Raw genomic sequence first — 110,977 nt, forward strand, 5'->3', positions numbered from 1 at the left:
TTCGACTCTGTTATAGTTGATATTATCATTTCGTGAATGATGATATTGCACTTCTATATTACAGTCATAATTATAATCTCTATCTATTATAAGAAATTTTGTGGGTGAACAGATAAGATTTATCACCTCACTTATCTCGGTCACATTTATATGTCATTAAAAATAATTATGGTCCAATTTTCGAGAGAATATATGATCATACTATCACAGACATATATATTTTAATATACGAATATTTAAAATATTCTTGAGTCCTCGTGTACCAATCTATGAAACCTAGGAAGGCAGTTTTGGAAGTTACAAAATGGACTCCAAGTGTAGATTTTGTCTGAGCTGGCTAGAGGGTAGTCTCGGAATGGTTTAATGATCACACATTGTGTCTGTACGTACATACAAGTTACATTTGTAGTATAAACCTATATAATAACGATACATACAAACTGGCACAATGCATCAATAATCGTGCATACAAGGACCTCTTCCTCTTGCCGCCCTTCACCATTTTCGAGGGATTGTGGCTGCAACTTAATCTCTCAATCAGAACCTCAACACACTATGTTCTGACAGCTCTCAAACAATCTTAACCAGATAATCTCAAGGTACTTTTGATGTTCTTCTTACTATATTTTAGTTGGATGGAGTTCATGCATTTCTGTGCTATTCATGCTTTTCTTATGCTTATGGAGTTTTTTGTGTTCTTAGAGTATACTCCTTCGGTTCCGCTCATTTTTATACGATCTTTTTACTGCTCGGCACGAACTTTAATATTCCTGTAAAGTGTAAAGTATAGTTCTATAACTTTTTTTTTAAATTTTTTTTTGAACAAAAAATTAAATGTATACAATTCATGAAAACAGAGATAGTATATATTATATGGGCTAAAAAGTTTATTAATATTAGTTGAGATTAGTACGAAAAATTTGATGATTACTTAACCAGGTTGTGTGTGCAATTTTGGCCTGATGTAGTAGTTTGTTGGCACAAAAGGAAACTAGTTAAGAAATTAGGTATGGTTGGTATTGAATTTAGTGTCAGTTTTGGATGGAAATCATTCATGTTTATGTTGAGGTATGAGGTAACCCTTGGGTGCAAGAAACTTCTTTTGAAAATATCATGCTAATTATGTGATGTGGAACCTTTTTTTGTGAATCTTTATTGATCAAAATCTTTCTTCTCTGTTATGCACTCTATTTTTCTGAAGATAGCCTGATGATAGTTTACATAACGCGGAATTGGTTACATGTGTAGGTTTAGTTGAAGAGTTATTGTACAAGACTGAAACGTGTCTGATCCCTTCCCATTCCACAGAAATTTGGGTGAATTGTGATATTCAAGACGGGATATGGCTAGCCTACAGGATATTGGTGTTTCTGCTGGAATAAATAGTCTTACGGCGTTTATATTTCTTATGGTGTTTGCGGTTTTAAGACTTCAACCGGTGAACGATCGGATTTACTTTCCAAAATGGTACTTGAAAGGTATAAGAGCCAGCCCAGTAAGTTCAGGGTCATTGAAGAAAATCGTCAACTTGGATCCAAAAATGTACCTCAGGTTCTGGAACTGGATGCCTGCTGCTTTAAGAATGCCTGAACCAGAGCTTATAGATCATGCAGGACTTGATTCTGCTGTATATATTCGGATTTACCTTCTTGGGTGAGGAGATGTTTGCATTTCTATTCATATTATCTTTAACCCCAATGGTCTGCAATCTGTTTTTCGGAGTAGCTAAATATGTTTACTCAACAGCTTTGGAGTACCAAAGCTTTACATATAATGCAAATGAAAGCTGACCGGATGAAAAGTGCAATTCTACAATTCTTTCTTGTAATATTTATTGACCATGTAGCATTTTTGTCCAGTTTAAAGATCTTTGTTCCCATTACTGCACTTGCTTTTGTGGTATTGGTGCCTGTGAATTGGACTAACAACACTCTGGAGGAACTCAAAGATGTGACGTTTAGTGATCTTGACAAGCTTTCAATATCTAATATTCCAGATGGATCCTCGAGGTGAGATTTATGGTAGATGACATCCACTCCTCTTAACAGAGTACTTCACACTCTGTTGGATATCCATGTGAAACAAGTGCTCTTATACGGTAATTTTCATTTCTGTACAGGTTTTGGGTTCATATAGGAATGATATATATCTTCTCTTTCTGGACAATGTATAAGCTTTACCAGGAATACAAAATCATAGCTACTATGAGGTTGCATTTTCTAGCTTCTGAAAGTCGCCGTCCAGATCAGTATACGGTGAGTTTATTGACTTCTCAATAGATTAGCTTGCATGTTTTATGTTATTGTCATGCACACACTTCCCGCTGGAAACTGTATCATGAGGGTGCATCTATGTGCTTCAGGTCATTAAAACTCCAAAAAGATATGCTGTAAATCATTTAACACTACAAATTTTATCATAGTGAGTTGTTCGTAGCTTGCTAAAACCTAAACAAATTGTCGTCTTTCTTCCTTTGCCTTTGTGTACAGAATTTGAGCATGAAGTGGCAATAGTATGTTACTAGTATATAAAATAAAAAGCATTTCGTTGTTCTAAAAACTGACAGGATAATTTCAAGAATAGTAAGTGCTAATGGTTCTTGGATGTATCCCTCATGATAAAGGAACTATAGCGAATAGGTGTAAACTAACTGCTTAAATTTGCAAACTAAAATATTTTATTTCAGATGAGCATGACTGTGTAATAATATTGAATTGAATTTAATCAAGTAATATGACCAACTGCTTATCTCACACCATTTCGGAGTCGTTATTTAGCTGGACACAATACACAATTTGTTGCATATATACAACGAAGGCATTCCACAAATGTTTCTTGTTTAGCTTGCTAACATGGGTACCAACTACTAAGCACGGAGGTATAAAGATCTGAAATTATCTGTGATTCTTTAAAGAGGTTAGAAATTGTCAACTCCATGATTAAGTGTTTCTTCTGTTAAGTGACATGCTGTAAGTACCTAGGACTTTGGTGTTTTAGGGAGATGCATATTGAACTTTGATATCTCATCCAGTCTTGCATATTGTTTTCCCATATATTTTTTGATGTTTAATCAATTCCAAATCCTGTTGCAGGTCCTTGTGAAAAATGTCCCTGCGGACCCTGATGAATCAGTTAGTGCGCATGTTGATCACTTCTTTGTCGTTAATCATCCTGATCATTACCTTACTCACCAGGTCTGTCATAATATTGTGGTTCAGTACTCAAAGAATAATGGGGTGATTTCGTACACAGTGATGGTGGCAGGGGTTTAGCAAGATTCAAATAACAAGGATGCATATTCACTTTTTATACAGTCAAAGATATATATTAAAATTTATATTTATATATACTGACCTAGTGTCTGGGAGTTGGTGTTCTTTCAAAAATTTCAGAAATTTTATGAGTTTACTATTCTGAACCTTCAGGTAGTTTACAATGCAAACCGTCTCGCTACTTTGGTGGAAAATAAGAAGAGTTTGCATAATTGGCTTACTTATTACCAAAACAGATATGAGAGAAATCCTTTAGAAAAGCCAACTATTAAGGTACTATCTCCATATCTTTTTCCTCTTCCAATTTTTGAAGTATCTTTAGCATTTTACTTGTCTGTTATAAGAACTTAGACCATATTTATGTGTATAGACAGGTTTTTGGGGTCTTTGGGGACAGAGAGTGGATGCAATTAGCTACTATGCAACTGAAATATCTAAGCTGAGTGAAGAAGTAAGTGTCCACTGACATACTTTTTGTTTACTTTTGGATCTGATTTGTATGATATTGCCATAACAAAATTAGCAAACATAAGACATTATCAGGGAAATAGTTTTGGTAGCTTTGCATAGTTCTTTTTCATTTTCTAACAATCCGTGCTTTATTATAACCCAGTACGCAGACAGTTACATGATTTTATCTGCAAGAATTGAAAGTAACAAAGAACTGAAATCGTATACTTATAATTTAAACATTAAAAAAAGAAACAGTTTTGGAACATAAGTAAACCAACAAGGATAGTAGGGAGCTATTGAATTTTGGCATCAGTGCGCTTTGGCTGTCCATTTATTTCATGGTTCCTATCTTCAAACAAGATTTTGGTATATCCCTATTTGGCATTTGGGCTATAGATTATATTTTAAGGTCCCCAACATGAAAACGCCATGCATGGATCTAGTGAAAAACTGATCAAGCCTTCCATTAATAATGCAAGGATGCCATAGATGTTTTCTGGGAGACGTAATACTATTACATGATGGATACATGATTACTTTTTTGACACATTCTATTGGTAAAAAAATATTATTCTTGACTATTTTTTACAGCAAAATTAATGTCTAAAATTTATTTTGATTATGATTTTGACAGAGTAATAATCTTTAGAATCAATTGTGCAAATTACCTTGATCTCTTGGGGAATGTAGTCGAAAATTATATTAAAATTCTCAAGAACTAGATTAACTCTCCTTCTTTCAAAATTTTTATGCTTAATTTCATCTAATCATGGTTCATGTAATTCGAGAATGATTTTTTCAGCGCACCGCACCCAACTGATAAATTATTTTGTCTTCCTTGTGTTGATTGAAATTCTCGAATAAGCAGTCTTTTAGTCTTTGTTCAGTGCCATCAATTTGGATATGAAGTTTGTTTAAATATTATGGGTGATATAACTTGTTAATTTCAGGAAGATGCAGAAAGAGAAAAGGTTATGAGTGACCCTAAAGCAATAGTTCCTGCCGCATTTGTCTCATTTAAGTCGCGATGGGGAGCTGCTGTTTGCGCTCAAACCCAGCAAACAAGTAATCCTACCGTTTGGTTGACTGAATGGGCTCCTGAACCACGAGATGTTTATTGGAGAAATTTAGCCATACCATATGTTGAACTCAATGTTCGAAGGTTGCTCATGGCTGTTGCTCTTTTTTTCCTTGTATTTTTCTTTATGATACCTATAACAATCGTTCAGTCAATAGCCAACCTTGAGGGAATTGAGAAGGTCCTTCCTTTCTTGAAGCCAGTAATAGAAGCGTAAGTATCATTCTTGTCTGAATCCATAAGGTTGTTTCTGTATTGTTGGTGATTAACTTTGAATACTATATGTTGTTTATGCAGATGCCTATGAACTTTAATATGCACACTTTGGTATGAACATCTGTAATGCTAACTTAATGATGAAAAGTCTACATAAATAGTGCCTTCACTAGTAAATATTGATCTGAAAGGTACATGTATTTGATACTGCAGTACCCTGCCTACTAGCTGCTATTAGAGTTCCATACAAATTAACTTAAAAAGTAGTAACTAATAATTACAGAGATCCTAGTAATTTAATGATGTGCCCATTTTAATTGCAAGTTTTTTTCTCCTTCTCTAATTATTCCTCCTATTCTAACATGAATGTGAATTGTTATTTTATGCGGGCCACAAAAATTAAGTTGTAAATTGTGTGATAAGAAAATTACCTAGGATGCCACTGTTTTAGCAAGTGAAAGCAATATATTATCATTGACATGGTAGATTTGAGTTACATTTTCTGCTGAAAACCCTGTTGTTTAAATTATGATATCTTAGGTATTCCCCAGCAAATAAAGGCATAATTAGTTGTTCATTATTTTTAAAGTTTTGTTTTAAGTTATTTCACTTTCTTGGCTATATCCTGAGATGGTTATTAACTATTAGGTGAAATTCGTGTCCAAAATTTTCTGTTGCAGAAAAATCATCAAGTCATTCATTCAAGGGTTTCTTCCCGGAATTGCACTCAAGATATTCCTCATTCTTCTTCCAACACTACTTATGATTATGTCTAAAATAGAAGGCTTCGCGTCTCTTTCATCTTTGGAGAGAAGATCAGCTTCCAAATATCATAAGTTTATACTAGTTAATGTGTTTCTTGGAAGCATTGTTGCAGGAACTGCATTACAGCAAATTCATGAGTTTCTGAATCAGTCTGCAACAGAGTACGTTTCCTTTGCCCAACTACCTGCTTTTCTAGTTATATGCTCCAAAAAAAGTTCCCCGGTACATATAGTCTAAGATTTAGTTTTGTTTATAACATGTGTCAATTTCAGTAGTGAAATATAATTAAGTGAGATGGTGGAGCTTCTTAGCATAAACTTCTTATTAAAATCTTAAATGATAATCATTGTTCAGATTTTGATAGATAGATGGGGCAAGAATTTTAACAATGCTTTGTATGAAAACTGCTACTGCACAGTTATTATATGTATGTAAATATTCTTGACATATGTAATATTGTTAGTTCGTAGTTATGATACTTTATTCTGATTCAATATATAGTGTGGCTATTAATACAAGTGAGGTTAAAGCAGTCTGTACATGGATGGTGACCGATTGGTGTCCCAGTTAGGGCCTTTTGATTGTGAAGTCGAGTTATTAAACGATATGTCTATTCTTTAATCATTCTTGTATTTCATGAGAATTGGAATTTTAAATGAGAAGATTAAATTACAAAAGTTTTTCCTCCTTGCAGGATACCAAAAATTGTTGGTGTGTCCATACCGATGAAAGCTACTTTCTTTATTTCCTATATAATGGTTGATGGTTGGGCTGGAATTGCTGGGGAGATCCTCAGATTGGTTCCATTTGTTATGTTCCACATAAAGAACACGTTTCTTGTGAAGACAGAAAAGGACAGGGAAGAAGCAATGGATCCTGGTTCATTGACTTTTGCTATATCAGAACCTCGCATCCAGTTATATTTTCTGCTGGGACTTGTTTATGCACCAGTCTCTCCTATACTTCTTCCGTTCATTGTTGTCTTCTTTGCCTTCGCCTATTTGGTTTTCCGCCATCAGGTAAGTGCGCTGTGTAAATTGCCATAATCACTGTCTTCTTTGCCTTCTCAAATGTGGTTTCTGCCACCAGGTATATTTGCTTTGTAATTAACATATATTGACATTTAGATAGGGAAGGTTCTTTAGTAGATGAGGGAGATATTACGATAGCATATAAAGTACCTGAAAAGTAGAACTATCATTATATGTGCAGATAAAAAAATAGAGTAGTTCATGCAAAGTGAAAACACCCTGATCTTTATGCAATTTTAACTGGCGCACTTCGTCTTACGATTAAGTATTTAGAGTTCAACTACGTGTCGTAAATTATTCTACTGGAATGATGACTAAACATAATAAATTTATAAATTCCCATCACCCCCTCCACCAGAAAAAAGAAATCACACCTTACACTTTCTTCGTCCTTCTGGAAAGATTCGAGACAATGAATCGCCACAAGATCAGATTCTCCATTATGTTTTCTATAAGTGAGCTAAGTGAGCCCAAATTGTTTATAATTTTCTACCCTGTGTTTCAGAAACAATGTAACCAGACAATAGAGTACAGCTCTACCGTCCTTCCCAAAACTAAATTATAATATAGGGGAACATCTTTGGAAGATGTGCTTTTCCATCTCTATTATTTGGTCTTGGCAAACCACATTGAAAATGGAGTTTATTGATGTGCACTATGCAAGTTCTCATACTCTTTCTATCATCTGTTCTTGCTTTCAAAAGGAAAAGAGTTAATTAGGAGGTCACTAAAAGGCAAAAGGTTAATTAGGATATCAGCATAAAAATTAAGGTGTATTACAGTTATAAAGTACTAAATTGGTAGCTGAGATCATGTTTTGTAATTTTGGACATGGTTAAAAAATGACCTAATTAATTAGTTGAATTTGTATGTTACATGACTATGGACTTTTAGATTTATATTCTATGCAGAGACGCCTCTAGTCCTCTTACATAAACATTATAAACACCTCATGGTTGTATTTAACTCATCTAAATGCTTTCCACTTTAAGGTTATCAATGTATACGATCAGAAGTACGAGAGTGGGGCCTCCTTTTGGCCAGATGTGCATAGTCGTATAATGATTGGCTTGGTTATATCACAACTTCTGCTCTTGGGATTATTAAGCACAAAAGAGGCAGGCAAAACAACGCCTTTTTTGATAGTACTCCCTCTTTTAACAATCTGGTTCCATCTATTCTGCAAGGGGCGCTTTGAATCTGCATTTGTGAAATTTCCATTACAGGCAAGTTTAATACTGATTTGTAATGATGACTTACTGTTGACTGTTGGTTATATCATTGCTGATTGTCAATACATACAAATTTTGAAAGGAGAGAAGCAGGGGCAGAGTTTCTACAGAAATTTGAATCACATATAGAATGACTGCCTGTCAGCACTAACCTAGAGTAGAAAACTATTGATATTAGTATAATGTACATTGACAACTTTATATTAGTGCTTTATGAGTTACAATTAACAATTTAGTTTATCTTCATACTTCATCCCTGTGTCTGGACCTGCAATATGTCTTCACGTCTTGTTGCATTTCTTCATGTTAAGTTCTAATGACTGATGTTGTTCCTTTGTTTCTGTTTGTGTCTGGACCTGCAATATGTCTGTCGCGTTGTATTTCATCATGTTAAGTTCGAATGACTGATGTTTTTCCTTTTTGGAGTTGCAGGATGCAATGATCAAGGATACATTAGAGAAGGCCAGGGAACCAGACCTAAACTTGAAAGCTTTCTTGGAAGATGCATATATTCACCCGATCTTCAAGGGCGGTGTGTATGAAAAACCAATTATGGACGAAGAGAGCTACCCGATTATAGTTGCAACCAAGAGAAATTCACGAGTGGGTAGTAAGGTTGGTTCGAGTGAAGACAGCCCTCAAGCATTCCTTGGATGATGATTTACAATTACAAATAATTCTTTATTCACCTTGTATCATAACATTGTAGTAAATTTAGATTTTTTTGTACAAATATTGTAATGTGAATATTAGGAATTAGAATACAGCTAAAATCAACAATCTTGTTCTGTAATCATCTTGACAAATAACTATATTACCTTATAAATGTATACATTCATTCCTAAGGCACTTCCTAGTCTGTAAATGTTTATCAAGTTACCCACTCTTCCACGACCTTAAACTGTTTAGCTGTTGAGAAAATATGACATGATCCTGATAAGTCCATGATTTAAAATATCAAGGTTTTAGGAGCCTCGGGTTGTGAGGGGTCGAAGATTTAATCTGTTATCAACAGTCAGCTTGTTAAGGGTCAGTGTTCCTGTCTTGTCAGTGCAAAGAACATCTTTTCTATGGCAGTCATTCTCTTTCTGATGGTGTCCTGCTCTGACAGTCTGTGTGATCCAATAGCCATTGTGACAGAAACGACTATGGGCATTGAAACTAAAATGCTGGAGATTTTTAATTCCATCTCTGCAATTTTTGTGCTGAATCGGGTACATTACTATGATCTCAACTAGCATTTTGAAAGCTATGGAAACAGATGCACAACTTTCCGATTGCAGTGAGCACCATCTGGAAGGTCAAAATGAGGTGAATCAAACAGCTCTAACCACTCTTCTTACCAAATTTACATATGATGGTGATTTGGATTTCCCTTTGCAGGCACCATTAACCAGTGCAAATTGAGTCATTGATATTAGCATCAGGTGGTGAGCAAGCACAATATAATGAATAATAGAGTCCTGATCCCTGAACAGATGAAGCAAGGATGATATGATGCCACAAAGATTCAAACAGAAATGTCTGCCATCCCCAATCAAGAAATTAACAGCTTAACGTCCTCTCTTAGCTTCAAAATTCCGCCAAATCCATGAGCAATCATAAGGAAAGGTAGAGGCCAGAAGTTCTTATGCTTGATTTCCGTCTTTAGAACCTGTCAGTATACAAGAAAGAAGAAATTTGAGTGACAACTTGCCAAAGAATATGCATCCTCATTTCTGAGTTTTGAGTGAATTAAGTTGATGCAGTGGATTCCTTATAAACCCAAGAAGCTTATTAAATATTTTTGATCAAATTTAAACACTTAGTTACAAATGAAAATACTTGATTTCTCTTCCTCATAAACTGTTGTATTTTTTACAACATGCTCATGCAGCAGGTATGAATTATAACTTATAAGTAATATTCTAATTTATAAACCAAAAGCTAGGGTAAATTAGTAATTAGCCTGGCATAACAATGAAACGAATGGACTGAAAGCCTCTGCATTGTTTGTTCAATATCAGTTGCTCATATTTAAAGCAACATAACCAAAATGGTAATTCAAAAATAATCCTGAAACATCAAAAAGAATATCAACAAAACTGAGGGAGAGAAGAATAAACAGGGGAGAAGATTACACATCGTCGTCGTCTTCTTCCTCTTCTGCCTCTCTCTCTCTCTCATTCATATTTTCTTGTGATCAGAAGCTCAATTCCTACCCTACACATTATTATGTAATCACAAGTTTCTGAAACATATAGATCAGATATTTCATCTTTTCTGAATTTAGGATTAAGGGATAATAATGGGTTCTTTTGATAGTTTCCGAAAAGCTGTTGGTGCATTAAAGGATACCACCACCGTCCAGCTTGTCAAGCTTAATAGCGATTTTAAGGTCTTGGAACATTTTTTCTGTACTTTTTCTGTAATTTTGTAAAATGCATGTGTTTTACTGCATGCATTCATGTTTCTGTTAGTTTTTTTCGCAACGCAGTCGTAATTTTTGCATGTGCATGTGAGTATCGTGTTTAGAATCTGATTGTGAGGTTGCTTTTTCGTGGAAGGATTTGGATATTGCCATTGTGAAGGCTACGAATCATGTGGAGTGTCCCCCAAAGGAACGTCATATTAGAAGTGAGTTTCTTCTGTTTCATATTATTCTGTGTTTTATAGACTATGCATTCTGTTTGTGTTCTTAAACATTTTCCTGTGTTGATCCAACTGTACCTAAATTATTTGTCGAGTGGTCGTATATATAGGGCAGCTAAAGGGGGAGGGGGATTGTTCATGCTTAATGACATTAATATTTTTTATAATTCTTCTTGTGGTTTTTCTGTAGAAATTTTTTGGGCAACTTCTGCAGTTAGGCCTCGTGCAGATGTAGCGTATTGCATTCATGCGCTTGCTAGGAGATTGTCAAAGACTCGGAACTGGATTGTAATGCCTTCCTACTAGCTTTCCTATTGTAGTTACATACTTAATTTCCCTGTCGTAGTGCTCAATTTCACATAATTGCAGTTTTGCATAATTCGATCTGGTCTATTTTTTACTCAAATTGTGATTTTAAACAGGTTGCAATAAAGGCATTGATAGTTATTCATAGGACATTGAGGGAAGGTGATCCTACCTTCCGCGAGGAATTACTCCACTATTCACACAGGGGACAGATTCTTCAGATATACAATTTTAAGGATGATTCAAGCCCTCTTGGTAAGATATCTCTTTAAAACCCTCTTTTTTGTCAATTTTCTCATTGTTGTTTAACCTCGACACTCTATTTCCAGCATGAACACAGAAATTGATAATGTCACATCTTCTTGATTGTGTTTGTGGACATGGAACAGCTTGGGATTGTTCTGCATGGGTCCGGACATATGCCCAGTTTCTTGAAGAACGGCTTGAGTGTTTTAGAACTTTAAAATATGACATTGAAGCTGAACGTTTGACCAAATCAATACCAGGAACATCAAAGGTGTGTGAATTGTACATCAGAAGAGGGTAAATATTTTTGAGTAAACTATCAGGTTTCATGTGATAATGAGCATGAAACCAAGTAATATTTGTTATGATAGGCACATAGTAGAACACGACTATTAAATGGTGAAGAACTATTAGAGCAGCTACCAGCATTACAGCAACTTCTGCATCGCCTGGTTAATTGCCAGGTAATGGTCGAGCAGATTCAGGAGTGCAGAATCCTTTTGTTTTTACCCTTCAACAACTTTATATAGCTAGTTCCATAACAAAACTGTGCTTTGTGGTATTGCTCTATCTTAGTCATTCAACAATTTCTTCTCCAGTTAGAACTCTAATATTCTCCAACTTTTGCAGCCCGAAGGAGCAGCTTACCACAATTACCTTGTACAATATGCCTTGGCTTTGGTATGCACATATTACCTCAACTTGCAGAATAAAAACTGACAACAAGCAGTTTTTTGTATTAGTTGTATTGTTATAAGAAGATGCTTGATATATTCCATTTGGATATTATTCTTCCACACATTTCGGTTTTATAGGCCTTTTAATACCATCACTTCCTATGAATTCACCTTCACAGTATACTATTACAAAACAATGGATTTTCCCATAATCATGTATTATAGTTCTGCCTTAATGTATAAATTCTTTCAACATCCCATAGACTAATATTTCAGTGGTTGCTCTTCTTTTTTTTTAAATATAATCTGAACTTCTAATTTGACTGGCAATAGGTGCTAAAGGAAAGTTTCAAAATATATTGTGCTGTCAATGATGGAATCATCAATCTTGTGGACCAGGTATGCACGTACAATACCTATAACTGAAATCAAATTCTAGTGTTATTTATTCTATGCTGATTTTTCACATTTTTGTATTCAGTTCTTTGAAATGAACAAATATGACGCAGTTAAAGCACTTGATATTTACAAAAGAGCTGCACAACAGGTCTACAGCTATGCTTTATTATGAAATCAGTAGTTACTTTTTGGGGTTTTCAATTACGTAGTTATTAGCTAATTATGAGTATCGAAAAAGTTTGATTATAAATTTCGTGTTATTATAGGCTGAAAGTCTTGCCGAGTTTTATGACATAAGCAAAGGTCTGCATCTTGCTAGAAATTTCCAATTCCCTACACTGAAACAGGTACTTCACTCAATTTAAGTTCTTTTTATTTGTCTTCTAAGTACTTTAGCATCAGAACAGTTTCTTACACACGGATCTTAATGATATCAACAGCCACCTGCTTCCTTCCTTGCAACAATGGAGGAATATATAAATGAAGCTCCCAGGAATAGTAGTGAATCTATCAAGAGACTGGTGAGAATATCTATCTCATTATGAACATTCGTTATAAACATGCTGGTATATTGGTATTGTGCAATTCTCATCTGTAATATTTTGGTTTAAAGTGTCCTGTTTTGGCCTAGTCTGACATTTAGCAGTAAATTACAAATTTGGACTGTAAAATATCAATAACTAGAAAGAGGTCAAGGTAAAAAAGGCCAATGAAATTGGTATCCGAAGACTAAAAGCAAACTTTTTATGCCTCTTGCATTCAAGTTCATATCTATTCCTGAGTTTCTTATTACTAAACAGGTCAACAAGTAATTTAGTGAGAATATCATAAGTTTATACAGCATGTCACATACGTGCACATGTATGCTTTACAGATACAGCAAAGCGAATATATAGAATTTATTGTGATCAGAGTTTCTAGGGTTTGCTTCAGGACTCCTTGAGAACATTATGTAGGCTTTGTTTATTTCCTGAGATCAAATCTGTCTCTGAGTTTCTCAGAGTCATTTTGGTTCAAATTTGTGTCTAGGTTGCTCGGAGCCATAACAATAGCAATGATATGTTAAGCTAACTCTGCTTGCTCTAGTAAAATAATCATATTCGAACTAAATCCTTTACTTTGACCATAGGAGTATGCGCCGGAACCTGAGCAGCCAGAAGAACCTGAACCAGAGGAAGAGGAAGTTGAAGAGGTTGAGGAGAAAGAAGAAGAGACACAAGAAGAACCTGAAACTAAGGAAGAGGATCAAGTTCCACCACCGCATGAAGAAATGGGAGACCTTCTGGTACTTGGAAGCTTTTGAAATACATCTATTGTTGAGTCTTGCGAGCAACATATCAAATAGCAATATAGCATGTTATTTTATTGTGTTTTCGTGCAGGGCTTAAATGAAGAAATAAATCCTAGAGCTGCAGAACTAGAAGAAAGCAATGCATTAGCTCTTGCAATAATCCAACCTGGTAATGGATATAGAGATAATACTGAAATTCTTAATATGTTGCGGATAGAATCAGTTCATATCTAGTTCAGAGGTTGCTAAATATCAGTCTGATACATATAATATCATGCAGGTAGTGAACAGCAGTCCACAAGTAATGCACTGAGTGAAATTGGTAAAACATCAGGTTGGGAGCTCGCTCTAGTCACGACTCCAAGCAACACCAGCAATAACAACCAACCCCAGAATTACAATCTGGTTTGTACTTTTTCCCCCTATACGTTTTCTTGGTTTCTTTTTGGCTCACTGCAGAAATAAAAGTGAATAGTTTCACAGAGAGTCGATTAGAATCAATTACATAATTCAAAATGAAACTAGTCAATTCGACATTAACATCATAAGGCTTTATGATAAATCAGATTGGTACAATGTACATACATAAACATAGTGTTCCTAATTAGTCATCCGCAGAATCTTCAGGCATCCTATGCCTCTTCCACCGACGCATATTTATTCAACTCTCTGCAAGAAAATCATCACCAAAATTGCACTCTCTCACATTCCAGAAAAAATGAACAAAAACAATTACTAATTTAGTTTCACTTGTCATGAACTTAAGGGTGGTGGATTCGACAAGCTACTACTAGACAGTCTGTACGAGGATGATTCTGCCAGGCGCCAAATACAGCTGCAGCAAGCAGGGTACAACACATATGGCTACGGAATGCCTTCCAATTCACTGAATCCCTTTGAGCAACAAGGCGATCCATTCGCCATGTCAAACACTATCGCGCCACCAACAAACGTTCAAATGGCAATGCTGCAGCAGCAACAGATGATGATGCAACAACAACAGCAACAAAACAACATGATGATGGTTCCTCATCAATCTTTCCAAAATGCACCCCCATATCCTCAACAACAACAGCAAATGCAACCATACATGGGAGCCCCGAATCCTTTCGGAGACCCTTATAGTTTTTCAGCAAACAATGCGCCATCTCAGGGACACAATCCATTAATCTAGGCTTATGAAACACGTTTAGAAATCCCTTGAAAAACTCTTTTTTAAAAATTTGGTGTTTTTTTAAATACCATTTTATTCAATATTCTTTTTTTTATAATTATAAGACAATGCTGAAGGTTGATCATTGTAAATTGTTAGACCCATTGGTGGTCACTCTGATCAGCTCAGTTGACAAAAGGTCTAATGTATAGTTGTTCCTGTTGATTTGATTAGTTATACAGAAACCTATATATTTTTCTTATTAGATTTGATCATCTTCTCAGTTACAAAAGATCTGCTGTACTCTGTTCGACGAAAGAATTTAATATTATGATTGTACTTTTACTTTTTAATATAGAAAAAATTTCACTTTATTTTATATAATTACCTTTTATAATTTAAAAGTATATTTATTTTATATTTTGGATAATGTCGTTAAGAAAGGGAAGGTTGCGAGAAATATATATACTTCTATATTCCATTTTAACTGATGTTTGATTTTTAGACACATATATTGAGGTGTAAAAAAATAATATTTACATTCAATAAAAAATTCAATTCTTATATCAAATAAAAGTATAGATTTTAAATTTTTATTTGATATAAATTTTATAAAGAATGATTATGTTTACATATGATTTTTTTACACTTTAAAATACGTGTAAAAAAGTCAAAAGTAGTTAAAATGGGAAGGAGTATTGAATTATACACAAATAAAAATGAGGTGACATTATTATAAGCAAATTGGTGAGTTAAATATAGGAAATCATCTTCTCTCACCTAAATTTTCCAGACAAGGAAATGCGATACTTGGAGTTAATGTTTTTTGCTGCATAATAATTGGTCCAAATTCCTGCAGGTAATAATAATACAATAAGAGCATCTCCAACGGTGTTGGCTATAATCATTGGTTAAATTAGACCTGCAAGACGTTATGTAAAATTTGTTGAACCTGTAAGACATTTCGCTTCAATGGTATTGGCTATAACAAATTTAGCCATCCATAGGAGATTGGCTAAATTTATAGACAACAGATCACTGTGGTTGGAGTGTGAACTTTTGAAATGGTTGGCTAAATCTTTTATTTTTGGCATGACAACTCACCTTTTAGCTAAGGGGTCTTCGTGGTTGGAGATGCTCTAAGGTTTGTTTTTATTGAGAACAAATATAAAATATTACGATCATAGATAAAACATAAATAGGATAAATAAAAGTATAATCAATCATCAATATACTTAAATAAAGAAGAAGTAAGGGTCGTTTATGTCGCATTTTATTTTTCTATTTTTTGGAGTTTTCCTTTGTAAAAAAAAATAAAATTAGAGATAAATTCGAATTTTCCTTCTTTGAAACCCTTTTAAAGTTTTTATATGCCATTAATTAGATATATTTCATTGTGTCGGCCTCTTTTTGAAGAAGACAAAGCAAACTCAAACAATGATGGGATGTAAATATATAATGAACCTGTGTCTGCAACGTTCAACTAAGGTACGTAATTACAACTATCCTTTGTTCAAGATGTTTGGAACGTGCATTAAGTTGTAACTTAATTATTTGTGGATATCTCAAATATAACATATATAAGATTATACGAGTGTATAAATATTCATATGCTCAAGATATAAATTTAATTATATATGTATATTGCAGTTTTTTGTCAAGAATCACGGGGTCATCAGTAAAGTTGCGACAGCTAGTGTTTGTGTGGCAGCCGGCGCATTCGATATCTGGCTATTCAGAATGAAGCCAAAGAAGCCAGAAATCATGGATGTGGAAGCAATGCTTGATTTGGTATGTACTAAGAATAAGATTGTTATTGGTTTATGTAGATATCAATTACTCCCTCCGTCCTGTTCGAATAAACGTGGGTTTGATTTTTTTTGCATGTGATTTGAAGTTTAAAAAAACAAACTATGTATATTAGTTTTCAAAAAAAAAATTTATGAATAAATTTATAGATAATTTAGTATGTATATATTTATTCAAAAAAAATTTAACATATAATGTTGGAAATTGTTTCTTTTACATTACAAATTACGTGCAAAAAATATAAGCGACACTTTTTTTGGAATAAAGGAGTGTTTTTTCAAAAGTCTACTATATATGTGTGGGGGTAAATTAGACCTGGCAAATCATTTGTGTCGTGTATAAACATGTCATGTACTTTCGTGTTTTGTGTATCTGGTGAATATACATGAACACGACACGAATTCAATTTGTGCGCATGATAGTAAACACGAACACGACACGATTTAGAAACGGGCGAAAATGACATGAACCGTAGACTGTAATACATGAATTTTTCATGTACTTTTCATGCACACGAAAACGACACGATACGACATAGTACACGAAAACACGAAATATACACGAAAATATACAAAAAATAGTAACGAATTAGTACACGAAATATTAATTTTTTGACAAATGTTGTCTAAATTCTGGCTTAAACATTAGCAAAGTTACATAAAATAAAGGATAATTAGGCAACTTCGAATTTGTCCGCGACTAACTCATAATCCAGCCTTTAGCCAAGAGCCTACAAGAATGTACATAAAAAAATATAAATATAACATCTGCTACAAGTGTTTCATCTGCTATGAATCAGGTGTCATTTAACCACCTGATTAGTGTCAGCATATTAACTTGCTAACACTTGGTCAGCCCATTTTGTGTAAAAAATGGCTTTTTTAAAAAATAGTGGCTTTTTTTAATAAGAAACACTTTTCTAAATTTGTTTGTGTAAAAAATCAAAAGTATTTACAAGAATTTGAGAATGTTAACTTTTGTTTCAGCCTTCTATTTCTTTCCCAAACAGTTTAATAACTTATAAATCTTAATTTATTTCTCACTTATAATCCACTTTTATAGTTTAAGCAATAAGTATTTTTTAAAGCTTAATAATGAAATTTCTTGTGATAGATGTCCGGATTTTAGCTTCTTGCTTGAGTTTGTTTATTCAAAGTACATTTTCTTATAATTTCGATTGCATTGATAAGTTTTTACGCATCCGAGCTTAACACTTTTATTCTCAATTTTTTGTTGAGTATCAAGATTACTTTTTGACTCTGATAAATAGATGTAGTTAGTCAAAATTTGTTTTATCAGGTATCAACAAAAATAATTAATTGCATGAAAAATATTTTAATATTTTATGACTTGTACAATTTCATTGCAGGAGGAAATACAAGGAAAAGGGGAAAAAAGCAGGATGTTAGAAGTTCTAACTAGTAGTATCTTCATTTCAATCTTAAGCCGCACTTATGTCATATTATCAGATTTGTGGCATATAACACTAAGGGTTTGAATGTTGTTTATCGATCAAGTATAATTCATGGTGAAAGTATCTTGTGATAAAAAAAAGTATAATTCAATAATTCAATTACTTAGACTTCGATTTTTAAATACTGTACTATATTTCTTTCAATAGCAACACATTCACTATAATTTAGTCTTACTCAGAAATTTTTTTCTCTTTTATAAGTTAGGTTTTATATTGATACTTAAGAGTTGAGATGATCTTAACCTCCATTTGCAATTGTAATGTCAAGACTGATATTGAGCAAAGAGAATTTCAATGAAGTTGTTTGTCAAAGCCTAGAACAGAATTGTAAATTTTGTTATTTATATTTGCGTACTTCAGGTTTTATATTTATTCAATAATAGAGGTTGAAATATCATGTTTTTTAGGTAAACATCGTCAAATATTAAAATATATATACACAAGTTATTTTCTCAAAAACATAATATAAATTATAGTTAAATATAATTTAATATTTTTTTTAACTTAGGAACCTGCAACCGCTACCTTTCGTGTGTGCACTGAGAATGGAGAGTGGATTCGTATCCAGTTTCATTAGATTAAGGTTGAAAATGAGAATGAGAAATGAGAAAAGAGAATATGAGAATGGGTGTTAATGGGAATAAAAATGATATGAAAATTAAGGGTTACGAATGGTACTCCCTCCGTCTCAATTTATAGGTCCATTTTGGAATAAACACACATATTAAGAAAAAAAATTGGTTTGATGGAATCTTATCTCATGTATCATTAATTAGTGCATTGATAAGTGAGAATATTGTTGAGTTTCAAAAAAATCACAATAAATATAGGGATTTAGTGCATTGAGAAATGAGAATAATGTTGAGTTTCAAAAAAATCACAATTAATATGTAGATAAATTTGTATTGAAAGAAGAGAGGGACAAGTATTTTGGGACAATTTTTTTTTCCAAACTGGACCTATAAATTGAGACGGAGGGAGTATGACTTAAGCATCTAAAAATATTGGGATACGCATTTCATATCATCAAATAAGAAATATCGGTTTTTCTATGGTGTGCCCATGGGCACATGCTAAGCGCGGAAAATTTTGTACTTAGATCATTTTGATTGGCTCCTATCTCATGATAATGGTGGACCCCCCCTGCAAATACACCAACCACACCAATCAAAATCTCCCAAATACAAAAATTTCCGCGCTTAGCATGTGCCCATGGGCACACACTAGCCAAACCGAAGAAATATTATGCATAAGATTGAAATTCCGATTCTCGTTAACCGAACTCATTAATCATGAACAAATACTTTTTTAGTAAAACACCTCATTACTAGAATGGATTTTCTAGTGTGCACCCATAACCCACACTAACAACAACTTTCTAGATAGGTGGTGCATTTTTATTTCTATCTTAATAATTATAGTGACCCTAGATGCACAAAAATTTACACCAATCAAAATACTCCACCTAATTAAAAGTTGTTAGTGCGTGTTGTGAAATTGTTAGTGCGTGTCCATGTGCAAATACCAGAAAGACCTTAAAATTGGTGATGTTAAACTGATGTCGATAATAAAAGGAGGCAGGGGCAGCCATGCAATGAAGAATCATCTTTCATTACCCCTTCAACTAGATTTAAAGTCCCTACCCAGCCACTCCCACCACCACTTAAAATTATACACATATGCATTACAATAAATAATACATGAGGACTGAAATGAATCTGACCCAAGTCCCCCTAAAGATTCCAAACGACAACTGAAATGGAAATCTGAGGCTTTCTTTTGTCTACATGCAGAAAAATCTATTTACTAGCTTCACACAAAATTTTAAATTTTTCTTGAAATACACTACTACATTTATCTACCACCCAAATCTTTCCTGGGATTTATCGTTAAAAATCTCATGTTGAGGCTGATGGGTAGTCGACTTAGACATGCTGTTGTTATTAAACTGCAGTTTTAGTCACAATTTGCCTCACAAAATCTCATTACCCAGCTGGGCTTTTGTTTGTTTTTCTTCTTATCTCTTCAATAGGAAGAAATGGTGAAGTTGTGTTTGATGGCTTCTCAGTGTTCTCTTCCTGGTTTTGTCTTTAATCCTGATCAAGGCCTGCGCAGACTCTCTGCCGTAAGTTCATCACTTCTTTCCTTGTTTTTAATTTACACCTTTTCACTTAATCTGCTGATTAGTTGAGTTTTACTTGATTTTTAGTTACTATATTCTTTGTTGAGCTGCATAAGATTATTGGGATTTGTTAATAGCTATGAATAGGATTTCAGAGAAACAACCATAGTACTTTTGAAGGAGTACTTATGAGTGAAATTTAAGTACTTAAGCTTGGTTTCTGCAAGTGTTTGTACCAACTGATTTTATATTCTTTAAGGTACTTCCTTTTTCAGAATTAAAAGAAGCCAGATAGTTGAGCTTGTATATTATTTGGTTTTTTTCTTCCCCTTTTGATTTCTTGATATATCCTTTTGTTCTGCAAATTACAGTTTTGGGAATTTACTTGATGTTACGAATTAGTGTTCAGAGAGTTTTGATGCATATACATCACAAACTGAAAGGATTCAATCAGTTTATATAGGGCAAATTACGATAAGTATATGCTATACAGATTCTGGTTTGCCCAGAGCTTGGAATCTTAGTGTTAGGTCTTTAGAACAAAGGAAATTTTACAAGTCAGCATAAGTTATGTAGATAAATCCGCATGTCTTGAATATGAATTGTAAAATCTTGTTCTTTGCAGGATTATCAGCCTCTTTTTCTCAGTCCCGAATCACCACAGGATTTGGTCCGACCAGGCTTCCTTGCTATGAATCCTCAAGGCCCCCTTCAGATTGACCGACCATTGAACTATATGAGAGGGTTTTTGGATAGTAACAAGCTTGTTACGATTGACTCAGCTATTAGAAGGCGCGAACTGATTGATGTACAAGGTCTGTAGCTCATTCTAGAGGTTCATGTTTTGTTGAGTATACTGGATCAAGATTTATGTGTAGGGTTATAATTACTGGACTATGTTGCAAATAATATTGGTTCTAAATCAGATAGCTCTGCATATAATTACACTCTTTGATGAATCAAGTCGGACTGTGTCCTGTCTTTAAGATTGTCCTATTTCCGTAGTTTCCTTGTTCTTCCTATTATAAACAAAATTTTATTGCTATGGTCTTAAATTCATTCTGTATGTCTTTCTATAACCGCCACAGGCAACAGGCGCGACTCTATACTATTTAGCTATGGAATTGCCAGAGAATGCAGAAATCAGGAGGAAATCTTAGCTTTCCTCTCATCTGGATCAAGTGAAGTGGAAGGTGGATTGAAGTTATCTGTACTGAATGACTTAATGGGGCTTCAAGCGATTCCAACAGAAATGCCTCAGGTTTTGTATTCACCTGACTATGGGTTTTGTTCCCAAAGTGCCGAGTCTCAGCACACTTTTTTACCTCCTAGTAGTGACTTCTATTCTGAGAAGCCTCTTGCAAACTTAGATGGTGATGTAAATCATGAGTCGGAAGGTATGGTTTATCTGGATAACCAAGCTGCATTGTCTTCTGCTCAGAATGACATGAAGGACAGACTTTATATTATTGCTGAATATTACTTGTCAAAACACTCAACAAAGTGGAGAAAGCAATCAGTGCTGGTTCCTCAGTTTGACAGGTATTTATTCCTCTTCGAGTTTTTCCATATAAAGACAATGTATATTTATCTTCCATATTACAATGTTCATCCTTTCATTGATTAGTGATATCTAATGTTTAACTAAATATCTCATCAAGCAGGCTGGAATTCACTGAAGCAAGGGCTACTAATGGCTCCCTGAAGATTGAACCCTTGAATGTTGTCCCTGTAAAGAGGTAATCCAATGATCAATAATGATAATATTGCACTTCTAGTTCTTTTTGAGTCATTGCTGAAGTGTTCAAAACTACAAATTCCTTTACATTGTCAATGCCTGCAAGATTTAAACAACTTTTTACATGTAGATGCGTCTGTTTACTTGACACGAGTTGCTTACCGGTTTATTCTTATGCACAGTCCTCAGAAAACCAGACTCAGGTCACCACAGAAAAAGAAGTACAATCGAAGAGTAGGAAAAGAGAGGGAACAATGCAGAAAGAACTACTCTTATTCTTGCGAGAGTCTTTTGTCCATAATTGTTGACAAGAAGAGGCATGGAAAAACAGCAATCCTTGAGCTAAAAAAATCTGGTCCTGAGTTGAGCCATCTTCTGACTCAATTCTCCGCCAGCATTGCCGGGACAGGCCTTGCTCTTCTCTTCTCTGTAGTCTGTAAAGTAGCTATTGGAAGCGTACCCTTTTGTGCATCAAAGCTCTTGAACACAGGATTGGGGTTCGGACTGGTCTGGCTATCTTGGGGAGTCAATAGGCTGAGAAACATGATTGTTCATATAAGCAAAAATTCGGACAAGGGAGCTGTGAAGGAAGTAGAAATGTTGAAGAATTTGGACAGTAGTGTAAAAGAAATCTTCTTCAGAGCCGCAACGTTGATGGCAATGATGGTGCTGAGGCTTGCATGAACTTGAGGTAAGGATAGATGCTTGTCTATGGAGGTTAATACTGATCAGAAAATGTACATTCTGAGTTAGGAGATGGTTAAAATGGCACGAGGCAATGAGTTTGAAGGGTTTGGCTGGATTGGCTCAGAGGAGAAATTTTGTATTCTTGATTGGAAGGTGTTCAAGAAATATGTAACCTCAAGGTTAGTTCTGATCATCTATCAAGTGATGTTTCAGGAGTACATTTTGCACATTGGCCTGTATATTTAGTGCAGAGGATTGGCAACTTTTTGGTGATATGTCAGTGTAAAACTAATGTACTTGTGCATATTACAAAATAAAACTAATTTGTTTTTTTGTACTAAATATGGATTATACTCGTGGTTGGTTGTAAGAATCGGGAATCGAACTAATTGGTTGACCTATCAATTCAAGATTTATCAATTTTTTTTTTGGTTAAGTCAGGAATTTTTAATCAAATCGGAATGTAATCAATAAATCAGTAAAATATTCTTTAATGATTAATCAGAAATTAATTAAAGATTTTTCAATAAATCAAAGATGTTTAGAACACGAATTGAACTTGCTCGAGTAACTGTGGTTCTTGATTGCTTGTTTTTCATAGATGAATTGGTTGAAACTTAAATTTACAACAACGTTTGGAAATCCAGCAACTATCATTGTTTAGCAGTTTGCCGTTGGGTGCTGAGTTTCTGTATCTTCTATAACACGAGTCCAATCCCCTGAGCAAAATCCCTCCTCTCTTCAGTATGCAAACTTCAAACTATATTGCTTCCTTAGTGTAATGCTTATGTACTGTATAACCTCACTGTTTCTTTTACTACATTTGTAAATACCAGACAAAAAAATGCAGGCAAAACAATTGACCATGCGGAAACAGTATAATGATCCAAAAACCGTGGACAATAGTCACAGCAGCGATAATATTTATTTAATTTTATATGTAAACTAGAACCGTCTTGGGTCTTACAGATGGAACAAGAGATGAACTTCTCTTCCAGTATGTTGAATTTTACTGGCATTCTAACTCCCAATAGCAGTTTGTCAAATGAAAACCTCATATGCAAGTACTCATGAAACTATTTTCAAAGAGATGTTTTCTTACAAGACCAAAAATGTAAAATACAATGCTTTGCGTCTCAGGTTTTCAACTTATGACTTTGGAAACTACTCCTGCACCAACAGTTCTACCACCCTCCCTCAAAGCAAACCTTTGGCCTGCATAAAAAAATTTTGCAATATATATATCACCACCTCGGTTTCTTCAATTTCCATGAATCTCTAAAACAAACAAAAACATATGCAGGGCAAAAGCAAGATTGCCACTGAGTGGTAAGGAAGTGATTTCATTTTCTTGCAACTAGAAAATCATGTCCAAGCATATATGGGTTAAACATAAAAATTTGTTTGAGAAACAATTTGCTTGCTCCGCAGAGACAATACAATGCAAGCCCGTCATATTAACAACAATGGAGTATCTTAAATGGTAATATAAAAAGTTGCTCAAACTCTACGAAGGTAAGTGCCCAAACATATTAAGGTGAAACTTAGACAAGCACAGAGCAGAATGGAAACTTAGCTTGTATTGCACTCGAACAAGCATAATTATAACGCAGCTACTCAATTTTTGTCCAAATAAAATTCAGAAAATGATACCAATCATACAGATATATACAAGTACTTGTGACAACAAAGCAAACGCCAAACGCCTCAACTTAATAGGAAATAAGGTAACAGAACGTACCTGCATCAAGTGGAACTGGAGTGATCAGCTCAAATATAGCAGTCACATTGTCCCCAGGCATGACCATCTTGACATCTTCAGGCAATTCCACCTTACCTGTAATATCTGCAGTTCTCAGGTAAAACTGGGGCCTGTAGTTTGAGAAAAAGGCAGTATGACGACCACCCTCATCCTTTGTCAAGACATATATCTCCGCCTCAAACCTTTTGTACGTTTTCACAGAACCGGGCTTTGCAATCACCTAAATCACAAGATAGTATAGACAAAAACAGAAAATTCAAGATACAGCTTCACTTTTTAACGTAATAATCAATAAAAGTTTCCTACATTCAGATTTTCAATTGACAAAGGAATTAAATTCTCTAAAACAGTCAATAATAAGAAAATTTCTATTTTCATAATATGATACAAAGTAACAACAAACTTGTCTCAATGGCATAACTCTGAACATACTTGTATACTAAACAATGCTCCACTGTTCAGATCTTAGTGGACCCACTTACTGCACAACAGATTTTGATATCTAGGATACAAGGTAGTCCACATATCTTAGATGGGAAAAAAAGAATATCCAAAATTAGTATATACTGGGTTCTACATGTTTAATTAAAATACATGTAAAAACTGGTTGCTATAAGCTAGACTGCTGGGTGAAGACAGTCAACTAGTACTTAGTTTATGGTTACAATAACATGGTTGAATACTGATAAAAGTTGCCACTGACCTGTCCTCTTTGAATATCATCTCTTTTCAACCCACGCAAAAGAAGACCCACATTATCACCAGCCTAGTAAAACATTAAAACTTGAGAAATTGATCATAAATATAACTGAAGCTCAAAGAGCAAAAGTCAAGTCCTTACTTCTCCATGATCCAATATTTTCTTGAACATCTCGACACCAGTCACTGTAGACTTTAAATTTCCCTATAAATAGCGTATATGAGGTTAGAGACACGGTGCTAAAACTGAATGCAAGTAGCAGTTCACAAATATCGTAGGAGATGTGAGACCTCAGTAGCAAAAAAGGGGACACTAAGCAGTCTAAGATCATGAATATATTAAACTAAAAACAGAACATGACCCAAAAACTTACCTGCATCAGTCCTAGGATCTCGACATCCTCACCAACTTTAATTGTTCCTTGTTCAACACGACCAGTGGCAACAGTTCCACGCCCCTAATACAGACAAATGTAAGTATGTAACCAAGATTAAATTGGTTTCACACTATTGAGGATAGAGAAACATGTCCTTGTGCAGATGAAAATATACAATATCAAATCCTTTCAAGCACAGAGAAAAGAGAAGAAAATTCTTTAAGATAAATATGCAGTTGGCAGGTAAGGATTAACAACAAAAAAAACTGTGAATTAACAGTATCATTGAACAAGAGGTGATTTGACGGTCAACAGACGAAATGCTACATGAATAATAGTCATGGAACTGGCGTGATTCATAGCATAATCTGGTTCAGTGAAAAAAATGGTGACCTGAAGTCCTTTGTCACTCTGATTTTTTTAATGAAAATCGCTTCTTTAAAAAAACATAAATTAATAAACATATTTGGGACACCTAAAAAATAAATACTGAAAGCTTCACTTCTGTGTGATCTTCATTTTTAGGATATTCAAGTTAATTACTTTTAAGACCGTGTAAACAACACTTAATTCCTTTTTCAAACTACATTACCGTTTCAAATATACAATAAGCCACTTTTCACCTGAATTGAGAAAACATCTTCTATAGGCATCAAGAAAGGCTTGTCAAGTTGGCGGACAGGGTCTGGAATGTATTCATCTACAGCATCCATCAACTTTAGTATAGCCTTCTTTCCAATTTCTTCATTTGTACCCTGTAAAGCTGATAAAGCTGAACCTCGGATAATCGGGATGTCATCTCCAGGGAACTTGTAAAAGCTGAGCAAGTCTGTAAAAACAATAATAATATTATGGTAGCACTTATCAGTTATCACAGTTAATAACATCACCCAATACATATCAATTCATTCTATCTAATGTGCAGCACATATTTGTTTAAATATAATGAGCGAAATCTAAAAGGGAAAAAGTAATTACCTCGGAGCTCCATCTCTACAAGTTCTAGTAACTCAGGATCATCAACGGCATCAACTTTGTTCAGAAAGCAGACAAGTGATGGCACACCAACCTGCACGAGAGAACATACGCCATGCTCAAAACTGAACAGAGTACATGATTTCAAACAGAATTACAGGCGTTTATTAATAGAAAGCAACCTGACGTGCAAGCAGAATATGTTCCTTTGTCTGTGGCATAGGACCATCGGGGGCAGATACAACCAAAATACCTCCATCCATTTGAGCGGCTCCAGTAATCATGTTCTGCATATAAGAAGTCCCTTACAAAACTAATGGGAACACGGCACTAACAGTATCTAAGCACACTTCAAAATAGTTTTTCCTACAAAAGAGGGCAATAAGAATTCCTAGAACTGTCTCACACGAGTAAGTTTAAGTACTGCATTAAATTATATTGTTCATACGTGACTTGACTGTATAACTTACTTTAACATAATCGGCATGGCCTGGACAATCTACATGCGCATAATGCCGCTTGGCTGTCTCGTACTCGACATGGGCCTGAGACACCAAAACTCTAATTGATCAATGTGCTGATAAAGGATCACTAAAACAAGACTGACAAAGTTAATCAAGGGACTGAGCTAAATAATGTTCAAACCGTGGCAATTGTGATTCCTCTCTTCTTCTCTTCAGGGGCCTTGTCAATTTCATCAAAGGCAATAGCCTTGGCATTTCCTTCCTCAGACAACACCTAGAGAAGTAAACATTATGCCTTAGCAACAGAAAATTAATATTTCACAACTTTGATAACACTTGCAAGTTAAATATTACTCTATAGGTTTGAACCTCAATAATAAAGCAATAATAATCCTAATATCACAAAAAGAGCAGCAACAGACATAATAAAGTATCTGAGTACCACACCTTTGTAATTGCAGCTGTTAGAGTTGTCTTTCCATGATCAACATGCCCAATTGTGCCTACATTGACATGAGGTTTCCTGCAAGTAGTCGAACATCAATTAGATGAAATTCAAGTTCCAACTGGGACACATAACCGTGAATACTATTTATTACATGTCAGAAAATATATAAGAACATGTATAGCTGCCATAATATCACTTAAACCGCCTGTGCAAAACCAAGTCTAACATCTTAAAAGTATTTGCAATTCATACGCATTTACAATGTTACAATGCCTTGCTGAAAACCTGTGCCCGTAACAACGATAACTATCCTTTATCATCACCATATGCCTTAAATCAAGTGTTTAACTCACATCCACTTTGACGATTACAAAAGCTATAGTCTACCAGATTACAATCTTATTTACGAAAGAAAAGCCTGTGACAAGAAATAAAATGAAGTAAACAAGAATTAAAGTCCCAAAAGATACCTGCTAATTATAAGAAACCGAAAGAATGATGCCGTATATCACAAAACAGAGGTGAAGTTTACAAATTTCGGTGAAATGAGGTTTATAGTTCAACACAAAAACTCACAATTTTAGCAAAAATAAAGCATTTCTTTGACTATTAGTTTGCAACTGATTAAAACTTGATTAAATATCAAAGTCTGTAACTTGAATCAGCTTTAACAATTTCTGACCAATTAGTTTATATCAACACTAATAAACAGATCAGATTATAAAAAATAAAAAATAAATTCAAAGAAATCATAAAAATAAGCATTTAAAGCATAAATAACGAAAAACAAATGATGGGTAATTGAGAAAAGAGCTCATACGTGCGAGTAAAAGTGGCCATGGATCTGCTCCACCAGGGAGAGGCGGAAACGGCGTCGTTTGGGGCGACAGAATGAGAGACATTGGGAGTGATAGATCCGCGACAAGTACAGAAGAGTTGAGGAGAGAGTTGAAGAGCGAGTCGCCTTGAGTTTGGGTTTCGTAATGCTACAGACGCCATTTCTTGCAGACGAGACTTTGGGGTTTTCACAGGGTTTTAGTGTCTTTTTAGGGCAGTGCTGCGCAACACTAGGGTAAAGGGGAGACGACGTCGTGTAGGAAATGGAAATGTGTGCATTCGTGGAGTTGTTTTGACAAAATTTCAAGGGAAAAGGCAAATTCGAATATGTTTTTTTTTACCGGAAGAAATTACTCCTAGGCCTCGTTTGGTGAGCAGGATTCAGAGTTACACAATAACCAAAACTTAACCAAAACTTACCTGGAATTAGGTTTAAAAACTGTGTTTGGTATGTTTGATTTATGTATGTACGTAACTATGTAAATTATGATTATTTATGTATTATTAAATTAATAAATTTGCACAAACATATAAAATAAAAATTATTTGATATATAATATTAAATGAAGTTATATAAATTTTAATATAACATTAAAAGAAAAAAGTATATATTGATATCTATAAATAAATAAAAAAATTATTTAAATAAGCTAATATATTAAATATATAAATAAAATTTTAAATTTTATAATTAGATAATTAGATAAATTAATTATATAAAAATATAAATAAATATAAATATTATTATATTAGTAATATCATAAAATAAAAATTGTATTTATGTATATCATTAAAAACAACTTATTAAATATAATTTAATTATAATTATATTATAAGAAGTACAAATTAAAATTATATAAACATGATTTTATAAATATTGACATACAAAAATATTGTGAAATAAAATTATTATAACAATTAGTATTGGAAGTAATTGCAACATCTATATAATGTTAAGTTAAGAGTAAACTAAGATCAATGTATATAAAATTTCAAAAGAAAAAGATCAATGTATATAAACAGGTAATATTATATCAAAACAATAATTTATATATAATAATTATAATTATATTATAAATAGGGAAAGTTTGAAAAATATATTACAAATATTGTACGCGGTAACTCAGAAAAATCACGTTTGAGCAATGTAACTAGATTACAATATTTTGTTGTAACTTGAGATACCTGGGAATTGTGGGTTACATACTTTAAGTTAAAAGTTGTATAACCAAACACAGATAAATTGCATGGAAGTGTAAGTTACTGTGTTGGGTTGCAGCTTACCAAACGAGGCCCTAGTAAATAGACTTGCGTCGGTTTGTTTAATTGTTTTGCAGTTTGGTCCGCTTAATTCAAGTATGTCTACGTACTTCCACAATTTTAAAGCTAAATTTTGGATATTCATCCAAAATATCATATTTTTAAGAACTACCTTGCAGTTTGATTTTTTTTTTTCCTTCATAAATACGGTTTGCAACCGCAAATATAATTAGCTGGAACTTGCGATCAAAAGCAACTCAATACAACTTCTTTGCTGAAAAAGTGGAATTTCTTTTTGTTTAGAGTTCTAACATTGTGTATCTTTTTTCCGGTGTCTTACATAATCTTTTGTATCTGATTCCTTTTTTTTTTCCCTCTTTTTTTCTCTCCCTCTTTGTTTTCTTTTTTTCCCGTGGATTTTCGACTTTCATCTGGTTTTTTTTCTTTTCGGTCATTAAAGTTTTATTGACTAAATTTCCGGGACTATTTTTTCATGACCTTTGGTTAGTCGGTAGACTTTTTTGAATAAAAGTTCTCGTTTCTTCTTAGTTCCGCGGATTTTACTTTTCTTTCAAGTGTTTTTTTTCAGATATCAAATTTATTATCTAATTTCTTGTTAGGCATTTCGACATGCCCTCTAGTTAGATGAAAAATTCTCATGTATGAAAGAAGCTCTCCCGATACTTTCGGTATTGTATTTCGATACAATTCGTTGAAGTCTTATGACAAAAAAAAAGAGTTTCAGATTTCGAATCTAGGATTTAACCAGAGAAGGCAGAGTCGCCCGAACTCTAATCAAAGACTGAAAACCTCAACGCTCAGGTATAATAGAATTCATTTGTCGCCTACAGGTGATCTAGATAACCTGATTCCACCATTCACGGTGGAGATCATGGCTGCAAGGATTTGAAGGAAGTTTAAGTTACCAACTATTAAGGCTTATGAAGAAACGGGGGATCCTGCCAATCACATACGGCCGTTCATGAATGCATTGTTGTTGCAACCAGTTATGAAACCATCAAGTCTCGAGTTTTTCCCCAAACTTTGAGCGGGATGGCGCAACACTGGTATATCAAGTTACATCCGAAATCTATATCCTCTTTTGTGGACTTAAGCAGGACTTTCATAGGTCAGTTTATTGGAAGCAAGACGCTTGCAAAGAATTTTGTTTCATTAATGAATCTTCACCAAGGCAGGAACGAGTCCCTTCGAGAATACATGAACCGGTTTTACCAAGGAGGCACTCAAGGTCCCGGATCTAGATCAAGGCTAGAGTCCCTTCAGCAATGAATCACGGATGACAATTTTCACCGATTACTAGCCACTTATGCATAAATTTTGATTGTAATGTAGATACTAATTATACATAACATGTACAAATAATTTAAAACATACAATCTAAGTAAAAAAAATTTCATATTTAAATTTGGATCTACTGTGGAACCACTTTTGATGAATATGGTTTTACTATAGAACCAGTTTGTATATTATTAATTTTTTTTCAAAATTTTTTGAAAGAAAATGATGGAATTTTATTTTTTGACTTACTAATTATATATGTAATGAATAATGAGATTGATACATGAGTTTTATGTATAGATTTAAGTGTTCTATATAAGGTAGTTTTCCCTAGAGTGTGACACTCTCTCTGTATGTTGTGTTTTGTTGGGAAGAATCAAGTGAAACAAAATGAAATGACTAAAAATAAATGTACATAATAGTGGTAGAAAGGAGGGAAATTTTGAAAGTGAGTGAGTGAAAAATAATTATGATGAGATTTAGAAATAAATTCCCAATAAGTTAATTCAATTTTCATTCTAGTACTTTATAGTTCATTTTCCTCAACCAAACATCACAATAATTTTATAAATAAATGAATTAATGTGGCACGAAATATCAACATGACCACACATGTCTGCCACCCGCTATTACACTAGTTTGATTCAGTACGTCTTCTGCTTAATAATCTGGGAGACATTTGATCCAGGATCTATGAGTCTGATTAATTAACGGGATTAACGGAATCAGAATTTCAAACTTATGTATTGGTGTTTAAGTTAATCAGTTTGTGGTATGAATTATAGGAACCTATGCTGCTTGATGGGTGAATCATTCCTTCCCCACTCTCTGAGATATCCATTCCTATACCCTTCATATCCATTCTCAATTCTTAATCTCACTTACCATCCAAATGTCCCCTTAACATATTTTCTTCGTCATTTTTTTTTATAATTTTTCCATTCAAAATTAATTGAATTCCCCATCTCTTTCAAGTTTCAACATATAATTATCCACGTTTTTTTTAAAAAATTAGTGCTTATTGTTTTTCATTTCCAATTCTCTAGAAATATTACGTGGAGTATATACGACAAATGTTTCTATTCAGAGGTGGTTATACTTCCACATATTCGATGACCTTATGTTGTGTTTGGTTGACGAGAATAAAAATGAAGGGAATGAAATGAAATTCGAACTGTAATTTAGTTGAATGTATAATAATTTCATTACTTCCACTATTCCATTCCTATCACAAATGCCTATAGTTCAAACCCTACATTTTGTGAAGAAATGTTCCATTCCTTGTCATGTCTATTTCCTACTCAAATCTTATCATACAAAATTTGTATTCACTCATTTTTTTTCAAAGTCTTCCCTCCTGCACTCTATTATTATTTTTGTTTATACTCATTCCATTCTATTCACCCCAACTAAACAAAAAATTAGTTTCTGTGAACCGGCTAAAATAATTATGACGAAAGTACTTAGTTCCACATTTAGACTAAAATTCGTGTTATTAAACTTTACTAGAACTAAACACGAGACTTCTGCCATATTGGATCTGATTCTTGTTATATATGACCATTAGCATAAAGGTTTTAGGCAGGGACGGAACCAGAAAAAATTTCCGGGGGGGCGAAATTTTACTAAAAAAATTTTAAGGACAAAATACTACAAAATTATGAGTTTTGGGGGGGCTAAGAGCATCTCCAACGGCGTTGGCTATAATCGTTGGCTAAATGGGACCTGTAAGACATTATGTAAAATTTGTTGAACATGTAAGACATTTTGCTTCAATGGTATTGGCTATATTGGTTGGTTATAATTTAAAAATAGTATGTTATTAATATTTTAAATTGTTAAAATAGAATATATCAGTTCAATATGGTAATAAATGATGTGCAATCTTCCTACAGATTTTTTACAGACCTGTAGAAGTTCGACAAATTTAGCCATCCATAGGAGGTTGGCTAAAATTATAGACAACAGATCGATATGGTTGGAGTATGAGTTTTCGAGCTGTTGGCTAAATTTTTTTATTTATAGTATGCCACGTCACGTTTTAGCTAAGGGTTTTCAATGGTTGGAGATGCTCTAAGTACCACAAATTATGAATTTGAATCATATAAATTGATTATATATAAGGACTTGGGGAAGGTTTTGGGGGGGCCAAGGCCACCCCATACCCCCCTTCCCTCCGTCTCTGGTTTTAGGTTTGAGTAGTGGCGGTACTGGATTGGATATCAAAATTGTTAAAAATGATTTGGTGGTTTCAGAAGCTTTTATCAATTCTTTTGATGTGACCTGAATGCGAATGCAGGGGTCAATTTCACTTAAGCCCGGACTGTAAATTAGTGGTTTGCGGATTGAATTAGGTGTTTTTACTATATTATTAACATAGATATTTTGACTAGCGGATTGGATTAGTGGTTTATTGTAAAACTGTTTGGAAAATAGCCGTTTCATTGGTTTTTTATGACACATATCAAAACCTCTAACCAAAAAAGCTCTCTAAACCAAGCATGATGTGCCAGGTGTCACCGGAAAACTTATCAGTATCTTGCTCGTTCCATTTTATGTCTTTGTTTTCCTTTAGGTTTTGGCAGGGTTGCTTAAAAGTTCTGTATCTTTCGTGGAAGTTTTACGAGAATTTCACTATCGTATGAGATTAATTTTCACAATCATATGCGTATGACAAGAAACTGATTTGATTGTTGCCAACAAAGTGTTGGTGTGGCGGTAGAGCTCTTGTACCCCCTTGCGGGAGGTCGGGAGTTCGACTCCCCACGTGTGCGTGTGTAATCAATTAGCAAAAAAAAAAAAAAGAAACTGATTTGATTGTTCCAGTATTAGCTGCTGTTGGATGTGACTATAATTTTACTTTCTGCCCCTAGAAATTCTAATATTTCTTGACGGTAAAGAGACAACCAAACAAGGTTCAGATTCGGGGCATTTTCTGTTTTCCAGAAATTCCTCTGATCAAAGTATTGAATATTGACTGCCAATTAGCAATGAACGGCTCTTTCGTTTCGTGTATGTTCTGATCTCACTGATTAGAAGGTTCAGTTCCTTTAAGACAATTCACTAATCAATTTCTATGAAACTTGCAATTTGATGGAGTTGTGGTTGTGCTATTGTTGTACATTATTCCAGTCTTGATTTGATTGCAATAATGGACTTTTGAGGCACTTCTGGGAATCTGATTCTGCCTAATGTTGAAACTCACTCATATTGAAGCACTTTACAATGCATTTCTTTTTCTCTTTGCGAAGAGATATGCGTGTGCTGCGTGAAACAGCTATGATCTGTTGAATCATTGAGTTGGCCTTTTCGCCATACTGATTAAACACTTTAAAGAAAAAGAAAGTTGGAAAAGCGGAATATGATCCTGAGCCAGTAATGTACTTGGAAATCAAGAAAAAAAATTCACACGAGATTCCTCTGATTAGTTAATTATAATTGTTATGGAGTTTCCCCCGACTTCAAAGTCTGTGTTCCTACTAGGAAAACTCTTGGTAAAGCTCTGTCTCTTTATTTTTGAGCTTATTAAATAGCATAGAGAGATCATTTGGTAATCAGACTCAAAACCCTTTGTGTATCAGTGTTTCTAGTACCTGATCCAACTAGAAAATAGAAATTAGAAAATAGAAGCAATGGCGAAGGACCAACGCAGCCAAAAATCTTCAGACGTGTGTGGAAAACTTTACAATGCCATACGCTGGCGCACATATAGCCCAAGGCCCTCAAGTCCTGCCCCTGCCCCTGCAGCTGCACATCCGCAAACAATTTCTGTATCTGCAGCAGGGGACCATACTGCGCGCCTCAAAGCAGCTGCTCGTCGGATGCCAAGTTCAGGTGAAGTGATCCCCATTGAGATTCATCCTCATCTATTGCCAAAACTGCAGAATCCTGAACAGAACACAACCAATTATCCTGATTCTTTTCATGGAACTGGCCAAGTGCAGCCGCAGAAGAAGCTCAAAGTGCAGGAAAGTATGAATGACAGGTTTACTGCCTACATTAGCCGTGTTAAACACGGGATGCTGAGAACCTCATCAAATGTTGGGGGAGCAAAGATATCCTCAGGGCAGGACAGTTTCGATGATAAGGTGAGGGTGAATGATCATTCTTCTGAATATATTCGCCGCGCACATATGAAGATGAAGAATTCATCAAATGTTGCTGTTGCTGGTGGCAAGAATGTCACTTTTAAATGAATTTGAAGAGAGAACTATGGTCTATATTTAATTATGACAGTATTTGAAGCAATGTGATGCTGGGCTGGGTGGTTTGGTTATTGGTTACTGCAACTATAACAGTATAACACATATTATTGTACTTGATAATGCATGCATGTGAGCTATGTTATTTGTTTGGAGATTTGTTTGATGCCATATATATATTTTTCATGTTAAATGCTTTCAATAAATAAACACTTGTATCTTTCAAGAATATTTCTTGCCAATGTCTATCAAGTATTAAATTTAAGTGTTAACTTGGACTGAGAAAAGTGCAAAACTTGGGTTGATAATTGTTCCTAAATGGGGCTTCGTATATCTTAATTCAATTTTGCCCAGCTTCGTTCCTCCTATTCAGTAGAGACATTTTACCATTAGACGAGTTCAAATAAACATCCCATTCCCATCTTCTTGTACAGTAGCATATTCAACATGCAACGAAAATTGTTCAAAAAGTGTCTCAATAATCGATATATAAGCCATGTCCCGTGACTTTTTCTTTGAGCTAAAGATGAGCATATTTGGCCGTTCGATTCAGAACCGGAACTGAAGAATTGAAACAACTCCAACTCAACTTGGTTCGGTTCTTTTCAAGAGAATGAAATTCTTTTTTCTTGGAAGAAATTTTTAGACTTCGTTTATTTGGATGAAATAAGGATAATGAAATGATTTTTTTATTCTAAACTGGAGATAATTTGAAAAGTTATTTACACTTTTCATTCTTTCCATCATTTCATTACAAACTATTTGAATAAGATATGTAAGCCACATGTTTTGGATTTGGAATAATACCCATTCTACTTTTTCACGAAGTTTCTTTATAATATTCATCACAAGAAATTTAGACTCACTTGTATTTAGGGGCCGTTTGGGTGAACTTAAAATAAGTGTTTTTTGATTAAAGTAAAAAAGTCAAGTAAAAGTTAGAAGCAATTTAAGACTTATAAGTGATTAAGGTGTTCGAGAAAGAAGCAGAAGCTGTGAGAGAAAAGTTAGCATTTGTAACTTCTAACTTCTAAAAAGTGCTTCTGCTTCTTTATACAAACGGGTCAAAAACGACTTACAGTCCGTGACTCGGTTCCGTTGTTTATCAGGCACGCACTCCTGTCATTGCTGTAGAATTCATATGAACCCCTTATGTGCTCATGTGTCCTCTGTAGCCTCTGTTATGTCGGGTGGGTATGTCCGAACGTACCGCGAAGTTCATAAAAATCTCTTTCTTATTTGGATAAGTTTCAATTGGACGCGATCTGACTATCAAGCCAGCTACAACTACACAATTTCAGGCCATATTAGAGCGCAGAAACTTGATAATTCATTTGCTCAATGATTTGCTGCATATATGAATGAGCGCGCTGCCACTATTTATGTTCTCTGGGCAGTTTTTGTACTGTTACTTTAATTTTGTTCGAAGCTTGGCCGGAAAGAATCATTCCAATTATTTTGTGAATGCGGGTGATGCTAAAGCCTTCAACCCAATACAAGAAAACACGACAAAACCGACCGTTATTAATCATAACCCGTTTTTAACAGTCGGTTTTGCCATGTTTATTTTAGTGACTATAGGGAACCTGAGACACAACATCGATGGGTGCAGGCTCTTGAATTTGAATTTGTGTATATCTTTTCCTGCAACCAGAACACGCACATGCAAAATAGTTCTGTAAATAGATTCTGTGAACATGAAGCAAACATGTTTAAAGAACTTGTTGAAGACGTCAATTCATGATCTCCTGAATCGTTTTGTACACTAACAATATAATCCTACATACGGATAATATTAAGCATATACATATTGACTTGGCAGCATAATTTTGAAGTTATCTTAACATAATTATTTAACTTTTGATTTAAAAATACTTTAGACCAGATTTTCTTATCAAATGAAATTCGAGCTTTTCGGACTTATTTATGTGCTACGTGAGTTTATGTGATTTTATTATCGCGTCTTAAATGCAAAAAAAAGGGTATGTGTTCTGTTTATTTTCTTTTGTTGATGTCCTCGTGAGGGGTAGATAAACCAGAGATTTGTCAATAGTAATAGCAACTGAGATTTATAAGTCAGTTAACCAAGTCATTGACTTTCGTATTATAGATTTAATAGTCAGGCGTGAGCATTAGAGTGGACCCGTAGTGAGTTAGCTTGATTAGCAAAAACTTTTGAGGCAAGTATTTTTATTCAAACTTATTTAAATCAAATTAATAGATTACAATGCTTTACTCCATCCAGTATTTAACGATGATTTTATCAAACACCGAACATTTTGTTAATTCCAGATGATAATCTCTACTAACCGATATTATTAGAAAAGATAAATGTATTTCTGATGATGAAAGATTTCTTTGCTAATATTGCTTTGAATTCAATTTATAAAAAGTTTTTACAGATATAGAAAGTGGTGAATAACATTTTCATGATTTCGAAATCTTATTATTGAAATAGAATTAAAAATTTATTGAAATGACCAAGGCGTTGGTCCCTATTATGAATGTTATAGGTCAATGTGTTGTTTTATTGTGTAGGACTTTGCCTCTGGGGCAAAAAAGCTGGTGTTTTTTATAGGTCAGACCTATGTGTTGTTTTATTATACGACTTTGCCTCCGGGGCAAAAAAGCTGGTGTTTTTTTCGACTGAACAATATGGTTTTGGACTGAACAATATGGTTTAACTTAGTAACATTTTCTTGAAAAAATTCTAGTAACCTTCAAAAATTTTGAGAGCGAAATGCTTTAATTATAATTTTTTTAGTTATTACGGTGGATTATTGATTTGAAAACTTCTAACTACGTTCGAAAGCTTTAACATAAGTGCTTAATTTCCATTTCTTGATTAACTATTGTTAATTGATGAGATGAAATCTACATACACCTGTTATATATATACATATAAGGTCATATATATATATATATATATATATATATATATATATGCCAACATTCCAGAGAGGGACTCCTTATATGGAGTTACATAGTGCGCCACTATAAATCATCAATATTATTATAAATTCTGTTATAGAATACATATAAAACGTGATTCTAATATAGAATACTATAAAATAAATCTATTTTAAGTAATTTAACACTTAAAATTTGATTAAAAAAAGTATATTTTCGAAACTGATTCTACAACAGAATAATTCTGGATGATTATTATTCAGTTATAGAATCATGTTGAGATATTGCATAATTTTAGATGATCTTTGGAATAAAAAAAATTTGTATAACTTCGTTTTCGGTTTAATAATCAAAATTTGCAATTATATTTCATAAAAAATATAATAGAATATATATTATGTATATATTTATAATAGTGTGCTACGTAACTCCATATAAGAGGGTATGCTATGGAGTGCTACCCATATATATACTCCCTCCGTCCCACCCATTTTTTATCAAATGGGTTGGGCACGGAGGTTAAGGAATATGTATAAAATAGTGGAAAAGAGGAAGAAAAGTGGGTAAAGTGGTGGGACCCATTGATTTTTAATGTATAAAAAGAAGATAGTGGAGTAAAAGTAGTGTGAAAAGGAAAGAAAAGTGGAGAAGTGGTGGGACCCATTGACTATTTTTGGTAAGTTTTGAAATGTAAAGAATTGGGTGGGACACCCCAAAAAGGAAAGTGTAAAGAAATGGGTGGGACGGAGGGAGTATATATATATGCACTTGTTGGGCTATCTACTTCATCGTATGATAACTATTTTTTTTTAAGAATGCAGGGATGTCTCGTTTTCACATTACAGTTAAGAAAATGGTTTATAATCCATGCCAGGTTGACATCGTGAGATTTCAACTGCCTCCTCGGATAGAAGATGGTTGAATTCGAATAGAGTAGCTAGTAGAGATTGGGTGGTTGGATGAGAGGTCCAGCGAGAAGTGGCGGCAGTGTTAAGGCCGGTTTTGGCTAAGTGACAACAAGTGAATCTTGAGGCAGTGGTATTGCTAAATTCATTAAGAATCATGCATGTCATCTCTATTGCTTCATCTCATACTTTAAAATTAGGCTCACGATTGCAAATACCAACTAAATTTCAGATTTCATTATTTATAAATTCAAAATTCATCTATCTTTTTAATAAAGTCCAACTTAAACCCTTTAACTTATTATTACATTGGCAATAATTCTAATATCTAATATTAAAATTATAAACAATGAGCGACATCTAGTAATACATCGTTGCTACCCAAGTAGTAATAATTAATTCGGTGATAGATTAAACATTTCGTGAATAATATGCCATGCAATATATATAATCCCTTTAACCTCATATTATAGATTAAACTACAAGCATGTAATTTGTCATTTTCATTATAATTCAATCCGGGTTTCCTTGATCAATGAGTAGACTAGCTAGCTATCATTTCAAATTAACATTTGAGCGTGGACATGCATTTCATAGTCTAGCTAACACGAGAGGCCAATAACATCTCTCCTAAAATAGGATGGTTAAATTTTATTTAGATCATTCATATTTCTCATACGATTCACAATGTACCCGAAGTCTATTTTTATCAATATATACGGTCAAAAGCAACTTCTAATTAATATAATCAAAGTACATTAATCATCGTATAGAAATAGAATGATTTCAAGTATAAGGACCATTACATTACTATTACTGTGAGATTACTTATGACACAACATACATGTAGAATCTCATACTGGGTCTATCCAACACCACATACATATTTAATACATGTGCTTCTGTTCTTGACTTTAGTATCGGTATGCCTATGATCAATGAGATGTGATCATTAGTCAACAAAACACACTAGTCTTAATATATTATCATTGTTTCATAATAATAATATTCGACTAAGGATGTTTTGAAAAATTAATACTCTTCTTATAATCTCATTTCCAAGTCAATTACTTAGAGATATAGAGTTCATATCATATTCCGAGGATATTTATCTAATATTTGTATCATAGTAAATAAAGACTAACTAAATTATATGAAATAATTAATTGAACAATGTCAATAATAATTATATGTCTTTAAATACAAAATTACAATATAGTGTTGTCTATAGGGCAGACACACTAACAGAAAAAATTCAAGTACTAATTTCTTTTTTAACACATAATTTGAATTTTATTTATGTTAGTTACTATAAAAATAAAAAAAATAAAATAACTGTGCATTACTCAAGAAAAGCACAACTTTGAATTTATAATGCAAAGCCCATGACCTCAATATTGGTCTATTTTTTTGAATCTTGCGTTAATATCGGCCCAATAGTGTCAGGCCCATTGGGTAAAAAATATTCCTAATTCATACTCATAAAAGATATTTGAATGCAATCTTTTTGTATTTTATAATAATACTAGATACCATCTTTTTGAATAGTGACTTTTTTTGGTTATCAGATTCTTAAAAAAACGTATACTTTTCAATATTTTTGATATATTTTTACTTAAAAAAATACTTTTATACTAAAGGAATAATCGATTCGGTGGAACATGTGTTATAAGTAAGATGTGTTAACACCAGCTTAATCAGCAAACTCATAAAAAAAATACATACACCTTGAGAGACAAAAGAAAAAAATGTATTCTGGAATACTCATGGCAACTTCAGGCATGCCTAAAAACTATCAACATCAACAACAACAAATGAGTGACAAGAACATAATTGTTCCACCAGGATTTGCCCCAATTCCACCGAGATTTGGTGAAAATCCATACGAAACTTTTCATGACCAGTCTCAGAGTTCCATCCACCCGACATATCATGAACATGTATCGGTGAATCACACTCTGAACCAGGGTTTTGGTTTTGAGAAGTATCAAATGACGAATAACACACCACTCTATCCTCAAGATTTTCTCTATGAATATTCTATGCAACAACAGGACATGACTAATTCTTCGGCGAGTCAACAGGCAAATGTTCCACCGGTAGAGAAATTTAGTCATGAGAATGTTTTGGTAGTGGAAGTCGAAAGTCCGATTCTCCCAACGAGTAAGGCAAGACTTCGATGGACGCCGGAGCTGCATGAACTCTTCACTCGTGCGGCAGAGGAGCTTGGTGGCTATTTTAGTAAGTAACCGATGCCTCTTTTTCCCCCGCGTATCAATTTACTTTTTATATTTTTGCTTTATTTATGTATCTATACATTACACATATACATTCTCTTTGTGTTCTATTGAGTGGTGGAATTGGATTTGAAAATTGTTGAACTTTTAATTTGGAAGATATTTCTCACTGATTTTTAACCAAAAATGAAAAATTGAAAATAATGTTTATGGACGCCCCTCACACTTTTTAAATTGATTCCATGTTCCATATGCAAAATTATCGTCTGGAGTATACTCTTTTTCATATCACATATTTCAATACATCTATGCTTTTGTGTATGTCATGTATAGTTTTCTGAATTCTCGATCTTTGTCCTCTTTGCAAATATTTTACGATTCTTCCTCTTTTCTATAAGCATATTCAGAAAATCGCGTTGGTTACATTTTTGGTAATTTAAAATGAATATTCTTAATCAATTATTTTTTTTCTCTTTTTAATGGCGACAATATAAAAAAATTGAGAAAAAATTATAAAGGAATATGCAACAAATATATGTTTAGATTTATTCTAAATCTGTGAATATCTTTTGTGTGATAGTATTTTCGATACACTACTGATAATCAGAAATTATATTATTGAAAGTAAGAGAAATAAGTGTTAATATTTTAATGTATTTAAATATGTGTTTGGTTGTGAAAATATTTTGTCACGTATTTAAATTCTATGTAAAATTATTCTATTCTATACTTTCTGGTATCCATGATTCGGTGATATAGTTTTGTTTATTTTTTGGACATGTTACTTTATATCGATAATATTTTATCATTAAATTTACATGTATAATTTGAAATTTTTTTGTAGAAGCTACACCGAAGGCCATTTTGCAAAAGATGAACGTAAGGGGAATAACGACAGAACAGCTAAAGAGTCATCTCCAGGTAAAGTAATCATAGAATGTTAGAAGATATAACATGAATAGACAATCTAAGTAACCTCTAGCCATTATCTTCTCAAGAGTTTATCTAATATGATTAGTTTGTCATGTAGAGGGTTCGAAAGAGCATTCTTCACACTAATTCATCATCTTCGAGTGGAATCTTGAGTGAGTAATTACGCTAATTTTATTTATAATTAATTATTTCTGTAATTGAAATAACACAACTATTTGTGCTTCACAATTCTCAGATGGTCAGGCTCCTCGTACGCCCAATTTTGAATATGACATTGAAAGGCATGAAGGATTGCGGCAGAGTTATGAGGTTGGTTTCTTAATATTAATGAAATTTGTGCCTTTTGATGATTTATAGTAATATGTATAGAGGTCATTGAATTTCTTAAACTGTTTTTTAAAAATAAATTGGCAGTGTCTGAATAACTATTGTAACTACAGGATTCTACCGGTCAATGAGCGCCCTGCTAACAGTGTGAAGTTGACTTCGAAGACTTCGGTTGTTCGAAAAGCTCACGGACATCGACTTATAATCAATCACTAAAAATGCTATGTGCGATAGAGATGCTCAAATATTACGATTTTGGTTAGATAATTTTCGTCTATTGAGATGGTTACAAATTTTATATCTCTAAAAAAAAATATTTGTTTTTCACATATTTCCAAAACTTTTCTCCTATTGTGTTTTACGAGGACTTGGTGAGTTTTTCATTAATTTTTGCATCCAACTTTTCTGAATTGATTTTAAGGCTAACAGCCTATTTCCAAATTAAGATTTTATTGTGATACCTCAATTAGGTCCAAAGTTCATTTCCATCATCAATTCAATTTCACGTCTACAATATAAACTTTATGCTTAGAACAATCTCTATAATCATCTTAGTGATGCTTAAACATATATCAAAATGATCAAAATGATTCTTCATTTATTGAAATACCATTACCTACAGTGGCTACCCATTCCCAATTACACTCAATGTCACAACCATCAGTCCTCGGCAAATCATTCCCCACATTGTGTTTTCTTTTATATAATATATACAAGAAAACTCTCTCTCTCTCTCTCTCTCTCTCTCTCTCTCTATATATATATATATATATATATATATATATATATATATATATTTATTGAAATATTTTCCAACCAATGTTATTAATATTGAAATACACAGAAAAAACACACACACACACACATATATTTCATGTGAACGTACTATTGGTTAAGGGCTAAGACATCAAATCATAGACTCATTCAATCACGTAAATAAAACTTTTCGCTTATTAACTACGGGTTTGAATATGAAATCAAAGGCACATCAATTATGTTAATAAAACATTCGAGCTAGAGAGGGAAAACTATCCTAAGAAACATCTATGGACCCTATTCTTCCTCTTTATATGATATATATTATGTGAAGTTTTGGTTAAATTATCGAGAAGAAATATACGGATGGTTATCACAATAAAATCCATTGTTAGCCAATCACCCAAAGTAATTAGTCAAGGAGTGTGAAAGCTAGCTTACACCCAATATAAAAAATATAAATAATAAATATGGCACTTACATCAAGCTATGTCTATTTTAATAAAAATTTAATAATTAATAAATTAATAAAAATATGACCAATTATTTCTTAATATTGGTGGATATTAGATTCTTATGTAAAATTTTATGATTGATTAATTTTAATTATTATCTACTTAAAAAAAGGATTTTTTGAAGCCACCACAAACTCAAATAAAGAAATTTCTTAAATAGATTATTTAAGTTTATACATCATTTAATTCTTTTAAAAAAAATTTAATTTAGTAGTTTAGGAAAGTGTAATTTAAAAAATATTGTTAAACGGGTGTTCTCAACAATGTCGACCCGTGTCAATATTTTTTATGTAAGGGACCATATGATAAGTTTATATTGATATCATCTCAAGTTTAACGTCCATTTGAAAACGTTATCGTTCTTTGTAAAAAAACTCAAGTACTTAATTTTGAAACACGTACTAAAATGTTTCTCAAACACACGTAATTTAAATTTTATTTATGTTAGTTAATAAGAAAACAAAAAAAAATAACTGTGTGTAAGCCAAGAAAAGCACAATTTTGAATTAATAATACAAAGCCCATGGCTTCTATATTTATCTAATTTTTTGAATCCCGGGTTACTGTTGGCCCAATAGTGTCAGGCCCAATGAGCAAAACATATTCCTATTTCATACTCATAAAAGACGTTTGAATGCAATCTTTTTGTATTTCATAATAATACTAGATATCATCTTTTTGGACAGTGACAATTTTTATTATCGTATACTTAAAAACGTATACCTTTTAATATTTTATATTTTTATTCATAAGAATATATTTACACTAAACAAATAATTGATGCGGTGAAACATGTGATATAAGTAAGATGTGTTGACACCAGCTTAATCACCAGACTAAAAAAAATACATATAACTTGAGAGACAGAGTATAAAAAATGTATTCTGGAATGCTCATGACAACTTTTGGCATTTATAAGAACTATCAACATCAACAACAGCAAATGAGTGACAAGAACACAATTGTTCCACTAGGATTTGCACTGATTCCACCGAGATTTGGTGAAAATCTGTATGAAACTTTTCATGACCAGCCTCAGAGTTCCATCCATCCGGAATATCATGAACATGTATTGGTGAACCACACCTTGAACGAAGGTTTTGGTTTTGAGAATCATCAAATGAAGGATGACACACCACTTTACCCTCAAGGTTTCCTCTATGAAAATTCTACGCAACAACACACCATGACTACTTCTCCGGCGAGTCAACAGGCAATTGCTCCACAGGTTGAGAGATTTAGTGATGAGAATGTTTTGGTAGTGGAAGTAGAAAGTCCGATTTTGCCAATGAGTAAGCCAAGACTCCGGTGGACGTCGGAGCTGCATGAACGCTTCACTCATGCTGTAGAGGAGCTTGGTGGCTATTTTAGTAAGTAAACGATGTCTCTTTCTCCTTTGAATATCAATTTGTTTTTCATATTTGTATCTATACATTATACATACATATATTCTCTTTGTGTTCTATTGAATGGTTAAATTGGATTTGAAAGTTGTTGTATTTCTAACTTTTCGATTACATTAGTGCTTGAAATATATTCCTCATTAATTTTTAACCAAAAATGACAAATTGAAAATAATGTTTATTGACTATAGAATGACATCTTCGGGATGCCGTCTCACACTCTGGTTCTCCTATTGATATTATTTCAATGATTGGTTATTTTATAAAATAAATTTTCAAAATCAATTCAATGTTAGATATGCAAAAAATTATCATATATAGTATGTTCTTTTTCATATTACATATTACAATATATGTGTGCGTTGGTGTATGTCATGTATAATTTGGTGAATTCTTGAGCTTTGTTCTCTTTGCAAATAGTTTACTCTTCTTTTTTTTTTTTCTATAGGCATATTAAGAAAATCGCACTGGTTACATTTTTGGTAATTTGAAATGAATATTCTTAATCAATATTCTCTTACCTTTTTAATGGTTATAAAAACTGAGAAAAGATTATAAAAGAATATGCAAAAATATCTTTTCCGACATGTTTAGAATTATTCTAAATCTGTGAGTATCTTTTGCCGATGCACTACTGATAATAAGATAATTATATTAGTGAAAGTAAGAAAAAGAGTGTTGATATTTGAATGTGTGTTTTGTCATAATATTTTGTCACATATTTAAGTTTTATGAAAATATATGATGATAGATTTTTATTTACTTTTTGAGAGGGTCACTTTATATCGATATAATTTGATCATAAAATTTACATATCTGATTTTAATTTTTTTTGTAGAAGCCAAACTGAAGGCGATATTGCAAAACATGAACGTAAGAAGGATAACGATAGAACAGCTAAAGAGTCATCTTCAGGTAAAGTAATCATAGAATGTTAGAAGATATTACCCGAATAGAGAGTCTAAGTAACCTCTAACCGACATCTTTTCAGAGTTTATTTAATGTGATTAGTTTTCATTCAGAGGGTTCGAAAAAGCATTCTTCACACTTCATCATCTGCTAGTGGACTCTTGAGTGAGTAATTGTGCTAATTTTATATATAATTAATTATTTTCAATGATCGAAATAACATAACTATTTCTGTTTCACAATTCTCAGATGACCATGCTCCTCGTACGCCCAATTTTTAATAAGACATTGGAAGGCATGAAAGATTGCAGATGAGTTGTGAGGTGGGATTTTTTAATGAAATTTGTGCCTTTTTGTTTTTTTTATAATAGTCTGTATAGAATTTATAGAATTTTTAAACATTTTTTTAAAATAAATTGGTAGTGTCTGAATAACCATTGTAACTACATGATTGTACTGGTAAATGAACACCCTGCTAATAATGTGAAGTTCGGCTTTGAAGACTTTTGTTTTTCGAAAAGTTCACGAACATCAACTTATCAGCAAATCCTTAGGAACACTATGTGTGATAGAGATGTTCAAACATTTCTATTTGGGTTAGATAATTTACGTCTTTTTAGATGGTTATAGATTTTATATTCTTTAAAAAATAGTTTTCACATGCTTCTGAAACTGTTATCTAATTGCATTTTACGAGGACTTGGTGAGTTTTTCATTCATTTTTGCATCCAACTTTCATTAATTGATATTAAGGCTAACATCTCATTTCTAGATGAAGATTTTATCTTGTTACCTCAGTTAGGCGCATAGTTCATTTTCATCATCAATTCAATTTTAGTCTTTAATATAAATCTTTTGCTTAGAACAATCTCTATAATAATCTCAGTGATGTTTAAAAATATAGGGTCGCGCTCAAGAGAGAACCAATGCTTAAAATAGATTCATAGAACCACTAAAATTCTGCCGAGAGTCCTATATTTTACATAGATTTTCAGGATCTAAATTTAAATACATGTTTTTTTGCATCGTTGTGTGTGTTCAGAAGTAATTTCAAAATATAATACATAGATAAGACATTTTTTTCATGTGCAGTTCTGCTTAGGGATGGCAATCGTTTCGTATACTTTCGTTTCGTGTATTTTCATGTTTCGTGTGCTCAAAGGTGAAACTTGTATCCGCCCGTTATTAAGTTCTGGTACTTAATTTGAAACCTGTATCCGATCCAAAACGTTTTGTGTACTTTTCGCGTATATTATATATAAATATTAATAAAATTTTAATCAAAAATAGATTTAATATATATTTTCCTGTATAATTTTATTAAATGTGAATGATATAATTATACTTGTATACAATTCTACATAAATTTGTTAATGTATCTACCATATATATCTACATATACATATAAATATTTACTTTTTACATAATTATATATTTAATATATTATAACATGTTTATAATAAAAATTATGTACAAATATTTCGTGTACTTTCATGTATTTCGTGTACCCCAAATAAAAACCCATATCCAACACGAAATTTATCGTGTAATTTTATCGAAAATCAAAATCTATATATATCTATTTTATTCGTGTCGTTTCGTTTCGTGTTAGCATGTGACGTGTCAAATTGCCGGGTCTAGTTCTGCTGCAAAACCCTATCTAATACTAGAAATAAGGTAAGGGTTCTCTGGGTTCTCTGTCTAATGTTTCCCTCTTGAACATGAGCCTAAAAATATATCGAAGTGACCAAACTCATTCTTCATTTATTGAAATACCATTACCTACCTTGGGTACCCGTTGCCAATTACACTCAGTGTCACAACTATCAATCCTCGACAAATCATTCCCCACAATGGGTTTTCTTGTACACTTTTTAACATTTTAATCACGTAATTTGCTAATTTCACCGAAAATAGGAAATAAATCAATAAACATTAGTTATTACGTATAATTAAAAGTAAAGCTTATTGATTCATATAATCAAAATACACACACATATCCGTGTGTGTGTAATCCACATCTCTTCGGTCTCATTTTTGTTATTTTTGCCACGTGGTTTTCATCACGTCCTTCATTCGCTATACAATATAATTTTTTTAATACAATTAACCAATTAAATCAATATATTCATACATGAGAAAAGTTTGTAATCATTATTTTTTGAATTTTTGATCATCATGATCGTAAATTAAATGAAATTTTATCTTTAAAATCTTTATCATGAACCTTATGATCATATGTGGCTGCATCCGTTTCATCTTCTCAACTAATTTGTTGATAATGCAATCAATATATAAAAAAAATTATTGTATATTAAAAATTATATTATATATAAGATGAAATTATTTTTTAGACCGACACTTGAGATAGGTAATAACATCGTTATTTAATCATTTCCATCCACTTGATTTTTTTTACATAAATTTTACCAATTTTAATGTATCCGGCCACATCCTTAACATATCCAACGTGTCATCTTCAATTATCATAGAATCTTCATACATTCACCATAAAAGATATAAATTTTAAGAACTGGTATCTATGGAGGAACTTGAGAGAAAAATACATGTTTATCTTCTGGAACCCATTTTAAGTGTATCAATTTTTTTCATCCTCCTCAACTCCTTATGTCTCTCAAAAGCATAATATAAATTATAGTATATACAATCTTCAATATAAAAATCTGTTATGCTTGTGTAGCTGGAATAAATGAATTATTATTTAAATATTCTCAATCGACCATAACTCTGGTCAGCCAAAGACATTCGTTATCCTTTTGGAACCCTTTAGAGTTTGTATTAATTTTGGCTAGTAATAGAATAATATTTGGTAATTATTTTTGGATACTTATTTGTCTTGTCATGCTCGGATTGAGTTTGTAGTAGAATAATGAATTCTTTTGACAATAATATTCATATTAATATTATCATTACTTTAGATAATTTTATTCTACATTTGGTTGATTTTTTTTTTAATTTTATTCTACTTATGATATTAGATTTGGTTCTTTTTTAAGGGATAGTTTATTATGTTATGTTATATTATTTTATTTTGTAATTATATTTAAGAAATTATGTTTAGGGTCATTTGCATTCGTGCTGGTCATTCTGCGAGTCATTTACTTGTTTTTTTTACGAATTAATTAGTGATATTAATTGTCGTTAGTTATGTGAAATAAAATGTGAAATTTATTTACGTGATTAATTGATAACGTCATATATGATAATTTATATCCATCGGCCCCTCGACCGTCCAAATTCTTTATTGTAATCAACATATTCGAAAAATAATTATTTTTATGGAAAATTATCCTTTCTCTTAAAATTGCCCCGATATTTAAAATTTCATTATATATATCTATATCTATATCTATATATATTTTCAACAGAAAATTTTTAAAAATTGCTCTTTTATTATTTTATTTAATTCATCAGAAATGTAATTATTTTTATGAATTTTCCTTCCTAATTTCTTTTCCAATTAAATATAGAATACTTTTTTAAAATAAAATCATTATTTAGAATTATCAAATGACTAAACTACTCATAAAATCAAAATTGTTTTATTAAGAAGCCAGGGGCAAAGTGGGTTTTCGCACCCAAATTGTAGAAAAACAGAGGAAAAACCCCTTCTTTCCTTTCAGTCTCTCGAAGTCTCTCTCCATATCTCTACACTCTCGACTTCTCTCCTCTGCAAAATCTCACCGCCCTCCTCGATTATCTGCATCACGAACCCCCCGTGTAATAATCGATTGTACTGGCCTTTCTTACTGCTCCTTCCATATTCTATTCGTTTTCTTATTAGATTTTGTGTATACCGATCGAAGCATGCAAGGGAGACTGGGGTGGAGAATGGTGTTTGGGAGTCTACCCTCGAGTAGAGAACTCAAGAAATTGAGTCTCCTCGAGAGGGGACTGACCATGACGATGACCCGAAGGGGAGCCATGGTCGTGGATTGTATTTTTGAAAAATTGCTTATTTGAGATTTGTTTTATTGATAGAATCACATGCACGTTAGTTTTTGGTACTGGTTATATGAATTTTGATTTTTTTGAGTGTCGGGTTGAGCTTATTGCTTGACTTCTTGTTAGTATAAATCTAGTTGCTACACTCTCGGTTAATTGCATGTGAATTTTGATGTTCAAAACTGAAATCTTTGCTAAGTAAGTGTTATATGCAAGGGCTAATTAAGTAAGATATAATCTTGAGTTGTAATTGGTTGTTTAATGACATGATTACAGTTATTAAATTATAATGGTACGTTGTGTTAGGATCGCATCCACTATAGATTGACGTTAATCAAACACAATAACAAGCACGAAAGTAAAGAACACAAACAATTAACGTGGAAACCCCTCAAGGGAGGGTAAAACCACCAATCCACTAAATATGAATGTATTACAAGATTGGAGTCGCTCCCTCACTCAACACTCTTGTATACAAACCCCTCAACTTGATCACAAAAGTTCTCTCTTGTGTATCTCTCACACAACTCTCTAACTTTTGCAATACAATAAAACTCCTACAAATAACTATATTTATAGGCATCCAAGATATTCTAATCCTAATCAACTTCAAAATCCTATTTATGATAATTACCATCTTTTCCTATCTTGGATAGAAATCCTTCCACAATTAATATTCTACCAAGAATCGGATTACCTCAATTATCATAAATAAGATACCTTCTCCAATTAGGATTCTTGACTTATTTAGGAATTCGGGACGAAACCCAACAAATCCTCCCTCGGCTCGAATTCCCTAAAACTTCAACTGAATCCGAGAATCTTACCTTTTTCTCGGTCTTCATCTTCGTTTCTCCACCATCTAAACAATAGATGTTCTTTTTGTTCATCATCCCTTGTAGAATCAAGCTCTTTCCTTTATACACCTTGCAACTTCGCCCTCGTCCAACGAATCTGCACCCTTGTGATGCCAACACGCTCAAAGATAACACGTTCTTTGATGCATCTGGTACAAATCTCACATTGAGAGCCTTCTTGATTGTACCATCATGGAGTTTAAGACAAACAGTTCCAACGCCGTGAACCTTCATCTTCTCATCATTCCCCACAACGATATTACCAAGATCTTCATCCGTGCATAAAGTCTCAAACATCGCTCGATCCCTACATATGTGCATGGAAGCAGCAGAATCCATCACCCATTCTGATTTATTCATCACCGAATCAGAAACGATATCATCATTCGCCATCAAAAACTCTCCATCCTCGATCACATGTGTAGAGTGCGCATCTTCAACTTTGTTCTTTCCCTTCATCTCTTTAAAGGATCTCAAGTCTTCTTTAAAGCTCGGACAGAACATCTGCATATGACCCTTTTCACCACAATAATAGCACTCAACAGTGCTCATATCCTTCTTACTCGGCCGAGATTTACTTTTTCCTTGCAGGTCATTGCGCGCGCGACTCCTCCCTCTTTCAGCACTTTGGACAGCTAAAACCGTCTCACCACTTTGAGAAACAGCATCCTTTGTCATCCTCTCATTATCTCTTAGCGCTTTTAACACATCATCAAGCGTAAGAGACGTCCTCCCCACTAACAACGTCTGCTTAAAATATTTGAAGGACTTCGGTAATGATGACAACAGCAACAGAGCTTGTTCCTCGTCTTTCATCGGCTCATCAACATTAGCCAGATGACATACCAGCTGATTAAAACAACTAATGTGATCATGGAGATTACCTTCTTCATCCAATTTTAATGAGTACAACTCCATCTTCAAATTAAGTCGGTTGGTCAACGACTTTGAAGCGTATATGTTTGCTAACTTGTCCCATATCTCCTTTGGTGTCGACTCCTTCAACACGTTATATCTCACTTCGGGTGCAAGTGCCAGCCTGATTGTACTCGCCGCTCTCTTCTGGATTTTCGCCCAATCAATATCACTCATCTCTTTTGGCTTCGTCTTCTCCAAGGCATCATCAAGTCCTTGTTGAATTAACACATCCTTGACGGTTAATTGCCACATAGTGAAATCCGTCTTCCCATCATACTTGGGTGCATCAATCCTCAACGATTTCAGATCCTCCATCAAGCCAAAGAATCAACTCAAGACCAACTAACAACACAAACAGCCTACTTCGTGATTGTCTCCTCTTTAACGTCGAATCTACTCCTCGAACCTGGCTCTGATACCAGTTTGTTAGGATCGCATCCACTATAGATTGACGTTAATCAAACACAATAACAAGCACGAAAGTAAAGAACACAAACAATTAACGTGGAAACCCCTCAAGGGAGGGTAAAACCACCAATCCACTAAATATGAATGTATTACAAGATTGGAGTCGCTCCCTCACTCAACACTCTTGTATACAAACCCCTCAACTTGATCACAAAAGTTCTCTCTTGTGTATCTCTCACACAACTCTCTAACTTTTGCAATACAATAAAACTCCTACAAATAACTATATTTATAGGCATCCAAGATATTCTAATCCTAATCAACTTCAAAATCCTATTTATGATAATTACCATCTTTTCCTATCTTGGATAGAAATCCTTCCACAATTAATATTCTACCAAGAATCGGATTACCTCAATTATCATAAATAAGATACCTTCTCCAATTAGGATTCTTGACTTATTTAGGAATTCGGGACGGAACCCAACACGTTGAGCTAGATCGAATTTATACATTCATAGATGAGTAGTTATATTGCTTTGACTAAATGCTCTAGGCTGAATTCAAAAATCTTACAAACCCTATCTGTGAGGATTGAATGTGAATATTCAAGAATTTTCCTGCTAAAGTTGATTTAGTTATGTGCTTATAGGAGTCAGAATTAGGAAGTTTGATTCTTGTATATAAATGGCTGATTGCATTGAATGTATCCGTCAAGCTTAATTGCCTACTGATGTGATTATAAAAAGTAAGATAGTATGTGAGATCTCCTATGTATCCTCTAGACTGTGGTTTAGGTTTGGATTAGGTACTTATGAGGTGTGATATTCAATTGCTTAAATCATAATTGGATTAAGAGTCAATTGTAGTTTCCTGATTGGAATTTTCATTTAACCTGAGTTGGATCTTGGTAGAGTAGTCATTTGATCTTGTGGATAAACTAGAATAGAAGTGTTAAATGTAAATTATATGCTAAGTTGAATGATGAATGCATAAAAAAAATATTTATGAATGTGAGTATGTGTGTATGTGTATATGATCATAGTTAGAAGAGTACATAATACAATACCTTTAGTGCCCTGCAGGTATATTGGATATAACCTGTAATTTACATGTGTGTGTAAGAGATGTGGTAACCTGTCATAGGAATATATGATTTCAATTAGACATCTGCAAGGTGCAAGTGCATAATTTAGTATCTAGTTGTGTTTGTGTATTCAGTACTTGGCATTGTTATAACAGACTAGATTAAGAGAACTGATTATGTGAACTATATATGTGATAAAAAAACTGAATGATAGACCGAGGTAAAGAAAGTAGTCAATTTTGAAGACTATCTGTATGATTTTTTTGGCAAGTTGCTTTAAGAAAATTCTTGATATTGATTGCTAATTAAGTGCTTTATCTGTGTAAATACATGTTGGACTACCATGGGCTCCCTTACAAAACTAACCAGTCTGAACGTAAAGTTTTCAAAACTAACCAGCCTACGTTCAACTTTTCAAAACTAACCAGCCTAATTCATTTAAACTCGGGTGATCCGAGTGGGAAGTTGTCCAGAGTGCTTTTCAAAACTAACCAGCCTAATTCATTTAAACTCGGGCGACCCGAGTGGGAAGTTGTCCAGAGTGCAAGTCGCCATCAACAGGGGCGACCCCCACTTTTTTTTTTCCCTGTACAGGTCGCCCTACACACGGGCGACCCATACCGATATTTTTTTTTAAAATTGTAATATAATTGTATTACAATACGTCATGCAATATTATTGTATTATATATTTAATATTTTATTTAAAATCAAATTTTATTTGTTTTGTGAAATTAATATAATTAATAAAATGAAATAATATATATATCATAGCACTAAACATTACAAATTATGTACTCATTAATTTAAAAATAAAATAAAAAAAATTTAATTCGACCAATTTTTGACTAAACATTACAAATTATCTTATCATTATTTTTAAAATCTGAAAGTTGCATATTAAAATAAAGTTGATAAATTTTTTATTATTTTTTTCAATTATTTGATACATGTAAAGTTTAGTCAAAATAAAGTCAATTTGATTGGTTTCGAGAAAGATCAAGACTCCGTGTATGTGACTCCGTGTATGTGTTTTAGTGTTCTGTCGTTTATTATGTTATGTTAGGTTTCCTTTATCGTCCTTATGAATTTCAATGCTTCAATCATTATACAACATTATGACATAAGAATGAAGAAAAGCACAAGTACTGCGTTATAACGTAACAACCGATCTACTAGACTAAGAGTACATAATCAGATCAAGAAATAAAAATGTACGAGTACATGGTCAGGTACATAACCATAAACAAACTACATACGAGGATAAGCCTACTTCTTCTTATGGCCGAAGATGTGGCTTCCAGTGTGACATCTTCGACCCTTTCCCTTCGCAGCTCTAGGTGGTTTAAGTCGATGCTCATCCTCAGGTTGCTCCTCGGCCTCGGACTGCCCTGCTACTGCTGTGCTGGGGGACGCCCACGGACTACTCTCACCAGTGTACGAAGCAAAAGTGGACATCTGTATAGGAGTAGGAGTGGACCTCACTGGTGGCGATGCGAATGGAAACGCGGGTGCCCCGAAGATGTAGGACTGGCTAGCAAATGACGGCACCGGGGCCTGTGGCGGAGGTGTGGTGTACTGGTCCCTCAGGAAAGACATGTCAGGACAATAAGCATCTGCATCCTGGAACTGGTATGACTCCTGCTGCTGACCCTCAGCAGACATGTCCTCGTCATCCTCTAATTTGACCGTAAAACCACGTGGACCACCCTCGTAGTCATCCCCTGCATATGTAGATGGCGGGATCGTCGACTTGGGCCAGGAGTCCCATCCATCCGCCCTTGAAGTACCCTCTACATCCCCAACCGGCGAAGAAGAAGTGCCAACCAGGTGTGACCAGCCTCCCTTATCTGAGCTACTACTGCCCACATGAGTGTAGTACGTGCCTGGCTCCGGCTCAACAGGTGTAACTGGTGGCCGTCCTCTGCGTCTGGGAGGGTTTCTTGAACCCCTAAAACGTCCTAACAACCCCTGTAGAATCCTCTGTGCCCGACCAACATCCAGGGTAGCAGGGTCAATGGCACTCTCCATATCTAGAAGCTGATCCTCCTGTTAACAGCCATGTGAAGACATAATCAGATGAAGAATAGTTATAACAGAACATATAGAAATAAGCTAGCATAATAATGGAAGGAAGTTAGAAGAACAGTTACAAGGGACTTTACCAGTGCCTGTGTGGCGCCCTGTGTGCCCTGGAAACCCTCTGTCTGTGTCCAAAAGGCGGGGTTTACCATGTATCTACGTGTCACTGCAAGAAACCAAGGCATGTATGCCGCAGTGCAACCCTCGCCAAACATGAGTGGGGGAGATGTAAGAGCTCGGTCAAGGGACCTATCCCATAGATGAGTGTGAGACTCCCTGGCGCCCTCCCAGTTAATGGACTCGTTGACAATGTCGTGCAGGTCACTATGATTCGCACGTGGAGAGGATGTGGGTATGTCCTGCACGAACCCGAACTGCCTCGTCTCCCTGTCAGTATAACACCACTCGACATAGGCCATGTACATCAAAGGCGTAGGAGCAGTCCAATGTAGGTACAATCCATAGTCAGGCTGATGCTCGTCATCTAAATCTGCATACGGCCTCCACCGAAAATTTGCCTCAATCATGTTATCCAACTCGTACCGGGTGATACGACACTAACCGTGCGGCACCTCAGTACGGGTAACCGACCCTATCCACTTACAACAAAATGTTTATATTATACGTGTGAACTAGTACATGTGCACAAACTTATTGCGATTACGAGAAGAGTAGCATATTAAAAACCTTAGCGTAAGTGGGTAGGTAATCAGGGGTGTGGCCGTGTGTCGGGGAGCTAATGTAGGGAACCGCTCGTATATCCACACCTAGTATGAAGGTATATACATATATGTGCACATCAAAATATATATGAAGAAAAAGTTGATAAATAAAATGATAGTAAATGCGTACCTGTACTAACGTGGCGTAGCCAATGAGGCCGGTTGCGACTTTATGGGTGGAATCGCACATTTTCCTATAAAGGTATGTAAGAACAACACTCCCCCAGCTATAACCATCCAGGCTCTGCAAGTCACGTACTATCCAAAGGAGGTTGAGATTCACATAGTTCCCGCTGCCATCAGGAAACAACGATCCAATAACACACAGTAGCTGTGCCCTGATGTGAAAGATAGTCTGCGCATCAAAATCCTCCGCCGATGAGTCCAACTGGGCACAGTTGCCAAAGTTAGTGATCAACCAACCGATCCTCAAGCAGTTTTTCCTCACATCACCCTGCTGATCGGCAGTCAGTCCAAGAAGATCGCGTACCATGTCCTTCCTCTGGCGAGGTGTGGTGGTGAAGCCATGTAGTATAAATGGCCGGCCAGTGGTCGGTAACCCGAGAATGTGATGGACATCCTCCAGTGTGATGGTGGCCTCCCGAAAGGTAGGTGAAAAGTGTGCGTCTCTGGACGCCACCTCTCGATAAAGGCTGTGATCAAGCCCCTGTCATGCTTGACCTGCCCCAACTTGAACACCCACTCAAAACCCGCGTCCTTGATAGCATCCATTATCGATTGAGGCGGCCTGGTTTCAGCAACTATATTCCAATATTCACCAAAGTTGGTCCTGACTCTAAGATCAGGAAATGCGTGCCACAATTAATAATGCAGGTATTTGTCAGCAGTTTATAGTGAAGCAAAATTAACTTTTAATAAATAGCAGTCCATCAGGTCATTACCTCACTACTGTTCCACACAAAAGTGGACCTATGCGAGTCCTGCAATGTCAACAAATTGCCTTTGACCCGGCCGGGATGATAAGCTGCAGGATTCATCTGTGCCAACAAATTTCAGATATATTTATAATTCGAATTCAAAGCTTTTAATTTTAGTTCGAATTTCCTATTTATTTTAATTCTCTTAATTTCATAAATATTTTAATTCTCTTAATTTCAAATATATCTTATTTTATAAAAAATTTAATATAATTCGAATTTTTTATTAATATGATTCAAATTTTTATTAATATAATTCGAATTTTTTTATTTTAATTCGAATATTTTGTTTTATTTCGAATTTTTATTAATATAAATCAAATTTTAATATAATTTTGTTTTATGCTAATAATATTTTTATTAATATAATTCGATTTTTTATTTTAATTCTCTTAATTTCATAAAAAAATTTAATTCTCTTCATTTCAATATATTTTATTTTATGCTATTAATATATTTTTAATTCGAATATTTTATTTTATGCTATTTATATATTTTATTCAACTATTTTATTTCGAATATTACATATAAGTTGAATAATTTATTTTAGGCTCTTCATATTTTGATTTTATTCCGATTTTTTTATATTAATATTATTTTAATAATTTTTCACATTTAATGTTTCTTTCCTACGAATATAAATTAAGTTTAAATTATATTATGTTTTGCTCAATTTTATTAATTTCGATTATTGCTACTAATCATATTTCTAAATCTAAAAAGCGCATTACCCTTATATTAAAATATATTTTTTGTTTCCAACTAAATTAAATTACTACCTACAAAATCTAAAATTCCAACATATTTCAAATATATTTTATTTCGAATATTACATATAATTCGAATAATTTTTTTATGCTCTTCATATTTTGATTTTATTTCGAATATTATATTATATTTTTTTCCCAACTAAATTTAATTACTACCTACAAAATCTAAGAAGCACAAAATCTTAAATTCCAACATATCAAATCTATAAATTAGCCTTACTTTCTATTATAAATCTTTATATTATTTAACAAATTTAAAAATCAGAATGTAGTACCAAATCTCAAGCCACAATCATGAAACTAACCGGATATTATAACATGCAACTCAAGTTAATCAAACAACAAATTCATCCAAATCAACTCATTTTACATATATATATATATATATATATATATATATATATATATATATATATATATATATATATATATAGACACTAATTTAGAGAGGATTAAGATGGTACCTTAAACAAGATTTGGGTTTTGATTTGAGGGTACAAAGCTTGATTTGGATGCTCGGGCGACCTCCTCTTCTTCTCCCTCTTTTCTCCCCTCTTTTCTCTTTTTTTCCTCCCTTTTTTTCTCTTCTGCCGGCTGTGTTTGTGTGTGTTTGTGTGAGTTTTATTTGGCTGAGCTGCACACGTGGTCGCCCGTGATAGGGTCGACCACGTCACAGGTTCCACGCAGGGGTCGCCCCTTGCTGTGGCGACCTGTACAGGTGGCACACAAGCAAGGGTCGCCCCTTGCAGTGGCGACCTGTACTGGTTACCACAAGCAAGGGTCGCCCCTTGTTGTGGCGTCCCCCATTGCCCCCAATACCCACCCTTGGGTCGCCCGAGTTGGTATGAATTAGGCTGGTTAGTTTTGAAAAGTTGAACGTAGGCTAGTTAGTTTTGAAAAGTTTACGTTCAGACCGGTTACTTTTGTAAGGGAGCCGACTACCATGATAAGAAAAGGTGGGCTCCCTTTCATTTATAACCAGTATGTTCAACCACTTTTCAAAAACAATTAGTTATTTTTCGAGTTTTCAAAACTAATCAGGCTAATTGATTGGAGTTTGGGCGACCCAAACTCAATTTTTGACCAAACATGGGGCGCCCCTGCCAAGAGCGACCCTGCTTTACATTTTTGCAGTATGGGTCGCCGTTGGCGGGGGCGACCCATGCAAAACACTCCCCAACAATCTCATCTGCAAGAGTTGATGCATTCATGAATCAAAATGCATGTCAAATTTTACTCCCTTCGTGTTGTCATATTTTATTTTGACCGGTTAAATTGATCAAAATTTGACTGAAATTTATTAAGATATTATTAATTAATAAAATTAAAAATTATGTCATCAAAAATAACTTTTAATATACTTTAATATGTAATTTTCAGTTTCTTAAAATAATGTAAGAGTGACTTATAATTTTTGGTTAATAATTAATTAATTTGACCAATAAAAATATAAATGTGACAACTAAAAAGGGACGGTAAGAACAATTAAGCTAAAAAAAATATAAATATCATGTTTCTATATATCATGGCACGTTTTATTGCCGTAATAATTCGAGATAAAATACTTTACCTGCTAAAAAATATAAGAAAGTAATATATTTTTTATATCTTCAATATATTAGTTTTATAATAATAAAATATATGATTCATATTAAAATAATATATGAAATAACATGAAAATTTAAATATTATTTTTTATATTTGTCTTCTATTTATGTGTTATTCTTATTTGAGATAAAACTTAAAAATAAAATTAGAAGGAACAAAATATCATGTTCGAGAAGACATAGAAGATGTTTATTAAAACATTAATATGAGACATATTTTCCAAGTATTAAATCATAAATTTGTTTGACGAGTCTTGGTTATATTTATTTTTTTTATAAAATAATAAAGGAGCAAGAAGACTTACAGGGTGTTTGTTGCAGCACACATTTGAACAGCAACCCTTAGCAAAGACTACAACATCTCACGGGGGAGTGGAGGACGCCTGTAGAAGGGGCGACCCCTACGGGGTATTTTCCTGTTTGGGTCGCCCGTGTGTGGAGCGCCCCTGACTGAGAATACCTGCCCGTTCGGGTCGCCCGTTTTCAAAACAATTAGCATGGTTAGTTTTGAAAATTCGAAAAAAAACTGGTTGTTTTTGAAAAATGGCTGAACGTATTGGTTAGTTTTGAAAGGGAGCCAGAAAAGGTGCATGTATGAACTATCTTATTTATGATAATTAATAATTATGTGAATTTAAATGCATTACAACAACTAAGCCTATTTACGACGGATTACGACAAAATGTTTCTGTCATTTTTGCTCGCGTGAAAAATTCAAAAATTTGTCGCAAGTTCATATTTCCGTTGAAAGTTTCATATAAGTGGGTCACATCTATCAATAGATAATAAATAACTTACGATGAAATTTCCGTCATTTAAAATTCATGGGCCCCAGTTTCTATTTATTTAAATTTAAAATAAGAAAAAATAACAATTAATTTTCAACAATAAATAAAGAATTTATGACAGAAATTTTCGTCATAAAGTAGAACTTACGACGAAATTTGTGATGAACAAATGTCGGAAGCTGCAGAACACTAATTTACGAACAAAATTATTCATCGTAAGTTTGTTTGTTCAGAGGAAAATTTTAGCTTGTTTTGTGGTTTCTTGCCAGTATCCAATATATATATATATATTGAACCTTTCCATATATATATTCACATACAACTAAAACTAATATGTACCCACAATCAATATTAGTCCAAAATTCACATTCAACCACGCAATAAGATATAAGAAACCATAGGTTTTATAATTAACATTCCTTCATGTGCGAAACTTACGCCATATCCTAAATCCATATTCGTCCATGTACATAGTTAAATTATCTTAACATAAACTTAGACCACCTTTAGATATAACATTAGTCGGTGAACTTATATCACGATCTCTAGAGTCCGTACTTCAATCATTGACGTACGAGTCAATAAACCTCCGACAACCTTAAAATTAGCACTATTGTCTGGCACAACCTATAATTAATACAAGTATACAAGTGAGAACATGCAGAAAATTTGAATCATGCAGAATGCAGAAAATTTAAATCATGCAGAATGCAGAAATAATCCAGAAAAAGAGAGCTGTTTTAGGTAGTTTAAATGCAAAAAAGTATAGCAGAGTAAAAATAAAGAAGGGCAGAACCATATCATTGTAGTTCTCAAGTATATGAATATATATGATGTTGAAAAGTGAATCATTATGGCTGGATTATTGAAATAGTTTCAGAATTTATGTTCAAGAAAACAGACAAGCAAATGATTTAGAAAAAAACTGATAAGTGAAAATACCTGCATCCACTTCATTAATGAAGGTAAGAATGTCATCAATCGAGCGCATATCTTCATAGGGCCTTGGCTTTGATACAATCTCAACCTTGTGAAAATGAAAAAAATAGTAATTGTTGGGATAATCATAAACTTAGTTAATATTTTATTTGTTTTGTTTAGTTATTTATTTGTATGAAATTTGTTTTATTCCTGCATGGCCGTGACTCTTGCTGCATGCCAAGAAAGTAGCCGCAGATCAGGTCATGTAGTGATGGGGTAGGAGCAGGAGTCTAGTAGAGTACTGATAGGAGAGTAATAATAGGAGACGTTGCTGATATGAGTAATCTCCTACTAGTGCAGTTAGAGTAATATTTAAACATGCATGCACTTCATTTCTAGTAACCAAGTCGTATGTAGTATTGTTTCTTATCAGCATTTTAATATGAGAGGATATCGTTTTGATTTCTTTCCGTAAAACACACGCATAGCTTTTGTAGTTACTTATTTTTATTTCTACACTTGGCATCAGAGCCAGGTTTAAAGGGCTTGTGAAGTTATGAAAATATATATATATATAGATAAGCAATCTTTTTTTTTTTCTTTTCAAATGGCGTCAAATAATTTTTCTCTTTCGATACCTACATTCAAAGGAGATCACTATAATTCATGGGCTATCAAAATGAAATCATATTTGAAAGCTATGAGTCTGTGGGACACAATTGAAAGTGATGTTGAATTAACCCTTCTTCCACAAAATCCAACAGCAGCTCAAATCAAAAAACGTGACGAAGAAGCGGCAAGAGAAGCAAAGGCACTCTCGTGTATTCATTCGGCGGTGTCGGATGGAATCTTCACAAGTGTCATGACTTGCGAGTCACCGAAAGAGGCATGGAGCACGTTAAAGGAAGAGTTTGAAGGAAATGCTACAACAAAGTTGATGCAAATTTTGAATCTTAAACGAGAATTCGAAATGCAGCGGATGAAGGGGAACGAAACTATTAAGGAATATGTGAGTAAGCTTATGAGCATTGTTAATCAAATAAGGTTGTTTGGTGAAACATTTGCCAATGAGAGGGTTGTTGATAAAATTGTGGTGAGTGTTCCTGAAAAATATGAGTCTAAAATATCCTCACTTGAAGATTCCAAAGACTTATCCAAAATAACCCTAGTGGAGTTAGTCAATGCGCTTAGTGCCGTTGATCAAAGGAGATCAATGAGGGAGGAAGAAAAAGGAGGAAAGAATGAGGGACTCCTATTAGCAAAAACTTCATTCTCCAAAGGCACAGGCAACAAAGTTCAATGCAACCACTGTGATAAGTTCGGTCATGAAGAAAAGGATTGTTGGCACAAAGGAAAGCAACAATGCTTCAAATGCAACAGATATGGGCATCTTGCAAAGAACTGTAGGTTCCAAAATGATGAAGAAGTCATGGCTCAATTGGTTGAGGCAGAACCTCTCCTTTAGAATTATGAGTGATTATGTGCACCATGGGGAGAAGTGCTCCAAAGTGATTTTTTTTGATGAGATGTGCATCAACGCTGATGGTGGTGAAAAGTGCATCACAGATGAAGAGAAGTGCTTCATAAGTTTAAGATTATGAGGGTGATTGTTGAGACAATCATAAACTTAGTTAATATTTTATTTGTTTTGTTTAGTTATTTATTTGTATGAAATTTGTTTTATTCCTGCATGGCCGTGACTCTTGCTGCATGCCAAGAAATTAAAGTAGCCGCATATCAGGTCATGTAGTGATGGGGTAAGGGCAGGAGTCTAGTAGAGTACTGATAGAAGAGTAATAATAGGAGACGTTGCTGATATGAGTAATCTCCTACTAGTGCAGTTAGAGTATTATTTAAACATGCACGCACTTCATTTCTAGTAACCAAGTCGTATGTAGTATTGTTTCTTATCAGCATTTTAATATGAGAGGATATCGTTTTGATTTCTTTCGGTAAAACACACGCATAGCTTTTGTAGTTACTTATTTTTATTTCTACAGTAATCAGTAGTAATATCTACAAATAAGTACATGATCAAGCCAAGTTCAGTTGTAGACTTGTGGCACTGGATTCGGCTGACACTAACAAACTAACGTGTATTGAGAAAGTCACTAGTAGCTCAAGACTAGTGTAAATATATACCAGCACTCTTAATTGTCAGCAATATCCCTTTTTGCTAAATATTGTTGTCAGTATTCATTTTCATTTATTTTTCGTTTTTAAATATCTATAATTACATAATTATGTGAACTTACGACGGCGTGGAATCGGAACCATTTTATTTCATTTATTTTCTGTTTTTATTTAGTTAAATATGTTAACTTACGACCGTTTAGTTACGACGAAAACGTAACTTACGACGGTTTTTTCCGCAGGAAAAAGTTATTATATTTTATTAGTTTGCACCTTAATTCTAGTTAATAATCAAAGCAAATACGACGGAAGGTGGATATGTCGTAAGAAGTGACGATATATGACGAATACTGATTTTCCGTCGTAAATTTAGCGATCCGCCTTTTCCGTCATAATATATCCGTCGTAAATATCCAAAATTGTTGTAGTGACTCTATAAAACTGTTATACAAGATAGACAAAATGAGCTTATGATGTTTCTAAAATCGTTTCATGGTAATCTTACCAACAATTTAAACTAACTTATAAAACTGTTGTGGATAGTTTTAATAAGAACGGCCAAACTGGAAAAAGACTATTGTAATGAATGGTTTAAACAATGATTTTTCCTCCACCATTTGTTGTTTTTAAAACACTTTCTTATATGAAGACCATTGTGTTTCATAATTTCACACAACGGTACATAACATTGTCTAATGTCTATATGAGACGACAACTCCATAAATCACCATTTTTTAAGGCTTAAGACTGCAGGCATAAACCCCTGTCTAATGTTATTGTTATTGTAGTGATTGTGGAAGAAGATGATGAGTATGTTCTACCTCTACTATTCTTAACATACTTCCAATAATCAACAACTCTAATTCTTCTGAAATGCATCTCTTGCTTAATTAAGTGGATTAGAAATAAATCTTTTAGAATATTTACTGTCATGCACCTGACAGATTTGTAAGAATAATGCAAATAAACCATCACCAACAATTTTCCTGGCCAAGAATGTCGATTCAGTCTTTCACTACTTGGTACTAATAATTACGGCTAAAAAATAAATGCACCTGATTGACTTCTTTTTTGGTCCTGGCCAGTGCACCTGATTGACTTAACCTAAACTATGATGGAGAAAACTCCATCGTTGAATGAGTAATCATATATTACAGGAAGCACCTGTTTAATTAACTAGCTCATTTATCATTCCTTAATAAAGTTTAACTGTCTTAAATTAAAGAAGAGTAAATGACAAAGTGGTGGCTGTAGTTTACCGAATTTTACAAAATGTTGGCTGAAGTTCAAAAACTACATATTGGTGGCTGGACTTTACCTCAATCTTTTAATAAGGTGGCTGCCGTCAAAGTCCGTTAAATTTAGGCCGGTAAGTCCAAAAACAAATAATAAAAAAAGGAAAAAATAATTTTAAAAAAAGGTAAAAGAGGGTTTTTACACAAATTAAGGAGAGAAGCCGGGTTGTTGAGAAGCCCAGTCGAAGAAGCCATAAGCAAGAGAATGGTGGGGAAGGAGCAACGGTCAATGACTCAGGCACGAGTGATGAGGTGAGTGAGTCACGACAACCGATCGAGTTGGTAGAGAGTTTGTTCGAGTTGGGGAGTCCGTGTACGAGTTAGATAGGATTTGTTTGAGGCAGAAATTAATGACCGGCTTATTAGATTAGCTTTCCTGATGATGACAATGGCTGATTTCAGTGACTAGTTATTTGGTTTTCAAGATGCCTTGTTTGATAACTCAAACGGGCGTTTCGAGTTTTCTGGGAACAATTCTACCGCCGTATGGCCTGGCGATGGAAAGCCGGGGCTCTGGCTGAATTCCATATCAAGAATGGGTGCCATATACAGTCTTCTGGTCAGGGAAGAAGAGATCTGCACTGAAGAAAGGAAAAGGGGCAGTGACAATGGTCTCCTTTTCTTCAACTGCCTAAATTTGCGTAAAATACCCGCTTTTGCCTTTTTTTTTAATTATTTTTTCTGGAATTAACGGCCTAAATTTAACGGACTTTGACGGCAGTCACCATATTAAAACACGGAGTTAAAGTCCGGCCACCAATTTGTAGTTTTTGAACTCCAGCCAATATTTTGTGAAATTCGGTAAACTACAGCCACCACTTTGTGATTTACTCATCAAGAGTAAATTCAACTTGATATCAATCCATTCGTCCTCTTAAGGGCTAATGCACAAATTCAACTTAAAACATAACTATCTCTAGGGCACAACATGCATCCAACAAAATGATCTTAATTTTACTCTAGGCATTTGTCAGCTAGAAACCATCCTTCCGTCCTTTCTGAGCACGGCGCCGAGCCCGATTTTTATTGTGTCCTCTGGAGTTGTTAGCACTACAAGGCAAGAATACCCCAGTGCCACCGGGTGACAAGCTTTTAGGGCTGAGGACCGTCTGTGGAACTTGAGGCACCATAACCATTGGGGTCCCGGAAACACTCAATTTCGGAACCAAATCCAGTGCATCTTTCCCACTACTTCCTGCTCCATTTGCTGCTGCATCAGTGGGGTCGCCAGGTTGCAATGGAGTCATGGCGTCAGACGTCATAGGAGGAATCGGAGATGGAGTCTTCTGTGCATCCATCCGGACTCTGAAGAATGTGATGGTGATTCTTTTGTTTTGAGATGAGCACATAACATGCCTGGCCACATTACCTTTCTCACCTCTCATCACCAAAAGAGACCTGCACCGTAGACGAATCATATTTGTAAGTAATGCTAGTGAGGGAAGATTTGTAAGAAAGAATGAAAGGTGGCGATAAAAAATATTCTAGTGCAGTCCCAAATTTAGAGTTATATGATACAAAATCCTCTAGTGCATACCCTTCCTTCAAGGTGAGCATAAGTGAGCCTTTGTACTTCCCATCATCGTCACTGACAAGAGTATCTCCGAAAGCCATTTCTGACTCTGACAGGAAAAGTGTAGAAATCGGATGCTCCAACTGATCTGGTTTCATAAAAGGATCAGAAAACTCCCCCTACACAATAAAAGAACTGAAATTTAGTTTTAAAATTAATTATCAGCCCCTGAGAGGTATAAATTAGGTCAACAATAATAAAGGAAAGAATTTAACAATACTTTGGAGTAAAAATAACCTCATCAAAATAGTTAATTAAACAGCCGTTCGGCTTTTTATGCTCAGGAATTAGATGCCCCTGAACCAAATGGTCGATGACACCTTGTAGAGTATCTGGAATGGGCTCAACTTGATCTGTCAATAAATATCTTAAGTAAGAAATGTATTGATGCAGAATTATTATGAAATGTACTAGAGGTTGTAATTAAGAAAGCAAACCAAACATGTTTCAACAATAATTTTTTACTTACTCTCAAGAAATTGATTTCTAGCAGCTTCCTTAATTACATGATCTCCAAAGATGGGAGCTCCAAGCTGAATTAACTCCCTCTTGTTTCCACCACTCACTTGCTGTGTAGCCTGGTCGTACCTAATGAAGGTCGCACCTGTATCCATTCACACAAACTCAGTTGGTAAGAACACATCTACTAGCTGGTTGAAATGATCACCAAGTCTTGCCAGACAATCAGATTCAATATAAGAGACATAAAATTTGATACCGCCGCTATGAACAATTTACTATCGAATTTACATTAGTCCCATAAAAGGTAGATTAGTGATTATCAGAAAATAAGTTAACTGATACCACGATCTCCAAAATTTAAAAGATCTGAACTGGATATTAACAAAGATCTACTTGTACTCGAGCTAACTTAAGTATGCTCTATCATATGAATTAAATAAAGAGTAATTTACACTTTGCACCACATAAGTTTAGGTGCTTTTTCGATTTGGTTTCAAACAAAATTTCTTTTAAATTCGCACCCTAAAGTATAAAACGCGCTTCAATATGCATAAAGTTAACGGTTATAGGGACCTGGATCTGCTGAATATGTGTCAAAGGAAACTACTGTTCTGCCCCTACAACCGTTAACTTTAACAGTCAACTGGACAGAATAGGTCACAGGGTGCATATCGAAGCGCTTTTTAAACATTAGGGTGCGTACTGACAAGAAATTTTGTTCGAGATCAAATCGAAAAATCGCCTAAACTTATGAGGTTCAAAGTGTAAATGACTCTTAAATAAATGATTTGTAGGCAATGCAAGCAGGATCATCAAACCTTTTCAAGCTAACCTACTTGATTCCCAAAACCAAACAACAAATTAACTATAAAAGCATCACTAATCACTGGTATCACCTGATAACTCGCCATTCTGACCAGCAACACGGAGCTCATTCACATAATCTGTCAGCTTAGAGAGCTGGGTATCGGTAAATATGTTGTCATATACTTTTAGCCCTTTGGCTACAATATTAACCTGCGATGATCACAATTCAAATAAAAATCATCAGATTATCAGTATATATAAAATAGATACTGATTTCTACATTCATTTCTTAATTTGTTTACGCGTATAATAAAAAGAGAGAAGTCTAATATCTTTTCTGGAAGAAATTAAAGAACTTGCCATATGTAGTTTCGGAGGCTCCTTGGCTGTGAACCCTTTAGTCAGGTTCATTGCACTTGCTTCACAATCATCTTGGCTCGAGCTCTGCAACATTTGTTGCACTGCTTTTGATCCTGCAGCTATTTAATAGATTGCATTAGCATCAGCGTTAAAATTACCACAACAAGAATCAAGCAATAATATGATTGATATCGTTACATCAAAATTCTAAAGTTTCCATTACTTAGTGAATTGATAAGAAAACAATATCTGAGAGGATTATTATTGTCACTCAATGTTATCTCAATTCTCAAAACAGGTTTTATGATAGTAAAGCACGAGTAATGCCGTACGATTTAAAAATAACATATACTATACTATACTTCACCGTGAATATCACCTCATAATATACATATGGAAAATAATTACGATTGACACTATATTAAATGTACTAGATATGTCCGTTAAAATAAATAATGGGATTCAAATTATAAAGTAACATGTACCATACTCTAGTGCAGTAAAAATATTATACTTTCGAAAAAATATGTTTTTATATATTAAAAAGGCCATGTAAATATAATACTAGAACAATAAGATTTTGTTATGTGATATTGCAAATATAATTATGAATATAATTGTCATATCATTAATTACATTTACATTATAACAATATACACTAACGCGGTGTATTTAATTGAGATTTTAGAGGATTTTTTAATTTATGACATTCGAGGGTATTAAGCTCGAATTTTAAAAAATATATCAAAATTTTGAAATATTCAACTAGGATTTTAAATTATGCTACAAAATCTAGTGGTATTCAAGAAGGATTTAAAAATTATGCTTTAAAATTCAATAACATTTAATTGGGATATGAATTTATTACATATGACACAACTCTAGGTGGGAATTTCAGGCATCGGGTTGCGTTCGGGACGGGTTGACAGTTGCGGGTCAAAATTTTTACCCAACTCGAATCTGACCTGAAATTGTAATGGGTGTGAATATCCAATCCGAACCCGACCCGCACTATGCGTAGGTAACCCGAACCCGCCCCGATCCATAATATTTATTAGTAAATATATTTTTTAAAATAATAAATAAATGTCATTTTTATCCAAATAAATTAATTTTTATTAAATAAATTAATTTTTTATTAAATTTAATTAATAAATATTACAAAAATAATGTAAATATATGTATTATATATATATATATATAATACTAATATTATATATTAATTTTCGGGTCAATTTCGGGTTACCCGAATTTAACCCGAAAATGACCTCATTTTCAGGTTGATTTTGGGTCATCCCAAATACGACCCGAATCCGAAAAACTCTGACCCGAATTCGTATTTTACATCTCGAATTCGTGTCAGGTTATCGGATCGGATCTAATATTGTCACCCCGTACATACCTGTTTCAGGCATCTCATCACTTTCATGCGACTCCTTGCATTTACAGGAACCCCTATTCGCCACCTCATCACCGCCGCCGTTCATTTCCTCCGTCACCTTTCCATCCTCTCTCACTTTTCTCGCTACCTTCCGAAGCTCCCTCGCCACCTCAGTTATGGGAAAGAACTGACGATCCCTAATTACAGCTACCCAGTTCATGCGCCGCCTATGTATTGCAACTGATGCAGCCTCATAATTCTTCCCATCGAACCCTGGTAGTTCCCCTATATGAATCATCAGCTCATCAATTATCGCATTGGCCGCTGTGAACTCGCCTAGGAACCACGCTAGAAGCGCGTCTTTAGCGAAAGACTCCGATACCATGCCGCCGGGGACAGGAACAAATCGTTCTCCTCCCTGCATCAGCATCTGAACTCTGTCGGAAAGTGATACAGGAACACCTAGTCTTCCTCCGGGCATTTGCGATTGAAATCTGCCGGAAAGTGATGCTGATCTGCTCGCCGCGGGCCACATTTTTGGGTTTATGTAGAGATAAAGATGCTATAATCTCAAGAGATATAGAGATAGATGTGAGTTGCTATGTTATTTAAGCGAACGGTTGGGCAGCTGAAATGCGAGTATATGATGTTTTTATATATAGGCACAAGGGATATAGGTAATGTAAGTGGCCGTTTAGGTGAGCTTAAAATAAGTGCTTCTTGATTAAAATAAAAAAGTGGAGTAGAAGTTAGAAGCAAGTTGAGACTTATAAGTGATTAAAGTATTTGAGAAATAAGCAGAAGACTTGAAACAAAAGCTAGCATTCCTAGTTTTTTATAATTTGAGAAATAAGCAGAAGACTTGAAACAAAAGCTAGCATTCCTAGTTTTTTATAAGTGCTTCTTGACTTCTTACACATACGGTATAAAAAAGTGCTTCTAACTTATAAACCAGAAACCTGGCCTAAGTATGTGTATTGGACCAAAGATGATATGTATGGCCCACCAAACTAAACTCAAACATTAGTCCATTTAAAATATAGACAAATCAAATTAAATATTTGGTACAAGTTGTGGCTATACAAAATATTGGATTATTGAAGTTCAAAATTTGATAAAATATTTTCCAGTCGTTTTAATTTTAATTTTTTTAACAATATTTGTAAATATCCGACAACATGTTGTAATCAAATGGTCGAACAATTAGTTTTATAAATTGTAGGATATTATTTCTACAATATAACTCACGAAAAAAAACAATGATCTTAATGATTATTAAAGTTAAAAGATGTTAATGATTAATTAATATGTTCGAGACTACTTATAAATTATAAATTATATATTAGGATAAAAAAGATATGATTTATAATTAAACTCAAACTTTATGATTGGTACCACTCCGATACACCATCTTAAATGCGGACTTCATTATAACATTAGGAATAAACCTCATAACTCTAATCCTAACCATAACTCCCACCTAAATTCTAACTCTAAACCAATTCCATCATATCTTTATATTTTGAAGCATCATAATTCTATCTTCCATCTTAGGGGCGTATTCGATTGATCGAGATTAATTTAAAGCATTTTTATTCATTTATGCATGAAATTTGAGGGTATTCAATTAAGATTGTTTAAAATCCATTAAATCTTTGGGTATTCAATTGAAATTTTAAATTATGCTACAAAATCTGGTGGTATTCAATCATGATTTTAAATTATTCTTCAAAATCCGATGATATTCAATTGGGATTGTTTAAAATCCATTAAAATCCGATGGTATTCATATGCTGATGGATTTTTTTTTGATTTCATAAAATGATGGTTTTTTTGGGATTTCTCGGTGTATTTTAAGTTTTTTTTTGACAAATATGGCTTATAGCCTTACAAGTGAGTATATGTTCTCAGAAGTCTTGGGGTGAGCGAGGGTCGAACCCAGGACCTGGGACGACAGAGGATAAACTCTTAAACACTGATCGATCCAATCGTGCTCGTATTTTAAGTTTTTTGAAATCCCACCAAAATTCATGAGATTTTAAAGCATTGTGCTTCTTCCTAAAGAATCTATATCAACTCTACGACATTTTATCAAGAATCCGCACAAAGTCAAAATCACATACAATCCATTAAAATCCATAGATAACAAATAATCCATTAATCTGTCAGTGAAAAACTACATTTCTAACCAAAAATATATTATATTATAAATCTAGTAGTTGATCTAGCTCTGTCTCCGTGAGCATGTCCTCAAATATTAACTCTTTTGTTGTTGATCATTGGAGCTATCATTTGATATGTTCTCACTTATATGTTAGGCAGAAAAGGATGGGGGTGGCTAGGCCCACTTAATCATCAAACGCCTACACTGCTAGATTTTGAGAAGCTGAACAAGACACATAATAACATGTGGATATATAACAAATCCATGACCGAAATGCGTGAATTAATATTGGAGAATATTTTAAATGAGTCTATCATGGACCTTCCTTAGAAGTTTAAGGTTATTGTGGTGATTGAAAAGCTACCGAAATCTTAGGAAGAGTTTGTTCACTTCCTGAAAAGACAGAAAGTAGAGATCACCTAGTAAAATCTTATGTTAGAAATCACTGTATAGGAACAACACAAGTCCGTACAAAGACATGTGATGCCAACTGAACATGATAGTTTGATGGTAAATGCAGTGTGGAATTGAATAGGAAGTGTGTCGCTAATTAAAATCATAACACTAAGCCTTAAACTGATAAGAAGAAGGGCAGGAAACGAAAGACAAACAAATCATGCTCGTCTTGTGGGGATTAAGGCTGGCCATCGGAGTAAGGACTATTCGGCGAAGAAAGCTAAAATATCTTAGGTGGGTGCATAAGCCAATATTGTGCTCGGCACCACGAGTGGGCCGGGCTTGTGGTTAATATGGATGTTGGTGAGGCTTTTGTTTCTGAAGCTAATGACGGGTGTGTTATTTAATTTACAACTATAAATTACTTCCCTTGTTTGTCAAATGAATGGTTGATTAATACATGAGCTAATGTGCATATTTTTGTTGATATTACTCAATTTATATCTTATCAACAGACTTATCGAATAACATTGATGAAGGGGAATGCTAGTGTTGTACAAGTGTTCATAACATAGACCTAAAGTTTGCTTCTAGTCTTGTTCTATTCATCACTATAGCGCTTCATATTCCCTTACAAATATTTTTAGTGAAAGCTGTTTAGTCAAGAATGGATATAAACTTTCTTTAATGTGTAAAAGAGTCATAATTACTCATAGTGGTGTATATTTTGTCGAGGGTTACTTGACTAACGATTTATTGTTAATAAATGTTGAACTTGTTATAGGTAGTTTTATTAATGTTAGTGTTCCTCCTTCTATTGACTGTATTGAATCATCTCATTTGTGGTATTTTAAACTGGATCATCTAAACTTTTGTGCTCAAAATAATAAGAAGAATTTAGAGTCAATTCTAGAGCTTGCAAGAGAACTGAAATCTAAATGTAAATTATATGTGGAGGCTAAAAAATTACGAAGCCTTTTCATAATGTTGTTAGGGATTCAAACTTATTAGAATTAGTTTAGACAAATATATGTGATCAGTTTAGTGGCATGTTCATTATAATTATAGATATTTCATTCTTTTCATATATAGATGACTGTAGTAGATACTGTTATGTTTATTTGCTAAAACATAAAGATGATGCAAAAAAAAATTTAATATGTTCAAAAATAAACATACGTTCAAGATCCAGTAGAGGTGGTATACGTATACATCGTTTTGTGAATTAATTTACAAAACCAATGTATAATCCATGACATGACTTCACCATACAAATCTAAGTCTAATGGGTGGCTGGACGAAATAATAGAACTTTTGAACACAAGATACTCACCCGTGAACACAAGAGAAAGAAACGTGGTCCGAAAATTATTAATTGCATCTTCCTCAGGTATATTAAAATCATTACGACTATTAGATTATTAGTGATAAAATATTACATACACGGTATACTGACAAATACTATAGTTGAGTTTCATGATGCAGCATTCTTTGCGGATTTGTTCCCTATAAAAACTGGTGTGCCTCGGGTTACTTCGACTATAATTTATATTGGATTGAACAACCATTAAAAATAGTCACCATATGAACAAGAAAAATCACAGTAGAGTGTACGTATTGTAACATCTTCCAAAATATCAATCATTAAGTTTGCTCACGTCGCGATAGGGATTTTTATGCAATGAATTAGCCATTGTATGGCTGTATTGCAACAAGCTAAAATTATTGCAGCCACATATTGCAATAATTTATGCTCTATAGCAATGATATATAAATCATTGCAATTGTTTATTTTTCTATTGCAACAAAAAATTGCAACACTTTTTTTAAATAAACATTGTCATATAGGACCTGAGACAATAAATTTTGAACCCCAATACAATTTTACTTAGATGATTTACAATAGCAAAAGTAATATTTAACAACATTATTAACATATATTGCAAAAGTATGGTAAAATAACTAACATGACCATTCCAAAATATATTAATCCACCATTAAAAAATCATTACAAGAAAATCTCGAGAAACAATACTAAGACTGTTATTACCAACCATAAATCTAATCAAACCTTGACAACCAAAATGAGTAGTTGTACCATTGTTACGACATTAGAAACAACTCCAAGCCTAGAATATTAAAAAATAGGCGAAAATATTAATACACCAAATTTTGACATCCAATTTAATAAAAAGTATTAGTGATCAAGTACATTTCACCCGGATATCATAAGTAAACATATGTGCATTATAACATCATTTTTAAACTCTTTTAAAGGAATTGTTTGAGTTGGTTTTCCATACATTAGAGCTAGTCTCTTTCCCTCCTAAAATTTTGCTTATGGACATGTTTTGCCTTTTTCAGCTTCTCAGTTCTTTCTATGGATTTGCATTTTTTGTAGACAGTTTAATTTAGTTTCACTAGAATAGCTAAAGTAAATATAATAAATAAATTATTTTTTAATAGAATTAATGATGTAATTTATAGTTATAAATTGTAATTGTGCTCACATAGTCACATTGATTAGCACTGATAAATGTGTTGGGCGGTTACAAATTATGGGGTGGAAAAGATGGATGTTATGCCTATAAACGGAGAGATAATCGTTATTGAAAAAAGCACCAAAAGATATATAACTTGTTCAATCCACAATCCATAATCCCATAAAATATTTTTATTTCAAACATCATAATTATATGCTCATAATTATTTGCAAATATGAATTACTATATTTGTATTGGTATGAGAGAAGTGTTTTATGAATCCAAATTTGGGGTTTATTTCTCGGACTTCACTGGTTAATTATTTGTCCATTGCTATGGACTATTGTTCCATGCCTTGAAGTCTTTAGCTTGGTTTATCACATCAGTCTATATCATTTAATATATTGTTAATATCTTAATCACTTATTTAACCTGTGGTATTTGTTTTTGACACTTATTGTTTCACCATATATATTATATTAGTCTGTAACTTTAATTTTGTTAGTCTGTATCTTATAATGTTAAATGTTTAACTTGGTTTAGTGAGTCTACGGGTTAAATGGCGTTTTGGTCACCCAACTGACTACTAACTTTCAATTGGGTCATCCAACTCAAAAAGTTTTCAGTCAAATAACTAAACTCTTTAAAATTTTCAATCAGGTCACTTGCCGTTAGTGACGTTAAATAGTTGACGGAAAGATGAGTTGGCGGTAATTTTTTCCAGAATTTCTCATTTTTATTAAAGTTTTATGATTTAAAAATTTTCAAAATTAAAAATCTTAAAGGTTTTCAGAAGTTAAGAATTTTAACAATTTTCAGGACTAAAAATTTCAAAATTTTAAAAAAATCTTAATTTTAAGTTCCCGTTTAAAGAATTCTTTTCATAAATTTTCATTTTTTAAAAAAAAATCCGATTTAAAATTTTTCAGAATTTTAGAATTTAAAAAAAATTTAGAAATAAAAATTTTAAAAATTAAAAAGGACAGATTTTTTTTTACATAAATTCCCATTTTAAAGAATTTTTCATAAATTCTCATTTTTTTAAAATATTTTTGATTTAAAAATTACTAGATTTATTTTTTTTTTAAATTTTCAGAATTTCAGAACTTTTTTTCATAAATCCTCATTTATTTTGAAAATTTTCATATTTTTTGAAAAAAATCTCTAAAATTTTAAGAAAATGAAAAAGTAAAAAAAAATCGGTTTTTGATTTTTTTTAATTCTTTGGAAAAGTTTCATTTTTTGAATTTTTTAAATTTTTAAAAATTTACAAATTTTTTTTTAAAAAATTCAAAAATCAGATTTAATGATGTGGCAGCTCGTCTTAACGGACTTCCGTCTAAAGTCAATGCCATTTAACGGTCTTGATATTTTAAACGTATTTAGTGACTTAATTGAATATTTTCCTTTGTTATGTGACCTGATTGAAAACTTTTTGAGTTGGATGACCTAATTGAAAATTAGCAGTCAGTTAAGTGATCTAAATGCTATTTAACCCGTGAGTCTACTGTACGTATATCTCATGTTCCTTGATTTTATACTATGTTGCATGTCCGTTTTTTAGTGTTTTGATTGGTATTGTACACTTGTGTTGGTTAATATTTTCAGAGTCTAGCTAGAGTGTGAATCTTTTTAGTATCATTTTCATGAATGCCGTCACTTGCTTCCTACTTGACGACTAGTTACATATTTTGTGTTTAAATGTTATTCATTTATTTAATTATTCTAGTTTTACTTGATTAGATTATGAAGATCTCCTCCCCCCAGTATTTGTGGAAATAATTTGATTTAGTCCTACTTAAATGTTTATGTGTATACAATTTTTTTTTTATTTTTATTGATAATCATGTTAATCTTTTAGTTGCCTGTTTTTTAAAACCAAAGTGATTTATTGTCATTTGTAATATTTGGTAATTAATTAAAAATGGAAATTTTTTATTTGGAGTTGATATTAACTAACATTATCTTTTAATTATGAGACAGTTATTCTGAGATTTGGGAAAAAAAAACATTATTTTTTAACATTAAAGAAACCGTCACTAGAAAAGATGATATTTATGCTTAAAATGAAAGCATGGTAGATATTGAATATGTGTGAATGCCTGAAATCAGAAATAAATTGTTGATAAATATATAATCCTGACTATATATGAGCTTCCTCAAAACCTTTGGCATCAAGAAGTGTAGCCTTCTCGTTCAATTCAGGATTCCCTCAATTTAGGTATTAATCATACCCAACAGATGTGCATCTCTTGTCATGTCCATTCTTTACCAGTATGATCTGACATTAATTAAAGGTTGAACAAAGTGAAACAATGCCTGTTAACCAACCTGTTGTAATAATAAAAGCATCTTAATTTATGGATATATCTTTATTTTTGGTGACGAACAAAAAAATATATTAAATACATACTTCTGGATTTTTAGGAAAACTGCATCTACCGGAAAGGTGGGTGCAACCGGTGCAGGTCTTCCACAGAGCCCGAGGGTGCAATTGTGCAACAATCAAGCATAACTATGCAGTCCTACATATTTTTAATAGAATTAATAAAGTCACTAAATCAAATATAATGATAAGTAAATAAATTATTAATAGAATTAATGATGTAATTTAATGTTTTGAGTTATAACTGTGCTCACACAAAGACATCGATTACAGTGATAAATGTATTGGATGATAAATGTATTGGATCGTTACATTTTATGCAGCAGAGGAAGTGGACGTTATAGTTGTAAATAGAGGAGTAATCCTTGTTGAAAAAAATAATTGAAGAGATATAACATGTTCAGGTATGGATTACTACATGGAGTCACTAGGAGCATGTAAAACCGTGAAAGATATTACAAGGAGTGATTAACAAGAATAGTGTGGAAAAGATATATACGTACACATACATATCATCGGTTTATTAATGTAGTTGCATCCAAAGCAAACATCAATGTGGCCAAAAAAGGGATGGTACTTATGGTGCTATCTTTATCCACTCCAAGCACAAGGACAGAGCCACAACAGGAAAACAAAATAATAAACATAAAACCACCGACTCCAACTAGATTTCAAGCAGGGGAAAAAGAAAAGCGGGGAAAAGAATATTAAAGGTTTAGTGGTAATTAACAATAAGATCAATTCATTTATTTCTTGATTTATAGTTTATATTCTTGCCATTTGGGTTTTATAGTTTACAATATATCCAATCTCTTTTACTCTATCTTTTATAAGATATATATAATGGCAAGCCAAAGAAAAAAGTGGGGGAAGACATTGTTTTCTTATTTTAAAACAAGTACATCTACACCTACGAGCCAGGTACATTTCCCATCTAATGGTAATGTTAAAGAAAATCCAGCTGGTATATATTGAAATTTAGGAAAATCAATATGATGAACCAATATTTAAGTCTTCTAGAGATGAAATTGATCTTAATACTCTTGAACGTGACCCTGAAATTTGAATTCCTATGTGGCAACATCTCGTTAATCAGCGATGAAATTATAAGACGAGCAATAAAAATGGAATAGGAATTTTTAGCAGATTCTATGATGATTTACATTGTGTGAGACCTTGTTGAAGATGTTGATTCAGATTCGATAATTGATGAATTTTATTCTATAAGAATCAAAGGTTGCAACTCAAATAACAAGTACTTAAGAATTACTCAAATTTGGTAGTTCGTTTTTTAGAGAACATTATCTTGTACATATTGTAAGCGAGGCCTAATTTTAATCTTGTTTTGTAGTGGTACACGTGATCTCATATACATTCGGACCTATGGATTTCATGCTCTCACAGTGGTAAATGTGATATCAAATTGTCTTGTTTTATCATGTTTTGTTTTCATTATCATGTTGTGAGATAAGTTTTTATTGCTACTATAGTATTGCTAGCTTACAGAATCAAGTTAAGAAAATTATTTCAGAAACTAGCCTAGGTGAAATTTATTTCCTGACTCCGTCCTTATCGAAGCATAGGCACAAACCCTAGCAAAACCTGACAGGATAGTAGTCTTTTAGGTAGACCTCCCTGAAGCTTAAACCAATTATAATATAGAAACTGAATGATCTGTTGTGGTCTTTCATTGTAACACGCGCGTGTAACTGGGATGACTGATTTGGTATGTCTTTCGCATATCAACAGTACTGTAGTCAGAGCTATTGGCGCTCTGTCTGCAGTCACCTCGGATGAGAATTTGTTAAGTAAGAATCGCCAAAAAAATGTAGGACTACATAGTTATGCTCAGTAGCGGAGCCAGAAATAAATATGAGGAAGGGCCAAAATCAACTATGAATTTTTTCCCAACTAATGCCAAAAAAAAATATAATCGCTACTGCATAAATATGAGAGAGAGCCAAATTAAACTAATTTTTTCCCCTCTTACAAATAGAAAAATGAATAAGAAAATTATAAGGAAGGTTGAGGGAGAAGAGAAGCAAAGAAAGAGCCTTTAATATTTCAGCATGCCTCTCTCTTGTGTCTCGACCCTCTGTTTGTTTTTCTTGGTTGTCTCTCTTTTGGTCTTTTTTTCTATATTTTTCGCTGCTTCTTGTTCTGTGTCATAACTCATGTGTGTGAGATCAAGGATGTGTCCTGTGGATTGGGCTTCCTTAATTAAAAAATATTTGGTTTTGGCCCAATTTCAGGGTGGGCCCAGACCTACTCTGGTCTGTTACTCCCTCCGCCCCTGGTTATGCTTGATTGTTGCACAATTGCACCCTCTGGCTCTGTGGAAGAACATCTATCACAGAGGCGGCTCCCCTGGTTGCACCCACCTTTCTGGTAGTTGGTAGATGCAGTTTTCCTAAAAATAAAGAAGTATGTATTTAATATAATTTTTTGTTGGTCACTAAAATTAAAGATATACCCAAAAATTAAGATGTTAACAGGTTCATTCACAGGCATTGTTTCACTTTGCTCAACCTTTAACTAAGTCAGATCATACTGGTAAAGAATGGACATGACAAGAGATGCACATCTGTTGGGTATGATTAACACCTAAATTGAGGGAATCCTAAATCGAACCAGAAATATTCCACACTTCTAGATGACAAAGGTTTTGAGGAAGCTCATATGTAGTCAGGTGAGGCTCATATGTAATGTTATACTTTAGACTATCCTGATTGAAATATTACCAATAACATATTATCCTCAATGTAACTGAATCCTAAATAAGATAAATTGGTTAGCTTCAATTTCTACCAGCAAATTATTATTATGTTCTTTAGCTTCTATAAAGTTTCGTTTTATAAAAATTTACAAGCAAACAAATGTGTACAATGTTCTCATATCAACCAAAGCAAACAAACATGCAAATTTCTTCAAATTTTTTCTCTTTTACAAGTGATACAAAAATTATCTAATATTGATGATTGTTATAACCAGCATCGATATTTCAAATTAAATACTAAAAAATTATTACTTTTAAAGTCTCTAACAGAGAATTTACAATTCCTGTATGCCAAGGAGCTGACTGACATGTTCTTAAAATGTATGGTAAATGCAGAAAGAATGTTGTGGAAGTTAGCTTGGTAATACTGAAATTACGAGTGTCCAGTGTGCTTCACTCAATCGAGTAGCATTTAAATATGGACTATAAAACATGATTTCTATTTCTTTAGAGCAAGGGTTCAATAAAAAAATTGCTCCCTTATATTGAAATAATTTAATCTTGTTTACATTCCTAGTGCTTCCACATATACATATAGTTCTTAGAGAAGATTAGACCAGATATGGGCTCTGCAGGGGCTATTGCTGATGGGTAGGGTAGTCAGAATTTATAAAATGAATTGGCAATTACCTGATGCAAACAGATTCAGTTTCAGAGTTGCAGGTCAACTTCATATATTAGTCACATAGATGTGCAAGACTAATTGTTTTTTATATAAATATAAAGCAATGATAAGCTTAGAAACTAATTAAGAAGTAAAGGATGCCGCTACATTCATAAAATAATGACAGGAAGGTTACAAGCTAGTCTGGTTAGGATCAGGAGTTAGGGCAGTAATTTAATCGATGTTTGGCTACTGATATATTTTGAACTGAAAGAAACAAATATGTTTCCATGTGTGAAGTAAAACAAGCTACCAACTATTAAAGTTTAAAGTATATTTGCAGTCTGATAAATACATTATGCAGATGAAAGAACATAAACATGTTCGTTACACGTATCAATTCTGTATATTATATGCATGAATCAGTAGTAAACCCCCATCTTATGTTTTCAAAATTGCAGAACTGGGGTGCTGAGGCAAAGAAACAGTTTAAACAACCAATTTAGCAAACAAATGCACTCATAGGTTGGCGATTACCCTCGTAAATTTAGTACTTTAACTAATTAAAAAATACGAAACATTCTCAAGAAAGGAAACAATGTTCTTATATACTTATGACAGAACAAACTTTTTCATGGTCGGTATTTAAAATATTTTTCAAAATAAAAATTAAATTGAAAAAGCGCCAAACAGATGCAACTAGGGAACAATATCATTTTCATTCATTAACTTACGACGGTTTCCGAACATACATTTACTAACCTCATTTAATGCCACTGTCCACATTTAAATTGTCCGTCGAAAATAATCTATCCTAAACAAATTTATGGTGAAAATTATAATTTCATCATAAAATTGACCAGAACAAAAAAAAGAACATACTGCATCTTTTTACTAAGTTTCACTTTTCTTTTTCACAACAAAACTCTTCTCTTTATCATTTAACAAAAATTGTCCGAGAAAAGAAAGCTAATTGGATGAGCTAATTGAAGACACTTGTTTTATCGTGTGTATCTAAAAGATTTTGACTAAATTAAAAAAGCAATATACTACTCCCATTAGACAAATTACTAATTAACATACGTCTAATCTATAAAAACAAATATAGTGATCAGTGATCTTTTTGAATTTGTATTTATGAGTACTTTAATATAGTGAAGTTTTTATATTTATTACTAGTACAACATTAAAGATATTAACAATCAAAAGTATGCGTTGGCAAACGTGTTAAAGGCAAATAGGAAAAATATTAAGAGACGGAGGGAGTACTATATATATTTACTAAGCCGGGTCTGCGTCATGTAGAAAGATATTTTTTTTGGGTAAAAATTAATGTTGAAAGTGTTATTCAATTTTTAAGTTTTGGTATTCTATTCTTATATACTGAAATGGAACATAGATATATGTGCTGATGTTCAAGTTAGTTAAATAGTGTCAATTTATCATACTATATACCTCACTAATCATATACAAGGTGCTGGATTAAATGAACTAAAACAACAAAAAAGCACGAGAACAGTCCATAATGAAGTTCTAGTGAGCAAAGGATATTTTCAGTTATGTCTTAAAAATATCCTTTCATACCCTTGGACCAAAAAGATGATTATGCTCTTGCACAAAGTTCATATCAACGAGTCCTCTTCGCGCTGTAGGTTCCAAAACAATCTGCATTGGACAAAAACATTAGTGAAACGTTTTCTTTGGTTTTGAGACACATCAGGTACCATACTATCAACATTGTTTGTTTTGCTCACATCTGGATTTCCCCCAAGTCTCAGTTAGAATTTATCAGACCAGAACTGAATAACATAAAATGGAACCTACACTCCTAATCATGCTTCTAATATAAATTAATTACATAATCAAACGGTATCCTAACACATAACAATATTCTTAAGATACACAATAAATTAATAAACATATACATGATGAAATTGAATTAACTGATAACACACCTTATTCTAATTTCATAAGTTACACAATTGAATATAATTACATTTTGTAATTTTTTTAATTTAGGTGTGCATATTTGTGATGACTTATTAATTTTGTTTCGTTATATATATCATATATTTATATTTATTAATCAAATTACTATTTTTGATTGAATTAAATACTTATATAATATGACTTCATATAAAATAATAAATTATGGATTAATACTTATACAGTCTTGGTGAACCGGAAGATAAAAATTTATAAATATGTACTATGTATTTATATGATATAATATTACATATCAATTTCAAAATGCTCATAAACAAAAATACGCACAAATACATACACACACATATAAGTTATGACAGTTATCATTTTTTATGATAGAACATTTAATTAACTTTTTTTGTGATGCACATCATTTTTGGTCCATAAATAGAACAAAATAGTTGCTGATGTTTAAATGTTTTATTTGAGAATATATTTTCAAAATAAAGAAGAACTTTAAATAATTAACTATTTGGAGCAGGCGAAAATCCTAATTTATATACACTATGATGATTATAAGTGCCGGTGCATGTAATAGCATCCCAGAGCAACCCAATTGCTGCCGGGGCACTTTCAAAATGGTAACTGGCTGGTAATAGCTACATTGGAGTGCAAGAGTAAATGTGGTCAGGCCTGGCGCAGTGAGCTCAGCCCAAGTGATATAAAATAAAAAAGCTTTTGCAGTTGTTTCCTGCTTTTAGTGTTTTTCCTGCTTTATTTCATTGAATTGCATAACGTAAACATTGATCGGCTTCCATCTTACAGTAACCGGGTGGATGGTTTATCACAACCGAATTTAGGTTTTGTTTTTTTATGAAGACTACGTTCAAATAAATATCAGAATTCAATTCATGATAAACCAACACATCGTCAACTACAAACGGACTCGGTTAAACATATCTAGCAGTTTCACATTACCGACTAATTTATTTAAATTTCAACATGTTTAATTGATTGTTCGTATTGTTTTTTATTATGTTGTTCTTGTAATGTTTTTTTCCTAATTATGTAATATATTTTAATTATAGATCAAATATAATACTTTTATTGAAATTAAATATTTTTTATATGTTCATATATTTTATTTATTTAAACTAAATATAATTATATAATTATAAGATATTTGTAATTATACTATAAACTGAAACAAGTATTACATTAAAAAAAAAAAGATTTGATGGACCCATGATGCTCTGAGACCCTTAAAAGTTTAAGATACTGAAGTTTTGGCATGGGCCTGGAAATTGAGGGCATGCCAGCTTCGAAGCAGTGTATGCATAGGAGTATCTGTATTAGATATAAAAAGAGAGTGTATTTCCTGATCAGCCCCATATATAAAATGACAATTTAGACAGTGGACAAATAGGAACACCATTGTGTGTGACTACGACTTGTGAGATTTGTGATGAAACCTTCACTGGTCTGCAATTCTTAATCACTGGGTCAATGAATTAGGATGTGGCTATTATTGAGAGAGGCCCTGGAATTTTTTCCTTTGGATATGTCATATATTTATTTAATGCTCTCCAGCTTATGGTATGGCCTTATGGTAACAAAAGCTGTGGGGTAAGTTGAGTGCACAAAACCAAAAACTAAAAGAAAGTGGAATAATTTAATATCATTCTGTTTCGGTGCAATAACATACCGTGTACACATACGATGAATATCAAGCAGTTTTTTCTATTATCACTTTGCATTTTCGATTTGTAAGAAAAGAAAAAGAAAAAGAAATCTCTTGATATAATTATTGGGTTTACACTTTTGAAGTCGGTGTTTTTGTTTTCCGACAAATACAAATTGTTGGGCTGAGGAGATAGTTTGTAATGTCAATTGCAGAGTGAAGAATAAGAATATCAATTATTGATCTGCAATAATACGAGGGTTTGAAAACTTTGTCAAAATGACTCAAAAGCAAACATCCTTGTCTGGAGCTGAAAACAAAGATTTAAAAGTATCTTAGTTGCGCTGTTAAATTAAAATAAAAAGGACTTGTATTATAAAATTCTGCCAAAGGTTGAAAGAGGGGAATCCTTAATAATCATACATTTTCCTGTCATATTGGCCACAAAAATACAAGCTGAAACAGGATAAAATAGCTGGCAGCAAAGTTGCTGGTGCACATATTTTATATATCTAGAAGGGATAGATATTGTTATAGAAACATGCATACGTAATTACGTACCTGCACACATACATATATTAATGAATGAGAGCCAACCTAGTGCAGAGTAGATTAACCCCATTGTTATATTATTTCAGACAGCAAATCCAGCTTAAGACCCCTCCTGTTCCAGGTTGACCCATATTAAGGCCTAGTATTGTCGATCAGATGCTCAAGGCGCTTAAGTGCATATCAAATTCACTATTTATTCAATTTAATCAATCGGTTTGTATGTCCAAGTTGACTTGTAATCCGCAACTTATGGGGTACGGCTTAATCCATAAAATCTTAGAAGCTGGATTTCTAATGTTTTTTGTCGCTGCAAGAAACTCGCATGGTTACGATGGATAACTTATGACGGATCTCATATGCGTCCAAACTTAAAACGGAAATCTGTCATCATGAATTGTTAAAGCGGAAATCCACTTTGTCATAAGTATAATATATTAATCATTAAATTATGAAGAACTTACGACGGATGGTTATGTCCGTCATAAGTGACTATTTAACTATTTTTTTTTATTAGAAAACAATCAAAAAATTGTCAAATTAGAGCACGGCGCCGTTTTTACATTACAAACTTACGACGGCTGTCATATTCTGCCATTATTTGGTTGGATTTTTTTTGTATTACTTAAGGTATTTGTTATAGTAGTAAAATGCATTGAATAAGAAATGGATGTGTGGATAGGTCTTGGACCTATTTTGAATGCTATAAAATAGCAGGAATACTAGAAATTTAGCATGTAAAGAATAAATTCAAGCATATATATAACGATGATTTATGTCGTAAGGTTTTCTCCGGAATTTACGATGAATGTTCATCACAGATCCCGTCTTTAATTACATATGACGAAAGTTTTTGTCGTAAATTAGTTAGTTTACGACGAATTATGTTTCGTAAGTTTAGCTATTATAATAATGAAAGTCATGAGACCCACTAGGTTAAACTTGCGACGAATGTTGAAAATTGTGACGATTTTTCGAACTTACTTCTTAAACAAAAACGACGGAAATATTTTCATCATAAATTGGAAAGTTATAATGAATTGAGGTTAAATTTCGGTCGGGAAAAAGTCTATTTGTTTGTAGAATGTAAATGATATTAAAATATACTATACTTTTGTTAAGTCTAAGCTGATCTCTAATTAACTGCTCGAGATTTCAGAAAAACTGTAAGAATTCCTCGATTAAATGGACACAAACCTCTAGGTTATTTTGAGTATTCATGTAACTCATGTATAATTTGGGTACTTCGGAAGGAAATTAGGGTTTGAGACCACAAAAGTGGTGCAGTATATCTAGGCCGGCATGCATTTCAGTTATTCACAGTTACCTAGATTAATCATATGCTGCATCATGCATGACATTTGTTTCCCCTTCAGGTCTCAACTAAAACTGACAACGATAAGATGTTTATTAAAAACGGAAACTTGCTTCGTATATCTTTATCGAGATAACAACGTAACAACATCTTTTAGATCTATAACAATTTTACGGCAGCACAAGTTGTTGTATAACTACATCTATATATCATTTATAATAATGATTTTCTGGAGAAGTAATTTAGAATTAATGATTGACTAAACCTTTAGTTAGTTTATTGAGAACCTAGGTTCTTCTCTTAGAAATATTTACTGACAGCTACATGGCCTTTTGACTTTACCGTCCTGTTTTTAAAATTTTATGTAGCTCTGTCACCATAGTCAACTCTCAACTGTGACCAAAAAGAAACGAATTCGGGGTCCAGATATTATTACAAGGAAGAACACGTAAATATAAAAAGGTTTGTAGTTTTTGACGTCTTGTTAGCACAAAGGAATCTTTTGCATATCATAAGAAAACCCACACAACATTACAATGGTATTTTAATTGTAAGAAAATGATCAACGGTGTTGTCTAGAATTACTCAAAAAAAAAAAAAAAAAAAAAAAGGGTGTTGTCTAGAATAAGTTTCTTTTACGAACTTATATTATGTATAAAAAAAATCAACCTGACAACTAAAAAGGGAAGAAAGACGGGACATAGCTGTATAGGTAGCTTAATCATCTGCACCTGAAGATAAATTTAGGAGACCAGATTATAAAATGTTGAAATTGAAGAGTGAGGTTTTGTAAATGGTCCGTGGAGAACGCCGTGTTTTAGGTGACGTGGCGTTCCATGCAAGAAACCCCATGGTTTTAAAGAGTTGTTGATCCTGCGTATTTTATATGAACTGGTAGGAGAAGCACCACTGTATTTTAGATTTATGTAAGAGTTTTTTTGGTTATATAACAAACCAGTCAGCATCATATTACATCATCTCTGCTGTCATATAATGCTTCAACCTCATAGAGCAGTTAGCTTCTCTCTTTCAATCCACCAAAACACACAAAGCTAGCTTGCGACCAAATGGAGCTCTTTTGATCCCTCCTGTAATTCAGTTTTCTCACGCTTAAAATCAACTTGTTATTCGATCTGTTTAATCTCTAAACTGAAATAAGTTTATACAAAGATTTTTAGTTTATGCACGTTTGAAAATGATCCAAAAAATCAGCTTGAAATTAATGTTGTGTTTGGTTGGGGTGCATGAAAATGAAGAGAATAAAATGAACTATAATTTAGTTGCATATAAAATAATTTCATTCGGTCTACCATTCCATTCCTATCATGCATGTATAATGATTTCATTCCTTCTACCATTCCATTCCTATCACCCCGAGCTCAAACCCTCCATTTTACGAAGGAATGATCCATTCCTTATGAAACCTATTTTCTAACCAAGTCTTATCATATTAAATTCAAATTTTCTAGTGTCTGCCCATATACACACACTAACACTCACTTTTTGTTGAGATGGAGGACTTTTATTGGCTAAAACCTCATTAAAAATCATAGCCACTTGCAAATGCACGAAAATTATGACCAATAAAAGCCCTCCACCTCAACAAAAAGGGTTGTTAGTGTGTGCTCGCACATTAGAAAGACTCTATGAAATTTGCTCTCATTCATTTTTTTTTAAAATCATCCCTTCTACACTCTATTATTTTCTTTTATTTTTATTAATTCTATTCCGTTCACTCCAACCAAATATAACAGATTGGCCACTCATAGCCAGGTGAAGGTTTTTCTTTATTAATTACAATTATAATAATAGAGAAACTCAAAATAATATTTAATAAAATAAACATAAATAGGCAGTTAACATAGTTATCGGTCTTCGTCTAGTTCAGCTTGGCAATCCAGTCCAGGAGGTCTCTCTCATTTAGCTGTACATTACAACGGTGAACGGCCCTATTCTGTCGCTGACGGAACCTAACCTGAAATAAAGAAAGAAAAAATACATAATGAAAAAGAAGAAAACAATTATTATCAGAAAAAAAATTCCAAACAAATCTTAAAGTCATGCACCATAATACGAAAGCAAATAACAAAAAAAAAATCATTCAAATATTTTAAAAATCAACAATGAAAATTTGACACTTCTATATATATATATATATATATATATTTAAATAGTGGTCCTGATTTTAAATAACCTATCATTTTCTTACCGTTGGATAAATATCTAGTGTCGAAGATTATAATAAAATTATAATATGTTCAGCGTTTTTTAATCACGAGACGATATTGACGCTGAAATAACCCCGTCCAGTAATTAAAAAGCGTCAAGCATTTTAAAAAATATCTTGAATAATATTATCTCATAAATAGAATATAATTACTGGACGAGTGAAGTATGCATATATAAAAAGAAAAGAAGGAAAGAAAAATTAATCAAAAATTATAATTTTGAGGCCAATATCTTTTTTTTTTTTTAATAGATGAGGCCAATATCTTACTCTCTCCGTCCCAGTCATTTGTATACAAATGGCTGGGACACGGAGACCAAGAAACTGAGTAAGAAATGAGTAAAGTTGGATGAAAATTGGGTATAGTGGTGGGACCCATTTATATTTAATAATAAATTTGAGATGGTGGAGGAAAGTAGTGGGTGTAATAGTGTTTATATTATTATAGAATGGAGATAGTGGAAGAAAGTAGTTTTTTTTTTTTTGAGGTGGAAGAAAGTAGTTGGTGTAATGATGTTTTATATTATAAAAATTTACTACTTTTGGAATGTATTCAATTGATGGGACGTCCCAAAAAGGAAAACGGAGGAGTATTCACAAAACGAAGTTTCCTCATGGAGTAGGAAAGCATAATTCGTCCACGTGTCACTAAACCCATATGCCAAAAGAGTCCTGCCAATATATATGTTTATCACCACTGAAACCAACACAAAAATCATATCAATAATTTCCCAATCATAATCTTTTACTTAATTTCTCATACCAATCCCATTAAAACCACAACTATAACTAAACCACTACCTAAAACTTACATCATCATCTCATGCATTCACCACCATTTTGATCTTTTGCTTTCCCTGCAACCAAACTGTTTTTCTTTGTAAAAATGCTCAGAATTTTCAACAGAAACTTCAAGCGCCTCTGTTCGAGACTCCGGTGGCCGGTTCGACGCAGGCCTAAACCGAAGATTTTGATCAAAAAGCTTGAAAAATCCAGCTCAAAGCTCCAGTTAGAGCAGAAAGAGTCTTCCATTATTAATAGCTCAGCAGCTATTCATCCTAATGGATCAAAGTCAAGAAAGTCAGTCCGTATCGCGACGTTTAATGCTGCCCTTTTCTCCATGGCGCCTGTCATTCCCAAGACTGAGATGTTCTCTAGTTCTGTTTATGAAAATGGTGATTTCTCAAAGGTTAAAAGCCCCGGTGATGTTAATTTCAGGACTAATTCGATGGCTGATCGTCCGAAAAGTATACTAAAACAGAGTCCCCTGCATCCAACTTCAGTAAGCTCAGAGGATAATTTGTCCAGGCAACAAAAGTTTGTCAAATCAAAGTTAAGGGTATCGATAAATTTGCCGGATAATGAGATTTCATTGAAGAGGAGTGGGCAATTAAGCTTCGTTGAAGACGATAAAATGGATTCTTCGAAAGGAAAAGGCCAGTTGAGATCCAGTTTCAGCATGCCTACAAATGGGATGCCAGTGATTAATGGACAGAGTTTCAGGAGTACAAGAACAGTTGTTGAAGTGTTGAGAGAATTGGATGCTGATATATTAGCTTTACAAGATGTGAAAGCTGAGGAAGAGAAAGATATGAAGCCTCTCTCTGATTTAGCTGCAGCTTTGGGGATGAATTATGTTTTCGCGGAGAGTTGGGCTCCTGAATATGGCAATGCTATCTTGTCGAAATGGCCTATAAAGAGGTCCAGAATTCAGAAGATTTTTGATGACTCTGATTTCAGGTTCTTCAAACTCTTTCCCCCTATACAATAATTTTATGTCAATTTTCCGACTATTTGATAAAATTTACCAACTATTAAACATGAAAGTTTTGTTGGCAAAAAGTCTTCATTTTATCTTCTCTGCAGATTGTTATATTATTAATTTGTTCTGCCATAATTTTACTAAATTGAAGGTAAATCTTGTTGTATTACACATGGCCTAATACGTTCGTACATCTTACCCTCCCGGACCCTGTTGACGGATATACTCATTTGTGTTGTTAGGTTGTGTTAATTATGTGAGGGATGGGTACATTTGTTCATAGCCTTAAACTTCATCTGACAATTTCACCTAAAAAATTTGGAGTTATCTGGTTTCTGTACTGTGTTATTTGTATACTAAATCTCAGTATGAGACCAGAAGGCAGTTTCTCATGTTTTCCTTTAAGAGTAGCACTGGCTGTCAAGAGATTTGGCACAGCTGTCTGCTGTAATGTACAACTGAAAATTCTACCTACTGCTCAACTTTTTTAGGTTCTTTTCTGTTTTTTCCAGACATGTGATTCCACATTATTCTGCAAAAAAATGAGTAACATTTTTTTTTTCTTTTTACCCTCTGAAATTTTCTAACTTATCTTGGCTGAGTCAATTATCAATCGACGCTTGCCCTCAAAGTTGTAACATGCGATACAGCATTGTTAATTGTGTCCAAGTTGACTTGAATGATAAGACAGAAATTTAATTATTTTATTTCATTATCAGTGGTTTTCTTATTTATTTTATTATTGTGATGCTTCTGCTGAAATAGTGAGTTCATTTTCTTAAACCTAACAGTCCCACTGTTTTATGATAGGAGCTCCCACTGTTTTAATTGTAGGATTTGGATTTAGTTTTTGGTCCATGTTATTTTTGATGGGTCGTTCTCATCTTTGATATACTCTCTCTCCCTCTCCCGGTCTCTCTCGATCTCTCTCTCACGACGTATGAGGACAAAGAAAGAACTTCATTGAGGAACAATTATTATGCATAAATTTTAAACCACTAGTAATAAAAATGGAGAGGAAGTTGTTTCTTATATCTTCTTTAGTTTAATCATGTTATGGAAGTTGAACTAGGAATGTAACAAACTATGAAGATGCAAGACAAGCATATCATTGACTCAAAATTATGTTGATTAATAATGTAGGAACGTTCTGAAGGCTACAATCGATGTACCCCAGACAGGAGAAATTGAGTTTCACTGCACCCTACTTGATCATCTAGACGAAAACTGGCGAATGAAGCAGATAAATGCCATAATTGGATCCAATGACACTCCTCACATTTTGGCTGGAGGACTGAATTCTCTTGATGAAACAGATTACTCATCCGAAAGATGGAGCGACATTGTAAAGGTAAGAAGTAGTGCTACTCAAGGGGAACAATCATATCTATATATATTACAAATCAGAACAAGTTAAAACATACCATGAACTAAAATGATGCTGGTTTTAATGGTATCTATATAAATCAGTATTACGAAGAAATGGGAAAGCCAACGCCAAAGCTTGAGGTGATGAGATATCTAAAGAGTAAGCAGTATACAGATGCCAAGGACTTTGCAGGAGAGTGTGAATCAGTAGTCATGATCGCGAAAGGGCAGAGTAAGAAGCACTGATCACAACTTAATATTTGTCTGCTATGTAATCAGGGGCGGATCTAGGAAGAGGCATGGGAGACACGTGTCCCCCCTGAGATTTTTCTTACATTTATTCACCATTCTAAATTTTGCAAAATTATAGAAGTGCCCCTACAAAATTTAAAAATTTATAGGTGCTTTCCAAAAATTTGCTTGGTGCCCCTCAAAGTTTATATCCTAGATCCGCCATAACTTGGTGGATAACATGATGTTATTAATTTGTCCGGCAATGCAGGTGTCCAGGGTACATGTAAATATGGAACTCGGGTTGATTACGTCTTGTTATCACCAGACTCTCCTTACAAGTTTATTCCAGGATCATACTCGGTTTTCTCATCGAAAGGGACTTCTGATCATCACATTGTGAAAGTAGATGTAACAAAGGTAGATATGAACTCTCAGCAACAAATTGGCAGTAGGAGAAGACACAAACCGAAGCAACAGAGAATTGTGAAGATAAACAATTCATCACCATCCACAAAAGGTATATGGAAAACAAACACTGTTAAGAGATAGATGTTGCATAAAAGAATGTCTGACTTAATTTTCTTGATTTGGATTGGATTGGATTGGTTCATTTCTTTTTTCTTGTTAAGGAGCAGAGTATAATTGATGTCTGCTAGAAATATGAAAAACGTAGTTAAGACACAAGTAGTTAAGACACTCACTTTGATACTTCCTTTCCTGTGTATATATGAGGCAATCAAGACTTATTCATGTATTTTGTATATCAAAAAAATCTAGTTTTCTTTGTGTTTCTTAGCTGAACTTGAGAGAATCATCAACCATGCTGCCGTATAGAAGAGATTTAGAGAAGAAATTAAGGTGTCTTCACTTGGATGGAATGGAATGAGAGAAGAATGGAACGAAAAATTATATAAAAATTTATGAAGAATGAAAAAAATATGAGATAATAGTGATTAGTGACTAAATACGAATGAGTTTAAATTTCTTGTGATAAAGATTGTAAAGAAACATGATGTAAAAATGGAATGAGCATTTCTTTCAAAACATTTGAGTTGGAATTTTAGTTAATATAGTAGCAATCAAACGATTGAAGGAATGAAAATGATGAACATTTTCTCAACCTATGTTAAAGCACAAAATTCATTCCATTCTCCCGAGCGAGAGAGATATTAATCCGTAAAAAATTGTGGAATCAAATATACAACTATTGATAAGTTAAAAATTCGTAAATAATCTGAGATCATCTTATTGAGATCCCAGAAAGTGTTCATAAGTTTTTATGATGAAAACTAATTTAGCTAACCAACAAGGTAAGAGGAATTAATTCATATATCTCTATATCAGAAAAGAACTTGAGTTGAAGGTATTTTATTGTCCCTTACAAAAACCGCAACCGCACCGCGTAATATAACAATCGTATAAACCGCACCACAAAAATTGCAGTGCGATGTGGTGCGATTCATGCAGTTTGTGTGGTTTTATACATTCGAAAAATTTATACTTTTGAATGAATATAAAAATATAATTTTAAACTATATGTACTTAAAAATAATTTTTGTAATATATATATTTACAAATTTAGAGTTACGATACTCATAAAAAAATAAAAGTATGAAAATCTTAATTTATATTGTAAAATTATAAAAATTAAGTTAAGTAACTTCGATAAGTTAAGTCACCTTTTTGTTAAAATCCGCCTCTTTCACGGTCTCTAAACTTTCTTTTATAATTTTGGGAGCTATCTTACTCCCATGTTCTTGTTGCATAGCATTAGATCGGAAAAATTATGTTTCGCCTTTAGAGCACCGCTGTTGAAACTAATTTAAAAAATATTTATTAGTGGACGTCGAGCTTTTTGGATCACTCGCAACAAAGCCTCGAGTCTGGGTAGGCTTCAATCTATGTTCAATCTATTCTCATTTTCACACCCTTAAGTTCATCGGCGAATATTACAGAAAATTTTACTCATGTTTGGGAAGTTAGAAATCATATTAGAGCAAGTCCAATAGGTTACCTATATGATGTCCTAAACTCACATTTAGGTAATGTGTCAAAAAAATGTACTCCAACACTATCCTAGTGTTATCCTAAATCACTAGCACAACCTTAATTCTCCTAGCCATTACCTATTTATAAGTAACCCATAGCCATTACCTATTTAATATTTATGAATAAAATAATCATCTCTCACCTTCTTTCTTTGTCCATTCTCTCCTTTTCCCCTTCTCTCTCTCAAATTTATTATTAAAATAATCTTAGGATAACAAATATAGGGATTATTATTGAAGTTGACACTAAAAATAGAATACCTAAATCACTAAGACATACTAGCACTCATTATTATTTTATATTATTTATAAGTAACCTATTGGACTTGCTCTTATATTACTTCACGGATGTTTTTGTCCACAAATACATATTACAGGGACTGGTAGAGGTATGAGAGAAGGAGATCAGTTCGAATATCAAATTAAGCAGATAGAATATGATGGAGATTTTTGAGCAATGACATTAAGTTTGGATCTTGACAAGTATTTGCCAACCATCAAATGTTTGCTTTCAGAATTCATCTTCTTCCCAATTCATATAGGTAATTCAGCTTCTCATTTCAAGCTGTAACCTTAATGTGGTGCCTGGCATTTCGTACATAAGGCCATTAAATAAATATTTAGAACTTTAAGATCTCCTGAAGTTCATTTCATTATGCACAAGGGACATAGGTCCTATGCTTTGGCACTAGATTCTGTATAGGAGACATCAATGAGGTGTATTGAGTGCCAATAGAATGTGTTCTTGCTTAAAACAGCATATTGTCAAAGACTATGCAAGGATATATCTAGCACTATGTAACAAAGAAAAAGCAGGCTCACAACACAATGAATACTGCAAGGCAAGCCCTTGTGCATCAAAATCTCAAAAAATTTAAGAGTAACTAGAGCATGCCCGTGCCTCGCACGTGCTATAAAGCTAGTTACATCAAAATAGCACAATTCCACTACACTTAAGAGTGCAAATTGCCATGAGTGGCCACTAATCAACCATTGACTTATCACCTACTATGGACCTGATATGAAGGAACTTATGTGTGTAGCATCTTTGATAGCTTATATACATCACTACATAACAGAAAGACAACTACAGATACTACATGGCACAACAAAGAAGTAATCTGCACAATTCAAATTTCTTAGAAAGAATGTCTGATTATCAAAAAAGAAAACACTAGTAGAAAGGGGTTCGATCTATACACAGATATTACTCCTGCCCTCTAGAGTCCTGATAATTAACACTATTAGCGCATGCAGATTTGCATATGCGGCCAAGGACACACCTGATGGCAAAGAACGAAAACCATATGCTCTATCTCCTTTTTAAACAAAACAATCATAATTTACTCTACAAATAAATTTGGAAAGATCCTATTTCTAAAACTTTTAACTCAACAATAAGCTCAAGAAGCTTCTGAAAGATTGCTTTTGCAGAAATCTAGGGGTATATCCCCCTTGCTGAGCAAAACCTCCTGACTTCCTCTATTGTATTCAGAAGCAAGAGCTTTTAAACTGCTGCCTATCAGCCCACTACAACCTTGGTGTATTAGGTGCAGAATTATCAATGTATGGCTGATAGCCAGAATAAGTGGACAAATTACCTGAATTCATGGTGCTAACAGATTTCTCAATATCATCAATAGCAGCAGTGATCGGAATAGGCCTCTCGGGTATCATTGGGACTGGCAGATCTGAGTCCAAGATCTTCACTACTTGGTCCATTGTAGGCCTGGCATACAATTGAGGATGAGAACAAAGAACAGCAAGCAACACATACTTTTCCATAACATCTGGTGGCCCTAACTCCGGAATACCTTCTTCAACAACATCTAATGGTCTACCTGTCCTAACCAACGCCCAAGCCCAATCCGCCACAAGTGTATGCTGGTCCTCGTCGATCTCAAGAAGCGCCTTTTTCCCACTCAAAAGTTCAAGAAGCACAATTCCAAAACTATAAACATCACTTCTCTCTGTCAACTGCCCATACAAAGCATATTCAGGGGCAACGTAGCCCATTGTTCCAGCAACCCTAGTGCTAACATGTGTTGCTCCCTCAGGTGCAAACTTAGCAAGGCCAAAATCTGCAACTTTAGGCTCAAAATCATCATCCAAAAGTATGTTACTACCTTTAATATCCCTATGAATAATAGTTGGTTGTGCCCCATAATGCAAATATGCCAATCCTCTAGCAGTTCCTAACGCAATCTTTTGTCGAAGAGGCCAGCTCAACTTCTTTTCATCCGACCCAAAAAGATGATCGTGTAAACTCCCATTCTTCATCAATTCACAAACGATAATCCTTTGATGACCTTCAAAATTCGTTGTAGCTGTACAATACCCTCTTAAAGCCACTAAATTCACATGACGGACACTAGCAATAACCTCTACTTCATGAGAAAAATCTGCATCTCCAGCAGCGGAACAATTCTTAAACCTCTTCAACGCAACTTCAGTCCCATCCGGCAAAACCCCTTTATACACATTCCCATATCCCCCCTTCCCAATTATATTCAACCTCGAGAAATTCTTCGTCGCCTCCTGAATCTCATCAAACGAAAACTTAATCAATGTAGTACTTCCACTAATTGAATCCAACGCAGACGAATTCAATTCAGTCCATTTCTTCGTGATCTCCTCTTTCCTCTTAGCCCTCTCAATCTTCTTCTTCCTAAACCACAAAAACCCACAAACCCCAACCACAATTATCAAACCCCCAATCCCCGAAAACACCCCAATCAAAATCTTCCTCCTACTCTCATCCTTATTCGACCTATCAAATGTCAGCGCAAACAAACACTCAGCTGTCCCCCTATCAGTTGGACCATACGAATTCGCAAAAGCAGCTGCATAAATGGACTTAAACGCAGTACAATCCGACACATTCCCAACTTTCTCCCCCTTGACATCAGAAGGCAACAAAGCCGAAAGACTCGTAGTACAAGTAGCACAAGGCGCCCCATTCAAAGACTGATTACAAGCCTGTGAAACCCCATTCAAAGCATTCCTACTATTCCTACTCTCATACTCTTCCCTTGTAGTAATATTCTGACACCCTTCAGCAATCCACTGAGTCTCAAATCCACAAGTGCTTCGAATATCAAAACTATTACCCAACTGATCAAAATTTCCCTGATAATCTTTCCAGCAAGACTCAGCAGACGAGAGAGGAGGCAAGAACTTGTTAGTCCTCCTAAGATAATCAGATTGAACCAGGCGTAAGCCCTGGAGGATCAAGAGACACTGATCAGCGACTTTATCGGAGGGCCTGGAGCCCTCAGCAAGGCGCCTGAGAACATTGAAATCAAGGGGGCATTTTGTGGGGGACTGGGATGAGCAAAGTGAGCAAAACCCAAGAAGTGTAATGATAAAAAGATGGGATCTTGACATTGTTTTAGTGGATTAGTGAGGATTTCAAGTGCTTCATGGAAAAGGGTAAGAAGAAGATGAGTGTTTCTTGATGGTTCTTGATTAGGGGTTGTTTGGTTGGACGGATTTTGACTTTATTGGTGATTAGTTAGTACAGGGAAATGGAGCTGGCAAAGTCTTGGATTTGCTTGTGTTTGTTACTTTTTTGTTATTTTTAGGAAAGAGTAAAATACAACTTGTGTACTCCAAGTTTCTTACATATTCAATCTGTGTACCTGCATTTTCATATATAGCAATGCGTGTGTACAGAGTTTGGAGTCACGTGCGATACGTGTACATCCGTCAAAAACAGATCACTCCGTTTGTAATTAAAGAAAAGAAAGCAGTTTCAAGTTTAATCTGGTGGCGAAGGAAAATAAAGTACGCGTCTTCCTTTGTACATAGTTTTATCGTCCGAGAGATTTTTACTCCAGAGTACTCCATCCGTTCTTATATATTATTGGCTTTGACTTTTTTGCATGTATCTTGATGTGGAAAAAAAACATATCTCTACACATTATTTTTTAATTTTTTTTTTCTGAATAAAAATATAAATGTTAAATTTTTATTCAGAAAAAGAAAATTTGAAAAGTAATGCGTAGAAGTATATTTTTTGGGCGCCTTAAATTACGTGCACAAAATCAAAGCGACTAATAAAAAGGAACGGAGGGAGTAATACAGAGGCTGTTGCTTCGAGTTCTTGTGAAAATGACAGTACCAAACTGTGTACCAAACCGTACTAGAAAAAATTATTTATTTGATTCTTCTTTTTTTAGGAGTATTTACTTTGATTCTCTTAAAAACCAGTTTAAATGTTATGTTGGTGAAATTTTTGTTAATAAATTTTTCATACCAGATTCATGATGAATCCTAGCACCGTCAGGGGATATCATTGTATTAATTGTTGTTAAAATCATATCAAGTATCAATATACTTGTATAAAGGAGAAACGAGGGGCGTGTAGGTGGCGCCTCTCACATCGCTCCGTTTTATTTTTCTAATTTTCTGCAATTTTTGAATGAAAAATATCAAAAATTAGAACTACGTTTTTTAGTTTCGGATATATGATTTACTTTGTACACGGGAAAAAAATTATTCATGCATTATCTGTTTGCTCCGTTCAAGCAACTTTTAAGTGAAGACTGTTCATACAATATTAAAAAATAAAGGTTGTGACAAGAAGGGTAGTTATAGACTCTCACAGATTTAAGTCAGATGTTTTTGTGCAAAATCAATCCAAAAAAATTGGAGTAAGATGACAATGTAAGAACATAATTACTTTTCAAAAAAAACACATATAAAATTAAAATTCGCCGTGTTTTAAATTGTTAATTACGTGTATAAATTTATTTTCATTTTTTCACCATGAATTATAGTCCAATTTTGTAATTTTATATATTAGTATTGGTATTACATCAAGATTTTTATAATATAAAATTTATTTTATCCTACAAATATTAATTTTGAAACATTAATATAATTTTTTATAAACAGCCACAAAATTACTGCATTCTACAAATATTAATATTGAATCATTAATATAATTTTTATAGGCCGCCGCAACTCGGGGGTTCTCAACTAGTTTATTCTCTAAAGAAAATGTGCTGTTCTTGCATCACACATTTGCAATGTTTTGTTTTTGTTTCTGAAACTACTTTTGAAAAGAAAGACGTACTTTGTACAGGGTTTGTTGATTTTGGGGAAGTTTCTATCGGGTTTGATCATGGGTTACGGGTTGTATCCGTGATATAGCCGTTACATGTCAAAAATGCAATTTGATCACTCATCTCTTTAAACTATGACTAACGCCGTTAGTCACCAAACTAACGCTTGTACACGAACTGCAGCGATTCAAAAACTCTGTGTACACACATTGCAATATGTGAAAGTGCAGGTACACATATCGGATATTTGGCAAACTTGGTGTACACACGTTGTATTTTACTCTTTAGGAAATTCATTCAACTTTTTGGCCTAATCATATCTATCATCCTCCACTACCCAAATGAGTATATTATGTACTTTACTTTCTTGGTCCTAATAATCGAATTTCACGATATATTATAAATGATAAAATAATTGTTGCAGGACTTAATCTTTGATTTTTGATATATATATACAAATATGTTACAGTATTTTCTCATTAAAAAATGGCATGTTTTAAGATTTTTCATGCAACGGTTTTATTCTGTTGAACATATATCAGTAATAATGGATGGCTGCATCCTGCTTTTTTTTGTTGGAAAAAATAGAGTGTCTTTGGCTTAATTTAGTGTTTTACATGTTTAAGTTTTCAACCTGGAGAAAGAAAACACTATAAACCAACTTCTATTTTCGAACTTTTACATAAGCTTTTAGGACTGAAGGATTCTCTTAATATATTTAGTCATATACATAGATGTTATTCAAACTTATATCATCTTGGATATTGATGGGTCTAAAAAATTTTGACTACACAGCTAGCCAAAGATGGCTTTAGACTATTGAGATGTTAACACAATCTTATAAACAAATAATACAAAGTTTTCTAATGTATCAATAATTCATGTATATGTTGCAACACTATGAATACAATTTGTGATTATTTACGCAAAACTAACCATTCATGGATATATACAGTGACCGTGGCCGTATTTGAAAGTCAGAGGTTTGGTGTAAAATTAAGGGTTCGGGTGTTTTGGAAATTTGCTACTTCAATCCGCTAATGTGACTGTTTGATAGTTAGCGGATTGAAATAGAGGTTTAGGCTAAAAAACTAGTCCTAAAAAGCGTTATTTACCAAACAATTTTACAGGAAACTATTAATTTAATCCTCTAATAAGAATATTTAATTTAATTAATAAGAATATTTAATTTAATTTGCTAGTCAAAATATCTAATTCAACCAGATAATAACTAACCGTTAATTTCCAAACTGATCAATGTAAAAGTATTGCGGTTATACAGCTGATACCAACAAATACTTAATACATAATGTTTGTGGAGAAAGAGGACCAATGATTCTATATAAATATGATCTGTTAACTTTACAAAGAAAAAGTAGTATTGGCTAGATATGCATGGTGATGAATGGGTGGCTTGTGGTGCTGGAGTTCTAGATTGCGCCACTTTATTTTACCATTGATGTTAGAGAAAAATAAACCCTGAAAGTTCACTTCAAATTAAAATATGAAGATTCTTTTTGTATGTTCTATATTGTATTACGGTCAAAACAGAGCTCCTAAGTAAATAGGGGTCAGTTTCATTGCACCTAGATGTTGTCAGAAAAACATAAACTAGTTTTAAAAAAGAAAGACTCCGTAATGTAAGACCTAAGACCTGTGTGTTCTTGTGTAATATTTGTTTAAACGTTTTAAAAGTTTCCAGTTTCACCAAAAAGTAGACTGAACTTGACATGTTCATGTAAAAAGTATAGGCATCTTTCAAAACGATTTATATAATTCGGTTTGTGATTTTAAATATTTAAAATCGCATCCAGATCGATGATTATCCAAAATTTAATTCGTAATTAATTTTAATATCATGATTATTCATAATATACAATTTAGATACGTGTGATGCGGCCGTTAATACGATTTAGCGGACTATCCATAACCCGCTACTCTCTCTGTCCCGACAAATAATATACATTAGGGAGGGGACGTGGCACGGGCTGTATAAAAAATATAACATTCATTATAAAAAAATTAAAAATAAATTATACAACTATATTTTATAAGAATCTTAAAATATGAAGGGAAAAAAACGTGTATACAATTGGATGGAGGACGGAGTATTGACCGGTTTATATAGATATTATTGAGTGCAATTGACCTATCTCAATCATTTGGAATATTATTCATATAATTTAATATATAAGAAAAAAGGAATATTATGTCGGCTATTACAGATCAGACCTCAGAGAAACTTTGGAACTGGTCGTTAAATTTAACAGACTGAGTTAGAACTTTACTAAATAAAATCACCCAGGCTAACGAGAGTGTATTCTGTGCACCTACTGATGGGCTATATAGTTTAGTGAGTCTTATTGCTTAGATAAACTCTGATGTAGGTTTGTCAGTGTTTATATAACTAATTACTGTTTGATGGTTTGATTGTGTGGTTAGGTGAAAACTTTCGCTAAACAAATGATTGATTTTGATTTTGATTTCTTTTCATGGGTCCTGGTCCACAGCATTCATATGCTGTGGAGCTGTTAAAAAACATACAGATTTCTGGCCGTTGGATGCATATCCAGCGGGCAGGATTAAAACAAAGTTTTAATATGTCCAGCGCTTTTTTAGCGCTGGACGGGGAAACCCTGTCCAGCGCTAAAAAAGCGCTGTATGTGGGAAAAATTGGTTTTTCCCGTCCAGCGCTAAAAAACCAAGCGCTGTATGTGGGAAAACTTGGTTTTTCCCGTCCAGCGCTAAAAAACCGCTGGACATATTAAGATTTTGTTTTAATCCTGGCCGCTGGATATGCATCCAATGGCCAGGAACCTGTATGTTTTTTAACAGCTCCACAGCATATGAATGTTGTGGACCTGGACCCTCTTTTCATATAGTGAACTTTTTTTATCGTATTCGTGGTCAATAATGTCAATAATATAATACAGTTCATTTCCATAAAATTCTATTCAAACACTTTTTCATTGAAACTGAGTGATTTAAAAAAATATACCCTCCCGTATATTTTTTATAATAACCGACAGATAAAACTGTCAATTACTATAAAATTCTATTCTAACACTTTCTTGCTAAAACTGAATGAGATAGAAAAATATACTCCTTGTTGGGTATCAACCCAATATGAATAGGATTCTGATTTGAGTTAGAAATTAAAATTGGATTAGGATTATGATTAGGTATATTAGAGTTAGATTCTGATTTGTCTAAGTTTGATGGCTATATATACATAGTCATATTGTTTGATAGGTATGCTTGAGTATTGGTAGGCTTGAGTATCCTAGTTTGTTGGATTGTATTATTGATAACGGTTTTGATTAATAATACAAGTTGGGACGTGGATTTTCCGCGTCATATAATTTTTGTGTGTGCTTTGTATTAGAAGATTGATCTCGTATATTATTCCTAACAAGTGGTATCAAGAGCTCAGGTTCATGATGGATAAGATGGGAAGATATGAAATTACGTGCTGCGTCGACTATCCGGTTGGCTCTTGCACCGGAAATCAAGTATGATGTTCTCGAGGAGAATAACCCTAAAAATTTGTGGGAGAAGTTGACAAAGACATATCACTCAAAGTCTTTGGCCAACAAGTTGTTTCTCAAGAAAGATTTGTTCGGACTTAAGATGGAAGAAAACGGAGATTTGAGAGATCATCTAAATCGTTTTAATGGGTTGATCAACCAGCTGAATAATTTGGATGAAAAATTAAAGGATGAGGACAAAGCCATTCTTTTACTTGTTTCCCTACCATATAAGTATAATAATGTGATTACTTCTTTAATGGTTGGAAAAACGAAGTTAACTTTGGATGAGACTACTGTTGTTATTCTTGAAGCTGAAAGATTGATGAAGCAAGGATCAGGTGATACATCGGACAGAAGTGCACTTATGATGGATGCATATAACAGGAAAAAGAAGTTTGATAAGAAACATAACCCTAATATCAAGTGCTTTTATTGTGAAGAATTGGGCCACCATCAATTCATATGTCCGAAAGCAAAAGAAGACCTAAAGGAGTTAAAGAAAATTCGAGAGAAGGGTAGTGCTTCGCTTGTTGAGACGGTTGATGATGCTCTTTTGGTTCAAGAAGACAAGGGATCAAAAGAAGAATGGATACTTGACTCGGGATGTTCTCATCACATATGTGCTAGGAGGGAGTGGTTCTCGTCCTATAAGGATTGTGAGGGAAAGATGATAGCTTTACCAAATGGTAAAACGATAAAAGTTACCGGCGTTGGTGAGATAACAATGAAACTTCATAATGGTCGTATTCGAAAATTAGCTCAAGTAAGGTATGTACCGGAGCTAAATCGAAATCTAATTTCATTGGGTAAATTAGTTGATTTGGGATGTACTGTTATGATGAAGAACAGTTGTTTGGAGGTCACCAAACAAGAATTGGTGATACTCAAAGGTTGGAAGGATAAGAGAAATCTTTTTATGCTAGATGGAAAGGTTGTTACTCAAGGGGAGGCATTGGCGGATGGACGTCAACGTCTTCATGGTGATCGTTAAAAGATTTTGAAACCGTATTGGGTTGAAGGGGAGGATTGTTGGGTATCAACCCAATATGAATAGGATTCTGATTTGAGTTAGAAATTAAAATTGGATTAGGATTATGATTAGGTATATTAGAGTTAGATTCTGATTTGTCTAAGTTTGATGGCTATATATACATAGTCATATTGTTTGATAGGTATGCTTGAGTATTGGTAGGCTTGAGTATCCTAGTTTGTTGGATTGTATTATTGATAACGGTTTTGATTAATAATACAAGTTGGGACGTGGATTTTCCGCGTCATATAATTTTTGTGTGTGCTTTGTATTAGAAGATTGATCTCGTATATTATTCCTAACACTCCTCGTATAATGTGTTTTATCATCTTTTATCCTTCTTTCGCAGAATAAATTCAAGGACTGTAAGCAAACATAATTAAATAAAAAATTTGTTATTATTTGTTTTCTCTTGAAGTAAAAAGGTCGAAGCAATATGTAAAGTTCATGTTTTTTATGCTACATTCCATTACACAATGTCTCGATAAAATATAAATATTATAATATCTATAATATATTATATCATATTAACGGAGGAATATGGTGATACCAAGATTCGGGAAGAATTGCTGGAATTAGTATAGGTTGATGACGGCGTATGACGGGATAGGATTTATGACTTTGGTTTCGACTGAGATTATTTGAGAATTAGGATTTTTTCGCTAGATTAAAAGAGTACTTGCTAGTTGCTCTTACAAGGGTTGTGTCCTCACTCCAAACAAAGTGTTTACATACCCTAATTATAATGATCAAATTATACATAATTTTTGTGGAAAAAATAGCCTCATCAGAATAGGTTTCTCATTTTTTGGTTCCAATTGTAAACTATCTTCTTAGGTCAGACAGATATAAGCTACTGAGTGCAGCCTCCTCCGAGGAGCATGAGAATAGATGAGCTGACCCGACATCCCGATTTTAACACCCAATCCAGATCATGTGGACCTCCCCTGAATTAACTACGTGGGCTAGCCCTTTGTGTTCACTAAGGGCGAGGCTGAATTTGGGCCTGAGCGCAAGATAATCTATACTATACTATAATAAGCCAACATGGGTATAATTTGTAATCCAAGGTTTTAGTTATATTTTTTGGTTTGGTACTCTCCTTTTGGTAATACAAGTCTACAAATGTGGAGTCTATTAGTATTATATTGTTAAACAGTTTCAAATACTAAAAACACTCATAACAATTCATTATCATATAATATTTCATTAAAAAATTATAATAATGTTATAAATAAAATTATAAATATATAATTTTAAATATCTTGTTTTAACAAGACCGTTCATATAACTCTTTTTTAACTTTAACGTGTTATATTTCAATATAAACACGAATCATTACATAACTCTTTCTAATTCTAATCTAAAAGTTTTTGTTGTCAAACAAACCAAGATTACAAAATTACGTTGAAATTCGATTGATTAGATCACCGAATCTTTCAAAGGTATTACACGATCGGCTATGTTTGGGAAAGATTTAATTTTTGTGATATTTTTTATTTTTAAATCTACGTGTACTAAATTCGGATTAAACGTACTAAAATCCTGACACACACGCACATTTATTAGGGTTTGTCCATTTTCAAGTAATCGGGAGAAAATATAGTCAGTTGAATAATATAATTTAATTAAAATTCAATCCATTAATACTAAAATACTAATAAAATGATGTTAAAATTTAAATTATAAATAATAAATTACGAACTATATATCCGCCCGTGCGAAGGTTTTTTGGCATATCTCACCAATTTTATTGTACACAACGCTGATTATGATTGGGCGAAGTCTTTTGTCCCCTGTCACTCTGGTTTACGTGGCCAAATTCGGAGAAAATAGGGCAGCTCAGATCGAAGAGGCGAGGATCGCCCTTCAAGCGAAGGTGTAGGCCGACGTTGAGGCCATGTCGAAACCTAAGGGCGAGAAGCAGGAGCCTGCCGTTGATGCATCCCTTGACCTCTCACCCAACAAACTAGTTCTCTCTGTTTTTCATTCGGAACTTGTTAAGTACATTTGAATTGCGAGCCTTCCGTAATTGATTTTGCAAGTTGTAGACATTTATTCATGTCTTTATTTGATCACTACTTTTGCTTTATCATCATACCGATGCTCATGTTGATTAGCGTTATTAATCTTTATGTGAAACTAGTTCAGAAGCCGCGCGTTGCGGCGGCCTATAAAAATTATATTAATGATTCAATATTAATATTTGTAGAATAAAATAATTTTGTGGTTGTTTATAAAAAATATATTAATGTTGTAGAATTAATATTTGTAGGATAAAGTAAATTTATATTATAAAAAATCTTGATGTAATACCAATACTAATATATAAAATTGCAAAATTGGTCTATAATTCATGGTGAAAAAATGAAAATAAATTTGTACACGTAATTAACAATTTAAAGTTTGATAAAAAAAACAATTTAAAGCATGACGAATCTTAATTTCGTTTGTTTTTTTTTTGAAAAGCAATCATGTTCTTGCATTGTCATATTCCTCCAATTTTTTCGGATTGATTGTGCACAAAAACATCTAACTTAAATCTGTGAGATAGAAGTCTATAACTACCCTCTTAAAAGTTGCTTGAACGGAGCAAACAGATATTGCATAAATAATGTTTTCCCGTATACAAAGTAAATCATATAAAAATTAAAAACAAACATGTCCGATGAACAAAACAAATATTATAAAAGAATAGCCAACAAACATACATCACTAATACTCAATTTATTGATATCAAACATCAATATCATGTCAAGACTGTATTCTTTTCCCGTGTTTGGATTTGTCGACTCCAATATTACGGTCTATATAACTACCTTTGCTTGCAACAACCTTTATTTTTTTAATACTGTATGAACAGCCTTCACTTATCGTTACAGAAAAACGGCAACTCCGAGTTAGAAATCGAGCAAGAGAACTATCACGAGAGGGAGGTAGGTTTGTGGTATTGAGAGAGAGGAGGTCGTGTTTAGATGATCTAAAACCCTACAATCTATAGGGGTATTTATAGGTGCAGAGAGACTTGTATGCTATTCTTTCCCATAATTAAATAATCTGAAACAAAATCAGATTAAAACTTTCAAACTACTATATTCCATAAATAATCTGTCTTTTCCATAATTAAATAATCTGAAACAAAATCAAATTAAAACTTTCAAGCTACTATATTCCATAAATAATTTGAATCAAAATCAGATTCTGAGACTTGCTTCTAATATACCCGAAATTAATAAAGATAGTTCTAATTTTTGATATTTTTCATCTAAAAATTCCAGAAAATTAGAAAAATAGAACGGAGCGATGTGAGAGGCGCCACCTACACGCCCCTCGCTTCTCCTTTATATAAGTATATTGATTCGATGAAATTCAAACAAAGGCGAGGTTACTAAAAAACTTTGACTTTTATGATAAAATAACATGCGAGACTTTACACCAACCACATCTTTTCTCAACGTCTCGAGCCTTATTTGTATTGGTATAGGACGGGGATCGAAGAGGTGTGGTTATATTCTTTCCTGAATCATGCAAAAATCACTCACATATCTTGAAGAGATGTGACTTTTCACTGAATACTATGAAGGAATCTGAACGGACATAATCTCCACTATAAATGGTTTCCATTGAATTACCAATTTTTATTATTATTAAATTGAAGATTAAATTATGTATATTATTTCAGATTAGTTTTATCATAAATTGAATACTTTTAATAAATATATTTATTAATTTAAGTATTATTCATTTCACAAATGCCTATAATTGTTATACTATTTAATTTTATACAATAAATGAAAGATATCTAGATTTTACGTATATATTAATTATAAAAATATTATAAAATTAAAAAAATTGTAGAACTATTTTTATTTATTTTATCAAAATTGTTTTTCAACAAATATATTTGTCCATTCAAAAAGTATAAGGTGGTTGCAAATATATTTTTTATTATTATTTCTTTCGATGTAGAGATTTTTATTATTATTTATATCTTAATTAAATTCTTTAAGATGGTTAAGAAAATATTATCTATATTGTATATTACTAGATAATGAATTTTTAAATTAATTATTTTTAATATTTTTTAAATTAAAAATTAATAATGTACTAGTACCTTCATTTTTACTTGTAAATCTTGAAGTATGCACTCTTATGAGATTTTATAGAATTATAGGTGTTTATAGTATATGTTTGAATAGTTATAGATGATTTGTCACCAACAATCGTCCTTGTTGATTGAATTTGATATAACTCTATTTTCTTATATATACACCGCAAACAGAGAGCTTCATAGGTAGAGAGCCGAATTTTATCCCAAAGACCTAGGGGTGTGCACGGGTCGGTTCGGTTCGGTTTTTAGCTAAAACCGTTACCGAACCGTACATGTCGGTTCGGTTCGGTTTCTACCTTAAAACCGTTACCGAACCGTTTCAAACGGTTTTTTTCGGTTCGGTTAACCGTCGGTTTGGTTACGGTTTTTTTCGGTTTCTTATAATAAAAAATATTATACAAATTTAATAATCAACTCAAAAAAATTTTTAATAAAAAATAAGGTATAATCACTAATTAAATATTATTCATTAGTACGTATTTTACCAAAATAAATAAGAAAGAAAATATTTAAAATATAAATACTTATTAATATAATCGAAATGAAGTAGATGAACACTATTACGGTATGTAAAGATGATCCAGAAATGTAAAGTATGAATCAACCCAGTGTTTTTTTTTTAAGGAAACGAACTTGCATTACTTAGAAATTATAAGAATTCAATACAAGGCTTAGTTACACAGTATCTCTTTATGGAAATGATGTTAATTACTAACTACTCTACTACTCTCTCTCTACTTAAATATAACAAACTACTGTAACTTGCTGACTTGTAACTATAGTTGAGGTGGATAGTTCCTTACTTAGCAGATAATATACCAATAATACCAATGTAATAATTTATTTTATATAAAATATATAATATATAATAAATTATATAATATTTTATAAGCGGTTCGGTTTTTCGGTTCGGTTTTAGGTGTAAAACCGTAACCGTCGGTTCGGTTAACCGTCGGTTCGGTTGAACTACGGTTTTTTTCGGTTTTTTTCGGTTTCGGTTTTTTTCGGTGTGGTTTTTCGGTTTTTCGGCTCGGTTTCGGTTTTTCGGTTTTTTTTGCTCACCCCTACAAAGACCCCAACTAACCGGATGATCGGATAATGATTCACATTCGTCTTTTTCCACATAACAAGTATTTTTAATGAAAATATGTTACTCTCTATGTCCCGGCCAATTATTTACGTTTAGTTTGGGCATGGGAGTTAAAAAATATGTATAAAGTAGTGGTCCTAGTGGAAAAGAGAAAGAAAAGTAGGTGAAGTGGTGGAACCCATTGATTTTTATTGTATAAAAAAGAGATAGTTGACTAAAAGTAGTGTGAAAAAGGAGAAAATGTGAAAAAATGGTGGGACCCATTGACTGTTTTTGGTAAGTTTTAAAATGTAAAAAATTGGATAGGACATTCCAAAAAAAAAAATCTTAATAACATGGTTAGGAAAAAGGGAGTATATTAATAGTGATTTTTTTCAGTTCCTAAAATTATAAAGTGCATCTCTCAATTGTTCCTTCAAAATTAGCCTACCCATGTGATTACATGGGTTGAAACACCTCTCACCCACAAGGATGCAGTTTGGACTGAATTTCATGTATAATATCTGATACATAAATTATTTTAACTTCACATTATATCGCTCACACATGGTTATAGACGTAAATACTAGACTTGCATAATTAACATCCTATCTTTAACAATCTTACTAGCTAGATAGAGCTAGTTTGTGTGGTATCCACCGTAAATTGGGTGTTAATCTACATGTAATAATATTTCGAGTGGTTTTAAACACGTAAACTTTCACTTTTATTTTCTTAAATCATTGGTTGCAATATTACTAGTCATTCAGATTTCAGCCACACATATAAAACTAATTATTAAATCATGTAAGCATTCATGACCCTGCTATAAGTGTAGAAATAATGAGAGGTAATTAAAATGTCATAACCATTATAGAAACTACACCATCTCTGGTTTCAAAATGTAAAGTAAATCAAGCCAAATTTGCAAATGTCCCTAAATTGGCTGTATCTTTCGAAACAAAGAAAATATGATAATCATCTCATATTTTCAAACAGCCATGGCATTTGCCATACCCGGCCATTTCTTTCCCAATCCTGCAATGAGAGCCGTACTTCTTGATTCATAGAAATATCAGCATTACTGGGCTGAGAATCAGATCCATCCTCCAAAGCCAGCGGCCCCATCTTTTGACCAAGGCGTTCAGTTTGGTTGAGATGAATCAAACCTTCAAAAAAATATAAAGCAAAATTATAAAGCAATTGATGTTCCCGTTTTTCTAGTGGAGTTTGCATATGTAAAACATATTATATTTTATTAATAATTCATTTTAGTTATGATATTATCAGTTATATTGTGAGGAATAGTATAAAGCTGGACACTATGCGTAAAATCAGAGGAAAAATATGTTGATGTCACCATGAATTAAAATCTCTGTATTACTTTAGTATTTAGTTAGAGATAGTTATAATTATCAAAAATAGAATTTTTTTTTAACTGGTTGTGTTTCTCCTACCAATTACGATTTCCTACATAAGCGAGTGATCTATGTTTCCAGTAGTTGAACAACCTCTTGGATTTACATTACTTCATATTAATTTTATGCGAGAGTCGTACCATATATGACATGCATATACTTTCCAATATTTCAGATATATGGTTCCTCATTTTTGTTGGGTTTTTAATTTCAATTTGTAATTTTTATTTGAAGGAAGTTTTGTAGTGGAGTAGGATCCAATATATATATATATATATATATATATATATGAATTTATAAATAAAATATATAATTATCTTTAAATTTATGTAAAAATACTACAATGTGCACACTAAATAGTCTGAGATTGAACCAAAGTAAAGAATTCGCAAGAAAAAAAATATAAAAAAAATTGAGTGACAAACTTACTGTGCTTTTATAATGTACCAAGAATAACCCCACCAGAAAGTGCGCTGCAATGAAGTAATATAGATCAATAACAAAATGAATCCAAAAATATTAAATTATATATTATGATAAGAAAAACTTAAACAAATTTTTGTTTTTGAAACGTATCAAATTTCATGGAAAAACTTTAAGAAATGCAATCTGATAAAATCTACAAATTCAATAAGAACATCTTTTAAGATAATTTGATCACCGTAAACATTTGGAAAAAGTACACAACATATTTTATACATACAGAACATTTGTAGATTTAATAAATGTAGATCTAATGAAAAGCTAATTAAGTTAAGAAATCGTTTAAACATGAAAAAATTAACTGATATTCAGAATTATATATAAATGGTGAAAGATCTAGCCATATCAAATTGTACTCAAGAAATAATTAAAAGAAACATTTTGTCAATACATAAAAAGTAATGGATCTATCATTAAGCACTTAAACGAATATATGAATGATTGAAATATGTAAACCTGTTGATTGAGTTTATAATCATCTTCATCATCTAATTCATCATCATTAGTATCTCTTGAATGCTTTATGCTGACCCCGGAAATAATCATCTCAAGTTTATGAAGAAGAGAATATGAAGTATGTGAGGTATAGCGGCGGCGGATGAAGAGATATGAATGAGATTATAAAACCTACTTTTGCTTATATACACATCCCAATCAAGAAAAATATTTTTTTAGATAATTTTATTAGAATTTTTTTTTAGGAGTTCAATTTGAGAAAAAGGAGTTTCATTTTATATTATATATATATATATATATATATATATTTGATTACACACACAAATTTATATCCCGCAGAACCGCATGATGTCGGGGTTACTTTTAATATTTGTTATTTTATTTTTATTTTTTATTAGTTTGATACATTTTAAATATAATTAAGACTTGAGGATGTATTTAAGTTTTTTGATATAGATTCATATATACATTCCCAAAATAAGCAGGAGATTATGTCTGAAACATTAGACAAGTACTCAAATAAGTATTTTAGACGTAAACAGTAACATGGTAGAGATATATTTAATTAAATATAAAATAATATAGTAATATGAAAGTCCAAATAAATATTACAAAAATTAAAATCAAATAATGATAATAAAAATATTTTCACTTTAGTAGTACTATAATTTTGTATTGAATGTTTATATGTATACAAAATTATTTTAGATAAATAAATTAGTACATGTGCGAGATTAATGTAGGTATACAATGTCACCACCAACAATAACAATATAATAATAATGCATCTCTACAAATGTGATGAACCATGAACTAATTAATTAATTAGACTTTGGATTAATTTGTCGGGCTTTCAGCAAGGAGCCCCTTGGATTGTCAACCTCTTGGGCCCAACTTTGTGGGCGAGTCATTCAAAAATTTACAAAATTTTAAAGAAACTCAGAGAATGATCTAAAGCCTGTCACTTAAAAATTTGGATGATCACAAACACTTGTGGATAATCATTAGACTTATATACAG

General features: G+C 33.2%; 8 protein-coding genes and 1 long non-coding RNA gene across 10 annotated transcripts; 4 read left to right on the forward strand and 5 right to left on the reverse strand.

Annotated features, from left to right (window-relative positions):
- The first annotated feature begins 461 nt into the window (after positions 1 to 461).
- LOC108208024 (CSC1-like protein At4g02900) lies at positions 462 to 8,852 on the forward strand. Of its 2 annotated transcripts, none has more exons than XM_017378494.2 (12): positions 462 to 599; positions 1,249 to 1,653; positions 1,860 to 2,009; positions 2,120 to 2,255; positions 3,093 to 3,194; positions 3,426 to 3,545; positions 3,643 to 3,723; positions 4,676 to 5,016; positions 5,700 to 5,945; positions 6,479 to 6,803; positions 7,808 to 8,041; positions 8,480 to 8,852. In XM_017378494.2, the coding sequence occupies exons 2-12, from the start codon at positions 1,343 to 1,345 to the stop codon at positions 8,702 to 8,704; spliced, it is 2,271 nt and encodes a 756-aa protein (XP_017233983.1). In that variant the 5' UTR covers positions 462 to 599; positions 1,249 to 1,342; the 3' UTR covers positions 8,705 to 8,852. The 2 variants fall into 2 exon arrangements, with proteins under 2 accessions (XP_017233983.1, XP_063943295.1); XM_064087225.1 differs by having other exon boundaries at positions 1,309 to 1,653.
- A 1,241-nt stretch (positions 8,853 to 10,093) lies between these two features.
- LOC108208386 (putative clathrin assembly protein At5g57200) lies at positions 10,094 to 15,101 on the forward strand. Its single transcript, XM_017378918.2, has 15 exons — positions 10,094 to 10,424; positions 10,594 to 10,663; positions 10,869 to 10,966; positions 11,101 to 11,239; positions 11,374 to 11,501; positions 11,602 to 11,694; positions 11,861 to 11,911; positions 12,241 to 12,306; positions 12,389 to 12,454; positions 12,573 to 12,653; positions 12,747 to 12,827; positions 13,436 to 13,591; positions 13,688 to 13,766; positions 13,878 to 14,002; positions 14,364 to 15,101. The coding sequence occupies exons 1-15, from the start codon at positions 10,335 to 10,337 to the stop codon at positions 14,769 to 14,771; spliced, it is 1,731 nt and encodes a 576-aa protein (XP_017234407.1). The 5' UTR covers positions 10,094 to 10,334; the 3' UTR covers positions 14,772 to 15,101.
- Positions 15,102 to 19,795: 4,694 nt separating this feature from the next.
- Positions 19,796 to 22,922, forward strand: LOC108205731 (uncharacterized). The gene is made up of 5 exons (XM_017375771.2): positions 19,796 to 20,158; positions 20,781 to 20,970; positions 21,244 to 21,697; positions 21,820 to 21,894; positions 22,076 to 22,922. The coding sequence occupies exons 1-5, from the start codon at positions 20,072 to 20,074 to the stop codon at positions 22,575 to 22,577; spliced, it is 1,308 nt and encodes a 435-aa protein (XP_017231260.1). The 5' UTR covers positions 19,796 to 20,071; the 3' UTR covers positions 22,578 to 22,922.
- Positions 22,923 to 23,462: 540 nt separating this feature from the next.
- On the reverse strand, positions 23,463 to 28,423 carry LOC108210232 (elongation factor Tu, mitochondrial). Its single transcript, XM_017381529.2, has 12 exons — positions 28,126 to 28,423; positions 27,305 to 27,380; positions 27,039 to 27,131; positions 26,864 to 26,938; positions 26,576 to 26,680; positions 26,397 to 26,487; positions 26,042 to 26,247; positions 25,416 to 25,499; positions 25,184 to 25,246; positions 25,046 to 25,108; positions 24,322 to 24,562; positions 23,463 to 23,795 (listed from the first exon to the last, which is right to left on the reverse strand). Exons 1-12 carry the CDS (start codon positions 28,302 to 28,304, stop codon positions 23,725 to 23,727), a joined length of 1,347 nt encoding a protein of 448 aa, XP_017237018.1. The 5' UTR covers positions 28,305 to 28,423; the 3' UTR covers positions 23,463 to 23,724.
- A 27,324-nt stretch (positions 28,424 to 55,747) lies between these two features.
- Positions 55,748 to 56,330, reverse strand: LOC135150513 (protein MAIN-LIKE 2-like). The gene is made up of 2 exons (XM_064086851.1): positions 55,968 to 56,330; positions 55,748 to 55,882 (listed from the first exon to the last, which is right to left on the reverse strand). Exons 1-2 carry the CDS (start codon positions 56,328 to 56,330, stop codon positions 55,748 to 55,750), a joined length of 498 nt encoding a protein of 165 aa, XP_063942921.1.
- An 8,817-nt stretch (positions 56,331 to 65,147) lies between these two features.
- Positions 65,148 to 69,353, reverse strand: LOC108207422 (RNA demethylase ALKBH10B). The gene is made up of 7 exons (XM_064086852.1): positions 68,894 to 69,353; positions 67,492 to 67,610; positions 67,221 to 67,341; positions 66,332 to 66,466; positions 66,100 to 66,215; positions 65,827 to 65,981; positions 65,148 to 65,687 (listed from the first exon to the last, which is right to left on the reverse strand). The coding sequence occupies exons 1-7, from the start codon at positions 69,351 to 69,353 to the stop codon at positions 65,264 to 65,266; spliced, it is 1,530 nt and encodes a 509-aa protein (XP_063942922.1). The 3' UTR covers positions 65,148 to 65,263.
- Positions 69,354 to 88,080: 18,727 nt separating this feature from the next.
- Positions 88,081 to 91,538, forward strand: LOC108206178 (uncharacterized). The gene is made up of 4 exons (XM_017376397.2): positions 88,081 to 89,119; positions 90,285 to 90,492; positions 90,612 to 90,741; positions 91,012 to 91,538. The coding sequence occupies exons 1-4, from the start codon at positions 88,266 to 88,268 to the stop codon at positions 91,290 to 91,292; spliced, it is 1,473 nt and encodes a 490-aa protein (XP_017231886.1). The 5' UTR covers positions 88,081 to 88,265; the 3' UTR covers positions 91,293 to 91,538.
- A 2,366-nt stretch (positions 91,539 to 93,904) lies between these two features.
- LOC108210211 (probable LRR receptor-like serine/threonine-protein kinase RKF3) lies at positions 93,905 to 96,361 on the reverse strand. Its single transcript, XM_017381505.2, has one exon. It carries the CDS (start codon positions 96,176 to 96,178, stop codon positions 94,322 to 94,324), a length of 1,857 nt encoding a protein of 618 aa, XP_017236994.1. The 5' UTR covers positions 96,179 to 96,361; the 3' UTR covers positions 93,905 to 94,321.
- Positions 96,362 to 108,435: 12,074 nt separating this feature from the next.
- LOC108208670 (uncharacterized) lies at positions 108,436 to 110,098 on the reverse strand. Its single transcript, XR_001804373.2, has 3 exons — positions 109,958 to 110,098; positions 109,448 to 109,491; positions 108,436 to 108,769 (listed from the first exon to the last, which is right to left on the reverse strand). It is a non-coding gene; the product is annotated as an uncharacterized LOC108208670 (long non-coding RNA).
- Between the last annotated feature and the right edge of the window lie 879 nt (positions 110,099 to 110,977).

This window comes from Daucus carota, chromosome 2 (genome assembly GCF_001625215.2).
Source record: "Daucus carota subsp. sativus chromosome 2, DH1 v3.0, whole genome shotgun sequence".
Classification (NCBI taxonomy): Eukaryota; Viridiplantae; Streptophyta; class Magnoliopsida; order Apiales; family Apiaceae; genus Daucus; species Daucus carota.

Excerpts from the sequence above, each read along its gene's own strand:
- LOC108208024 (XM_017378494.2), top strand. The coding sequence starts at position 1,343 with ATGGCTAGCCTACAGGATATTGGTGTTTCTGCTGGAATAAATAGTCTT. Across the intron at positions 3,195-3,425 it reads ATCATTACCTTACTCACCAG|GTAGTTTACAATGCAAACCG; the intron begins GTCTGTCATAAT and ends CTGAACCTTCAG. Across the intron at positions 6,804-7,807 it reads ATTTGGTTTTCCGCCATCAG|GTTATCAATGTATACGATCA; the intron begins GTAAGTGCGCTG and ends TTCCACTTTAAG.
- LOC108208386 (XM_017378918.2), top strand. The coding sequence starts at position 10,335 with ATGGGTTCTTTTGATAGTTTCCGAAAAGCTGTTGGTGCATTAAAGGAT. Across the intron at positions 11,240-11,373 it reads GGATGATTCAAGCCCTCTTG|CTTGGGATTGTTCTGCATGG; the intron begins GTAAGATATCTC and ends GACATGGAACAG. Across the intron at positions 11,695-11,860 it reads ATCGCCTGGTTAATTGCCAG|CCCGAAGGAGCAGCTTACCA; the intron begins GTAATGGTCGAG and ends CAACTTTTGCAG.
- LOC108205731 (XM_017375771.2), top strand. The coding sequence starts at position 20,072 with ATGGTGAAGTTGTGTTTGATGGCTTCTCAGTGTTCTCTTCCTGGTTTT. Across the intron at positions 20,159-20,780 it reads GCCTGCGCAGACTCTCTGCC|GATTATCAGCCTCTTTTTCT; the intron begins GTAAGTTCATCA and ends TGTTCTTTGCAG. Across the intron at positions 20,971-21,243 it reads CGAACTGATTGATGTACAAG|GCAACAGGCGCGACTCTATA; the intron begins GTCTGTAGCTCA and ends TAACCGCCACAG.
- LOC108210232 (XM_017381529.2), bottom strand. The coding sequence starts at position 28,304 with ATGGCGTCTGTAGCATTACGAAACCCAAACTCAAGGCGACTCGCTCTT. Across the intron at positions 24,563-25,045 it reads ATGATATTCAAAGAGGACAG|GTGATTGCAAAGCCCGGTTC; the intron begins GTCAGTGGCAAC and ends CTTGTGATTTAG. Across the intron at positions 23,796-24,321 it reads TCCAGTTCCACTTGATGCAG|GCCAAAGGTTTGCTTTGAGG; the intron begins GTACGTTCTGTT and ends TTTTTTATGCAG.
- LOC135150513 (XM_064086851.1), bottom strand. The coding sequence starts at position 56,330 with ATGGTACGCGATCTTCTTGGACTGACTGCCGATCAGCAGGGTGATGTG. Across the intron at positions 55,883-55,967 it reads GCTACGCCACGTTAGTACAG|GTGTGGATATACGAGCGGTT; the intron begins GTACGCATTTAC and ends CCTTCATACTAG.
- LOC108207422 (XM_064086852.1), bottom strand. The coding sequence starts at position 69,353 with ATGCCCGGAGGAAGACTAGGTGTTCCTGTATCACTTTCCGACAGAGTT. Across the intron at positions 66,216-66,331 it reads TAGAAATCAATTTCTTGAGA|ATCAAGTTGAGCCCATTCCA; the intron begins GTAAGTAAAAAA and ends ATTTATTGACAG. Across the intron at positions 65,688-65,826 it reads ATGCTCACCTTGAAGGAAGG|GTCTCTTTTGGTGATGAGAG; the intron begins GTATGCACTAGA and ends TCTACGGTGCAG.
- LOC108206178 (XM_017376397.2), top strand. The coding sequence starts at position 88,266 with ATGCTCAGAATTTTCAACAGAAACTTCAAGCGCCTCTGTTCGAGACTC. Across the intron at positions 89,120-90,284 it reads TTTGATGACTCTGATTTCAG|GAACGTTCTGAAGGCTACAA; the intron begins GTTCTTCAAACT and ends TTAATAATGTAG. Across the intron at positions 90,742-91,011 it reads CATGATCGCGAAAGGGCAGA|GTGTCCAGGGTACATGTAAA; the intron begins GTAAGAAGCACT and ends CCGGCAATGCAG.
- LOC108210211 (XM_017381505.2), bottom strand. The coding sequence starts at position 96,178 with ATGTCAAGATCCCATCTTTTTATCATTACACTTCTTGGGTTTTGCTCA.